General features: G+C 41.1%; 1 protein-coding gene and 1 long non-coding RNA gene across 2 annotated transcripts; one reads left to right on the forward strand and one right to left on the reverse strand.

Annotated features, from left to right (window-relative positions):
- The first annotated feature begins 20,229 nt into the window (after positions 1 to 20,229).
- kiz (kizuna centrosomal protein) lies at positions 20,230 to 100,952 on the forward strand. The gene is made up of 15 exons (XM_034159535.1): positions 20,230 to 20,345; positions 24,305 to 24,367; positions 25,031 to 25,193; positions 27,920 to 27,994; positions 30,455 to 31,013; positions 31,986 to 32,229; positions 43,267 to 43,386; positions 44,497 to 44,661; positions 47,936 to 48,086; positions 51,990 to 52,152; positions 53,774 to 53,836; positions 59,457 to 59,540; positions 62,891 to 62,960; positions 97,119 to 97,165; positions 100,273 to 100,952. Exons 1-15 carry the CDS (start codon positions 20,281 to 20,283, stop codon positions 100,365 to 100,367), a joined length of 2,127 nt encoding a protein of 708 aa, XP_034015426.1. The 5' UTR covers positions 20,230 to 20,280; the 3' UTR covers positions 100,368 to 100,952.
- Positions 100,953 to 105,939: 4,987 nt separating this feature from the next.
- Positions 105,940 to 117,806, reverse strand: LOC117532236. The gene is made up of 3 exons (XR_004566814.1): positions 117,796 to 117,806; positions 117,464 to 117,466; positions 105,940 to 106,324 (listed from the first exon to the last, which is right to left on the reverse strand). It is a non-coding gene; the product is annotated as an uncharacterized LOC117532236 (long non-coding RNA).
- Between the last annotated feature and the right edge of the window lie 26,373 nt (positions 117,807 to 144,179).

Genomic DNA, 144,179 nt, shown 5'->3' on the forward strand with positions numbered 1-144,179 from the left:
AGTGGGTTACTTAAACCCCGACTTTGAGTTCAGTCTTTGCAGGGATTCTTCCATGACCTTGCCTACATTGGATTCTCAGCCTGCATCGCCAGATACTACTTAGAGATACTGTTACTTTGACTCTGATGCTTCCATGCGCTCTGTTTTCTGAGAGATTCCCTGAGATGCCTCTGTGCAATGTCTGAGCTACCTCTCAAAGGTAACCTGGCACCTCTATTTTCCGTAATAGAGCTCTTTGACCTTTGGTGTTTCCAAACGCCTTCCTGCATGGCTTCTATGCTGCAACGTCTCCTGGCTTCCACACCACTACCTGCAGTATATCACTTCAGACTTGCAGCTGTGCCGCTGCTCCTCAGCACTCAGCCTCAGAGCGTGCTGCTCTGCTCCGTTCAGCTAAGTTCCTGCCGCCTCTGAGTTTGTGAGATTCCACCTCTCATTCTGCTCGTGTCAGTGACTGTGCATTACCAAGGACTGTATGAACTGTTATGCAGAACAACCAAGAACTTCAAAGTCATTCCTGAAGTCAAGTCAAGCGTAATTGAACTGCGTCATAAGACGCACTGCTCCTGACCTCTGTGAACAATTCCTGAACTGTGAATAATTCCTGAACTGTGAAAATTTCTGCATCAAGCCTTCCTGTGAACATTCTGCTGTTAAAGGCTTCCAGTGTTACGAGTGCAATCATTCACCTTTGTTCTCCTCGTTTCTCAGAACGTTCCGCCCTCCTCGGCTCTTCTGGGTTGCATACTTCAGGGTTTCATTCCCACTCACTCACTCTTAAGCCTGGTTCCGTGTGCACTGCAGCTCCCGGCTTTCCATCGGGTCCTGTTTCAGCTCTGCAGGCACCAGCTCCAGCTTCAGCACTATTAAATCCTTTGATAATCCATTATTGTAAACAAATCTCCTTTCGTTCACTCCTGTTTCGTCCTTGCTCCCATCATTTGAGTCCATCGCCTGAACCGGTCCCGTCCCGCCCGGACCTCTAACCATAACAGTACACCCTGATTGCTTCCGACTAGGCTGTCACAGACCGGTTCCATTTAAACGACAAGCGGATCTTCACCTGCAGATCATAAGTTAGGAACCTGTTGCTGGAAAAATTAATTGACTATTTGCCATTTGTCATATTTATTTATTTATTGCAGCAAATGAGCCAAACATTGAAAAATGATATATTACAACAACCTACATTTGGGGGTGGGGGTGGGTGCTGGCCACTACATGCTTACATCAGCATGCTAACAAGCCAATACAAGCAGACTAGTGTGCCAGTGTGAAACTTGAGGATTGATTCAGACAAAGGGGTGCATCCACAAACATTCTATTTCTGGCATTTAAATGCATTTTCAATCACAATTGGTGGATAAACACAGTGGACTGTCTTATCATAACACAGGTTATGTCAAAGGTTAAATCAAGGGTCGTCATCTAAAATACATTAAAGACCATATCTCAGGAACTTGATGAGCTACTGAAACATTGTTTTCTGTGTAGAATTCTGCTCTATTAGGGTGAAGTGTATCAGACCTCTGATGTCAATGATGACTTCAACTGAAGTAAAAAAAAAAATAAAATAAAAATAAATAAATAAATAGGTGTATTCAAACATTTTAATCTTAATGAAAGACATCATAAAAGGTGAGCTTGTGACCAGAGGATACTCAGTTTAAATTCCCAACAAACTGGAAAATAACTTATTGCCTTCGGGCAACATCCATAATCCCTAAATTACTGTCAGTGTGTAGTCGAGCGCCTTGCATGGCAGCACCCTGACATCAGTCTGTGTGAACCGATTCATGTGAGGCATCATTTTAAAACCCTTCGACCATGAAAGCCCTATACAGTGCATCCAGAAAGTATTCACAGCGCTTCACTTTTTTCACATTTTCTTATGCCTTATTAAATGGAGTAAATGTATTTTTCACCCTCAGAATTCCACTCAACATCCCATAATGACAACAAGAAAACCTTGTTTTATTTTTGCAAATTTTTAAAAATAAAAAACTAAGAAATCACAAGTATTCACAGCCTTTGCTCAATAATTTGTTGATATGCAGCAATTACAGCCTCAATACTTCTCAAATATGATCCCACAAGCTTGGTGCACCTATCTTTGGGAGACCTTATATGTAGACAGGTGTGTGTCTTTCCAAAGTATGTCCAATCAACTGAATTTACCCCAGGTGGACTCCAATGAAGCTGTAGAAACATCTCAAGGATGATCAGTGGAAACAGGAGGCACCTGAGCTCAATTTTGAGCTTCATGGCAAAGATTGTGAAAACTTACGTAAATGTGATTTCTTAATTTTTTATTTTTAATAAATTTGCAAAAATCTCAAAAAACCTTTTTCACATTGTCGTTATGGGGTACTGTGTGTAGAATTTTGAGAAATAAAATTAATTTCATTTATTTTGGAATAAGGCTGTAACAAAATGTGGAAAGTGCTGTGAATACTTTTCGGATGCACTGTATAAATGCAGTCCATTTACAAAAAATATGTGTGCATGCTCATACAACTGGTTAGGCTTCTCACATATATTTCTTACAGTATTTTTAATTTTTTTGATAGTATAACGCTATTTGACCCCTTCAATAATTATCTTTTTTGAGCAAAAGTTTAATCGCACAATTTCATTTTGAAATCTGCCTAATCAAAGTTAAAATATGGGTGAAAAACTTAATGAATCTAAGATTTTCACAGTTTCGTAAGTTTAAAGGCAAACAGCTGTGTTAAGTAAAGGTTGTTAAGACTTAAGGAGTCAAAAAGTCAGCTGGTTCTTGTTATTATGAAAGTTACTTTAGAATGAGTTATGGCGATAAGAAAAATATTTTAAACAAGAGTTTTGATGAACCAGTACGTTAGGTTGGGTTGGGGGAAAAGCAATGAACGGCCTCACAGACGCCCTCTGTCTGTGGTTCTGATCATAGCAGAGCTGCAGCGTTCATTTCAGTTGTGATGAAATGTTTATTGATATCAAAATTAATGGATATTTGAAATTATTTTTCAGCATTCTTTTTTCTTGGCTTTTTGAAAGAATCTGCACAATTTGAGAGCAATTTGAGATAAACTGAGAGCCTACATAGAAACTTTTCGAAAGAAATAAAAATAAAAACTGGCCCAACGTCTTCTGCATTACCACAGTGCTTATGGTATTGCACAATCCATATCATGGCGCACAATCACAGCGGTGATGACTGTGACATCAGTGTACTGCCCTGCCCCTGTGCTACATACATGTATGCTTAAACATCACATTATGATAATATTAAACAGAAATTATATCAGTATAGAAGCGATCTCTGTAGTTATTATCACTTTGAACTGATACAAATGGTAAATAGAATGCATTTATATAGCGCTTTTCCATCTGCATCAGACGCTCAAAGCGCTTTACAATTATGCCTCACGTTCACCCCGATGTCAGGGTGCTGCCATACAAGGTGCTCACTACACACCGGGAGCAATAGGGGATTAAAGGCCTTGCCCAAGGGCCCTTAGTGATTTTCCAGTCAGGCGGGGATTTGAACCCATGATCTTCTGGACTCAAGCCCAACACCTTAACCACTAGACCATCACCTCCCAAATGCTGCACCATGGATGGTCCTGTTATCTTGTAATTTGTCTCTCTCACAGGCTAATCCTGATGTTTTAGTACAAAAGCAGCTTCAAAACAAGTCAGCTTTTTCAGACAAACACTCAGGACAACTGTTCTTATTAGAGTGGCACCTTTATTTGGTTGCAGTTTCACGGCTGTGTTAAGTGCTGGAGTTTGCGGCGTGAAAATTGGTCCTTGAGCGCGGCCTCTCAGTAACCACGGAGGTGGATGGTTGCTGTTTTAATACAGTAAAACCAAACACACCTGCCGAGGGAGCAAGTTGTCATACGTCTGACCCCACCGGCTCAGCTCGTGTGGACCTCATCGCCTGACAACCGCACAGGCTGCCCTCACTCTCTGCTGCGCGAGCCACGCCGAACCTGTCAACAGCTGTCAGTCAAAACTCCAAGCTCACAGACTGTTGTCAAACTCAGACTTGATCCTCTCGTTCCTGTCGCTCTTGCAGACTGACAGAACCACCAGCATGTCAAAGTGACGAATGAATGTCAGTGACACAAGCAGCGAACAGACAAGCCAGGCGGCTGTTATAAGACCGGTGAGCCTTTGTTCAAAAGTACACTGAAGCATTGTGCTCCTAGATCACACCTGAGGCCACCCTGATGTTTATTTAAGTAAACAATAAGTGCAACATCACAGGGAAGCCAATTCCTTTGTCAACCTGTTAGAGGAGGAAACATGTGAAGAACAGAAATAACATTTTTAAATACTGTAATGACCTGTGACCTCAAAGACACCTGACTCAAGTCACGACTACAATACATAATTATTAACTGGTAATTAAGAACTCAAAATTAATGATGGATCTTAAGGATAGTTTTTTTCTGTTTTTTTTAATCATTCTGTACCTTTAAAGTGGGCATATACTGCAAAAATGTTTTATTTGACCTACTGGGCATGCTCACAATAGTACTGTGAAGTCTACATGCTATGTTTGTGGCTATATCTGAAAACTGTCTGCATGTCTTTCAATGAAAGCACTCTGTTCCAAAACAGAGAACAATCTGCATTGCATTTTCATTTTAGCTTGTAATTGTTACCTGGCATTAAAATAGCTGCACAGCCACAGTGAAACAATCTTTTTTTTTAAAGATGCAGTAACATAAAAACAAAAGCAGTCTGTAAAATTAAAGTAAAAAGTGTATATTACTCTGTGTCTGCACAGCTAACATCAGATTATTCACCTTTATGGCTCATGATGTGTCATGTCACAAATTTTTTGAACATGTTCGAAATTTTCCCAATTGGCCACTATATTCTGCAATGTCACTATTACCACAGATTACACACTACGCCATCTCACAATTGGGAATCCGACTGTTCTTTGAGCCACAGACGTGAACAATTGAGTGCCAAAAACTGGTAGTGGGAGACCTGGTTTCAGCCTTGTCCAAGGGCATAAAGTGATTTTCCAGTCTTATGACACCCATGCATGGTTGTGCATGCCAGGGTGTTGTTTCCAGTCATAGGTTTCTGATGGAATAACTAGACATGATTTGCTATTGATCAAAATTGCTTAAAAGGTCAAGGTCAACATTTTCTCCTATTGTTTATAGTTATTTAGAATGGCTATTTTGAGGAACTGCACAAACACATATGGGTGGTGACCAAGTTGGTGGTTAGTGCGCTTGTTTCCAGAGGGGAAGGTTCTGAGTTCAAGAGCACCCCTTCCCATTCTCAATGTAATGTGGAGTTATATCATGAAGGGCATCCGGTGTGCAAATTTGGAAGATCAAACTTGTCACAAGTGCTTATGACACATGGTTACTGTACATTTCAACTGCAATCAATCACAGAGAATTAATTAGCATGAAGTAGTATTTATAATAATAATAATTTATTAATTTATATAGCGCCAAATCACGACAAAGTCGCACCAAGGCTTCACATAATTCACAACAACACAAATTAATCTAAATTCAAAATTAAAAGCAAGAAAAGCACAGTTAAAAGATAAAACACAGTAGAATAAAAAGAAATTACAAAGCAAACACAAACAGATTAAAAAATTAATGATAAGACAGTCTAAAAAAGTGGGTCTTCAGTCTTGATTTAAAAATCTCCACCGTGTCAGACTGCCAAATAACAGCAGGTAGATCATTCCAAAGAGCCGGACCACGGTAGGAAAAGGCTCTATACCCCACAGACGTTTTGTTCATCCTCGGAACACACAGAAGCCCTGCGCCCTGCGAACGCAAAGGCCTCGCAGGTACGTAGGGCTTAACCAAGTCCGCCAAGTAGGAAGGCGCCAGTCCATGAACAATTTTATAAACCAACAATAAAACTTTAAAATCCAATCTGGCAGAAACCGGTAGCCAATGAAGGGATGCCAGAATGGGAGTAATGTGGTCAAACCTTCTACTTTGTGTCAAAATTCTGGCAGCAGCATTGTGCACCAACTGAAGTCCTCGAATGCTAGACTGCGGCAGACCAGAAAATAAAGCATTACAATAATCCAATCTAGAAGAGACAAATGCGTGAATCAGAGTCTCAGCATCAGCCATAAACAGGATGGGGCGAATCTTTGCTATATTTCTCAGATGAAAGAAAGCAGTCCTCGTAATGTCCCTAATGTGGAGGTCAAAGGACAACGTAGGATCAAAGATTACCCCAAGGTTCCTCACTTTGTCAGTATGATGTATAACACATGAACCTAGGCTAAGCGCCAGCTGATCAAATTGGTGCCGATGTCTTGCTGGGCCAAGAACCATCATTTCAGTCTTATCAGAGTTCAAAAGTAGAAAGTTGCTAGACATCCAACTTCTCACTGCTGCAAGACAGTCCTGTAAAGATTTTATGTGGACAGGATTTCCAGCAGCTATCGGCATATACAACTGAGTATCATCAGCATAACAATGAAAAGCAACCCCGAAACGCCGCAAAATGTTCCCAAGGGGTGCCATATACATTTATACCGAGGCTGCTTTAAAATAAGTGAACACAGCAGCATCTCTTGTTGTTCTTGTTGCACAGAATGTCTTTACATGGCTTCACAACATCCTCTTGATGTCCGCTTGACTTCAAAGTGTAATTTTGGCAGCGTGAATTCCAGTGTGACTGCATGTAGATAGAAGTCCTGATTACATGATAGAAACAGCTGCAGTGTGACACCGACAACAGACTACACGGAACCGTGTCCTGAAGTCACTATGTTCTTTAGCAGTTCACTAGTGTTTATCTTATATCTATATATATATTTGCACAAATCTGAATGTAAATGTAGAATTTGCCTCATTATATCAACATGTCAATATAAAGGTGTGTATGTTCAACACGGTTAGTAAGGTTAGACCTTAGTTGTGTGAAGCACCTTGAGGCAACTTTGTTGTGATTTGGCGCTATACGAGGTCTGTTAGAAAAGTATCCGACCTTTTAATTTTTTCAAAAACCATATGGATTTGAATCATGTGTGTCGCGCTTCGCGGTGGAGCCGCATGGCACAAAGCAAAGCCGTGATGAAGCCTCACAGGACATGTTCTGGCATGTCCAGGCTCATCCACAATTTTTCGGTTAGTCACATGACTGAAAACCCACCGACAGCCATCTGAAAGCCATCTCAAAGCCGTCCTGTGAGACCAACACGGAGGTGGTTTTGTGCCGCGCCATGAACGGCTCCGTGGCGCATCCGTCCGCTTTTCTTTCCATGAAAAAAACTCCTGTAACAGTGGAATGTGCCGAAAAAGTACTGATGTCCACGTCTCCTGCCATTTTTGTGTAAGTCAGACGATGTCCCGGATCAACAAAGCCTTCACGTTGGAAATGATCTGGTTGTTTCAGCGGGGTTTGAGCCTGTCGATAGGCGCTTGGAGCGCGGCGCACTCTCGGCAGCTGTGGGCGGTCTTTAAACCGGCTGGTGCACTCCTTAATCTGTGTAATCCCCATAAAATCGTCCCTGAAAGCCATTTGAATTTTCCGAATGGTTACCACCTGGAGGTCTCTCACAGTTTCTGGAAAAAATTGATGCAGCAAAGCTCAAAATCGTTCAGACATTTATTCGCAATAAAAATCCGACGAGAGGGGTGGAAAGCCTGCTCACAGGCGAATGATGCAACCGACAGGCGTGAAAAAACTCACGCATGTGCACGAAGGTTCAAGCTTGGCTGATGCAATCACACGTGATTCAAATCCATATGGTGTTTGAAAAAAATAAAAAGGTCGGATACTTTTCTAACAGACCTCGTATAAATGAAAAGAAATTGAAACTGAATTGAAAAATATTCAATTCAATCTTAGTGTTCTGTCACACCATGACAATTTAGCCAGTGTATGCTGACTCATAAAAAATGCACTGAATAGGCTGGATACATTAATGCAGCTGTCACACCATGACAATTTAGCCAGCGTATGCTGACAGCCCCGTTTCCACTTAGCGGTCCGGGTTGCTACTGCCTTGTATGGTGCGGGTCGGAACAGTTAAGTCTGTCTTGGCTTGTTTTGCCACCGCCAGCAGAACCCTTTAGTTTGGCAGGCGGCACACATAAAAATTAACAAGCACATCATCGAACATGCATACGTTGTTGTGCGGCCCCGCCCCTCCACATAGAGGCCAAACAGAGTAATTTAACATTCTTCAAATTTAATTTTATTAGCGTTTTGGTGGATCACAGGATTTATTTTCATGACATGTAGAATGATGAAGAGTCAACTGATGTCTGTGGTAAACGATGACGTGACTGAATAGGTGCTGTGACTCTTTCAACTTTTAAAATAAGTTTTTTTTTCCTGTTGTGGGACAAAGTGTCGGTTCAGGCTGAAAAACACATAAAACAGAGGACTTCTTTCAAATGCTATGTTTCTTCAGCCACGACAAGGAAGTAAAGTATTTTCAGATGTTGTTTTCCCCAAAATCAGGGGACTTTATGTGGACAGATTTTCGTCAGGCTGTGATGATGAATTTGACTGAAACCAACAGGTAAGATTTAGTTATCACATCTGCCTCTTCTTTATGTAAAAAAAAGTTCTTTCACTGATGGCATGAAGTAAACTTTATTCGTGGCTTACAATATTATACTTGATACCACCTTGACTTGAATACGATGCCACCGTCAAACTAAAACAAACATATAACACCATAAAGCAAAATGTGAAACAAAAGACATAAAATTGCAGAAAAACAAACAACACACCTAGCTGACTGACAAAGCAGAAATGAGGTATTACTTAGGGCCCCTGCACACATAACACAAAAGACGCAGAAACCGGAAGAAAATCAAAAATGAAATGGGGAACCACAAAACATTCTACTTGCTGTCGGGAGGGGCACACGATCGGAGAGGCGTGCACAATACCGCAGCGACAGTTTTGTGCATGCTCATGTTCACACGCACGAACACAGTGCGAGCATGTGGAAAGTCATGCACAGCAGTGGAGGAAAAAAATAAAAAAACACCACAATTTATAATACTAAATTCCTGTTATAAAGAGCAGATTTAGCCTCCGCCTAGACGTACACCAGCAAGTAATGAAATGACGTGGATCACTGTTCTCACTTTTATGTATTAAATGAATTACCTGATGTGCTCATCTCATGAACAGCCAGCTGGCTCCCATGTCATGAAGAGTCGGCTCCTGTCTCATGAAGAGCCGGGCTCTCAGGTCGTGAACACATCAGCCGGCATGGTGTGTCCATCACGCAGTGATCCGCTGCAAATGTGATCTGTGTTTTAATGATTACAATGTGAGGAAATCCTGCAGTGACATGCACCTCGCGGGGGCGTCCCATGGGGTGATTTCCTGCATGGCATAATATTCAGCAGCTTTGAGGTGCATTGACGCGCCAGTCAGCTGAAGCAATATGTTTTAATTTATTCCCACATGAGGACAGCATGCTAACGTCCGTGCTTCACGCTGTAGTTATGCGACTTCATATCCAACAAGCCACTACAGGTGTTCCTGAGCTGTGAGTTGCGAGAACAGATATTTGAACAGCTGCATGTCACAGGGGGACACGTCCACCTCTGTCGGGGGATCTCGGCAGCTCACAGAAAAAAAGGCTCACTCTCTGATGCTTTTTTCTGTGATTTTAATTTTATGTATGTATTATTATGTGTTTGTCCTGCATCTGTCTGTCACTGGCAGTCAGCTGACACATGAATGAGTTCACGTCTTCACCCTTATTTGTTTCATTTAATTTCCACTCTGTCTGTCTGTCATGTAAACTACAATTTACATGGTGGAAGTGACATGAGCCTGCCTGGTCCTGACGCTGGCCACTCCTCATGAGAGCATGAGTACCCGCACACACATGTGCACTGTGTGTTCTCCAACTGAGCTGCCGTACATAGTAGTCAGCTGGTCCAACACTGCACTGCACTGGACAGCGACTGGAGTGCGGGACCTTCAGCCACAGCTGACAATGTTGGATTAATGGTGTGTGTGTTGGGGGGGAGACACACTCCACAAGCCATTTGTGTTGGGGGGACGACAACAACACACTCCACACGCCATTTGTGTGTGTGTGGGGGGGGGGGGGGGGGGGGGGGGGGTTCGGCACATTCACACACACCCATTTGTGTTGCTAGGTTACGCCACTTTCGTGTGACACTTAGACACTTTTCACAGACAGGTCAAATGTGGTCGCCTGCTCTCTACTCTCATACCAGGAGTGTGAATAGCCCCGCATTTTCTAAGTGTCCAGCGAGCGGTGTTAGATGTTCATGTGTGGCACCTGGAATTTGGCCGACAACTGCCGAGAGGGGGATCAACAGAGCACAAGCAGGGCATTCACTGTCTTTCGGCCGCTTGTGTGCACAAATGGTTGTGGTGACAGGTGTACGAGGCGTTTGAGGCGGCTCCGATTTCTCAGGAACGGTATGCAATTCTTAGTGCACTAGTCAGCTTCAATCGTATTATTTGTGAAGGGGCCCTTATATTTACACACTTTACACGCTTATTTTAACTTAAATTGGCCTTTCTTGATGTGACTTGCCATGCTTACTTTTCACCATGGGTGTACATCTCAATTAGGTGCACCAGCGGAACCAACAAAACAAACAGTAGTTCTACCTAAAAAGTTTCAAAATAAAAGTCCCAATGCCATGTAAAATATGCATAATGCAAAATAAAATACATAAACCAAAATTATGGCAGCAAAAAATAAGAGTTTACATTTATTCCATGTGTGAATGGTTTAATATTTGTAACAGTCTGAACTGCATGAGGACTGCAGCTTTCAGCCAATCAATGGACAGCATCAATGAACGTATTTTGACTTATGAGTAACTTACAAGAAACGTGTCCACAATCGCATAACTTACCTACAAATTATGGTCCGTGTATGCAGGAAGTATTAGTCATATGCTGGCATACGTTGAAAATATTATGAATGCCCAATTTTTTTCAATGTACTTGCCATATTATGATGTATATCAGTGAGGCTTCAACGTGCTATTAACTTAAAATTTATGCATAACGTATTAGACGTATGCCATTGTTTTTAATATGCTGAGCATACGCTGGCTAAATCGTCAAGGTGTGACAGGGTTTTAACTTTCAACCAAAAAGACAACAGCTGGAAACTACTTCCCATTCTGTTTTCAGTTTGCCATCTTTCTTTTCCATTAAATGACAAAGGGGATTTATTGCAGCTTTTCATCCACTTGATAGCACTTAACTAATTGTCATCCTCTCACAGACAATAATGTATTCACAATACACAGGCACACAAATAACCCATAAGCAAGTGTGTGCTACGCACACACACATGCGCACACGCACACACCTACACACACTTGCTCAGCCTGTGGTATTTTTAAAATTTAATCAGTCGTGGTTTTGAACATATGCTACTAATATCATCATCTTTTTAATATAACTTTGTGAAAATCAAACTGCAGCTGTGCCAGACACAAGTGGCTGTTCTTTGTAATGATTATAACGGCCCGGTCAAATCTCTTTCATAGTGGTATTAGCCAATTATAGAAACTACTGACCAATGAATTAACACGTGGAACTTGAAAGCTTTTACACTCTGATGTAAAATGTACTCTGGAAAAAATGTCAGCCCTAATTTACAATTTTAGAAGGAGACATGTGAGCACTGGACCAACAACCACCTTTTAGTGTAAACGTTCAAATGTGTTCATAACTGCCTCAATCTTCATATTTTTGTCAATCATTAAACTCATAAAAAATTCTTAATTATACAATTTTTGGGGGAAAATAAGGAAACTTTTTTCCATATACATACTTTAAATCATAAATTATGAACTGAGTAAGCCCCCCTCCTCCCCAAAATAACATTAATCTACTTAAGGAAGAATACATATGAGATTAATTTAAAGCCACAGATTCAGATTTAAATACTCATGCTGCATATACTTACGAATTCAGGTTGCTGAAATTGATTAATAAAAATCAAATGTTACAAAAACTGGTAGATTAAAAAACAGATTGAAATATTTATCTTAATGTGAAATTTTTCAGAACAAACAAAATACTAAGATAAAAAACCTTCTCAACATTTTCAAGACAATATGTTACACCAGGGTATAAGGTGCATCTATCAAAAAATGCATCAGGAAAAGGGGAAAACATATATAAGTCACTGGTCGATAAGTCAATTTTTTTTTAATATGATGCTACTGTTTCATGCAACAAGCCATCCTACCAGCAAAATCATTCATGTTCATCTTCTTGGCAATAACCTGGGCATGGAGACATAAGTGCATTGTTGATACAGGAGAATTCCACCACATTACAACTTTTGCTGTTTTTAGACACTTTGTGAGTCATCTTTTTGCACACATTATTTATTTATGATGTCAATAGTGCATTAGCAAGCAGCAACTAACAGGCTGGTGGACAAGTGGTTAGTGCACTTGATTTCAGTGCAGAATGTTCCTGGTTCAAACCCCACCCCTGCTCATTTCTTCATGTAATGTAGAGTTGCATCAGAAAGGGCATTTGGCATAAAACTTATGCCAAAACAACATGTGGATCCACCTCGGATCTGCTATGGTGACCCCGAGTGAAAAACAAGGGAGCAGCCAAAAGGACTTTTACATGACACAAACTCCTTCTTGTTTCCACTGAAAAGACAAAAATGTCACAAGAAGTCTCCAGATGCACAGCTAAACATGTGCGCATTTGCCTCACTAAATGTAAATAAACGTTTTAAAACAACCATCTGTGCAGTTAGCCTTACCTTAGCCTGGCCATCCTCCTTTATTGTGGTTGCGCACAAGTTGAGTGCTGAGATTCCCATCACCCATAGTATGAATGCGGACAAGTCAAATTAATCAGAATATCAAATATATATATACGAGGTCTGTGAGAAAAGTATCCGACCTTTTTATTTTATGCAAAAAATATATGGATTTGATTCATATGTTTTTACGTCAGCCAAGCTTGAACCTTCGTGCGCATGCGTGAGTTTTTTCACGCCTGTCAGTTGCGTCATTCGCCTGTGGGCAGTGAGCACTGGTCCACCCCTCTTGTCATTTTTTCATTGCGAGGAAATGGTGGAATGATTTGGGCTTTGTTCCATCAAAATTTTTTCAGAAACTGTTAGAGACAGACAGCTGGAAACCATTTGGAAAATTCAGATGGCTTTCGGTGAAAATGTTACGGGCTTGGTAGAGAATAAGGAGTGTTACTGTCGCTTTAAGGACGGCCCCCAGTGGCTGTGGGGCGCGCCGCGCTCCGAAGCCGCCATCGACAGGCTGAGCGACCATTTCATTTCTAAACGGATGGCTGTATGGATCCGGGACCATTGTGTGCAATTTCTCTGGTTATCACAAGAGCTGGACATCAGCCATTTTCCGGCAGATTTCACTTTTAACAAGAGATTTTGTCATGGAAAGCTGCGCGGAGGCTTCGCGCGTCACGACGGATTCACTGATGGAGCGAGACAAAGAACACCTCCGTTTTGGAGTGTCAGAGGACAAGTTGGGACATGCCTATCTCAGCTTTCAGTGGCTTACCAGTCGAGTGAGCATAAGAGAAATTGTGGAGAGCTGGAGCACGGCGCGCCACACGGCGTGCTCCAGCTCTCCACAATTGTGGGCCTTCCTTAAAGCGGTAGTAACACTCCTTAATCTCTGTGAAGCCCATAGAATTTTCACCGAAAGCCATGTGAATTTTCTGAATGGTTTCCAGCTGCCTGTCTCTAACAGTTTCTGAAAAAATTCTGATGGAACAAAGCCAAAATCATTCCGCCATTTCCTCGCAATGAAAAAAACGACGAGAGGGGTGGACCAGTGCTCACTCAAAGCCTGCCCACAGGCGAATGACGCAACCGACAGGCATGAAAAAACTCACGCATGCGCATGAAGGTTCAAGCTTGGCTGACGTAAAAACATATGAATCAAATCCATATATTTTTTACATAAAATAAAAAGGTTGGATACTTTTCTCACAGACCTCGTATATATATTCATGCCACATGTGGGAGGGAATAAGAATTGTGGGGGACCACCATCTGGATACCCAGACTGTGCTTCAACCTGCCCTGTCTGATTCATGCACGTACAATTGCGGTCCCATTGCAGTTCGGCAGAATATATTCCAGCAGCACTTGAGGTGCACTCTGGAAATTCGGTCAGTGTGGAAGCATGCCGAACGTCCTCCCAAACGCAATCAGAATGTCACAAATTCCGTTTTCACGCCATCCGATTGTTTAGAATGCAGTCAGACAGCGGTCAGACAGCACTTCGACTGCCGTCCGCTAGTTGTTCCACCTCGACTGCAGCCACGACTGCTTTGAACACCAGCAAAACATTTAAGGTGGCCCCAGACTGTGCCTGACTGTTTAGACTGTTCTGAGAATGTTGTCCAACATTTACCAAACGCACCTCGACGCTTCCCGACTGTGGGTCGACTTTTCATTCAGACTCATTTGGGCTATGTGTGATGGGGGTCTGAGTAGGGGCTCATTCTCAAAGACATAGCCCCTCCTCCTCATTGAGATCAGTGCACAAGTTCAGCGATCAGCTGTCATGCATGCAGATGGTGCCATCTTGGGTCGGTACATGATAATATAGTGTATTTTTGACATGTCATGCACAACATAGTCCAGAAAATACAGTAAACCTCTAGGGTACTATGAACAGGCAATCAAATAAGGCTGTAAGTGGTTTTAGTTTTGCTCTTGAACAGTACCAAAGATTGATAAATGCAATCACCATTTTCTCACCACTGACTACCATTAATTTATTCTTCTTCTAGTGGTGTGAACATTTCCAAATTCTTCGTTGAGCTCAGTTGGACTCCTGGTTGCCTTGGTTTTATTCATGCTCAGCTTGGAGCTTGGCCAACTCAGTGTAGACACTGAATCTGTATGCACTTTTTATATTCAACATGGAAAGAGTTACCCCAATCTATCTTAACTTGAGCACAAAGAGTTAAGCCAAGCTGTACTGGGCTATCCTGAGCCCAGCATCAGTCCGTTGAGGTGGCAGGGAGTCCAACTGAATTCTGGGCAACGTACGTTTCCCAACTTTTTCTGAGTGTTGTGCCTGTGAGCTGCTTGGGGAAATCAGCTGAGGTGTGCCGAATTGTAAGTCAGCCTATTACAGTGCAAAATTGCTCCAAATCCACAAACTCGGCCAGATATGAGAGGCACTTAATGGTGTCTTGACATGCCTGATGCTGTGAAACATGGGTGCAGCGACACTGCTCTCCAAGCATGTTGCGCTAATTAAATCCTAAGTTCACATGAATTCAGATCTTTTTAAAACAGTTTTTAGTTCATAATAATTATCTAAGTAAAAGTCAAAGGAACAAAAGGAGAGCTGTGAAATTCAGAGCTTTGGAAGAACAAAAGACAGATAAAGCCAATACAGCAGAGAGGTGAGCCAACAGTTCCAAGCCTCACATGAGGAGGGAAGAAAAGGCAAGATAATTCTGCATTTCCGTAAGCGGTTTATCAAATTATTAACTGCACAGATGTTTCTGACTAGCTGGGGGCTGAATATTGGCTCTGGCAGGCAGGAGAATGAGGGTCTGAAGGATTCAACAGAGATGTGCACTGAATATCAATTTAATTTACTGCCTGCTAATTCTCATGCAAATTGTGACCTCTGTTGGCGCATATAAATGGCCATACACATTGTATATTTTCAGGCGAACAGCGCAGAGAAACTGTAGGAACACTGCATTCAACTAAAAACAGAGAAAATATTTTCCATTATTGCTGTTCACAAGGAAAGATTTGAAAAAGCATTGCATCCCACTTTTGTTGTTTACTGATAACCACTTGAAAAGGCAACTTTATCAACAAACCTGTTTTCATTTTTGCATTATTTCAGGATATATAACTCATATGTAACTTGGAGGCAAGACATTATTCATTGCAGAGTTCAACTTTCCAATTGTAAATGATGTGACAAATATCTAATAACCAGCACCTTTATCAGTGACATAAAACTGCTTTAAAAGACACATAGAACACAATATTTAGGAGAGAAAAAGAAATTACAGACTTCATTCGTCTACACATAATGAGAACGTACTCACCATCACAGTCAATCACAAACTACTTCCATTTTGGTGTTCTTGAGTTTTCTTGACGTCATCTGTTGGTGAAAAGGACAAGTCAAGGACAAAAGTCATGGATGGAGTTTTATGATATTTCATGGGGGGTTTGGTATTTGGAGTATTTGTGGGGTAAGCGAGGTAGTCCTTACATCCTTCAGAAGTAAGTCCTATATATAGATTTTGAAGCCTGTTTGTGCCAGTGCTTACATGAAGCAGGCTCCTCCTAAACGTGATGTCATTCTGAAGCAGGTTGCTTCCCCAGCCAAAGCTGGTACCCATTTACAGCTGAGTGGATTGAGACAGAGTACAGGTAGCATTAATAGGATTCAATCCCAGCAGGTCTACATATTCAGTTGCCTGTGTCCTTAAACACTAAGCTACCTGCTGTTCAAAAATCTCTCAGCAAAGCAACAATCTCCAGTTCCTCACATTAGATCCTAAATCTTAATTTGTACTTTGACCGGGGTCCATGTACCGGGCTGCACAAACTGCAATTTAAAATGACAAAGCTGCATTATTCTCAAAAACGACAGACGGCAGTCGTGAACAAGTATTCACTGAAAGCACTTGGCATGTCACACCACTAAGTGTGTGAATGCGTTGATGAGGAAAGGTTCACACCTTTCCTCACCAACGCATTCACCCAAGTTGCTGAACTGCCCAACCCAACCCAGCAGCCAGTCCATGCAGCCTTAATCTTTGACTCTCTTCAGACTGATTCTACAGTGCAGTCTGTTACCCCTTATATTCTGTGATCTGTTAGATGTTAATTAAATGTTAGATGTTAATTAAATGTCCAGAAATATTAAATATTCAATACACTTTCTCAGATCCTAAGGGGGCATCTTCAAATGTCTTGCTTTGTCCAACTAGCCTAAAGCTATAATACCCAGATTATAATAGCAACCAAGAAAAGCACCAAATAGCCCAAATTGACAACTACAGAATGGCAACGTATTTAACAAATGACAAAACCAGAACATCAATATTCTGTAGATGAACTAATAATGAATAACTGTTTCTACATGGATTAGAGGGTGGCCAGTTTGTTGACCTCAGAACTGCATCTCTTTGTTTTTGCAGTTGATATGGTTCTGTTGGTTTCATCACGCAGTGATCTTCAATGCCCACTGGGCAGGTTTGAGGCAGAGTGTGAAACAACTGGGATGAGGACTTGCACATCCAAATCTGAGACCATGCTCTTCTGTTGGAAAGGGGTGGACTGCCCTCTCTGGCTCAGGTGAGAGTTGCTGCCCCAAGTGGAGACATTCAACTGGACCACGAGATTGACAGATCAGTGCTGCGGATGCTGTACTACACTGTCATGGTCAAGGAAGGGGTGTGCCAAAAGGCAAGCCTCTTGAGTTACTTAACAATTTACACTCCTACTCTCACCTGTGGTCACAAGCTTTGGGTAATGGCCGAAAGAACAAGATACCGGATACAAGTGGCAGAAGTGAGGTTCCTCAGTCAGGTATTTGGGCTTACACTCAGGGATAGGCTAACAAGTTTGGATATCTGGTAAAAACTCATAGTAGAGCATGGAGTTATGCTTTGCATCAAAAGGAGACAGCTGAGGTGGGTTGAGAATTCCCCTTCCAGGCACATCCAACTGGGAAGACACCCCAGTGAAAACCCAGGGCACACTGGAGGGATTAGACCAGGGGTGGGCAACTTGTTCCAGAAAGGGCCAAGAGGGTGCAGGTTTTCTTTGCAGCCAGGTGATTTCACTGATTTCATCTGCTCAAAGTGATAATAATCAGTGAAATCAACCGGTGGAGTCAGTGGCTGCAAAGAAAACCTGCACCCGCTTGGCCCTTTCTGAAACAAGTTGCCCACCCCTGGATTATACTGTATGTCCCAGATGGCTTAGGAACACCTCAGGATCCCCAGGAAGATTTATGATCTTGGCTGGGGACAGGAAAGCGTGGCATGCAGCTGCTTAGTGTACTGCCACTGCAACCCAAACCTGAATAAGCAGCAGAAAATTAATATTAATTGTGAATTTTGTCTATAGAGCAAAAAATAACTTTCTGAATGGCTATACAATCTACCAAAGGCTAAAAACCCAAACACGAGACCTCAGCTGGAACAGCAATGCCTCAAATCCCATTTTCTTCATCACCTCCAAAGTACTGCCTTTCAGATCTCCACATGACAAACAAAAAGCCTGGCAACAGTATCAATTACACATGCGGGAGACAAACAAGGAGATTTATTTCACAACAAACAGCATCACAGAGAGATGGTGAACAGCGGAGATTAGCTTTAGAAAAGGACAACAAAACTCCCCAGTTCAACAGCTACAGAGCAATTTGATGGGAGTAGAATTGGTCAAATTGCTTGATTAGGGGGTGCATGTGGAGGAGCTGTCAATTTCAGAGTCCCAACAAGTGTTGTTGCTTTGACAAAATGACGAGGCACCGGCAGTCAAAACATGACATTATGAACTCTGTCAGCTGTGAACTTTGATAATGGAAGACAAGAACAAGAGATGATACAGCAGCGATCAGAGAAAACATGAAACGATTTCTGATAGTCAGAACGTTATCAGCTAAAGACCAAAAAGTCTTTTGATGGCTGGTATTTAACACCGTTACATTATAGACATTCAAGACATTTCATCTGCAGATACAGTTTTCTCTGAATTATGAGGCTCACATTTCATCTTGATTTTGCTCTACATGTTGTATTTTATGGATTACAGATGAACCTGATGAATACAGAAGATATGTACTGTGATGGTGTTTTTGACTTTAATATTTCATCAAATTATCCCTCAAATGAAGCAGACTTATGGAATAAGATTAATGACTTTTGGGGGGAAGGGGGGATGTTTTTTCACAACCCACAACTGATAGTAAAATACACTTTGTAAGTTGTTCACATCTGGGTGCACGATGACCTGCGTGGACATCAAAAATGAAGTGTATCCACCAGGGGGCAGATTAGCAGAAGACATCCAGTAGTGTGCAAAGCTGCTGGCGTATTCTAGAAGTAACCTATCACAAGTAGTTGGACCATCAGTATCACTGAAACTAAAACCTTAACCCTTACCCTAAACTACTTGAGACAGCAACTAGGCCAAAAAGGCCAAGGGGGTGCCCTCATTTCACTTTGCTGTGGCAGACAGGTGAAATGACGCTGCTAACACTCCAAAATGACACATGAAAATTCAGTAAGGTATATCTTATATATTATATTCCAATTCTAAGGTGGAACTATGCTGGTATACAAAGGTATATCTAAATATCTAAAGAAGAAGAGTAAAATAGGAGGAGAAGATTGTTATCAAACACAAAGGAACCAACTATTTTGTAAGCTAGATGAACGTTGCTAAGGCCGGCTAGATAAGCTAACGTTAGCTGTTAGGTATAACTAATTGTATCCCACTCCTCCAATATTTACTTAAGGGGGGGGGGGGGGGGGGGGGGGGGGGCGACAAGAAAAAGTAATGTGTGTGTGCAGTGAAGACAGGGCGGACCTTTTTTTTTTACAGGGGACCGTTTGGTCGGTGACACTGGCAATCACCTCTGCAGCGCCCCCCCCCCCCCCCCGCCCCGCCCCAAATACTGGCAGCACTGGTGGGCACTGTGGGCACACATAAAAATTGCGTAGTTTTTTTTAATGATCAAAATAAAAAATGCAGGTTTACATTGTTCTCTTGTGATTTATGAGATGATAACTGTATAATATGAACAATACTGCAGAAAATACATTTCAGTTATGTTTAGCCACCACTCCATGAGTTAGATGTGCAGGACTTGTGAGGTGAAAAAAGTGCATACAGTGAATTAAATGACGGTAAACAAAAAATGTGAAAAAAATAAACTAGTAAAAATAAAAAGCGACAGGAGGGAGGGGAAAAAACACACCCAGAAAATGCTTTGGCTCGAGAAAGCTAACTAATGAATAAACCACATATTTTGATCGCCCCCTTGTATCAGGTCAAATCAGGGATCACGCGCTGAAAATTCCAGTTTTCTTACCTGGAAAAATGTAGCTTTTTGTTTGTTGAAAAAGCTAAATATAGATTTAACTAAAAGCCAACTTTCAGCCTCAGAGTTTGTTTAGCAACAGGGAATTCTGGGAAGCGGTGCTCATGGCAACCGGTGTAAATACCAATCAGACTCCGCCTCCTTGTCATCGGGACTCCGCAGCAGAGAGAAAGCGGCTAAAACTGTCGAAATGGCTCTAAACGGAGACTTTTACTATGACAAAATTGGCTCCATTCAGCAGAGCATGCAGAAAAGGTAAGTAAGGTCTCTTGTTTTAGTTTACGAGACCTCTGAGAGACCATGGTGGCTTGCTAGCCGTTAGCTTTAGCTTCAGACAAATAGGCAGGTGTAGGAAATACACGGAGATGAGCTGATCACTTCTATCGATCCTGAGCCAGTTTATTCTTGTGATACTCCATCGGTGCAGCGAAATAGCAAACGTATTAATGGAAAAGTTTGTGTTTCTGCGTGATGCTAATTAGCACATCATGTCCAACAGCTCGCCTTCAGAGTGGCTCTTTTTAATCTTTTTTCGTTTTTAAGTTAAGATCTTGTCTTATTTCCCCAGTGGAGGAATGCACTCTTTGACTTACCTCCACGTTTGTAGTCATCTGTAAGACAAGCCTGGGGAACCCAAATTCTTCACAATGACAGCAAAAATGTAGATGAGGGGGAGAGTAAGTGAGTTTATCCATCACAACCAGACAGCTATGAAGGGGATGAAGATTGGAAAGCAGATGACATCCCAGTGTTAGGGTTGTGAAAAAAAGATACTCAGATGCTAATCAATAATAAAAAATTACTATCTCATTAGGTACTCATTGCCAACAGTGCCATCTTTGCAGTGATGCCGGTAACGCGTTACTCTAATCTGACCACTTTTTTTTAGTAACGAGTAATCTAACGCGTTAATCTTTCCAAATCAGTAATCAGATTAAAGTTACTTCTCCATGTCACTGTGCGTTACTATTATTTTTCATTGTGGGTCGATAGCAGCATTAAACTTGGTCTGTGGGCAGGAGGTTGGGTTCGACTGAACTGCCCACTTTCGGCGAGCTGTGAGCTTTTCATCCACGGTTTTTTGCAGCTGCTCGACTCGTCATCACCTCTTAAAGCACGGTGATCAGCACACCTGCACTGAGCTTTACAAAGTCATTTTTATGCTTTATTTTTCTCCTTTATTTATAATTCTGAGCTGAGCCGCTCCGTATCGTCTCGTTAAAAACAGCTGATCCTCCGCGACGCGTCAACAACTAACACTATTTTCCACTCAAATGCACCTAAACTCTCTTTCTGAGGACCACATGATGTGAAAATGCAATAAAACTTTCTTACGTGTAAATGTGGTCATGTTTTCTGCATAAATAAATGTTATCCATTCTTTGTGCTCAAACGCCAAAGCAGGGGCGAATCCAGATGGAATGGGGGCGTGGGGCAAGGATATGCCCCCCTCACAACACCCCTAGATTAAAGGTCCAGTTTTGAAGCCTTTTTTTTTACTACAACTACTAATACTACTTAAAATAATATTAATTTTGACAAGTAAAATATTTAGAGAGAATTTAAATGTTAGAAAAATACTAGAATGAATTTAATAGTTACATTTATAAACAATGTAGGTTCAGAATTGCAAGTTTTACTGTTACAGTGCTGTCAACAGTTAAATATGAGGTCAAGAAAGAGGTCTTTATTTTACTTTTTATAAAACAAGTATTTATTTTCATTGAAGTCAAGAAAGGGTGACTATAAAGTAAGTTTTGGCAAAACAGGTATCATTGTCATGTTGAGGTGGGTTGTTGTCGGCAGCTGGGGAAAGTAACTAAAAAAGTAACTAGTAATCTAACTTAGTTACTTTTACAATTGAGTAATCAGTAAAGTAACTAAGTTACTTTTTCAAGGAGTAATCAGTAATCAGTAATTGGATTACTTTTCCAAAGTAACTGTGGCAACACTGCATCTTTGGTTCTTCCGGTTAATACACAGCTTCAGCGTTGCTGCAGACAGGCAGGTACACAACTTATCTGTTTGTTCAGGGTCACCGGCGGACCTTTAAGTGCACCTTAAGTAACGCGTTAGTTAAGGTGTGCTGACACTTGCACGTCTTTGATGCACACACTTACACGACCTGTGTCATGCAGGAGAGTAAACTCGTCTTTAACGGGTGTAGACTGAACGTGAGAGGGGCACCAGCGCGTGCAATTGCGCAGAGAATTTGACCGCTTTTTTCACTGAGTTATCTAACATGTTAATCTTTCTGAATCAGTAATCAGATTAAAGTTACTTCTCCAAGTCACTGTGCATTACTAATATTTTTGCATTGTGAGTTGATCGCAGCATTAAACTGGCCAGTGAACAGGTGTTCGGGGTTCAACTGAACTGCCCACTTTCAGCGAGCTGCGAGCTTTTCATCCTCATTTTTCGGCAGCAACTATGGGTTGAAAAACAGTCCTCATCTCTCAAAGCGTGGTGACGACAGCCCACCTGCACTGAGTTTCACAAAGATATTTTTATGAATGTATTGATATTTTTATAAACAGCTAATCCGTGTCGCCTTATCAACTAACACTTTTTTCCACCCAAATGTGCCTAAACTCTCTTTCTGAGGACGACATGACTTAAAAACGCTGATGAAACTTTCTTACCTGTCTATCTGGTCATGTTTTCTGCATAAATAAACATTATCCATTCTTTGTGCTGAAACGCCAAAGCAGGGGTGAATCCAGAGGAAAAGAAGGCCTGGGGCAGGGCAGTGACATGGCTCCCCCACAACATCCCTAGATTAAAGGTCCAGTTTTGAAGCTTTTTTTTTACTACAACTAATACTACTTATAATAATAATAATTTCAATAACTATAATGTTTAGAGAGAATTTAAAATGTTAGAAAATTTTTAGAAAGAATTTAACAGTTACATTTAGAAACAATGTAGGTTAGAAATTTTAGGTTTTACTGTTGCAGTGCTGTCAAGAGTTAAATATGAGGTCAAGAACAATGTCTTTATTTTATTTTGTATAAAACAAGTATTTATGTTCATTGAAGTCAGGAACGAGTGACAATAAAATGAGTATTGGCAAAACGGGTTATCATTTTCAAAACAGGGAATACAGTTTATCATCATGTTGAGGTGGCAGGGGAGTGGTGTCGGCAGCTGCTGAAAGTAACTAATAAAGTAACTAGTAATCTAACTTAGTTACTTTTAAAATTGAGTAATCAGCAAAGTAGCTAAGTTACGTTTTTGAGGAGTAATCAGTAATTACTAATTGGATTACTTTTTTAAAGTAACTGTGGCAACACTGGTCACCACAAATCTGCATTGGGATTTGGCACAAGTTTTACACCAGATGCCTTTCCTCCAGATTTACCTGGAGAAACAGGCACAGCCCCGTGTCTTCCATAGAGGTCTCCCAGGACCCGCTCTGCTTAGCTTCTGAGATCTGACAGGATCAGGCTTAAGGCACCTTGACAAATGCACAAATTTGAATCCCGCACTGGCACGCAATTTGGCATGCCAGTGAATAAACTGATTGTAAACTGCCTGTGAACTGTGCGGGCTGTGAGCCAGTGTGCAAAGCAAACTCTGAAATGTTCAAAACTTATGGCACACATTAATTTTATGAATTAGACGTGAACATTGCGCAGCCTATTTGATGCGTCGTGAACGCTTTGCATGGCAGCACCCTGACAGTGGCATGCGTGAATATGAAGCATTATTGTAAAGCGGTTTGAACCTTTGATTCAGATGGAAAAGCGCTATATAAAATAATCTTATTTATTTATTTATTTACCTAACCTGCATGTCTTTGGAAGTGGGAAGAAGCCAGAGCCCTAACCCTAACCCTAACCCTAACCCAAAACACCCAGAGAAACCTATGCAAGCTCCACACAGAAAGGACCAGGTGGGAAGCTATCCCATGACCTTTTTGCTGTGAGGCAACAGTGCTAATCACTAAGCCACCATGCTGCTTTTTAATTTTTTTTTTTTTTTGTCACCCCCCCATGGTATCAAAGAGGGCATTGAGTACCTGGATATCAGTATTTAGTTTGGAATTCTAGTATGATGACAGTGCACACATATTCAGGCTAAGTGGGTACTTGATATTTGATAGGTTTAGTTGTGTTTGTCAACTCACTTTTGCTGTGTCTTTTCATGTATGAATGTTGCAAATTTTGTGTAATTGGTGGTTTCAAATAAAGTGTAACATGTTGTGTGTACAGTGCGAAACAGAGGCAGGAGTTGGAGCAGGAGCTCTTCGCTTTATCAACATCTGATGAAACAGTGTACGTTTTTTTTTTCCTTGTTAAATTACTAACAGATTTTGACCTGATTTGCTTTCATCACGTTTTTATTATCAATCAATACCTTGAATGTAGGAAAACATAAAATCAATATTTTAATTATTCATTAATCTCTCAGTTCACACACACACACACACACACACACACACACACACACACAATACATGTGTGTTGATTTTTATTATGAATGTTGGGTTAAAACATAAAGCTCAAGGTGATATGAAAGATGAAAGTACACAGTAAATTTTGCAGAGTAAAATTTACTCTGCTGAGATAACATTTGGTCCCAGTCCAAATACAGTTAAATATACTCTTCCCAGTCCAAATACAGTTAAATATACTCTATCGCAGTGCTAAATCAACTCTATCAAAGTGTAAAATCAACTCTTATTTAGTAGAAACACTTGATTTGACAAGACGGTAGAGCTGATTTCACTCTATAATAGTATATTTTACTCTATTTAGACTGGGACCAAATGTTATCCCAGCAGAGTAAATTTTACTCAGCAAAATTTACTGTGTAAGATTATTTTAATGAAAAAAATATATTGTGCTTAATGTTTTCTTTTGAAAAGTCTGCCTCTTACTTTTGACAAAGCTTTTTGATAATATTTCTTTTGAATAACGGTTCTTCACTGCCTTCAGCTCACAGATAAAGTGTTCCAAACTGCGCAGTTATCTGAAGGAAATCTGTGACAGGGAGGCACGAGCGAAAATGAGAAACCTTGAGCTTCTGAAACATGTGGAGTGCATAGAAATTAACATGAAGGACTACTGTCATGGCCGTGGCCCGCTGCAACAACAAAAGGTATACAACACAAACATTAAATTAGAAATGGCCTGAATCTTTTCTTCGTACTTCAGTTGGTCCTCATTTAGGCAGTTTTCTACTTTGTACTGTTCTATATTCAGTTATACTTTGGGTTTTTTTTTTTAAATACGAGGAAAGAATTCAAGCAATTTCTTCATCTGTCACTCGACATTGCAGAGTATGTTGACAGTTTTTACAAGGCATAAATGTCTTCCCTCACATTTCCCTTAATGTCATGCTGTTATTTTAATGTAGGAATATTTGACTGCAATGACAGTAGTAAACCCTCAAAGTGTGCAATTCATCACAACAGGCAAATGAGCAAGGCAGAAAACAATGAGCCAGTCAGATTATCACTTAAAACTCAACGACATTGCTTGACAGCTTAATATCAAATTAACAAAATTGGCTAATTATGACTCGCTGAGTTAATTGCTCAATACAGAGACTGAAGTGCTCTGGAGGTTTAGTCACCCTCTCCCCTTAAGCAGTTGGTTTATTTCCTATTCATGTTTTATGAGTCCTACATGTCTGTTGTTTTTGTTGTCCTGTTTGCTCCTGATTTGTCAGGTTTATCTGCTGCATTATTGGTGCAATGAAAAACAGAAAGGAAATGGAGTCACACATGCACGCTTCACTATGTGGACTAATTACAATTTTGATCGTTTGTCAGTACTGGTTGTGATAACTATAATTTGTATGAAGAGCTGGAGGAAGAGATGTTGATTGGTTTGCTCCTTCTTAACAAGCTTTTTTTTTCATTGTAGTCTAATATAACATATTTAAAGTGTCAAATTGAAGAACACATTAATTTAAGATAAATGTGAAAATATAAAGAATAGCTAAATAATGGAATTACACATAAACAAAAGAGAAACACAAAAATAAGCATGAAAATGTATAGAATAAAAATGTATCCTTATTATCTATTTGTATAGCAGACGGTCTGCTCTGTGTCAGCCTGATCCCGTCAGATCTCAGAAGCTAAGCAGAGCAGGATCTGGTTAATACTTGGATGGGAGACCTCTTTGGAACACCAGCGGCTGTGTGTGTTTCTCCAGGTAAAACTGGAGTTGCGTCAGGAAGGGCATCCGGCGTAAAACTTGTGCCACTTACCAATGCAGATCTGGTTGTATCCGCTGTGGCGACCCCGAACAAAAACCGTGAGCAGCCGAATGAACAACAACAATTATGTATTTGTATAGATCTTTGGGTAACGGCATCTGGTATCACACCAGTGTCAGATTCCAGTGCGACTCTGTACTGGATCTGCTGTGACCCTGAATACCTCAAACAATTGATTACATATAAGAATACATTTTAACATTTGTTTTTATTCCTTTATTATATTTTGATCAGTTTTCTTCACCAGTGTGTCAACAACAAAATTTTGGGCTATCAACATTCTTTTCCAAATGAAAAGAAGGTGAAACAGTTGTTTCTAGAAACAAATCGAACAGCCACATTTTTTCCCAAATAAAATAAAAGTCAGTACATTTAAAAAAAACAACTTGTTTTTGTGATTGCTTAATGTCAAGTCCATGCCAACACCTATGCAGTCACCAGTGATCACCTCACGTCGTTTTTATTACAAATTTCAACCACCAAAAGGAAATTGTCTACTTTAAGTGTGCAGAGTGAAAACACATTCAACTTCTTTACATTTATTTCTGAATATGAGTTGATTTTAATTGTTTTTAAATGATTTAGGCACATTCAATTACAGTCCCCCTTTATATTGGCAAATTATTTACACAAAGTCATTTAAATTAGTTTGTTAAATACCAGAAAATTTTTTAAAATTGGTCTTATAAAATCTAATCCAAGAACATGTCAGCCACTGAATTGTTTTCACCAGGCAACAGTCCAAAATCCAACGGGATCTAGTTTAAACCAGTTTATGGAAACTTTAATAACAGTAAATGCAATTTAAAACACAATTACCGCTGGCTTAGGGTGGTTTGGGGAGACTGAAATGTCTTTTTAACTATTTAAAGCAGTTTAAACCATTATCATTATTATTATCATCATCATCATCATCATGAAACCAAATCAAATGAAAAGTTTAAAAACAGGCAGATATATCTAAAAAACATCTATCATTGTCTGTCAGTTTGTTGAGATTGATGTCTGAATATTAATGGACTCCCTGCAGTGAGTTAGTTAATATTTGTTAAGAGTGGGAGGAATTTGTTGATTTATTCAGTGTAATTTTCAAACCACTCGGACAGAGAATATTTGTGTTTGCATCAGTATGTGCAGGGAAATGTATTTAGGGAATGAGCCAGACCCACATTCTATACGTATTATTCATTTGTAAACAACAGTTGTGTTTAAAACAGTGAGTGAAAGAGACATTTTTCAGTGTAGATCAGGGCCTGATTGGCTTTAAAATTCAACACTGGACAGGCAGGCAGCATGGCCCAATCCTCCCAAGCTCAGCTTCATTTGTTTTCTAGAGTTATTTAGTAGACTCTTGAAATATGCAATTTTGTAAACAAAAAGTGGACATTTGTTAAAAGTCTACCAAACTGCTGAAACAATCCAGATTGAATGATTATTCTGGATGTTTTGCATAGAAATGTGTGTTTCCTTCAGAGTGGTACTAAATGATGGATTGTGTTTTGCCCACAGTCTGTTGGCAGGTCTTACAGCTGAGAACTGATCGGCAGCGTGAAGGCCCTGTCATCTGTTATGTATCTGTGTCTTCTCATCCTTTACAGGCTGAGACTTTGCATAAGAGTTTGAAATTCATGGATGCACAGAAGGAAAAGGAAAAAGATCTTGCAACAGCAAAGGTACTTCTCATGTGAATCTTGTAATTTAGACTATTGTATTTTCCAGAGTGTAAGTAAGTTGTTGATGTTTTTATTTTTAACTTAGAGTCCAGTGTGACTTGTATCCCAAAAAATCATGTGTTTGTTTTTAATAATTATCATTTATATTGGACTTTCCCAGGAGTCAACACACTAAACAAAAGAAACTCTAACAACAGTCCTTGGGGGACACAATGTAAGTTGAGGGCTTCTAGTATAAATCTGCTGTTCTCCATCTGTGTCCTTCCACTGCCTTCTTTTCTCCAAACTGCATCAAATAACATCCGATCTGTTGAAGAAGAAGAAGAACTTTTATTGCATACAATTAGGGAATTGGGAATTACGGTCGTAAATAGAGCTTTACAGGTGATGCGTAAGCGGAGCCGGTAAAAACGAGTTAAAACGGCTATTTGTGACCATATAACAGCATGAACATTCGGAAATCATCAGACACAACACGGCTATTCCCATTCTAATTTAATTCCATCATTTGCACGGTTTATTTTTCTGTAGGTAATTCGGTCAGCGAGGCTAACTGTCGATCCGAGGGAGTGTCGCTCCAATAGCGGTCAGGGCGCGGAGTAATCCAGCAAATGTGAAAATCCATCAAATGTGAAACCGTAATTCTGTATCAGAATCCACATCAATACTTTTGTATGGTAGCTTAAATTCACCTATTTCTTCGGCGGTCGAGCCAAGGCAGCATCACTCCAACAGTGGTCAGGGCGCGGAGTAATCCATCAAACGTGAGAATCCATCAAATGTGAAATGGTAATTCTGTATCTGAATCCACATCAGTACTTTTGTACGGTAGCTTAAATTCACCCACTTCGGCGACGTCGGTACACAACTTTCTCTCGCTCTCAGCTAACAGCACTAGGAGCATTGGGCAGCCACAGTCTGGCACCCAGGGACCAACTCCAGATGTAGAGATACTGCCTTGGTCAGGGGCAGAGAAAGGAGCAGAGCAAATCAGTATGTTCTTCACATGTTTATTTATTCACCTTGCATGTTTTTGGAATTTGCAAGTTTTAAGTAACTGCACATCCTGTGGTGTGTACATGTGCTACAGTGAGTTCCTGTCCATTGTTAAACTCACACTTACAAACAGTCCCACATACAGAAAAAAAGGTGCAATTTATACACCAGAAAATATGGTAAGTGTCATTGTAAAAAGAACATTTAAGCGGATTCTTAGTGCAATTATTCCATTTCATATGCTACAGTGTGCTGTGCCACTTTTGTACCACACACATTTGTGATATACAAAAATACCATTTGTTCCTATATATTCTATGATTTTTGTGCTTCACACATTGCCCTGTAGAGTTGAAAAATGGTACTCATTTTTGCGTGTTTGTTCTAATTTGAAATGTTTGCATGGTTTATGCAAATCTCAGGTCTATCAGACTACAGGTTTAGAATAACAAAGAAAAGTCGGCATTATGCCTGTTAAATCTGTAGAGGAGTCTACATTCAAATTGTGTATCTGTAATAGCACAGGTGTCTAATCCTGGCTGGTGCATCAGTACAAGCGATGTAGTTCAAGCCCATAGCTGCTTTCTCCCTTTACTTAAAGCAGTTAAAGCTCTCTTAGATGAAACGTCTAAGACATCTCATAATGATTTGGAGCATGCTGTCTTGAGCAGTCACTTGTAACTGTGTGCAAGCCCCCCCAGCCTGTCGATATTGTAATGAGCAAAATGGTACCGTCACTCCATTATGCATACGAGTCATTGGCTGGCAGTGTGCATGTCCCTCAGGCTGCAGCATTCATTAAGGGAAGCTTACCGGGCTGAAAGCTGGAGACAGATGATAACGGGATATGATTTTCATATTTAATACATTCCTTGGAAGAGCACACGCGTGCCGCAGATTGATAGAAGAATCAATTGCTACTTTAGTGAAACACTTTCTACTTTGCCCTGCAGCTACCGATGGAATCACTCAGCCAAGAAATTAACTTTTCCTCTTTTTTTTTCTTACCTACTTTGTGGATCTGTTGGGCGGGCTGCATGGTTTACACTGAATGTTATTAAGCAGCTAACTGTTTAGTATTTAAGACGCTTATCAGAAAAGAAACAGAAGCCATGCTTTTTGTTATTATGTGTTATTATTATTTGCCTTCCTCTCTTCCCCCTTAGTGACATTGAAGGCATGAATCAAAACTTTGTGGAAAGGATTTTTTTTTAAATAAGATTAAAAGTTAAAACATTGATCCCAAGAAATTTTTCTGAAAGATGCTGTGTATAGAATTCTGACCTTGGCCCAAAAAGCCATATTTATTTCAAATTGTAAAGTGGATTGTTGACATACTGGAATTGAATTTCTTTCAAAGTAGTCTTATCTAACTGAAGTCAAAATGTTTTAACAGAAACCATTAATTCTTAGAGCATTTGCAACAGTTATGAGCTGGTTTGATGGTCTTTCACGTATTTGCAGAGTGAAGCTCCACACAAAGACTACCAGCATGGCTCTCAGGATTCTACACAACTGCCAGGGAAAATTTTTGTGGGCTCTAAGCCCTCCAGAGAGGCTGAGGCTGATCCTGACGCCACATCTGTTGACTCTCACCGAGCATTACATCCTCCATCCAACAGTGGCGTGTTGTCCTGTGAGCATATACCAAGTGGCCTTTTGAAGGACTACAGAGTTGGTGGCGAGGATGCCTCCAGCAAACGAGCACATTTATCAGATGACATTTCAGGCGCACACGATTCTCCTGACAAACATGAAAGCATGTCAGTCGAGGTTGTATCTGTAGATGCTGGTGACGTGCTTGTCAGAACTGGAGATGATCCGCAACCTTCACCTTTGGTGACCTTGACGGTGCCTGAGAAGAATCTATCTCCCAGTCATAGCCCCATGTCTCCTCAAAATTCTCCTGCAGAACAGTTGCTTGAAGCGGTACAGTGTTCAAACGTAACGAAAACGCCCGAGAGAGGTGTCACTGACTTTACGCCAGAAACAACTTTTGGACAACGATCCCATGATGCCCCAGGTTTGCAGTGTTATTATACTGTCTTTATTGTCTTTGCAGTGTAGTTCAGTACAGTGAAGCAGATTTTTAGTTATGCAGCAAAATATTGTGGTCATGCCTGTTTGTGTCTGTTACATCTCATACTTACACAGCATAATCTTCTGATCTGCTGCCTTTTGACATGTTCACTATTTTAAAAATCATATTTTTAATCAAATATGGCTGAAAGTAGTGCCTCCAGTCTGCCACACTTGGAACTGGAAATGCAACCTTTATGTGAGCAGTGTAGACAAATAGAAGCGCTATATCCTAGAACACACTGCAAGCATCATAGTCGTGTCACATTTGATGCACATGTCACATGCAGCAGTTGCGCATGTATATTTACAGTTGGGTGCCTTTTAGCTGCATTTGTGTTGCATCGCTCCTCAATATTTCCTTGTCATTTATCTTAAACAGTTACTTTTATTCCACATTGTTTATCTTCTATGGCCATTTTTTGGACATAATACTTGCAGTGCGCCTTCAGTTTGGGCACACAGTTTTTTTTTTTTTTTTTTTAATTGGCTCATGTAGCTGATAAAGCAGTAACCTCAGTTACCAGTGACTGGTGAAAATCCAGAAAAAGGTATTAATTATTTCAAGTTGCCGGAATGATGCTAAATTACTATCTGCAAATAATTTTTGGGCTATTTTAGCTGAATGCTGCTCATATCACATGAGAATTGGGCACTAGGTCAATTCTCTACATGTGACGCAACACGTGCATCTGGGACACTTCACTCATGATGGATGTGTGCAAGGTTTAATCTGTTAACAGGGCTGCCTCAATGAAAATCAACAAGCAAAGTAACTTTGACACGAACGTGACACTTGCAGTGTGTTGTCAGGCCTTAGCAGTTTGGTGGCAGAGGGCAAATATGTTTCACTCCTGATGACAGTGTTTGAAGATTTAAATAAGTCACGCTATTCTTTGTGCTGTTTTACACTCAGACAAACATCAGAATGCCATCACACCAAGCTCAGATGTGGAGTTGTCAGAGAGTAGTGATAGTTACATTTCCATTTCTCTGACACAATCTGAATCGGAGGAGGATCCACCTGAGGATGCAGAACTTTCTGACAAGAGAGACAGTAACACACAGCACAGTCCTGAATTGTCTGTCCAGTTTGATGAGCTAAAGACCAACCCACACTCAAAATGTGACTCTGCTGCTGCGGGCATGACCTTGGAAAGGTATAGTATTTGTGATTTCTGTTGGTTACTTGAACTTTGGTGTCTGTCTGTTTTCACCTACATCTCTTTATTTATTTATTTATTCATTTAAAGCTTGGATCTAGACTGGAATTGAAACCATCAGGGCCCATTCACACTATAACGTGACATTGCTGACACTTGCCGACATAGCAGAGTCTCAAAAATCTCTGAAACGCTGGAGAATGCTCGTTCCAGGGGTCCAGATTTCCTGTCTTCAACGCAGGTTGACATAGCTCAGCAGAGGGCAGCATTTTGCTGGTCGAGCTCGAAGTTTGCTGATGGTCCACTGACTTACAATAGCACGTAGTTCAGCTTTGGCATCGGAGAGCGGGCACATTGGTAGTGCACTCAGAAGAGCAGTAGCGTAGCTTGGCAGAGCTGATTGTCCATTCAGTGTTTTTGACTTCAGCTGAAGTAGCCTAGAGAAACTCGATGGAACTCTGTGATTGCATTACTTGGTGTTGATACGTCATCGAAACAGGTTCTATGTATTCATTCACATTTCTACATATTTCTTCATGCCTACGGAATCCAAAGGGGATGGTCCATCCAGTCAAGCCTCCAACATTGGCCAGCAGAGGGGAGCAGACCAGTAATGGTTATGTAGTGGTAGCAGAGCTCAGCTCTTGCCCGAGTTTTAGCACGAACGTCAAAGATTTTAAGCATGTTGAGAGTTTTTCTGGGACCATGACAAACATCAGCGTTGTCCGACTGACATGCACTTAGCTCCTGCCGAGTCTGCTGGACCTCGCTACTGGTCCATGTTAATAAACTTTTCACTGTTTTTGACAAAAGCCGGCCTAATTGTCAGAGTGTGAATGGGCTATAACATTTTGAGACATAGCTGAAAAATACCAGTAGAACAGATTTTCATTTAATTTTGGGTACAGTCAAAGGTACACCAGTCATGTGCAGCTGTCAAAGTGTCTGGTTTGCAGTGACAGTTCCGTCAGACACACTTTGCATTTTGATATCAAAAAGTGAGTTGAGGTGTTAGGAATATGAGCTGTCTTTAAAAGTTTGTCTGTTTGTCTGAGGTAGTATGTAACAAGCTGAAAGGTTGTTTGAACATTTCAGAATGGAACCCTCGCATTTTACTCCAGTATTTATCTCCGCCATCAAAGGACGTGTGCACTTATTTGACTGAAGTTAAGATATTTTGAAATGAATGAATTTCAACAAAATACTGGAGTAAGATGTTCTTGAGTCAAACAGGAGTGGATTAGAATGTTGAAGGTGATAATTGGCTTAGATGTTAGCACTGTTGCCTCACAGGAAGAAGGTCGTGGGATCACTTCCCACCTGCTCGTTTCTGTGTGGAGTTTGCATGTTCTCTCCATGTTTGTGTGGGTTCCTCCCACATCCAAAGACACACAGGGTCGGTGACTCTTAAATTGCCCGTATGTATGTGAGCGTGTGTGTATGTGTTTGTATATATGTGGTCCTGTGGTAGACTGGCATTCTGTCCAGGGTGTACTCTCTCACACCCTGCTGACTCCTGGGATAGCTTCCCCCCCCGTGACCCTTCATTGGACTAAGCGGGTATAGAAAATGAACTAACGGAAAGCTGCTCCAAAATGTTCCCCTTGTCTTTTTTTTTTTGTGTCATCTCTTGATTTGACATTCTTCCTTGCTGAAGTCAGAGATCTGATGAGTAGAAAAGTTAGATTTCTGATGGGCGTGTTTATTTGTAGAAGTAATAATAGTTGGCAGAGATATGCACTCCATTAAAATTACATGCCTCCACGCTAAATGATGGAGGGCAGTTGATGATAGGAGGGGGGTGTAAACACTGCTCAGTCCTTGTCAATATCACATCTAAGGCTGACAGAGAGGATTGTGGGAGTCACAGACCATGCAAGCATCCTGTGTGCAGCTCAGAAGCAGCTCCATTTGTGCCAGTGATGAGTCTTATAGGGAGAGCTCAGGACCTGTCACCAACAATATTGCTGTAATCCAAGATAATGCTGCAACAGAGCAATTTTCTGCTTGAGAGACCTCAGGAAGTCCCCAGTGGAGGAGGAAATTTGTGGCACCATAGAGTGTTCTGGAGGGTGGGCATGTGGACAGCACTTACAGCCACAAATCCTTGGCGTGATGATGGCCTCTGAGTTGAAGCATCATTTTGGATGAGGCTGTAGCCACAGAAAATGTTGTATGAATATTTCAGCCCAGAACCTCCACATTTTCCTGCAATATGTTTTAGAAGGAGGAGCAGTTACACTCTATTGTATTTTTAAGACTGTATTTTAATTTTATATGCATACCGTGTGTGTATGCATATAAAAAAAATAAATAAATATGTATGTGTGTGTGTGTGTATATATATATATATATATATATATATATTCTCAGGGACACTACAAGTACTTAGTTTGAGTGTCCTTGCATTAAATACATTATACATGTTTACGGATGGGGCAGTGATGGATATATGGAATGAAGTGCTAAAAACATATGTTGTTTCTATTATAGAAATTAAACACAAATTACAGATATGCTTGGGGGATTTTTTATTTATTTTTTTTTTTTGCACAATTTAAAAATTTTAGTTGTGTGAAGCAAGTGAATTGTTGCTGTTGCAGGAGAGATGTGTGTATGCTACAAAAATTGCAAGTAGATGCTTCTCTCCCTTCTCTCAAAAGGTGCTTCAGCTGCGAGACAGCAGGAATGAATGGTAAATGGACTGCATTTATTATATAGCGCTTTTCCATCTGCATCTGATGCTCAAAGCACTTTACAATAATACCTCACATTCACCCCGACGTCAGGGTGCTGCCATACAAGGTGCTCACTACACACTGGGAGCAACTAAGGGATTAAAGACCTTGCCAAAGGGCCATTAGTGATTTTCTGGTCAGGCTGGGATTTGAACCAGGATCCTCTGGTCTCAAGCCCAATGCTTAACCACTATACCATCCCTCCCCAGGAAAAGCATCAAACCATTATTAGAATGCTTCTTATAAAAGCTCAATGGATCTACATGAGTTATAAATGTCACTGGGAAAGACTGAAGATTTATATGTGTTTGATTATAATAATTGCAAATATAACTAACAACTTTTCCCTTTGCAACCAGATCAGTGGAGATGTAAAATTTTTGAATCAATAAAGACATAGAGGTATTAGTACAGGCACAGCTTGTGTTCACCACAGTTGGATTTGCAGTGCAATTAAAGGCTTCCACTGTGTGGAAATTTGATCATAACTGTGTAGTTTTGCTCAAATGTGGCACAATATCATAGTGCAAGTTAGATCCTTGTTTCCTTCCCAAAACCAGTATTTTGTTTCCTCTGGAAATACATGTCAATAAAAATCATCATATTTCTTAGGGTAGTAACAAAATTGCACTACTTTGTTATTGTGTAAAACAGAATATACTTTTCAACAAATAACCGTAATAAGAAGAAATAATGACTTTTATATAGCAGAGCAGGGTGGTGGCCAAGTGGTTAATGCGCTTGGTTTCAGTTCAGAAGGTTCCGGGTTCAAATCCCACCCCTGCCACATTTCTCCATGTAATGTGGAGTTGCATCAGGAAGGGCATCCGGCGTAAAACTTGTGCCAATTCAACATGCAGATCCACCTTGGATTTGCTGTGGCGACCCCAAATGCAAACAAGGGAGCAGCCGAAGGGACTTACTAATGACTTTTATATAGCACTTTCCAAAAATTAAGTTACTGAACAAGATAAACACCAGCAATATTTACAATTTACAGATAACATATATAAAATACATAAAACAGATAAAATTCTCAAATTATAGCAATAATAAAAGCTCAAACAATCTTGTGCAACTATATATCCTCATACAAAAGTCATTTGGAGAAAATAAATTCTTCTTGAGTCCGGACTTGCAAGCACACACAGACCTCTTTTTAGATGACACACTGGTTACAAAATATTAAGTAACACAAATAGATGTTATTACTGCAGCAACATTTGAGAGTGTTATACAGTGGATCCAGAAAGTATTCACAGTGCTGCAATTTTTTCACATTTTTATGTTACAGCCTTAATCCAAAATAGCTAAAATTAATTTTTTCAAGCTTTGTTTAAGATTTTTGCTAATTTATTAAAAATAATAATAATAATAATAATTAAAAAGCCAAAGGAATCACATGTCCAAACCTATTCACAGTCTTTGCCATGAAGCTCAAACTTGAGCTCAGGTGCCTCCTGTTTCCACTGATCATCCTTGAGATGTTTCTACAGCTTAACTGGAGTCCACCTGGGGTAAATTCAGCTGATTGGACATGATTTGGAAAGACACACACCTGTCTACATATAAGGTCCCACAGTTGACAGTCAGAGCACAAACCAAGCATGAAGTCAAATGAATTGTCTGTAGACCTCTGAGACAGGATTGTCTGGAGGCACAAATCTGGGAAAGGTGCAGAAACATTTCTGCTGCTTTGAAGGTCCCAATGAGCACAGTGGCCTCCATCATCTGTAAATGGAACAAGTTCAGATCCACCAGGACTCTTCCTAGAGCTGGCCACTGTCTAAACTGAGCGATTGGGGAGAAGGACCTCAGTTAGGGACGTGACCAAGAACCCGATGGTCACTCTGTTAGAGCTCCAGCATTCCTCTGTGTCGAGAGGAGAACCTTCCAGAAGGACAGTCCACCAATCAGGCCTGTATGGTAGAGTGTCCAGACAGAAGCCACTCCTTAGAAAAAGGCACATGGCAGCCCACCTGGAGTTTGACAAAAGGCACCTGAAGGACTCTCAGACCAGGAGAAACAAAATTCTCTGGTCTGATGAGAAAAAATTGAACTCTTTGGTGTGAATACCGGGTGTCATGTTTGGAGGAAACCAGGCACCATCCCTACAGTGAAGCATGGTGGTGGCAACGTCATGCTGTGGGGATGTTTTTCAGCAGCAGGAACTGGGAGACTAGTCAGGATTGAGGGAAAGATGACATCCTGGATGAAAACCTGCTCCAGAGCACTCTTGACCTCAGACCAGGGTGACGGTTCAACTCTGAATGTCCTTGAGTGGTCCAGCCAGAGCCCAGACCTGAATCTGATTGACCATCTCTGGAGAGATCTGAAAATGGATGTGCACTGACACTCCCCATCCAACCTGATGGAGCTTGAGAGGAATGGACCAAACTGCCCAAAGATAGGTGCACCAAGCTTGTGGCATCATATTCAAGAAGACTTGAAGCTGTAATTGCTGCCAAAGATGCATCAACAAAGTATTGAACAAAGGCTGTAAAATACTTATGTACACGTGATTTCTTAGTTTTTTATTTCCAAAAAGGTTTTTTCATGTTGTCATTATGAGGTGTTCTGAGTACAATTTTGAGGGGAAAAAAATGAACTGACTCCATTTTGGAAGAAGGCTGTAACATAAATGTGGAAAAAGTGCGTACTTTCTGGATGCACTTTATTGTGGCCATTTGCTGTATTTTCTACATCAAGGTAGGATTTTTTTTTTTTTTTTTTGGCTTCTGTTTATTAGTTTGCTGAATTGCAGGAAATAATTATAATTATTTTCAGCATTTTAAAAAGGGTCATACTGGATCTTGGCTGAAGAATGCATTTTAATGAGTGCTATTGCAGTTTTTACAACTGGGTTTGTTTGCAACAGACATAACGTGAAAGCTAATGGCATAGAATATTTTGTAGTGCCCTGAACAGAAGCTGCATTTGGTTTGAGCTGTGGAGAAAATGGAGCTGCAGCTTTCATTGTTACCGCGGAGAGCTTCAGTATATGAGGAGAAAAGCAGAGGCTTTGATGTAAACCTTTGAGAGACCTCTCCCTTTATCTTCCTCTCTTAAAGTTACAGTTCATAATATTCCCTCCATTCAGCTGGTGGTTAGGGAAAAAAGCCCTGCCAGTTCATTAGATGATCTCATCATATTTGTCCTCCAGCACAGCCCAGGTGAGAGTTTGTGTATATATATATGTATATATATATATATATATATATATATATATATACACACACACACACAAGGTTGGGTAGGATTACACATGTGGATTACGTGTATGTATGTACATACATTTGGATTACTTGTAATCTGATTACTTTTGGATTACATTTCAAAGTAATCCTACCCAACCTTGTGTGTATATATATATATATGTATATGTGTGTGTTCTCCACTCAGATTGCAATAGCCAATCACAGATTAGCCTTTCTGTCCATCATTTACCTGTATTTTGGCATGTTTGGCACCAGAAAGTTATTTTGGATCCAAAAGGATCCTGAAAGGCTAGGACCAAAAGTTATATTGGATCGGTTCCCACTGACCAATATTGTTAGAGCTTACTGCCAACAGCTAGCCAATCAGAGCGCGGCATACGAAGGTCAGGAACTAGCTGACAAGACGCTGGTTGAAAAAATGTCAACAAACATGTCAACAGCAGAGGTTTGCTGAGTTCACAGAGGAGGAATTTTGGAAATATTGAACTCCAAGGATGCTAAAAACATTAAGAAGGTAGACAAGCACGCTACTGACGTTTTAGAAGCATTCATCGCATCAGAATCAATCATATGTTGTTCACAACAAAATAAATTGATCTAATTTACTTGACTCTTTGTTGTTTGCTTAATTTGGGAGAGGGGTGGAGAACATAACAATTGATGGATGGCAAGTTGTCCAACATAGAGAAATATTGGATTCAAGTTAAATTGGATTTGGCTACACCTCGTCCAGTATAACTTTTCTTCATCCAATATTTCTCTATGTTGGACGACTTGCCATCCATTATTTGTATAATACTATATATATATATATATATATATATATATATATATATATATATATATATATATATATTGCATGGGTTCTCTCTGGGTGCTCCAGCTTCCTCCCATGTCCAAAGACATGCAGGTTAGGTGGACCGGAAACTTTAAATTGTCCGTAGGTGTGCATGCAGGTGTGAATGTGTTTGTCTGTCTATATGTGGCCCTGAGACAGACTGGCATCCTGTCCAGGGTGAACCCCGCATCATGCCCTATGATTGCTGGGATAGGCTCCAGCCCCCTGCATCCTGATCTTGGATAAGTGGTTGAAGTTGAGTGTGTGAGTGTATATTGTAATTCCCTTCAGCTTCTCCCTTATTTTCGCTTGGGGTCGCCATAGCAGATATCTGCATGTTGATTTGGCACAGGTTTTTACATCAGATGCCCTTCCTGATGCAACTCCACATTACATGGAGAATGGACAGGGGTGGGGTTTGAACCGGCAACTTCTTGCTTCATTGGAATGACCAAAGTTCTATACAGGCTCTGAGGTCCATGGGTCCCAGAGCTTACCCACAGATTCATCCCTTCTGCAAGATGAGTTATTCAGAGTTATGTGCAGTGTTGTCAAACATCTTGTGCAAATGTCTTCCAGTCATTTTGCACTTTCTGTAACTGTGTGTTTAACTAACCATTGTTTACTCTTTCTGTACTCTGGCAAAATAGTTTCTTTCAGGATAAATAAAGTTGATCTTTATCTTTTATGTACCCCAGTCCATTGCAGGTTTCTTCCCCAGCCAAGGCCAGGGCCCATTTACTGTTGGGTGGACTGGGCCAATGCAGATTAAGTGTCTTGTCCAAGGAAACAGACAAGTAGGGAATTGAACCCAGGTCTAGGTACGTATTGGTAGCCCAACCCCTTAAACCACTGAGCTACCTGCTGTACAAAGCTTGCTCTATAAATCATCGTCATCAAAAAAAAAAAAAAAAAAAAAGAAAGTAAAAAAAAGCAAAACTAATCCACCATAGTTTGACAAAATTCAAAGTGTTGTCTGCCATATTGGTACCTACAGCTATCAAACATGCAAAGATTTTCAAGTTACAGTGATTTGAAGTCACCAAATTGTCACATTAAAAAATGTGGAACCACAGTAGGTTGGATCAGACCTGGAATACAAAAACGCGTGCGTGAAATTGCAGTGAGTGGCAGGCTACTAGCTGTCTTTTCACACAACCTGGCTAATGCATTGCTGGGGTGTATCTGGGTAAAGGGGTGGAGCCAGGACATTTATATAAATTTGCAACATAGAGCACAATACTGCATCAGTGTGTGTGTGTGTGTGTGTGTGTGTGTGTGTGTGTGTGTTTTTGGGGGTTGAGGGTGGGGGGTGGAATTTGGTTAAATGGTTGGGCCTGGCCTGGAGCACATATGTTAGATGTTGCAGTGAATTAGGATGAAGCTGAAGGTGTGTGCTCATTGTGTTAGATTCTTGTGTCATTGTTACACATAAGTATTATAGGATGTGTGCTGACAGAGTGGTGTGGCATCACAAATTTATTCTGGCTTGTTATATGTTTTATATGTGTTTCTGTTATGTGTTTTATTTATATATATATATATATATATATATATATATATATATATATATATATATATATATATATATATATATATATATATATACACGTAGACGCACACACACAGACTGCATGTTTTTCATGTTTTGTTTGCTGTCTGTGTCAGCACGGTGGGATGCCCCTGACACCAATCACCCAGCTGTGAGGCTGCTCCGAGTGGTAAATCACCTTGGAGTCAGCACTGCACACTGTAGAGTAATACCACCGCGGAGCCCCCGACCTCTTCCTCCGAGCTAACAATACGCCGTGATGATGTTGACACGCAGACAACGGCAGCATCGAAAGTGAGGTTGTAGACCTTGACATGAAAACTGGCAACAATACAAAGAGAGAGAGGGGTTTGCAGGAAAACACAACTAAATTCACTTTCTCCCTCTCTAAAGGTCTCTTTTTGAAGAGCTTTGACAAATAAAGTGGAAAGAAAAAGATGACTATTTCAAGGTCCACACTGGTAATGGTGAGCGATGGGGTGGTGGTGGGTGGGGGCAGCTTTTGGCTGTGCTACTTCAGCCACATTGAAGAGGATTTAGCACAGATGGACTGCACAGCATAGAATGACATGGATATAATTCAAACTGCCAGCTTAATCAGGATGTTACCAGGAAACAACCTGCAAAAAAGAGGGAGCAATTGTTTGCTGACCCCTAACCCCGGAGCCCATTATAGATTGTCATAAATTCTTTTTGGCCCCTTTTATGTCTTCGGGCTCAGGATCTCTCTGCTTGGGGTTTCTGGGAGAATTCAATGAGGGCCACCCAGAGCTTAATACACAGAAAGAGATGGATTCCTCATATCCACATGCATTAGGCATCTATTTCTCATTTTGCAAACTCACAGAGGACAAGATTAAAGTATAAACCTCTCACAAAAAGAGAGAGAAAAAATATCAAGGCCCAGTTCTTTTTTTGTTTTGAGTGTGAGGTTTGGTGTTAGAAAGGTTGTCAGTGTTTTTATTTTAGCTTTGTCTTATTTTATCTATTTTATTACTCTCAGTGTTGTGGAAAGTAACTTTGACAAGGTACTTTTTTAGTTACTTTTTTAGTTGCTTTATACAGGTGCTTTATGCAGTTACTTCATTAGCAGCTTTATGCAGTTACTTTATTAGAATCTGCAGAAAACTTGCAACTAATAAGTAATGTAACTAATAAGGTAACGAGTAATCTAACTTGGTTACTCGTAAAATTGAGCAATCAGAAAAGTAACTAATCAGCAAAGTAACTAATAGTTACTTTTCTGAGTACTAAATCTTAAAAATAACCAAATTAGATTATGAGTAACTTTATTAATTACATTCAGCAGCTGCCGACAAGGAGTTCGCAGCTGCTAATGAAGTAAATGTAAGAAGTAACTGTAAAATATAACTGTATAGATTAACTAATGAAGTAACTTTCCAAAGTTACTTTCCCCAACACTGATTACTCTGCAACTAATTGACAATGTTTCCTGACACTTGTCAAAAAGCTTGGGCAAAGGTTTGGTAAACTTTTGCGTTCCCACCCAATACTTTTGCATCCCCTCACAATTTTTTGTGTTCTCTCTAAATTTGCATTTCCACACAATGTGTTTGCATTCGCTGATAATACTTTGATTTTCCCTCACAATGAGTTTGGTGTTCCCACACACCCCGCTTCTGTCTAGTTCATGCAGAATTAAGCAAACATCCTCTTTACATTTGGAATACACTAAAAAAAAAAATAATAATAACTTGCTCAGTGAACATAATAAAATTATGGAAAATATTTCCACCTAAGTAAAATCCATTAACTTAGCCAGAAACAATTTTTTGAGTGATGCTAGATGTAAATTTGTTGGGTCAACATGTTGAATTTGCATTGCTGTTCCTTATTTACCAGGATTCAGGCCAACTAGATTTGTAAATGTAAATGTAACAAAAAAAAAAAAAAAATGTTTGCTGTGGGGTCACCACAGCAAATCCAAGGTGCATCTGCGTTTTGAATTTGACACAGGTTTTACGCCGGATATCCTTCCTGATGCAACTTCACATTACATGGAGAAATGTGGCTAACAACGAATAAACGTTTTTGTTTTTTTTCTGAGACAGCCCCCTTATTGTAAGAAATATTTTAGGTTTTCTCTCTCTGTTTGCATAGCCATGCTTTCATTCATCAGTAATACTGTGTCTGCATATTTAACACGGAGCTCAAAATCCAGTTCTGTCAGTGCATCCATTCTGTAGCACTGGGTCATAAGAGTGGCTAATTGAAAAGGGATATAGCCAACATTACATTAGAATACAAAACGCATTGCATAGGAACACAAAAATATTGCACAGGGATGCAAATCACGCTCTAAAAACAATTTCTCGTCTCTAAAAAAAACAAACAACTCCCACCATGACCCTACAGGGGTCCATAGTTTTCAGCTTTGGCAGAGGTAAGCACTTTAATGAGCGCACTTACAGTTTGTATTGTGCTCCAGGTGGCTCACTCTCAGCTGTTGTTTGCAGTTGCAGGATTTATTAAATTTGCAGTACAGTCTGTCGTGACACATGACACCAACAGCCCGATTCTGTAAGCACTCCTTTAAAGAAACCACTGTCATAATCCATCATGATTTGATCAAATTCTCCCTTTAGCAACCACAGTACATGGAATATTGACCACAAGGCCTTTACTTTCATTTCTTTTCAACACATTTAATGGGTTATGTGTTTTCAGTCTCTCCCAGGAAGGACTCTTTAATCTGCTGGAGAGCATTGAAGGACGACTCCATGGAAAATGTGCCTGCGTCTACAGGGACTCTTCAGTTAATGGAAAGAGCCTCAATAGAATTATTAGGTATGCCCTTTGTGTTGTTCTTTAAACTACATGTGGCATTGTCTAAATTAAATGCAGTGTATATTTCTTAATGGCCATGGAGCAGTTTGTGAACACAAGGAGGAACACGTCCTGCTGGTGAGGGCTCTCATTTGAGATGAAGTGTCATCGCTAACAGGCACACGTCTTTATTTCTGAGGGTTTCTCAAACACACCAGATTGTTATAGTAACCACATTGATGACTTGTGCTGGGAGATGGAGAACAGAGAATGTGTATCATTAGTCCAAGCTTGTCCTAATCCTTACATTTCATAGCATCATTAATTTACCATAGTTGGAGCTCTTGTTACTGAGGTATTTTGGGATAAAAGCCTTACAAAAGGAAACACACTCTCACACACACACACACACACACACACACACACACACGCTTTAATTCCAGTTATATGTTTATTCCTGTCTATACAAACACGAGGGCACAGCTGAAACAATGAAGGTCAATTACTAGTTAATGAAAATAAATTAATTAACTATTGATAGTTCATAAATTTTGAAAGTTAAAGAAAATCCTGAATTTAGCTTCTCAATTTTTTTGTGTCCAAAGTGAGAACGTGGTTTTGACTGTCTGACAAAACAGATTACGAAGAAATGCTACTTGAAACCATTCAAGCATGACTCAGTGTCTCAAGTCCTAGTTTTCAGTCCCTTAGTACTTTTTAAATATTTTTTTTATATTTGTTTATATATTTGTTTTGTTTGTTTTAGGTTGAGTGCACAAAATGAAACAATGTATTTACTGGTTGAATGTACAAATGGATCTGTGACAGTCACCCACAGGTGTGTAAAGTAATTTCAGCAACAACAAAAAAATACAGTAAACACACGCACACTTCTATATATGTGTGTGTGTATACACACAGACATATCTTTATATGTTATTCTTGTATTTTTTTTTTTCTTTTTTTTTTTTTGGGCTTAGGTCATGTCTCACAGTATCATATTTACTTTTGCTGTGCTGCTGGCTGTTTATTGATATGTGTGGTTATACTTTTGTATGGTGATGTTGTGACCCGCGGGCTGAACCCAGCACTTGGAGCAGCAGCTGACTGAACTGTGTGTGTTTTGGGCAGCCTTTGTAACAGTGGAGCAGACTTGAATGATGAGGACCTTGAAGCGTGCGGAGCAGTCGTCCTGCATGAGATTCAGAGATTGTCGTGGAGCACAGCAGCGGGCTGCCTGTTACCACCAAATGTCGTGACCGCTCACCAGTCCAGCACTGAGCCTGAGGTAATCAGGTAAGGAGTCTAGTTCCTCTGCGAAGCTGCAGCAGACTTTTCATGCTTATTTTCCAACCACTTGTGTTTGTGTCAAAGTGTGCACATGTAAGATCATTCTGCAGAGGAATTCACAGCTAATATACACAAATTGTGGTGCTGATCTCAGTGTGTGAGACCTTAAACCAGCCCCTGACTTGTCAGTAGAATGTTTCATACTTTAAAACCTGGCATTAATTTAACTTGATTTAATTTGGGAAGGAAATATTGGTGCATTGAAAGATACAGAGTTCAATAGACGTTTTGGTTCTTTTCACACAGAAAGCAAAAAATGATTTAAAGGTGAATTCTATTTTTAATTGAGTGTAGAGCCACGTGTGCTGCCCGTCACCCCCCCCACCCCTCAGTGGGGGAGGGGTGCACGCCCTCGTTGGATACAGTCTGCCTTGTCTGCAAATGTAAAGATCATCATCATGTCACCCCCAGCAGAACCACTGCACGGGTGAATGTCAGGAGTAATTTAAAATGGCCTATCTATGACTTTCAGTCCTTGGGATCATGAGTAGTTATATTCTGAAGTAAATCCACGTTGCGCTTCACTACTCTATTGATTTCACTCAGACCTTTCCTGCTAGCGTATACCCCATCCACATAAATACATCTGGCCACGCACTTTCCTGTTGAGATCCTCACTGGCTGTTTGACCTTCTATCTAGTTTTAAACCAAGAGATTTACAGCTGGCTCTATCCTTTCTGTGTCAACTGGGATGCATTAAGTGTGTACAGCATGTGGTACCACAACAGATGGCCCGGGGGCTGGATAGGACTCTCACATTACATTATTTTGGCCCTCAGATACATTTCCAATTCTTAACACAAAGTTTATCAATTAGACTTGATTAAATATTATTACATTTGATATACTTGAAGGTAGAGGTGGTGGCCAAGTGGTTAGTGTGCTTGGTTTCTGTGCAGAAGGTTCCCGGTTCAAACCCCACCCCTGATTGTTTCTCCGTGTACTGTGTAGTTGCATGAGGAAGGGCATCTGGCATAAAAATTGTGCCAAATTAACATACAGACCCCCCAGTGTACTCAGTAAGTAATGAAAGGTTATCAAACATGAATAATTTCAGTTTAAACCGCCGCTGCACCACACGTATTAGCACAGTTATTACAGAAGCATCACAGCCGTCATTGTGTTTTGCCTGAATGGGAAAAAAGAAAATCCACACACAGCATCAGAATTTTATTTATTTGAGCAAATATGTTGCAATGTTACGGATGTAAATGTTACGGATGTAATGTTACAATGTAAAATTATGGAATCACCGGCCTCGGAGGATGTTCATTCAGTTGTTTAATTTTGTAGAAAAAAAGCAGATCACAGACATAACACAAAACTAAAGTCATTTCAAATGGCAACTTTCTGGCTTTAAGAAACACTATAAGAAATCAAGAAAAAAATTGTGGCAGTCAGTAACGGTTACTTTTTTAGACCAAGCAGAGGGAAAAAAATATGGACTCACTCAATTCTGAGGAATAAATTATGGAATCACCCTGTAAATTTTCATCCCCAAAACTAACACCTGCATCAAATCAGATCTGCTCGTTAGTCTGCATCTAAAAAGGAGTGATCACACCTTGGAGAGCTGTTGCACCAAGTGGACTGACATGGATCATGGCTCCAACACGAGAGATGTCAATTGAAACAAAGGAGAGGATTATCAAAATCTTAAAAGAGGGTAAATCATCACGCAGTGTTGCAAAAGATGTTGGTTGTTCACAGTCAGCTGTGTCTAAACTCTGGAGCAAATACAAACAACATGGGAAGGTTGTTAAAGGCAAACATACTGGTAGACCAAGGAACACATCAAAGCGTCAAGACAGAAAATGTAAAGCAATATATCTCAAAAATTAAAAATGCACAACAAAACAAATGAGGGACGAATGGGAGGAACCTGGAGTCAACGTCTGTGACCGAACTGTAAGAAACCGCCTAAAGGAAATGGCATTTACATACAGAACAGCTAAACGAAAGCCATCATTAACACCTAAACAGAAAAAAAAACAAGGTTACAATGGGCTAAGGAAAAGCAATCGTGGACTGTGGATGACTGGATGAAAGTCATATTCAGTGATGAATCTCGAATCTGCATTGGGCAAGGTGATGATGCTGGAACTTTTGTTTGGTGTCGTTCCAATGAGCTTTATAAAGATGACTGCCTGAAGAGAGCGTGTAAATTTCCACAGTCATTGATGATATGGGGCTGCATGTCAGGTAAAGGCACTGGGGAGATGGCAAAACTGTGAAAACATTCCTTGCAAAAAGACACATAGGGTCAATGTCATGGCCTGCAAATACTCCGGATCTTAATCCAATTGAAAGTCTTTGGTGGAAGTTGAAGAAAATGGTCCATGACAAGGCTCCAACCTGCAAAGCTGATCTGGCAACAGCAATCAGAGAAAGTTGGAGCCAGATTGATGAAGAGTACTGTTTGTCACTCATTAAGTCCATGCCTCAGAGACTGCAAGCTGTTATAAAAGCCAGAGGTGGTGCAACAAAATACTAGTGATGTGTTGGAGCGTTCTTTTGTTTTTCATGATTCCATAATTTTTTCCTCAGAATTGAGTGATTCCATATTTTTTTTCCCTCTGCTTGGTCTAAAAAAGTAACTGTTACTGACTGCCACAATTTTTTTTCCTGATTTCTTATAGTGTTTCTTAAAGCCAGAAAGTTGCCATTTGAAATGACTTTAGTTTTGTGTCATGTCTGTGATCTGCTTTTTTTCTACAAAATTAAACAGCTGAATGAACATCCTCCGAGGCCGGTGATTCCATAATTTTTGCCAGGGGTTGTATCATTTTACTGGATGTTTTGGCAGTTAAAAAGCGTTTGTCATCGGACAGACTGGGAAAATGATACATTCAGGATGATTTATATTGCAGCCTCGCCTAACCACATTAAAAAAAACACACACACACATTTGAAAATGTGTAGCTAACAAAAGTGAAGCAAGTGTGAGACTGAGAGATTTAATTGTCAGATCAGTGAAATGCAGGTTGATATTTGAGGCTAATATTAAAAATGTGTTGCCCCTTTGCTCTCAAAGATGTCCGACCCCCTATAGAAATGTTAGTTTCATTTCTTTACATTTTGATGATGAAGCTTGTTTTCATCACAGCGGTCGCTCTGTTTTGAACGTGATTTATTTTCACATCTGTCACTGTGTGTTTGTGATAAAGACTCTCCTTGTCTCCATCCACGCCCACCCCTCCCCATCCCGCCCCTCCACAGCACCAGCCTCCCGCCCGATGCTGCTTGGCTGTGGGATCGGTGGTTCAAGCATGCTCTTCTGCTCAAGGAGCAGCGTGTCCTCACTGTTGAGCGCCTGGTCCAGCTGTTCACGCCGCTGCTGGTGGAGCGGCATGCTACCTACAGCCACCAGGTAGCATCAGAAGCACATACAGACACATTACTCAATAAAAAAAAAAAAAAACCCAACCAAACAAAATAAATACATAAAAAAATTATTATTTAAAAAAATTCTATTCCTCGTCCCAAATATCAGAACGCATGAAAACACTGGAACTGTACTATAGCAGAATCATTTATTTTTCTGAAAATAGCTGGTATTTTTAATTATCTTATTTTGGTCAGTTATGAATGATGAAGTCCTGGCTGCATACCTATTAGATTGCTCCATACGTTATCCTAGACTGCAGAGGAAAACGGTCTCACTAATTGCACATTTCAGCCTCTGCTTGTTTTGGTTGCTATGATCTGCCTGAGTTTTGTCCCAAGCCCAGATAAATGAGGAGAGTAGCATTCCAAGCAAAATGCGTAGATCACAAATCAATGTAGGGTGTACATAGGGAGAAGGATACTGAGGATGGAGCCACCACCAACCAGGGAGGCCAAGGAGAATGGATGTGGGAACATTGCAGAAAGTGGGCTCTCAGTGGGACCCAGTCTGTCTCTGGGGTCCACTGGATCATGATTTGGCCTTTAGAATAATAAAAAAAAAATGTATCTGTTGGAGGTGTTTTCCATATTTTTACTTTTGTTTCCAGACTTATTGGCCATCACAAGGTGCTGTCACCAAGACATGAGATCACCTAGATCCTGGTTCAGACCAGGCTCCTAACAAATTTCACATGTTTCCTTATTATTGTCAGATTGGGTTATTTTCACCATTTTGGATTCTGGTAATATGATTCAAGATTAAAACAACTTTATTGATCCCTAAAAAGGCAGTTCATCTTCACACCCAATTACCTTAAAACTGAGGCAATGAGTGTGTCGCAGCTGCAGCAGCATTTCCGCCGCGTGGCCGATCTCGGGGGGAGCGGCAGAGCAGAGGCCACGGTGGGAGGGATGCACTGCCCTCGCCGGAGTCCCAACCGACTATGATTGGACTTGCAATATCACACATTGTGTAGTCATTATGAACGAGGACTGTGAAGGATGCTTCACCATTTGGTGCATTTTTCAAATAAAGCTCGTTCCTGTTGTATTATGTCTCCTAATCTTCATGATAGGGTGCATCCAGAAAGTATTCACAGCGCTGCACTTTTTCCACATTTATGTTAGCCTTATTCCAAAATAGATGAAATTCATTTTTTTTAATTCAAAATTCAACACACAATACCCCATAATGACAATGTGAAAAGGTTTTTTTTGTTTGTTTTTGCAAATTTATAAAAAAAAATAAAGAAAGAAATTACATGTACATAAGTTTTCACAGACTTTGTCATGAAGCTCAGAATTGACCTCAGGTGCCTCCTGTTCCCACTGATCATCCTTGAGATGTTTCTACAGCTTAGAGTCCACCTGGGGTCAATTCAGTTGATTGGACATGACTTGGAAAGACACACACTTGTCTACATATAAGGTCCCACAGTTGACAGTCAGAGCACAAACCAAGCATGAAGTCAAAGGAATTGTCTGTAGACCTCAGAGACAGGATTGTCTGGAGGCACAAATCTGGGGAAAGGTACAGAAACATTTCTGCTGCTTTGAAGGTCCCAGTGAGCACAGTGGCCTCCATCATCCGCCATCAGTAGAATTTCTAGGGGAAACATGCATTTACTCCACTTTGGAATAAGACTAACATAAAATGTGGAAAAAGTGAAGCGCTGTGAATACTTTCTGGATCCACTGTACATTGTTCGGTTTTTAATACACTTACAAATTAGTCCCTGTGCCCAAGGCCAGTTTTGACCTAATCAGACTACACAGTACTTGCAATCCAGCCTCCATATCCCATGGCATCTATAGCCAGGTCAGAGTCAACATTGGTTGAGCCAAGGAATAGCCATCCATTATGCTGAGTTTACGGTGTAACATATGTCATATATCATGGAATCCGTTGGCTGCTGACCTTGTTTGACCTTTACTTTGGAGACCAAACTTTCAACACAGTGAAAGCTATTCCATTTAATATACCTATTAGCTCAATCAATAATTTGCATCACTTATTACCAAAACTGGGCCAACTTTAGCTTTTAAAGCCTGTACAAACTGAAATAGACTTTTTTCCACCATTGTGGTTCTTACCCCATAATTCCATGACATTCAGCCATAAGTAGTCTAAACTGTACCTTTTAGGAATCTTTATTAACAGACAAATAATATGGTATACTTGGCAGTATGATTTTGAGAATTTTTCAGTGTTGTAATCCTTCAGTGACCCCTGCCTGCATACAGCTACCACCCTGGGATGGCCACCATACATTTTGTGTAGGCCACGGTACAATGAGGCTGGATTGTCAGTGTCGATTAATCCTGTGTGGTACCGAAAACATACTGGGCCCACAGACTGAATATAGAAAAGAATTCAGCGGGTCAAAGAGCCTTCTCTTACCGGGCCCCTGCCCTGTGGAACAGTCTCCTTGTGTCACTGAGGCAGTCTGATTCTGTGGACATTTTTACGTCTAGGCTCAAAACGTATTTGTTTTCCCATGCTTATGATTAGCATTTTATGCCATTACAATTTTTATTGTGCTATTTGCCTTTTATTTCTATTATTTAATCGTGTCTTTTAAATTGTGCTTTTAAATCTTTTAATTCTTTTTTATTTGCTTTTAAATTGTTTTTATGTGAGGCATGTTGAGACAGTGTTGTTGTGAGTTGGCGTGGTATAAATTCAATATAATTTCTGCAGAATCATGACTTTTTTGTTGAATTTTGGGGTGTTGTGGTGGTTTTGATACATTGCTTTAGTGTCTTCAGTGCAAGTGGGAGACACAAAGAGGGGGACTGTAGAGCCTCTTGAAAATATGAACCATCAGACGAGAGGAGAGGTACGGCCGAGCAGATCAGAAAAAGCCCAAGCGAAAATCTTTCTTTAGCTCTCTCACGCCATCTCTTCTCGAGTCCCTTCCTTCTTCTCCGTGTCCTCTCGCACAACAGCTTACGCTCCTCACACAAGAGCAAACAGCAATATCCAGTCACATCTTGCCACACAGCTCAGCTGCTCTGACAAACGGGAGCGTGCAGCCTCACACGCACACTCTGAAGAGACCCTTTGAATATTCAAGTGCTGACAGTTGCATTCATTGATATTTAAAATGCTGTGGGTCTGTGAGAGCCTTCAACTTCATGGCACGTTTGAGTAAATTGGGGAAAAAGAAAACATCCATCTCTGGGATGAAGATTAAGACAGCGTCAAATACAAAGTGGGAAGCTTAGACTGGCATGTGTTGGTATTAGAAATGAAAGCGCGCATGTTGTCGATCTTCACTGATAATTTATAATGTTAATGTTTGTCACTGTCAAAATCCTCCTGATTATCCCCGCCGTATTAGACTTCATTAAAAGTTGCGAATGGCCATCTGAGGCTGTGAAGGAGGCTTTGATCACAAAAGAGATGATGATGATGGCGGGACTTGATACGGAGGAGGTGAAAACGTCGAGAATGAAAAATCACTGTGTGGCATCTCCCAGAACAGCTCCACTTAATTGTTTATCCTCATCTCCCCAGAGATAAAAAAAGAGAGCCAGAGACGGAAATAGCAATTTGTTTCAGTCCTCTCAGCCAGGAGGCGAGATATCTGAAAACGTGTTGCACAGTAACACCACGATGATTGCATTCTTTAGGCGCCTCTCTAATCTCATGGATGAGAAGAGAGAGAGGGAGTGAAAGTGTGCGAAATAATCTTTTTTTTTTTTTTGTGGTTAAATGAGTGAGAGAATTTGAAGTTATTTTCTCTTGGCATTTGAACACCTCTGTGCGAGCAGCCGTGGCCAAAGTAAATGACTTGCCTAATCGGTGAGAGTTCAATTTGACCCTTCCTTCACAAAATGGGAACAATTAAAAAAGAATGGTTTTAATGTGTGATGCTTGCAGGCCAAAGTGCTGCTGAGGACACTTCTGTCCCAGTCCAGTGAGGAGTGCTCCTCAGCACAGGAAAAGAGTGATGCGTCTTCTTCTTCTGGTGGGCTTCCTGCAGCCCAGACTGACAAACGGGATATGAAACCTGCTGGGTTTGAACAGAAGCATCAGATTCAAGGTCAGTGAAGATGACATACAACATGAAACCTTCAGGAGGCACATTCAGGAGTAATGTAGCTATAGCTCAAGGTTGATGAGGTTGATGGATTTGGGGGGGCAGCTAGATACCGATATGGATGTAACAATGCACTCAACTCTCCCTTCACAATATGATTTTCTCATGATTTTCTTTAACAGAATGAGCTCCAGAGAAATTGTGATTGAAAAACATTCCTTTATTTCTACAAACTGTGCAAAACAACATGCATCCTCTTAAAAAAGGTACAACTGAAATTATATTTTACTGTAAATAACAAAAATTTTAATTAGAGCCTGACTGATAAGGATTTTTTTTGAGGACCGATAAAATGTAAAAAATGATAGAAAAAAATGTACGATAACGACATATCTGGCCTTTTTTTGTACACATAAAAAGTGTTAGTTATTTTGAATATTTAGTTAACAAAGAATTGGAATTGAGGTTTGATGTGTTACAGTTTGAATATGAACTATTTTTTGTGAAATAACTATATAACTATTTAACATACTGAATTAGCAGTTGTCATATTGCTCATTATTTGCATACAGTAGACTTCCTCTCTATTTTGGCTTCACCGAACTAGCAGTATAGCGACTACCTGTCTGTTGTTGTTGTAAAATGCCCAGTCAGAGTCAAAATGAATGGCAACAACAACATCGTCGCTTTGCCTCCGCCTCTTGTAGCTAATGTGACCAAGGGATGATGGGGTCCCAGCCATTCCTGAAAGCATTGTAAACTATGCCCTCTGCTGGGCAAACTACATAATGACACCATTTCCAGCAGCAAAGTGTTTTTCTGCATTGTTTATTCAATAAAATAAACATGTTAATATCTGCAAAAATTAACACAGATCCCAATGTCATTGTCTGACATGACACAAGCTAATATAGTGTGGCTTTACATTAATATTTATTTTTAAAGCCCTAGAAACAAAGCTTATGGAATTTAGTGTCATTATAGTCACAGCAACAGAGCAATAATGTTCCAGTTCTAATGTGCACAGATCATTACATGCACCCAGCACAGGGTGCTCCCCTCACAAAAATCTACATCTCCTTTTAGATGTCAAAATGTAATTTGCAGTCCATTTTTCAGCTTCACTATGCATATACCGTCCTTACTTGTGGGTTTTTTTTTTATTTTTTTAGATGACATGTCCATGTTCCTTCCTTATTTCACTACAATGTTTAAATGCTGTGTTGTAGTTATAACTTATGAGGGAACTGGATGTGCGATGAAACAACTGAACCCTCTTTCTTCTGTACTTATTTTTTAAAACTTATATTACCTTCACAATAGATTAATACAGATGTTCAAAACATTACACACTGAAATAAGTCTGAAACAAGACCATTAATCGGAATAAATCTGTTTTGCTGCAGTTATTTTCTTCCTTTCTTTCTTCTTCATGAATCACCTCTGCAGAGAACTAAAAGTTCTGTATTATATGAGAAATCAGTTTTACCATGGAGCTTTTTTTGTAAGAATCCCTCACAGCCATCTATTGAGAGCTGAAGAAAGACCACCCCGTTCCCATTTCCATCCTTATACTCCCCCCTCACTGCCACTGCTTCTCACTATGTTCTTCCCTTTCGTACAGAACTACAAAGTACTGAAGAGGACAGCCAAGACGAAAGCCCTGTGGAAAGTGTTCCTATTAGAGGTAAAAAGGCTTTGCAGGTGCCCTCACATTCACATTGTCCTTATATGTTGTGGTTTGTTTTCTTCCCACTGCAGTGAATAATGGGCTCATTTACACAAATGATGATCAAGGTGAATCCAGGGTCAAAGTCCCACCTGAAGAGCTATTCTCGTTCTCCCTAATTATCTGTCACAAAGCACTGGCCGTGTTTTCAGCCCAGTCCAAGACTTTCTGGCAAAAATCATAATTTCTTGTACAAGCATAATGCAGTTACTTTAATTGTCACGATGCCAAGGTGGGAAGCACAAACAGATCTATCATTGCTTCTCATTATCTGCTAAACAGTGCTGTGGCAAGGCTGGATATTTACCAGATGTAAAGGCGCCCTGAAAGCAGTTGGTATGTACATCCGCTTGCTGCACCTCTGAAATGTAAAGCGATGTTATACTCGGCGATCAGATTTCCTGCTGGGTGTTTCATGTGTGTGCATGCCGAAGGTGCACAGCCAGCAAAAAGAATCCAGTTTTCAATTGCTACGCTTAATCAAAAGACTATAACCAGTAGAAACATGACAAGGGAAGGCTTTTGCTCTGGTGAGCAACATCAATGCCACACATTTTGTAATCTGAGCACATGTTGGAGACCACATCTGGTTTTTAGGCCCTACATTAATGCAATTGACAGATTTCAAATGTCAATGAATGCTGCCATGATATGCAGCCATAGCTGATGAACTGCTGTTCATGTCTTGTTACGTTGGACCATTATTACAACATTCTCTTGTTTGGTTGTTTGTTGGACTTGGGTTAACCTGTGCCATTATGCAGTGTTATGCTAGCGCCAGAAAATGTAAGCATTTTAAAGAAAAACTTTCTGCAGAACATCTACATCTGAGAACTTGCACAAGTCCTCCAGTGTGTTCCTATACACTGAGAAAGGAGAGGATATTAGCCAGATTTGTTGTGCTGCAGAGTTCTGTGTGTTTGTCTTTTCCTGTTTGATGGTCAAAAATCCAACAGACATTAACCCTGATCCAGGTTAGGACCGGTCTGGGAGCATGCGCTGATGACGCATGTCATCACATTCAGTACCGCACCCCACATGCCACCCGACATCAGGATGCCTGTGTCCCCACTTCAATCCCAATTTTAAGTTTCCCTACTGCATGTAGTCACATCCAAGCCATTGTAGGGGGTGGACTATTATTATTTACCTTATTTTGAAGATATTTTAGGAGCTGTCAGACTATGATGGAGTAAACTGATTAGTAACAGACCAAAATAATTTGTCTGGTGGCAAATATCGCTTAATCAATAGATCTCCAGTGGATTTGGGGACTCCAATGGATGGATGATGCCACATTTTTGCCACAGTGTGTAGAATGATTTTTCCAGGTTTGAGACATCGTATATGCACGTTGGGGGGAGCTGGATTTGAGTGGGATTTGCTAAAGGCTGAATGCAAATGTGTCTAGAATCCAGCTTGCTTAAGGATCATGATGTCATACTTCCTTTAGCTATTTGTGCACTGTCATGTCCTCTTCACTGTGGCCACATAAGTGTAGCTGCAACAGCAAAGACAGCAAACAACCTTCTTTCTCTGTGGCGCCGTCTCGCCAAGAGAATCTGCCAGGTGTACTCTGACATCCAAATAAAAACACACACAGCCGCCCTGTCTTTTTCCTCGGTCTTGGCTAAATGAACAGCCACACTGCACAGCCCAGTCTCATGTTTTTTTTTTTCATGCTCCCGTGATGAAATGAGTCAAATTTTCGTGACAGGGTTTTTTATTAACTCACTAACCCTACTCCTACCCCCAACCCTAACCTTAACCACCCCGACCCCTCTGCTTCACTTTTAATTTCATGCAGCCATCAGGGAATGAATTAGATTGAATTTGTGCTGCCGTGACGAAAATGAGGCGTTTTTCGTCACAATATCACAAACCAATAGATTTGTATGTATTTTTCGTGCTGCTGAATCACGACTTGCCGTTAGACTGGTTTGCACTGCATGTTGCTGTGTCGGGAACTGTCCTGTCTCCTCTGGTGCTGAATTCACACACAGTGCCAGAGCTTTGGCCAGTGACAAGCTGAGTCTGAAGCACTGGACAACCAAAGGATATGAAGGCATGAATATTGTAGAAGTAAGAAATAAGTAGAGAACGGGTATTTACAAATAAGAAGTTACATCACAAAACATACAGACTGGGAACATATTAGAAGAGAATCTACAAACATAGAAAAACATTTTATCAATTTGGTTGAAAATGCAGGGGTAATGAAAAAACAAATTTCATTAATGTACCAAAAATTGTTGATTGATATGGCAGACAACATGCAACACATAAAACAGCAATGGGAAATGGAGCTAAATGTCATTTTAGAGGATGCTGTTTGGAGGGATATTTGCTCTGGTTGCCATAGGGGAGTGGGCAGTCAAAGTTGGAAGGAGTTTGATTGGAAGATGAAAATTAGATTTTTCAGAACACCATTGAAGTCCTTCCACTTCAAAGTAAATGTCAATGACAGATGCTGGAGAAATTGTGGATTTGTAGGTGACCAAACTCACATCTTCTGGGACTGTCCCAATATACGAGTACAGAACTACTGAAAAAATATTAAAAGCAATGTGGAGAATTTAATGAAAGTGAGCATCTCTCTGGACCCTGTTATTTTCTTATTGGATGTTTTTCCAGACAACTTTTCTCAGGATCAAAAATTTCTGCTTCACCTTCTTTTGATAACCGCAAGAAAAATGATCACAATTTATTGGTTGAAACCAGAATCTCCCACAGTTGAACAATGGACTCAAAAAATCAAACATATGTATATAAAAACTGACAAAACTGAAGTTATTGTACTTGGCCCCACAAATCTTAGAAACATGGTGTCTAACCAGATCCTTACTCTGGATGGCATTACCCTGACCTCTAGTAATACTGTGAGAAATCTTGGAGTCATTTTTGATCAGGATATGTCATTCAATGCGCATATTAAACAAATATGTAGGACTGCTTTTTTGCATTTGTGCAATATCTCTAAAATTAGAAAGGTCTTGTCTCAGAGTGATGCTGAAAAACTAATTCATGCATTTATTTCCTCTAGGCTGGACTATTGTAATTCATTATTATCAGGTTGTCCTAAAAGTTCCCTGAAAAGCCTTCAGTTAATTCAAAATGCTGCAGCTAGAGTACTGACAGGGACTAGAAGGAGAGAGCATATTTCACCCATATTGGCTTCTCTTCATTGGCTTCCTGTTAATTCTAGAATAGAATTTAAAATTCTTCTTCTTACTTACAAGGTTTTGAATAATCAGGTCCCATCTTATCTTAGGGACCTCATAGTACCATATCACCCCAATAGAGCGCTTCGCTCTCAGACTGCAGGCTTACTTGTAGTTCCTAGGGTTTGTAAGAGTAGAATGGGAGGCAGAGCCTTCAGCTTTCAGGCTCCTCTCCTCTGGAACCAGCTCCCAATTCGGAGCAGGGAGACAGACACCCTCTCTACTTTTAAGATTACGCTTAAAACTTTCCTTTTTGCTAAAGCTTATAGTTAGGGCTGGATCAGGTGACCCTGAACCATCCTTTAGTTATGCTGCTATAGACTTAGACTGCTGGGGGGTTCCCATGATGCACTGAGTGTTTCTTTCTCTTTTTGCTCTGTATGCACCACTCTGCATTTAATCATTAGTGATTGATCTCTGCTCCCCTCCACAGCATGTCTTTTTCCTGGTTCTCTCCCTCACCCCCAACCAGTCCCAGCAGAAGACTGCCCCTCCCTGAGCCTGGTTCTGCTGGAGGTTTCTTCCTGTTAAAAGGGAGTTTTTCCTTCCCACTGTGGCCAAGTGCTTGCTCACAGGGGGTCGTTTTGACCGTTGGGGTTTTTCCGTAATTACTGTATGGCTTTGCCTTACAATATAAAGTGCCTTGGGGCAACTGTTTGTTGTGATTTGGCGCTATATAAATAAAATTGATTTTATTTGGTGTATATGATGGAGCGGTTGACAGCTCAACTTCATTTAAAGGCTCCGGTCTTCGATAGAAGATGGGGGCCGATTATTGACTTTCTTAAATACAGCATAAGGCTACACCTTGGTTTTTGATTTTTAATTGTATGTATTTTTATATGACGCCCAGTCTCAGGACAATGTTATTGTTATTGTATTTGAAATGACAATAAAGTTAAAAAAAAAAAAAAAGAACTAAGTAGAGGACAAAATGGTCAACAGATGTCTGCTCACATTTTGAGCAAGCGCAAAACTTTCTTGCCAAGACGTCAGCTGACAAGGAGTGGATTTAATTAATGAGAAAAGGACTTGTACAGAACAAAAAATGGACATGAAAAGATATTAAAATTTTCTATGATTTGAGACATGACTTGGGACTTGCTGTTTCATGACTTGAGTATGACTTGACAGTGACTTTGTCCCACCTCTGCACTGTGTACTTCAGAGCCATCTAAACCAGTTTCTTTTTAACATTTAACATTTTAGACCTTGTGACACTTAATCAATAAAAAACTCATGGACCACCTAACTCCCCAAATATCCTAAAACCACAGGTCTACTTACCACTCCAACAGCATATTACAAATTACAACCTAAACAGTTGTGAAGCGGTACTAGCCTCACAAAGCAGGCCATTCAAATTCAAATTTTTGGATTTACAACAGAGTTGAGTTAATAATTAAAATAATGCATATGTGCTACTGTCTGTTAGACTTTGGAGTTGTTCTTAAAAGAAAACACTCTTAAGTTAGAATGTGATGTTAATTTAAAATGTGATATTTTACCAATATACTCACAGAGCAGTAGGGGTCACTCATGGGCCACAAGTGGTCCAATGACCACTCTTTGAGAAAGGCTGAACTAAACATTTGCACTCACACAGATCATTTTTCAGGGGGCAATCTTTGGGTTGTGGGCATAGGGGCAGGGATACGTGCGTGTGTTAAATGGGCATGGGATTGGGGGTGGGGGGGTGCTGGTCAGTGGGTGGGCCTTTTATACCTACATATGACAAGGCCTGTGCCAAATACTGAAACAGAGCCACACCAGCCCCACCATGGTGAACATGAGCGAGCGGGAACGTCTGATAGAAATCCCCTTAAAGAATGAGGGGTTAGTGAGGAATGTCAGGAAACAGGTGAATACAGTTTGGTTTGGATAATATTGGCCATTACAATGTACTGTACACATCACATGTTTTAAAGTACTACTGATGTGGTGCCTTTTTCTTTGAGGCTTGTTCTGCGTTATTGAGCTGTATCACATTTATTATGGATGTCTGCCCTTTGCAGTTTTGCCAGTGTAGCCTTTATGCTCCACACACATACGATGCCTATTTTGGTGTGTGGGAAAGTAATTATGAGTGTTTTTAAAATCAATCACTGCCTTCTGGGTAGGGCACGCTGAGATAATGCGAGATACTGATTGCCGTCTCGTGGAAACTGTTGCTACATACTGTCGGCTTGAATCAACAGCTGAGCTGATTGAGCACCGTGTTTTCAGCCACTCGGAGACCAAACTGCTCAGCTACAGGAGCGTGTTGTCACATCAAACACAGGAACCTCTCAAAGTTGGAAACCTGGCTTTTAAGCAAATATTTGACAACTACTTTGTGTGTGTGTCTCCCTGAACAGCGACGAAAGCATATCAGCGACTTAAGCAATCTGCCATGCAGGAAAGAGTGCACAGTTCTGAAGAGGAGGAGGAGGAAGTGTCAGGTGAGTCTCCTCAAAACACACAAACAAAAACCCAGCCCGTACCGAAAGAAGAGTTCAGATATAATCACACTGGCTCAGTCATAATCATGAGATTCCGAGATATAATTGTGAAATTGAAAGTCATAATTATGAGATGATGATCCTTAATATTGAAACAGTAACGCCTATAAAATACAAATTATAATGTGGTAACATGGTGAGGAAATACAGTGTGCCATCAAATTGTGATTGCTATGTGAGAGCATACTTTATTTGGCTCTCTTCCAGATATTACTGCTACAGTATTTTCCAGAGTATTAATCTGCGATTTATGCCGCAGTGCGACTTATATACCAATAAAAATCATGTGTTTATTAATTAAATAATAGCCATTATTAATGGGGTTTTCCTAGAATTCCCAAGAAATGCACTAAACAAAATAAACTAATAATAATCTGAAAAATCTGAAATTAAAGAGCTGATTAAAATGATATATATATATATATATATATATATATATATATATATATATATATATATATGAGGGCTATTAGAAAAGTATCCGACCTTATTATTTTTTTAAAAAACCATATGGATTTGAATCACGTGTGATTACATCAGCCAAGCTTGAACCCTCTTGGGCATGCAAGAGTTTTTCATGCCTGTTGGTGACGTCATTCGCCTGTGAGCACGCCTTGTGGGAGGAGTGGTCCAGCCCCCTCGTCGGAATTCCTTTGTCTGAGAAGTTGCTGAGAGACTGGCGCTGTGCTTCATCAAAATTTTTTCGAAAACTGTGAGGCACATCCGAGTGGACACCATTCGACAAATTAAGCTGGTTTTCGGTGAAAATTTTAATGGCTGATGAGAGATTTTGGATTGTTTCTATCGCTGTAAGGACTTCCCACGGAGCGGGACGTCGCGCAGCGCTCCGAGGCGACGTCGTCATCCTGTTTCAAGCTGAAAACCTCCAATTTAAGCCTCTGTTGACCCAGGACGTTGTGAGAGAACAGAGAACTTTCAGAAGAGGTCAGAATCAGCAGTTTATCCGGACATTCCACTGTTAAAGGAGATTTTGTAATGAAAGACGTGCGGACGGGTCCGCGTGTCTGGATGCAGCCGGCGCCGCGCGCCCTCCATTGGAAGCCTTAAGGACAAGTTGGAACATGCCCTGCTGTTAAACAATTTCTCAGATACTCACTCAACTGAAAGCCACCAAAAGCCGCCTGGATTTTACAAATGGTTATCAATACGGAGGTGTTTTTCCTGTTTTTCCAGTCCGTCTGCACATCTTTCATTAAAAAAATCTCCTTTAATAGTGGAATGTCCGGATAAACTGCTGATTCCGACCTCTTCTGAAAGTTCTCTGTTCTCTCACGACGTCCTGGGTCAACAGAGGCTTAAATTTGGAGGTTTTCAGCTTGAAACAAAATGACGACGTCGCCTCTGAGCGGTGCGTGACGTCCCGCTCCGTGGGAAGTCCTTACAGCGATAGAAACAATCCAAAATCTCTCATCAGCTGTTTAAATTTTCACCGAAAACCAGCTTAATTTCTCGAATGGTATCCACTCGGATGTGCCTCACAGTTTTCAAAAAAGTTTGATGAAGCACAGCGCCAGTCTCTCAGCAACTTCTCAGACAATGAAAATCCGACCTGGGGGCTGGACCACTCCTCCCACAAGGCGTGCTCACAGGCGAATGACGTCACCGACAGGCATGGAAAAACTCACGCATGCGCACAAAGGTTCAAGCTTGGCTGACGTAAAAACATATGAATCAAATCCATATAGTTTTTTAAAAAAATAAAACGGTCGGTTTCTTTTCTAATAGACTCACAGGACAAGTTGGAACATGCCCAGCTGTTAAACAATTTCTTGGATACTCACTCGACTGAAAAGCCACCGAAAGCCATCTGAATCTTATGAATGGTTTCCAACACGGAGGTGTTGTTTGTCCCGCGCCATGAGCGGCTGTGTCACGACGCGCAAATCCATCCGCAGGTCTTTCATTACAAAATCTCCTTTAACAGTGGAATGTGCCGATAAAGTGCTGATCCCGACCTCTTCTGAAACTTCTCTGCTAGTCACACGATGTCCTGCATCAACAGATCCTTAAATTTGGAAGTGATCCACTTGTTCCAGCCTGTCGATGGCCGCTTGGGGCGCGGTGCGCCCTCCGCCACCATGGGCCGTTTTTAATCCAGTTTTAATGGTCCTTAATCTGTGTGATACGGATAGAATCTTCACCGAAAGCCATCTGAATCTTCCAAATGGTTTCCATCTGGCTGTCTGGCAGAGTTTCTGAAAAAATTTTCATGGAACAAAGCGGCAGTCGCTCCGCCATTCCTAAACAGTAAAAATCCGACGAGGGGGGTGGACCAGTGCTCACTCAAAGCTTTCCTACAGGCGAATGACGCAACCGACAGGCGTGAAAAAACTCACGCATGCGCACGAAGGTTCAAGCTTGTCTGATGCAAGCGCACATGATTCAAATCCATATAGTTTTTGAAAAAAATAAAAAGGTCGGATAGTTTTCTCACAGACCTCGTATATGTACAAGTGTGTGTGTGTGTGTATGTATATATATATATATATATATATATATATATATATATATAATATATGTTTATGTATATGTGTGCGTGTGTGTGTGTGTGTATGTATATATAAATCAAACAGACTCACATTTTTATTGTAGTGCTTCCAGTGCTGTGGGCCAGCAGTCTGTGTTCATGTCTGTCAAATAACCAATCCATTGCATGTTTATTTGCCCATCTTGCTTATTTTTTTAATTTAAAAGTCCTTATGGTACAACCCACAAGATGAGGGTTCCTGCATAAATTCACTGTTCGCTGCTCCATTTGTGCCTGTCTCATGAGTTCTTTTGTCCAAACTGCGTCAGATAACATTCAATATATTTTCCAACACACATATGTCCATCTTGCATAATTTTGGAACTTAAAAGTCCCTACGTAAATTAAGGAACAGCGTACGCTGTGGTGTGCACATGTGCTACGCTGAGTTCCTGTCCTTTTTAAACTCCCCTCCACCATACTCTGGTGTGATTTATACTCTGGAAAATATGGCATATATTCCTGGCCACGCCTAGTTGTTTCATTCTTATTTTTTTGTAATTTTACTAATAAACAGATGTCTACAAAATATAACCTTCCTGGCATTTTTACAACCATCTTCATATCAGTTTTAGAACTCGTCTTTGACCTTGTGTACATCAAATGAACATCACATGGACATCCTGGTTGATAAACCTGTTTGCTGTCACTGTCCAGTCATCTGTCAGTGTGCTTTGTAGATTAGTGTATGATTAGATGTCCAAATCAAATGGTTTTATCTGACCCTGTTTACTCTTTTAAGGAATAAATCACAGTGATGAAGAGGACCTGGGGAGGGCCGATCGCCCCTCACATCAAGACCCTTACCCTTGGTAAGAACGTTGTGATTATTCAGCGGGCCACAGGAAATGGGCCACCAGACACCAAAGTGGTTGAGGTACATTTGCATGGCGGCTCTCATAATTCCCTGTTCATTTCCATAAGATCAAGGGGATGCCACCCATTAACTCGCTTACAAAGACAAAAGGCCCCAAAAGCCCCTTTCATTCTCTGTTTGCAGGGTTCAGTCAGATTTTTGGAAATTAATGACGACGCAGCTTCCATAAAAATAAATTGGCGTCATATTCTCACTGTCTTCAGACTTGCAGTCAGAATCCTGTCAAGAAGAGAGTCATGGACAAACTGTTTTGTAACAACTGGTTTCAAGTGTTGACAAGGACAAACGTCCCTCCATTTTTCACTCTTGAAATACATTTAGGCGGCTCAAATCAGAACGGCGAGTGGGTTGGAAAAGAACATCTAATGATGAATAGCTTGGCGGAAGCTAACGCTGCCGCGGCTGCATTTGATTATCAACAGGATTTCATCAAATCTGCAATTGCATGTCAGGTCCTCAGAACACCTCTTCACTGCGAATCCATTTGGGCTGTAGTAATGGCTGGGTAAACGTTATGAGGAATAATCTTCTCTGATTTCATGTGATTACTGGGCACCACGCTGACACAAGGACTGAAGTCTGTATCTTCGTGGCCTGGCAAGTAGGTGCTCCCAGACTGCCTATTAGCTCAGGGAAGGGCCTAATGGGCTGGCTCTATTGTGGTCCTCAGAGCTGCCACTGTCAGTGCTACTGACCACCCTTGTTAATAAACATGAGCCAATTTCAGACCCAGACCCACTTAGATGAAACCTGTCTCTCAGTCATTAATGTACAAGGGAACAACAAAATATATATAATTAAACTAAACCAACAGGATGCAACACGAAAAGAAAACTATAACCAGCGTACACAAAGGTGTCGGCATATTTCAGTAGATGCAAGATGCAAAACTTTAATATTTTTAATACCATGTGCAGTCCTTCGTAGCCATTTGTGAGGTTCCAGCCCTGCAGTAATGCTTTTATTTTGAATATGCATATTCCACTGTATTTTGAAACAGAAGCAATACGACACAGATTTAAAAAACAAGCAAACAAATGAAACAAAACTAGGATTTCATGTGGCCGTTTTGTGCACTAACCTTTTTGAAATGGCCTTTAAAATGGTCATATTGTGCCAAATAATTTTTTTATTCAATCTTTTTACATTTAAATGTTTTGTGTTTAAGTCCCACAAATCTATGTCCACACAAGCTGTAACTTTCTGAAGCAAAATGTAGTTCAGTCAAGGTTTTTATAACATATTTCAGTTCAAAAAAATCAGTGTTCGATCCCCGTTCACATTACCTACTGCTTCATCTGCCTCGTCCCAGTCCACCCAGCTGTAAATGGGTACCATCCTTGGCTGGGGAAGAAATCTATCATGTTGTGAAAGTGACGTGACACGGACCCACAACAGGGGGCGTTAATGAACGGACAATGGATGAGCCAAAAGTAACAATTTAATGTTGTGAATCGCACAACGACGTACAGACAATAACAGTATGGTGGACTGTCAATCATACACCAGGTGACGTGTGGGCAGGCTCGACGATAGAAGACGCCTGGCGAGAGAAGAGCTGGATCCCCACACAGCTTCCACCACCAACGGAGCTGAAGAACACCGGAGCCGCCAAGCCCTGTGCCCCAGGTGGCCGCTGTCTTCAGCAGTCAGACCCGGTACTGCTGGAAGAAAACAGAGACAGTCCAGATGAGTGTGAGTTCGCACACTCAGTAATCCCACAGTCAGTGTTCAGTAAAGGAGGGAGAACCTCCACCTCCAATCACACACTCGTGCAGCTCCTGTTTAAACCACTTATCTGGTTTGGGGTGTGAGGCGAAGCCGTCGCTGTCACACCAAACACCAATCCCACAGATAAGGCAGAACACCACAGGATAACGGCTGCAAAAGAAGTTCAGATTATCACTCAACGGTTTGAGTCAACAGAGAAATTACCTGAATGGTAGCTGATTTCTCGGCGGGGAGGTGGAGTTGCAGTCCGGCCTTTATGGTGGTGGTGATGAGTAGTGGATGAGTGACAGCTGGTACGGATGATGAGTGACAGCTGTCACTCCTGGTTGCTCCGACGCCCTCTCGTGCTTGAAGCCCGCACTTCAAGCAGGGCGCCATCTTGTGGTGGTGGGCCAGCAGTACCTCCTCTTCAGCGGCCCACACAACAGGACCCCCCCCTCAACGGGTGCCTCCTGGCGCCCGACCAGGCTTGTCCGGGTGCCGCCGGTAGAAGTCGGCCAGGAGGGCCGGGTCCAGGATGAAGCTCCTCTTCACCCAGGAGCGTTCCTCGGGTCCATACCCCTCCCAGTCCACCAAATACTGGAACCCCCGGCCCTTCCGACGGACATCCAGGAGCCGGCGCACGGTCCAAGCCGGCTCCCCATCGATGATCCGGGCAGGAGGCGGCGCCGGTCCGGGGGTACAGAGGGGCGAAACGTGGTGAGGTTTGATGTGTGACACATGGAAAACCGGGTGGATCTGCAGTGAATCTGGCAGCTTCAGCTTCACTGCGGCTGGACTGAGGACTTTGAGGATGGGGAAAGGTCCAATGTATCTGTCCTTCAACTTTTGGGATTCCACTTGCAGGGGAATGTCCTTTGTGGAAAGCCAAACCTCCTGCCCAGGCTGATACGCAGGGGCCGGGGCACGCCGGCGGTCTGCATGGTTCTTGACCCTCGTCCGGGCTTTGAGCAGGGCAGAGCGGGCGGTACGCCACACCCGACGGCACCTTCTCAGATGGGCCTGGACCGAGGGCACCCCGACCTCTCCCTCCACTAGCGGGAACAATGGGGGCTGGTACCCCAAACACACTTCAAATGGGGAGAGGCCGGTGGCAGACGAGACTTGGCTGTTATGAGCGTACTCGATCCAGGCCAGATGGTCACTCCAGGCCGTCGGGTGCGCAGAGGTCACGCAACGGAGGGCCTGCTCCAGTTCCTGGTTAGTCCGCTCTGCCTGCTCGTTCGTCTGGGGGTGGTACCCAGACGAGAGACTGACGGTGGCCCCCAGTTCCCTACAGAAACTCCGCCAGACCTGGGAGGAGAACTGAGGACCACGATCCGAGACAGTGTCTGACGGAATCCCATGCAGACGCACGACATGGTTGACCAGGAGGTCTGCAGTCTCCTGGGCCGTCGGGAGCTTCGGGAGGGCCACGAAGTGGGCCGCCTTGGAGAACCGGTCCACTATCGTTAAGATGGTGGTGTTTCCCTGGGACGGCGGGAGGCCCGTGACAAAGTCCAGGCCGATATGAGACCAGGGGCGACGAGGCACAGGCAGAGGCTGGAGGAGACCTTGGGCCTTGTGGTGGTCAGCTTTGCCCCTGGCACAGGTTGTGCAGGCCTGGACATACTCCCGGACGTCGGCTTCCTTAGACGCCCACCAGAAGCGCTGCCGGACCACTGCCACGGTCCTTCGCACCCCTGGGTGACAGGAGAGCTTGGAACCGTGACAGAAGTCAAGGACCGCAGCCCTGGCCTCTGGTGGGACGTACAGTTTGTTCTTCGGACCGGTCCCCGGGTCCGGGCTCCGTGTCAGGGCCTCCCGGACGGTCTTCTCCACGTCCCAGGTAAGGGCGTCCCAGGTAAACCATCATCCCCGAGTCCACTGTCGGGGATGATGGTTTCAGGGGGGTCTGACAGCTCGGTCTTGACCTCCTCTTCATGCACCCGGGACAGGGCGTCAGATCGTTGGTTCTTTGTCCAGGGGCGGTAGGTGATCCGGAAGTCAAAATGCCCGAAGAACAGCGACCAGCGGGCTTGCCTGGGGTTCAGACGCTTCGCGGCCCGGATGTACTCCAGGTTCCGATGGTCCGTGAAAACCGTAAATGGTACCGATGCTCCCTCCAACAGGTGTCTCCACTCCTCAAGAGCCTCCTTCACCGCAAGAAGTTCCCGATTGCCGACGTCATAGTTCTGTTCAGCTGGGGTCAACCTGCGGGAAAAGTAGGCACATGGATGGAGAACCTTGTCGGACTCCCCGCTCTGGGATAGCACGGCTCCTATCCCTGAGTCAGAGGCATCCACTTCAACAACAAACTGGCGCTTGGGATCGGGCTGCACCAGAACCGGTGCAGTCGAGAAACGTCGTTTCAACTCCCTAAACGCGGCTTCGCACCGATCCGACCAGGTGAAGGGGACTTTTGTGGAGGTCAGGGCTGTCAGGGGGCTAACTACCTGACTGTAGCCCTTGATGAACCTCCGGCAGAAATTTGCAAAACCGAGGAACTGTTGTAGTTTCCTACGGTTCGTTGGTTGGGGCCAATCTCTCACTGCCGCAACCTTGGCCGGATCAGGGGCGACGGAGTTGGAGGAGATGATGAACCCCAAGAAGGACAAAGAAGTGCGGTGGAACTCACACTTCTCGCCCTTCACAAACAGCCGGTTCTCCAACAACCGCTGTAGGACCTGACGTACATGCTTGACATGGGTCTCAGGATCCGGAGAAAAGATGAGTATATCGTCTAGATATACGAAGACAAACCGATGCAGGAAGTCCCGCAAGACGTCATTAACTAATGCTTGGAACGTCGCGGGCGCATTGGTGAGGCCGAACGGCATGACCAGGTACTCAAAGTGACCTAACGGGGTGTTAAATGCCGTCTTCCACTCGTCTCCCTCCCGGATCCGAACCAGGTGATAAGCATTCCTAAGATCCAATTTCGTGAAAATTTGGGCTCCATGCAGGGGCGTGAACACTGAATCCAACAGAGGTAACGGGTATCGGTTGCGAACCGTGATCTCGTTCAGCCCTCTGTAATCAATGCATGGACAGAGTCCGCCGTCCTTCTTGCCCACAAAAAAGAAACCAGCACCCATCGGGGAGGTGGAGTTCCGGATCAACCTGGCAGCTAACGAGTCCCGGATGTAGGTCTCCATTGATTCGCGTTCCGGACGTGAGAGGTTGTACAGCCTGCTGGACGGGTACTCAGCGCCCGGTATCAAATCAATGGCACAATCGTACGGACGGTGTGGGGGCAGCGTGAGTGCCAGATCCTTGCTGAAGACGTCAGCAAGGTCGTGGTACTCAGCCGGCACCGCCGCCAGATTGGGGGGGACTAAAACCTCCTCCTTAGCTGTCACACCGGGTGGAACCGAGGATCCTAAACACTCCCGGTGGCAGGTTTCGCTCCACTGAACCACAACCCCAGACGGCCAATCAATCCGGGGATTGTGTTTTAACACCCATGGAAAACCCAAAATCACTTGGGAGGTAGAAGGTGTTACATAAAACACAATCTCCTCCCTGTGATTCCCAGACACCACCAATGTCACTGGCTGAGTCTGGTGTGTGATTAGTGGAAGAAGGGTGCCATCTAGTGCCCGCACCGACAATGGTGACGGTAAGGCCACTAGAGGGAGCCCAACCTCCTTTGCCCATCTGCTATCCAGCAGATTCCCCTCCGACCCCGTGTCCACCAGTGCTGGGGCGTGAAGGGTTAGATCCCCACTCAGGATCGTGACTGGGATTCGTGCAGATCGTCGGGGTTTCCCCACGTGGGTGTTGTGACCCACCCTTAGCCCAGTCTCTAAGGACGAGTGCTGCTGTTTTGACCGTTTGGGGCATTCTCTCTGTGTGTGCTCAGTAGAGCTGCAGAGAAAACACTCTCCACGGATCAGCCTCCTTTGTCTCTGATCTGATCGTTTTTTGGCCCTGCTCGTTTCCATAGCAACGTCAGCAGGGGGAGCTGTTGTCACGTGGAGAGCCCTGGCAGTGGAGCGTGGGGAAGTCGGCTCCCTTTCAGACCCGAGAGGAAGAGGGACGGCTTGTTCCTGACCACGCCCCTCGTCTCGCTGCCGTCAGTGTTCCGTTAATCGGTTGTCTAACCGTATAACCAGGTCGATAAGCCCATCTAAATCCCGCGGCTCGTCCTTCGCCACCAGGTGAAGAACGCGCACGTCTCCACACAGCCTCCGTACGGCTCCGGAGGGCTTATGTATGCTTCAGGGGATGGTGGGGGGGTTCGTTGAATGACCAGCGGAATGTCTGTTTCTGGCACACGGTCAGCAGGAGGAGGTGCTGCAGCAGCGCTCTGAGCATGCGCTTCCACCTGGGCGGTGAGAGCCTCTATCCTACGATTGAGAACACTGCTCTGCTCGGTAACTAAGTCCAACCGTGCGGTAAAGGCGGTTAAGATGTGCTGCAGCTCACCCAACACGCCTCCTGCTGGCGCCTGTGCACCTCGCTCTTCCATTGGCTGTTCAAGCGATGGTTGACGCCCCTCGGGATCCATGACGCTGGCCGAGAAATCCTGTTGTGAAAGTGATGTGACACGGACCCACAACAGGGGCGTTAATGAACGGACAATGGATGAGCCAAAAGTAACAATTTAATGTTGTGAATCGCACAACGACATACAGACAATAACAATATGGTGGACTGTCAATCATACACCAGGTGACGTGTGGGTAGGCTCGACGATAGAAGACGCCTGGCGAGAGAAGAGCTGGATCCCCACACAGCTTCCACCACCAACGGAGCTGAAGAACACCGGAGCCGCCAAGCCCTGCGCCCCAGGTGGCCGCTGTCTTCAGCAGTCAGATCCAGTACTGCTGGCAGAAAACAGAGACAGTCCAGATGAGTGTGAGTTCGCACACTCAGTAATCCCACAGTCAGTGTTCAGTAAAGGAGGGAGAACCTCCACCTCCAATCACACACTCGTGCAGCTCCTGTTTAAACCACTTATCTGGTTTGGGGTGTGAGGCGAAGCCGTCGCTGTCACACCAAACGCCAATCCCACAGATAAGGCAGAACACCACAGGATAACGGCTGCAAAAGAAGTTCAGATTATCACTCAACGGTTTGAGTCAACAGAGAAATTACCTGAATGGTAGCTGATTTCTCGGCGGGGAGGTGGAGTTGCAGTCCGGCCTTTATGGTGGTGGTGATGAGTAGTGGATGAGTGACAGCTGGTACGGATGATGAGTGACAGCTGTCACTCCTGGTTGCTCCGACGCCCTCTCGTGCTTGAAGCCCGCACTTCAAGCAGGGCGCCATCTTGTGGTGGTGGGCCAGCAGTACCTCCTCTATAGCGGCCCACACAACATATCATGGACTGTTGTCTCATTCAGGAGGAGTCATAGTGTCATCCACTTCATGTTGTAGAATCTGATGATAAGCACCAGCACCAGTGGACATCAGGACCTGTATCGGACTGACTTTTAAAAAGAATTCTTAAAAGAAAACTTGTTCTTCTTGTGTGAAAAATGTCATAAATTCAGACAAATGTCTATGGAAAAGTAATGTAAAGATACCCCCCCCCCAAAAAATCTGAATCCAGAGGGGGCGTGGTCAGCAACAGATTTATTCCTCCTCATCTAAAGCAACAGGTAAACAAACTGTTTTTGTTGTTGTTGTTTTTTACATTTTGGCACTGACAAGGTATTTTGCGTGCAGATTTACCACCTGTTTTGAAGAGACCATGTGACCTACGTACCTGTGGAAAATAAACTGTTTGAGTTGTTTTAAATGAAACTCTGCTGTTCGTATGGCACACAATGGCAAGTCATGAAACTTCAATGACAAGAAAGACAAGAACGCCAAATGAACAAATAGCAACTAAACAAAAAGCTAATGCTGCATTCACAGAACAGGAGAAAACAACCATCTGTATAAACACCTTGTGCAGAATTTTGTGCTCTGTGATATTCCACATATTTTCCTTCCAAATGAAATCCACTGCAGCATTTTCAGAAATATGGTGCGTGTGCACCAGAAGATTGATTTTCTGACTTTCCTGCTTTGAGGATAAATTGTCATTTGATTTCTCAATGCAACTGTGGCAAATGGAAAAATTTGGACAGTTTTAAATTTTGACCGCATATTTCCATCTTGGTAAATGGCCGTCTCACATTTGGCAGGGACAGAGTCTGTCATCCTCTGATTGAAAAGCACAGAACGTGGTTTTGTGTTAGCCTCACGCCACCATTGATGGCTGCCTTGAAGTCAGCGGAGAGATGAGATGTGATTTACGACAGTTTATTATATCATAGAAAAGCGTTATCTAAAAGAGGTGAAGAAAGAAAATGTCTTCGACAACATATTAAAAATTTTTTGCTGCTATCCACTGGTGAGTTTTTCCACAGACAAAAGATTTTAATGTTTCACTAACACCACCACTAACATGTAGCAACACACCGTTCTACTAGCATCTGAAATTACGAGTGAAGCCAAACAAAAGTTAAGCTGTGTCTGCAGCTCTTCAGTGGTCACACATCCACTCCTGTAATGAGACCTGGCAAGATTTTAAAATTGTCGGTAGGTTTGCAATACCTGAGAGACCCCACGCATGGCGATTAAAAAAAAAAAAAAAAATCATAGAACAGTTTTGGTTGTGACTTTGGAGTAAACAAACATGGTGGGTGAGGAAGAAGTGATGGCAATAGTTTGTGGACTATTTCTGAGAAAAAAATGATACAAGGTGTTGGTTAAAGGAGACAGCGTGAGCACCAGACTTTCTGGTGCACTATGAAAGTTGTTTTGAGTTTGGATTTCCCTCCGTGCTTCATCACCTTGCTGTCTGATTGGCTACACATCACATTCAACAGGCTGGTTTGTGCTCGGGGCACACCCCACATGCTGGGATATCGGGCCGAGACAATCCAACATGTTGAGTATTCACAATTTGAGGTCTGGGCAGTCCTGACATCCTTCCGAGCAGACTAGAGTGCTCTGAACACACCACACACAGCAGGAATATCTGATTATCTTTAGATAGCATTACGATAGCCGGAGCTTCCTTAAGATTCTCGGAAAGGGAAGATCAAGTCAGAAATTGGCATAATTATCTTGTCGTGTGAACCAGGTTTAATATTCTGATGCATCGTGGCTGGGGGAGGGGTCAGCAGTACAACAGAAAAAGTGAGCCTGACCCAAAGAACACCAGAAAAAACCTCCTTTTGAAGCTACTTAGACACCCAGTGGACAAAGATTGTTTGGTCATTCCCTGTAACGGCACGGCTGGAGGTTTGTGTTGTGGACTGAGTGGAGCTCATCGTCATGTACAAACGTCTGACGTCAACATCTGCAAAGTGAACACCCAGTGCATATGTATTATTGGAATAAGTTATTTGTAGGAGAATGTGCTGAACAAGTTGGTTATGTATAGTCAGCTAAATGCTAACTTGCTTGAGTTAGCTGCAGAGTACACTACTGTATTGTTGGAATGGCTTATACAGTACTTTGATATTTATTGTATGGATGTGGGACTTGGACTCAAGCTCAGGCCCGGTGCCAGAAAAAAAAATTAAGGGGGCGATGAGTTTATCACAGGGGGTGGGGTCGCTCCCCCCCCCAAAAAAAGTGTGCACCGGAGGGGACGTGCCTCTGAGCGTGCGTAATGAATTGGGTGCACTCCTGGAAAGCTTGTATATTTAGCTACACCGTTGTAAGAGACTGACTGAGTAATGGGCCTTTCACACTGAATACGTCAGATGCATCAAAAATCGGACTAAAAAGCATTATTTTCAATGAGACGCGTTACTTTTTAGATGCATCAGATGCGTTGCGTCAAAAGCCGAGCTAAACCGACGCTTCTGACGGGAGCGCGCATTGCCGCTTGTCGGCAGGCTGATGCAGTCAAAGTTCAATCCAATCCAACTTTCAACACTCTGAGCTGTGACGTACCTTTGCGTTGTCCAATAGGAACAACGCGTCGGGCCAAAACACGGAAGACGGGTGGCAGAAACCACTGATCTCTACAAAATGGATCGGTGTAGAAACAAACCACTGATCTCTACAAAACAAAGGTGTCACAGGACTGCTCATTTATGGAGCAGTTTTCTGAAGAAAAATCCTTGGAAATGTTTTTTGTTGTTGTTTGTTACCTCAGAATTTCTGATTACTGTTAAAAAATTTTAGAACACTTGTAATTAAAATAGCTAAATAAATCAATAAATGGTTCTTTAGAAACCTTTCATCTGTAAATTAAAACCACCCGTGATTTCAGATTAGATAATTTCTTGTTTAACATAAGGAACCTCAGACATTTATTTTTAGACAAAATAACATGGAAATTTGTACATTTTTTAAGTCTTGTAGATTATTTATATCTCATTTCAACCATAAAAACAGACACTGTAAATAAATACAAATGTTTATTATAAATGCAACAGGAAATAATTTAACAATGACTGCAGTGTGATTGTAAAGTAGGATTTCTGTGACATAAACCTCATGAATTTTTTTAATGGTCATTTCAACTTGTAATTTCGCCAAAATATGTAATTGCCTTTAATGTTGTTATCAGGACAGAGTAATTTCTAAAATATGAATTTGAGCGCAATAAGTGGAGAGCTTCTACCTGTGCAAATGTCTTTTGACTTTGATTTCATGGACATTTTTAATGATCCGTTCATTTATTGTTAAAATATAAAATGAAACAGCTTTTTAAAAAATAATAAAATAGTTGCTGTTGAAAGGGCCTTTTATTTAGAAGCAGGTGATGTTATGCTGGATTCTCGGGACCAGATGAAGGTCTCTTCTGCAGCTTTGAACTCTGATGGTGTTGCTGAAGACACTTTTGTGCTATTTTGAAGAGCAGAGATGTTTTCTTTCGACTGGACTTCGTGGTGTTCAGCTTATCAGTGGGAGTTTGGTTGTCTGCACAGCAAATGTTCCTGATTGGGACAAATAAAAATATTTCTTTAAATATAAAGAAACACTAAACAGTTTATATATAAAAAAAGGGGAAAAAAAAGGGGGGGGGGAAAAAAACCGATGGAAAAAACCTCCTGAAAAAATAAGTTTTTAAAGTTGAGCTTTTGTGGTGTCTGAAAAAAGCTGTAGCTTTATTTGGTAAAAATAAAAGAGACTGAACCATTTACAAATTAAAGCATTCACTCAGATCAACTGTGCTAAAAGGCTAACGTTAGCCGATCATTAAACCTTCACAGCAGTTCAGTAAACGTCACGTTTTATTTTTACATTATTCTCACCTCAATAAAGCTGCAGAACTAAACTCCGTTGGGCAAACTGGCACTTCGCATATATCCAAAAAGTGGGAAATTTCGGACTGAGTGGGTTTGCTCCATCACCCCGGCTGCCTGCCTCGCCCTGCCCAGTGATGATGCCTGAAGGCAGGCTTCTCCGTGCGGGTCGGCCCGCTGTTGCGGTTCGATTGATATTCCACCAAGTTGTCAGTCCTCCCTCGTTCGGCGTCACTCCGAAAAGTAGCTGAAAAAAGCTCCCAGCAGGGTGATGGGAGAATCGTTCTACTGCTGTTTTTTAAAGCTTTTTTGTGGTTCAGGCGACCCAAATTCAAGATGGTGATCGCTGAACTTTTTTCAGGTTGTGGAAACGACCAGAGTGTGACGTGGCAATCTCCGCCCCCTTGCCGCTTCCGAAGCGACACATCTGACGTCATGCGTCGGATGCGTCGACGAATTGGGACACGTTGACGGATTGGCCTGAAGTATTCAGTGTGAAAGGCCCTTCAACCTATCAAATTGCTTGAACACAGACACACGCCATATTCGTTTGTTTTAAAATTAATTACTTTAGTTAATTAATTTGGTTTATTTGTTAAATACGTGATATTATTGAAACTAATATTTTGCTATATTTACCAGTATTTCTTTTTCTTTCTTTTTTATTTTTTGATTACTCTCACATCCGAGGGGGCGGGGTTGATGACGTGAGGGGGCATCGCCCCCAAATGCCCCTTCGTGGCGCCGGGTCCGCTCAAGCTAGTGACCTAATGCCAACTTCCTTTGTACTCAGAACTCTGGGAGATGTGGGGAAAGAGCAGTGGAAAGGCCATTCACATCGAAATTCCAAGTCACAAAATCTGGCAAAATCTGTGTCGACAGAGTTTGTCTGTCTGATGCCACAATAATATGACCGTGCACACAGTGAGCGTTAATTAGAATGACATTTTTGTCAGTTTTTACTTGTATGTCGAGTTTTACGGTGGGATTTTTGCAATAAATTTAGCTGATGAATACTGACCTGAGTGTAGATCTTGGTGTTGCTGTCAGTATGGCGGTGATACAGTAGTGTTCAGAATAATAGTAACGCTATGTGACTAAAACGATTAATCCAGGTTTTGAGTATATTTCTTATTGTTCCATGGGAAACAAGGTACCAGTAGATTCAGTAGATTCTCACAAATCCAACAAGACCATGCATTCATGATATGCACACTCTTAAGGCTATGAAATTGGGCTATTAGTAAAAAAAAGTAGAAAAGGGGGTGTTCACAATAATAGTAGCATCTGCTGTTGATGCTACAAACTCAAAACTGTTATGTTCAAACTGCTTTTTTAGCAATCCTGTGAATCACTAAACTTGTATTTAGTTGTATAACCACAGTTTTTCATGATTTCTTCACATCTGCGAGGCATTAATTTTGTTGGTTTGGAACCAAGATTTTGCTGGTTTACTAGTGTGCTTGGGGTCATTGTCTTGTTGAAACACCCATTTCAAGGGCATGTCCTCTTCAGCATAAGGCAGCATGACCTCTTCAAGTATTTTGACATATCCAAACTGATCCATGATACCTGGTATGCGATATATAGGCCCAACACCATAGTAGGAGAAACATGCCCATATCATGATGCTTGCACCACCATGCTTCACTGTCTTCACTGTGAACTGTGGCTTGAATTCAGAGTTTGGGGGTCATCTCACAAACTGTCTTTGGCCCTTGGATCAAAAAAGAACAGTTTTACTCTCATCAGTCCACAAAATATTCCTCCATTTCTCTTTAGGCCAGTTGATGTGTTCTTTGGCAAATTGTAACCTCTTCTGCACATGTCTTTTATTTAACAGAGGGACTTTGCGGAGGATTCTTGCAAATAAATTCGATTCACACAGGTGTCTTCTAACTGTCACAGCACTTACAGGTAACTCCAGACTGTCTTTGATCATCTTGGAGCTGATCAGTGGGTGAGCCTTTGCCATTCTGGTTATTCTTCTATCCATTTTGATGGTTGTTTTCCATTTTCTTCCACGTGTCTCTGGTTTTTTTTTTTTGTCCATTTTAAAGCATTGGAGATCATTGTAGATGAACAGCCTATAATTTTTTGCACCTGCGTATAAGTTTTCCCCTCTCCAATCAACTTTTTAATCAAACTACGCTGTTCCTCTGCACAATGTCTTGAACGTCCCATTTTCCTCAGGCTTTCAAAGAGAAAAGCATGTTCAGCAGGAGCTGGCTTCATCCTTAAATGGGGGACACCTGATTCACACCTGTTTGTTCCACAAAATTGACGAACTCACTGACTGAATGCCACACTACTATTATTGTGAACACCCCTTTTTCTACGTTTTTTACTAATAGCCCAATTTCATAGCCTTAAGAGTGTGCATATCATGAATGCTTGGTCTTGTTGGATTTGTGAGAATCTGCTGAATCTACTGGTACTTTGTTTCCCATGTAACAATAAGAAATATACTCAAAACGTGGATTAATATTTTTAGTCACATAGCAATACTATTATTCTGAACACTACTGTACATACGGACTCGTGACCCCCAAGGTGACAGATGAAAACTACTTTATAAAATGTTACTGACTTCCAACTTGCAAAGGAATGCAGAATGGCTAAATGTTTTTGGTACTTGGTCTCTGCAGAGGATGCTTGCATGTCACTGCTGTGAATGCATCAAATGACCGCTTACCTGGGGAGAGTTAACTGGAAAGGGCCATGTGCACGCCTAGTTATCACCTGGTTGCAGCAGATAGACGGCTACTCTCAGGATTTGGGGATGGATGGGGTGTCTGTCTGGGTGCATGTAGATACGTTTGGCACATGCTCCCTGACCTTACACTTCAGTGAGCGCAGTTTCTTAAAATTGTGTTAATGTGGCACAATTGTTAGCCATTTTGAACACGGTTTACTTTTGCCAGCTGGAAGGTCAGCGGGATCAAGCTGGCTTGATATTGGGGTTTGAAACAAATTTGTCAAACCACTACAAATAAATATGAAACAGTCACGCGGACAACTTCTGCAAATATTTCACCTTTCTGAGGCTACTGGCCACTAATCCACTAATCACAACTTTAAAATCTCTGAAATTTGTAGTGTGACTGGAACCTGGGCCCCAAAATGTTTATGAAAGAATCGCCACACTAATATCAGCTGGACTCCGTGACCTTCACCCCCTCTTTGTTGTTTTGTCCTCCTGCTGCCGGACACATTCCACTTCCTTCACTCACTTCTTGCGCTTTATTGCTCCCACAAGTGGTCTGGAAACCTGCAGCAGCACAGCGTTCTCTCGCGCTCTTTTGCCTCTTCTCCATCTCCATCTATTTGCTGCGTTTCCTCTCTGTCTTCTGTGTTTTCCTCCCCGCCTCGCCACCCTACTTGTTAATTTTTTTGCTTTATTTTGTCAGCGAGCTGATGAACGACATCAAAAGCAGGATGGGACTGGACTTGAAACACACAAAAAAAAGAAAAATGGCTTTCTCTGTGTTGTCTTAGACAATAATTATGATTTGCCCATTAAGCCTGGACTACAGCAGAGGGATTGTAGTTTAAAGCAGAGGCTTTGGTGCAAAAATGCATTTACGTATAGCCCTTTGTGAGGCTCCTCATTATGTGTGGGCCTGATTCATTAAGTAATTGGTTTGCAGTTGTTTACATGAGTATTAAGGCCTTCTATTCAGGGCCTTTGAGAGATACATTGTGCAAATGTTGCATGTTATGAATGCACAATGAGAGGCGGGGGGCCAGTCCTATTGGCCAAACACCGCAGTCGGCTGAAAAGCGAGAGAAAAGCGCTGGGTGCTGCTTTGCATAGCAATGACTAGGGCCTTAATAAGCTTTAGAGATTAAATACATGCAGTCTATACAAGATGCAAAGAGATACTCTTAACATTTATATGTGCTCATTTCACTATTATGGCGTTTGAGAGAACTGAGGTCTTTCATATTCTTTTCTCTCTCTCCCTTCCTCAGTCTCTCCCACACAGCGTTTTTCGGACACTTTTATGTCCAATGTGCTTTTTATTGTATTATAACTCAGAGGGAAGTGACTGATCCGCAACATTTATTAAGGATTTGTCCATTAGAAATCTTTTGCTACCTTTGTGAGCGGCAAAGTAAAATGGTTGTGGTTGAGTGGGGATGAAAGGAAAAATGCTACGAAGGAGTGAGTCTTAATAAGCAGCTGCACTCCATGTAAAGACCACTTGTTCGTCTTTGTGTGCGAGTATGCCGCTGCTTCCTCTCGTGCAAAGAATCATTCTGCTCATTTCTACTGTAGGCATTTCAGACAACACAATGGTTTTTACTTTATTCTAGTTTTTGTGCTGGCGTCTTATTTTATCCTGCTTTTTGGTCAAAAAAAAAAAAAAAAAGACAAGCTCAAGCACGTGTGCAAACAGAATACTCCATCCGTCAACTGGTGTAGTGATTGTTGTGCCCAGTGGCTGCTTGACAAAAACCTTGACTCGACAATTAATGGTTTACAGCTTCGCCTCGGACAACAGGATGTGCTCAAGCATTCGACCTCAAATCACTCAGTGTCAAAATCAGAAGCACTCTCTCCAGTTCTCTCTCTCTCTCTCTCTCTCTCTCTCTGTCTCTGAGGGCAGACAATACGTGTGTGGATCTGTGACAGCTCACTGGGAGGAGAGATGGAGAGGTGAGAGACATTTTAAGATGAAAGAAGAGAATTCTGCAAAGCGGTTGCAGAAAAATGTGAGATAGAGGGAGACAGAGAGATAGTGATGAATAACGGGCGTGAAAGAAGGAATATCCCCCCCCCCTCCAGAATGCTGCAACGATTACTGGATGTGGAACAAAGATCTGATTGGCCTGATCGGTATAAACAGCAGTACATTTTGAAAGGGTGGAGTATCAGCCGTCTGTAACAGATCCAGACTGGCTACAGTTTTTCCTCTCAGTCAGCGTCCTCGTTAAATTTAGAAGTGATTTATAGGAAAATAATTCCAGTCAAAAATGAGTCAACAATTTCGAATGCCTATTAATTGGTGCAACAGTTCACTATTATTGTCGCAAGTTGACTGAGGATGCAGGTTGTTATTAAATTTAACTTAAATTAAATTTACTCCGATTTTGGTTGAGCTACTTAAGTACATTTATTACAAATAAATTAATTAATTTAAAAGGAGTGGTCTTAAATCCACATTTGTTTGCTTTTGAACGCTTGAATTTAAAACAAAAACATAAAAAAAATTCTATTTTTATTTTATTTTTAAGCCTTTAAATTGGTCAACAACTCAACTGTCCATTGTATTTTAAAGTGTTAATAAATCATTAAAAGAACAATTTGTCATGGCCATAGTCTAGACATTCAAATTAAAAACAGAGGAAAAGTGCACAAATGAAGACGTCAGGAAAACGTTAAAGGCCCTGGCCAGTAGAGGTCAGTGTTTTATTCAGACTGTCAGCTCTTCTGTGGTTCATGCTGCCAGCTCTGTTGAGTGTTCAGATTCAGTTTAACAAACCCTTTCAGCTGTCGCACTCATCAAACCAATATGTTTAACACAAAAAGGCAAAAGATGGCGATGATCTGTTTAGATTTGATTGTCAGATATTTTGGATTAATTCTGTGGCTGTAAACTACTCATGAAGTGGTTTAACAACTCAGTCCAACACAATAAATCTTTAGACTGTAATTCGGCGCATAATAACGCACTTGATTTGGTCATAATTTATTCATATTTTATACGTCCACAAAACTACACCTCTGCTATTTTTTTTAAAATCAGGTTAAAAACAAAAAAAGAGAAGCATTGCTGAAAAGATTAATTTGTGTTTTTCAAATGTGACCATTGCTCATTTCCTGTAGTTTATATTGTTGCACATTAATTATCTTTAGGTTTTGCACAGAACATCTGAAATTGCCACCTTGCCCTTGTGGAAACTGTGATACAGATTTGATCTACATTGAAAACTTTTTTTTTTTTTTTTTTGGTTACAGCTATGAGTATAAGGATGGAAACAGAGTCAGCCTGCGTTCACATTACTTACTGAAGTGCCTTGAGTCAGCTTTATTTATATATTTTATTTCCTTTTTTGCATGCTGGGAATCCATCATCTATCACTTGGCTGTAGTGGTTTTCTGGCGTGAATCAAAAGCCTTTCTGTGTGTTGCAGTACTCTCTGAGTACCAGCAGAGAGCAGTCACACGTTAGAGAGTGCCCACTCACCTCTGTGTTTGCCCCCACTGAGGGCTCCATCCTGCTGCTTTTCAGGCCTGTTAGAGTGCATCCACACTGAGCCTAAACAATGTTTCCACGGGGTCACAGCTGGGACGGGAGTAGGAGTTGATGGGAATGATGAGGTGACGGGTCTCCCTTTACCTTTAGACAAGCGTCGCTGTGCAAAAGTGCTATTGTGCTATTAGTATTTGTGTGTGGGTGGCAGCAGCAGCAGCTTTAAAAAAAAAGAAAAAAAAGCAAGGGTAAATAAAAGCAGTTTTCTCACTCTCAGTGTGTCCAAGCCTGCTGGGTAAGCATTATTCCTCCAACAGTCCTCATACAACCCCTGGCAAAAATTATGGAATCACCGGCCTCAGAGGATGTTCATTCAGTTGTTTAATTTTGTAGAAAAAAAGCAGATCACAGACATGACACAAAACTAAAGTCATTTCAAATGGCAACTTTCTGGCTTTAAGAAACACTATAAGAAATCAGGAAAAAAAATTGTGGCAGTCAGTAACGGTTACTTTTTTAGACCAAGCAGAGGGAAAAAAATATGGAATCACTCAATTCTGAGGAAAAAATTATGGAATCACCCTGTAAATTTTCATCCCCCAAATTAACACCTGCATCAAATCAGATCTGCTCATTGACATTGACCCTATGCCATGACATTGACCCTATGTGTCTTTTTGCAAGGAATGTTTTTGCAGTTTTTGCTCTATGGCAAGATGCATTATCATCTTGAAAAATGATTTCATCATCCCCAAACATCCTTTCAATTGTCCAAAATATCAACATAAACTTGTGCATTTATTGATGATGTAATGACAGCCATCTCCCCAGTGCCTTTACCTGACATGCAGCCCCATATCATCAATGACTGTGGAAATTTACATGTTCTCTTCAGGCAGTCATCTTTATAAATCTCATTGGAAAGGCACCAAACAAAAGTTCCAGCATCATCACCTTGCCCAATGCAGATTCGAGATTCATCACTGAATATGACTTTCATCCAGTCATCCACAGTCCACAATTGCTTTTCCTTAGCCCAGTGTAACCTTGTTTTTTTCTGTTTAGGTGTTAATGATGCCTTTCGTTTAGCTTTTCTGTATGTAAATCCCATTTCCTTTAGGCGGTTTCTTACAGTTCGGTCACAGACGTTGACTCCAGTTTCCTCCCATTCGTTCCTCATTTGTTTTGTTGTACATTTTTCGATTTTTGAGACATATTGCTTTAAGTTTTCTGTCTTGACGCTTTGATGTCTTCCTTGGTCTACCAGTATGTTTGCCTTTAACAACCTTCCCATGTTGTTTGTATTTGGTCATCAGTTTAGACACAGCTGACTGTGAACAACCAACATCTTTTGGAACATTGCGTGATGATTTAATCTCTTTTAAGAGTTTGATAATCCTCTCCTTTGTTTCAATTGACATCTCTCGTGTTGGAGCCATGATTCATGTCAGTCCACTTGGTGCAACAGCTCTCCAAGGTGTGTTCACTCCTTTTTAGATGCAGACTAACGAGCAGATCTGATATGATGCAGGTGTTAGTTTTGGGGATGAAAATTTACAGGGTGATTCCATATTTTTTTCCTCTGCTTGGTCTAAAAAAGTAACCGTTACTGACTGCCACAATCTTTTTTTCTTGATTTCTTATAGTGTTTCTTAAAGCCAGAAAGTTGCCATTTGAAATTACTTCAGTTTTGTGTCATGTCTGTGATCTGCTTTTTTTCTACAAAATTAAACAACTGAATGAACATCCTCCGAGGCCGGTGATTCCATAATTTTTGCCAGGGGTTGTATTTACTGATGTGGCTCCAAGATTAGAATGATTGTCAATTAATCTAATTACTATTGTTGTGATAAATAATCCATAAACTGACAGAAACTAGTGAAAAATAAATAAATATATTGTTCAGAGTGTAAAGAAACATCTTGAAATTATTTACTTTGTCTAAACAATCAACATCCAAAAAGTGTTCTTGTGGCCTTTAACAAACATTCACACCAATTAAAAATGATTCCATTTCCTCTTTAAAGATTTGGTTAAATATTTCTTTCTTAAGTCCCATCCAGTTTTGTTATCTCAAACAATTATACTAGAATTCGATTGGTTTGATGCTTAAAAAGTCATTTGTTCGCTGGGACTTCAGACTTTACAGCTCCCCACTGTGAGGAAGGGGATGAAGGAGGGTAGAGGACAGAGGACTAAGAGACCCGAGTATGCACACAGCCCATGGAGTACACATTCACTTATTATACTGGTGCAATGTCTCTTACAACCAGCACATTTTATCCTCTGTAGTGTTTGTATTCTTGTAGCTCAGTGGATAAGGAGCTGGCCCACTAATATGTAGACCTGGGCTCGAATCCCGCTCGTGCTACCCGTCTGTGACCTTGAAGAAGACACCTAATCTGTATTGTCTCAGTCCACAATCTGTGAAAATGGGTACCGGCCTTGGCTGGGGAAGATGATGTGAGTCTTCATTCCAAAGCGCTTTGATTGCCTGCTAGATGGAAAAGTGCCATAGAAATGCACCCCTGTTTATCCTGCACTTCATAATCATTTAACTGTTTGTTTACCTTTTGGTGTTTTTTTTTTCCCCAAATTTTGATATATTTTATTGTCTCTTGTGCTTCCCAATATGTTTTCACACCTGTTTGTCTGTTTGTGAACAGCCTGTAACCCACAACTTTTTTACTAATCGTTATGAATTTTTTTTTTTTTTTTTTTACAGAGGATTCATATCCTGATAGGCAAGAACCCATTCAATTTTTCAAGGTCATTTGTCAAAGTCAGGAAAAATCCCTATTTTTTAACCTTGAATTTTCAAAATTCATAACTGTCAAGAAAGATCAAATTTCTTTCATATTTGAGAGCGTTATTTAGGATGGTATCCTTTATCAACTGACAAAGCTTGATCTGGATCTGATCCAGATTACAGATTTTGTGGCCATTTAAATGTAACATTGAAAACCCCATTTAATGTATATTTTACATTATATCTTAATCAAACGTGCCTCAATCATGCTCATATTTGAAAGTGAGGTGCAGACTGGCACTCACTATAACCTGACAAAGTTTGATCTGGATCTGATCCGGATTGTGGATTTTGTGTACATTTGAATTTAATATTGAAAAGCGCATTTTGCATTTTAAACAGAAATGCCTCAGTCACTCTCATTTTTTTGTTTTGGGTTTACCTACACCACCGAAATTGGATGGAAATTCCAATTTTATACCTGTTTGTCTTCCAGTTATCACTCAAAAACCAAGTGCCAAAAAACAAAGACAAATTAATGCATAGCAAAGATAACCAATGTTCTGTGACAATTATCTGAGAAAGAATTCAGGATCACCTTCCCAGTCAATAAATGGGTACACATTTGTCGTGGCAATCCCTCGGTGGGGAGGAAGAATGTCTCTTGATCGAGTCAATCTAGAGACGCCTGTGTGTGGGCTCATTTAATGTGAATGTTAAACATGTGATTCTTGACAGATTCAGTTTAATTTAATTCAATATATCTCGTTTATATAGCACCAAATCACAACAAAGTTGCCTCAAGGTGTTTCACACAAGTAAGGTCTAAACTTATCAACCCCCTGAGCAAGAACACAGGTGACAGTGGTAAAGAAAAGCTGCCTCTGATTTGAGGAAGAAACCTCAATCAGACCAGACTCAAAGGGGTGACCCTCTGCTTGGGCCATGATACAGACACAATTGACGAAAGGAATATACAGGAAATTTTGGGAGTCCATGCTGGTGCACAGGACGGGAGCGTTGCAGAAGAAGACACCCAATGCCATCACTGGATGGAGCTGCACCTCAAACAGAGAGAGAAAAAAAAAACAGAATCAGGCATCAGAAAGAAAACAAATACAGTATCATTTTAAAAATAATTTTTCAGCATTAAGCAACAAGAAAAACAGAAGAAATACTAAGGTGATCGCCGACCACTAGCCCTAAGCTTCACTAAAAGACCCAGAATTCAGATAAAGTTGAGGCCGCGGCACGCTCCGTTTACTAATAAAATGAATTTAAAAGAGTAAAAGGCATAGTAACATACTATATCAGTATGCTAGCCATACAAAAAGGGAAAATAAGTGCATCTGGACTTGAAAGTATGCAGAATCTGTTTGTTTTGTCTGGTCCAATGGCTGGGAAATGCCAGACGATTAGGGTGTGAGGACCTGCTGCAGCCTTCATCTGCCTTCACAGCCATTGGTTGACAAGCCATCACCTCCTCTGCTGTTGAGGATGTCTTGTTTCACCAAAGCCCAGTTAGCCATCTCGTGTTGATGGTTCCTGTTGGGCCTTCGTGGCTACTGTAGCTGCCACAGGGTGCACAAGGTTTCAACTGTATTTCACTTGATCCATTACCTAGATGTCACAACGTGAACAAGGGCTTGGACTTTGACACCTAGTGGTAGCCATTATGGCAATGGCAAAAGTATGCTTTTTGTGAGAACCATTCCAGTTTTTTCTGTTGTTATCACAACATGTCACTATTTCAGATCTCCTATAGTTCTCTATGGTTACATGTACAGCAGACAAAACAACAACAGGAAACAATTGCATAGAAAGTGTTAAGATGGGCATTGGAAACAGGAGCATTGCAATAGCTGTAATTTGCATCATTTTACACATTATATTCACCTCAGCCTACTAGAGCTGGTGAAAACACAGCCCAACACAGTCTTACATATTCAGATCATTGCCTCAATTAAGGGAAACTCAGCAGAGGATGAACTGGCATAAATGTTTATGGAAACGGAATATTAGATTGGTGGGGTCAGATCCGGACTGGGCTCTCGATGGTAATAGCGCTGTCTTGAAATCAGTCGTGTTCCCTCTCTGAAGTGGAACAGCTGATAGACCATTCGCATCCCAGGGGAAGTTGTAGGAAAGAAAAAGCCCAATTTGCTCTCTGTAACAGCCATTATTGTAGCAAAGGAGAGGAAGTAATCGCATGAATTATTGCTGTATTTATGCTGCTGCATTGCCTGGTTAAGATCTGCTGCAAACAGATGCAAATGGATACACTAGTCCCCACGGTTTAGGTGTGCTTTGAAAATGTCTGTACTTTACCTCTTGTTCCATTTTAAAAGCTGACGGGTGCAGTACTTCATTATTTGTTTTACCCAAAGTATATATTCAACTCTTCACTTTTATCCCCTCCCAGAAATAGTTATTTCACTTCATCACATCTTATAGTCCAAACAGATTTTACAATAACCTTTCAAAAAGTTCTCTATACAAACAAAAATAAATATTTTTAGTATAATTAGTCAAGTAGGATTCAAATCTCCAGCTATACAAACCACTCAAATTAGCACTTGACTGTGACACATCTGCTCCAGATATTTCTATGTATGTCAATGCCTAAGAATTCAAAATAAAGTGCACAAGATATTCTGAAAGACATTCCCAAATCTAAGGTTGCTGAAGAAGAAGGTGTTGCAAGTGCTACATTTACAGTACCTCCAGGACTGTTACTACTTTATTATTTTTTAACAATCACATAGATGGTGGGGGGGGGCGCAGATGTATACAGCCCAGTCATTCATTTTTTTTAACCTCGCTTACTCCAGTTAAGGGTCCCAGGGGGCTGGAGTCTATCCTAGTGGTCATTGGGTAAGAATCGGAGTACATCTTTCCAATTCACCTAATCTGCTTTGTCTTTGGAGGATGGGAGGAAGACGGAGTACCTGGAGGGAACCCATGCAAACGCAAAGAGAACATGAAAGTTCCACACAGAAAGGAAGCAGGTTGGATGCGAACCTGGGACCTTCTTGCTGTGAGGCAAAGGTGCTAACCACAAACCACTGTGCTGCCTTCTTTATACATTCATTTTAATAATGATGCTCTTTGCTCTCAAAGTGCAAACAAGTTTCTTCAACCTAGTATGCACAGATAAAAGTTGGATCTACTCTATTTCTCTAAGTTTGGAAATTTCAAGGTATTATGCAGGACATTAGATGTTTCTAGGACTACACTGTTCTGGATGATGTTCCTGGAATATTTTGGAAGCATTCTCATAATTTCCATGGAACAGCACATATACAGCTTCTGACTCCGATGAAGGCGGTTGCATCTCCTCCACTCTCCCTTATCTCTCTGCCTTTAACCCCTTAATGCCCATCGTCGCATATATGCTACAATCTCTGACTCAAATATGCAACTTACCAAATTGACCTGTATGCCCGTTGTCGCAAATTTGCAACATACCATCATTATTATTATAACATTATAACATAAAGTCATTACCAGAATACCCAATATTACTATCTAGTTTTTGTGCAAAGGTGAAATTAATAATCTCATTATTTACCATCTACTTAAAGGCAAAAACACACACAAAACATTTTTTTATATACAGCTATATAAATTCGGGCGTTAAGGGGTTAACCTTCAAGTCCCTACTTCACCAGACTGTGAATTCCTCAAAACTATATTGGATTATGGATCTATTGGACTACTATTGGATTAACCATGGAATTCATCAGCTGGTCTCTGAATGCTATTGACACCATTTTTTCCTACAAGAAGGTCAGGACCGGGGGATCCTACCTGCCCAGATGGAACATATCCTGTGGGCTATGTCCTCGACTCCTGGGGGTCTTGGCGTGTTGCATGCTTGGTGCCTTTCTCCATTGAGGAAGTCGAGGATTTATTCATCTTTGGTCTCATGGCAGCAGGGCTGGTACTTTTTGGCTTATGTGCTGCCCTGATCTACCGGACAATTGGCAAGACGGCGGTATCAAGAACCACGGGCCCTTGCTTGTCCGTCATGATTAACGAGGTTGGCAAGGCAGTGCATTCTCAGACTGCATTGACTCTTGAACTCAGACGCAAATTGGATGACACCTTGGAGCTGATGCATGCCTTGCAGTTGAAGCTGAAGGTTTCAGAGGCTGGTGAATATTCTTAATTCATAATTGGGAATATTCTAAATTCATAATTGGGATTTGGCTGTTCAAGTGGAACTGTTAAGTGTTTTTCACTGCTCAGCTACAACACTCCAGGCTTATCTAGCCTCAAGGACAAATTGCCCACTGTTTACCTCCAGAGGAATTTATTCAGGCCTTGGTGAGATTATTCGGCTCCATTCTTATCTCAACCCACAAAGACAATAAACTCACAGACTTACACATGGACTGAAGCATGCTCCAGCTTTTCCCTTTCACCTCCCTTCCTGCCCCCCCCTGCAGCAGGCCCCCGTTCTTCCCAAGCTGGCAGGTGGCGCGACTCCAGTTGCAGCGGCTACCACACACTCACATTGCCTCAATTTGGAAAAAGGACTGTTTCAAGTTTAGTGCACATAACAATGTTAAATGTATATGTGTCTTAATTTTGATGTGTGCCATTATTACGATAAACAAGTAATAATTGTGGATTAATTGCTGTTTGTCTGTGGAATGTGAGTGTGGCAATCTCGTTGTTGTAATGACAATGATAATAAAGCTATCCATCCATCCAACCACTTTGGAGTTCGCCATCCACATCCAATCTTGTTCTGCCTTCAGCCTCAGAAATTCTGGATTCTTCTTGATATTGCAGTCACTCAGGAATCAGGAGCCTTCTTCTGCTCCTTGTCAACCAACACAATGCCCGGTTCATTGTGCAGCAGCTGCTTTCACTCTGGAACAAGACGTTCCACTGGATCGTCTGTCTGTGGTTCTCACAGCTACCTTCAGTAATGTTTCCCATTTGGACTTCAGGACTTCTAGTCTATACTCAGCACCGATGGTTATGCATCTCAGTGTATGCTGTCCCAGCTTGTAAACATGCAATCTCCACACAGAAATGACCAGGTCAGACGTGAACATGGATCCTTCTCGCTAACCACTAAGACACAGTGCTGTCATGGTGGACAACATATCTCCAGCCACCAAGACTTCAAGGGTAACAGCAGACAAGCATCCTCACAGCTCGATGCTGCCACCTCAATGCTGTATGTATATTGGCATGCATGGTTTGAGCTGATGTCACAAAAGCTCAGTTTCTGCATCAGACCACTGAACTTTCTTCCAGTAGGTGTTAGAGTATCTGGTGTGCATTCTGGAGAATTCAGGCTTTGATTTTATGACTTTTTTCCTCAGCTGTGGCTTTCTCTGTGCTTAGTCTGGTGAAACAACCTGGCAACTGCTGTTTTACTGCACGTACAGGCTTTCCAAGCACAGTCACAGAAATCCTTCAGAGATGTCATTGTATCTTTATGCAACAAAGAAACCAGTGAGGGAATACACCGTCTCTGTTTTTAGGACAGCCTGCTGTGGGCAGACGCACATCCAGCTGTCTCATAATCACTGATTTAATTTTACTTCAAGGATTAGAAATTAACATTTCCAATGATGTATGAATCTCAATTATTCTACTTTTTTATCCCCCTGGTATGAAAAACAGAGGGATCAGCATGTCCATCCCTCCATCTGTCTGTTTTCGCTTGTTAACACAATATCTCAAAAACCAGTTGACCAATTTCTTTCATATTTAACATACGGGGGTACTCGGGTGATCCCCGCCACTTTGTATTACTAGTATTTGTGGGGACGTGGGGGATATGCCATTTCCTGATGTTATCTCCCGATAACATTCATCTTTGCATTCAAATACAGCGCATCCAGAAAGTATTCACAACGCTTCACTTCGTCCACATTTTGTTATGTTACAGCCTTTTTCCAAAATGGATAAAGTAAAATTTTTCCCTCAAAATTCTACACACAAAACCCCATAATGACAATGTGAAAAAAAAAAAACTTTTTGGAGATTTTTGCAAATTTATTAAAAATAAAAACTAAGAAATTGCATACATAAGCATTCACAATATTCATTTTGCTGCTTTAAAAGAATAAAGAAACCAGGAATTATTCATGAATAAGAAGCTGTGAACTATGGCTCTTTTGAAATTTTACTTCTTTGTCTTAGTAAATGTTTTACATTTGCTAAAATTCACAAATTCTGGCAATCAAAATTGCATATTCCATTAATTTTCTGTCTTCTTGACTTTGTCAGCATCTGCTTTGATTTACCATTTCTTTAAGGTTTAAGTAGAATGTCTGAGCAGATAGAAAAATAAATAAATCACCTAAACATTGTGTAGGAGGTCGTTTCATTTGTTCATATAAAAGGTGATCCTGTAATGATTGCATCGGCCGTACGGTGCATTACATATAGAAGAAGGCAATTTGTTCACTGTTCATAACAGGAGTTCCATCTTCTCATTCTGCTTCGAGTGTTGCACGGCAGCAATATATAGTTTAGACAATAGCAGCTGGAACACTGCCAGAGTAATTTGGTCCGTGTACTCGATATGGAGTCACATGTGCCAAGACTTAGCTGAGAGGGCGATGAAGTGATGAAGAGGATGACAGTCATAGAGGTCACAGGTTTGAATTGATGCAGATGGAGGAACAGACCACGTGACTGCTTAAAACTCTGCACACATTCCCAATATAAGCATCACCACAGCTCAGATATAGACGGGCCAGACAAATAAGCCATATGGATCTATGTGTGCTAACCTGGATATATTGTAGACTTTTGAATAGGCTCTGTGATGATGTAAATTAAAGAGGAGGCCTTTAAAAGTGGAACCGGGGGCCTTATTGCATATGCATAGAGGTAGATCAAAGCTTTTTCGGGGGTTACACATTTACATAGCGATATCGCCAGAGCTATGGGAACCTGGCAACCCTGCCTCTGGACTATTTTTAAATAAAGAGAGCCTTGTGGAAGTCCTTCAGCCCAATTAGATCTGGAGTCAAGGAAGTTCCCTTTTTTGCACCGTCTGAGCTTAGCAAGCAAATCTCCCCCTCTGGGGAGAAATGAATTTGCCTCAGGTTCATTTTAACTTTAGACCCGTTGTATCTGTTACAATTTTTGTTGCCGCAGAACTGTTTTGTTTCCAACTTGGTCAGCAAAAATGTTTTAATCTGGGAAATGCCCTTAACCCAGTGAGCTTTGCAGATTTAAAATGTGCAACGTCGGGGGTAGACCTGTTCTAAATGTCAGATCTTAAAAAATCTTTTGGGCCACATGTTGTTCTTGTTCCACTAATAAAATAAAGGTCTGTGCCAAATTTTATTGTAATCGGACATTGTTTAGGGGCCCCCCACAAAGCAACAATTTCCCCAAACAAGCAATGTAGTAATCCAATAATTCCAGTAATGTTCTCCTCTGGGTGATCAATCAACCACCACTTTTTGCGATTAGGGTGACGTTGTCTTGCCAGCGGAGGGAGAGGAACATGTGTCACTCTGGGGGACCTCTAAAACTTATCTGACTGAGTTCAGATTTGGTCTGCACCTATAAAACCCCAAGTGGAACAAAAATAACATGTGCCCTGAAGTCTCTCACAACTTTTAGTTTTTCACTATACGTACGTATAACATTAACAGCCCTAATAGGGGGTGAAAAAAATGTCATCCAGTGAAACGTCAGTTTGCTAAAATTTGTTATTCTATTGTTCGATCACATTGCCGCCTTGCAAAACTCCTGTAACTTCTCTTAAACAAAACGCCACCACAAACTGAAAATTGTTTACCGTATTTTCTGGAGTATACGTTGCACCAGGGTATAAATCACACCAATCAAAAAATGCCTCTTGAAGAGGAAATAAAGCATATAAGTTGCACCTTTCTTCTGCATGTAGAGCCCCCTTTTAACACAGTGTTTCTCTGGGGTAAGTTTCACAACAGACAGGAACTCTGTAGCACATGTGCACACCACAGCATGTCCTGTTACTTAACATAAGGACTTTTAAATTCTAAAAATAAGCAAACTGGACAAATAAACATGCAATGGACAACATATTGGAAGTTACTTGATGCACTTTGAACAACAGAAGATGTCAGATGGACACAGATGTAGAAGTGCATCAGTAAACAGTTTATATTATTTGTTATTGTTGTTGTTGTTGTTGGTATTATAATAATAGGCATTATTTTTCAGTATATAAGTCTCACAAGAGTATAATGTGATCAAAATAATTATAGTAATAAGAAGACACCCACGCACCCCCCCAAACACACACACACACACACACACACACACACACACACACACACACACACACACACACACTTAAACAGCCTCCAGAGTAAGGTTTCTTGGGATAAGACAGGCAACATTTTGTGCTAATGGGCACAAAATGTTGCCTGTCTTATGGGTCTTAGAAACTGTGGCAGCAGATGTGAGATGTGAGTCGGCCTTTCAGGGTTAAAATGTTTTGTCCGCTTATGTCACTGGTGGAATTATTATTGCCTCCAGTTTTTTTTTTTCACTGTTTATTATTAAGTGCTGGATTCAAACATAAATCAAAACATAACTGAATGTTACTGCCCATTCACTGTCAACTATAGTAGCAGACAGCAGGCTACTACTCGAGATGTTGCCATGGTAATTTGATGAACACTACTGTACTTTTTTTTCCCAAAATGTGAATGTGATTCACTTAATTAAAATATGTAGTAACACTGTAAATAAAAGTATATACTTGTTTAAAGAATTAACTAGATTGTACTTGTACATACATAACTGTGCTTACACAAGCTAACAGCATAACGCTGTCTCTGTTTAAATAACTTACTTGGAATGTCTGGTTTTGGTGCTGATCAGTTTTTATGTATTATTTGTCTTGGTAAGGGCCCGGTTTTGCTGTTTAGCTAACAATAATTCTTCCATGATTTAACAACAACTAAAAGACTGCTGCCTTGCATCAGTGAGAAGTTGGATGTCTAGTAACTTCCTACTTTTAAACTCTAATAAGACTGAAATGATGGTTCTTGGTTCAGTGAGACATCGGCATCAAGTTGACCAGCTAATGCTTAGCCTAGGCTTGTGTGTCATACATCACACTGACAAAGTGAGGAACCTTGGGGTAATTTTTGATCCAACGTTGTCCTTTGACCTCCACATTAGCGATATTACGAGGACTGCTTTCTTCCACCTGCAAAATATAGTGAAGATTCGTCCCATCCTGTCTATGGCTGATGCTGAGACCCTGATCCATGCGTTTATCTCTTCGAGATTGGACTACTGCAATGTTCTATTTTCTGGTTTACCGCAGTCCAGCATTAGGGCTCTACAATTGGTTCAAAATGCTGCTGCCAGACCTTTGACAGAAAGCAGAAAGTTTGACCACATTACAACCATTTTGGCATCTCTTCACTGGCTTCCTGTCCTAGTGAGATCAGATTTTAAGGTTCTGTTACTACCCTAAAAATTGTTCACAGACTGGCACCTCCCTACTTAGCTGACCTAATTAAACCCTACGTACCGGCTCTGTGTTCTCAGGGTGCAGGACTACTTTGTGTCCCTCGGGTGAATAAAAAGTCTGCGGGTCATAGAGCTTTCTCTTATCATGCCCCTGTTCTGTGGAATGATCTCCCTGCATCAATAAAACAGTCAGATTCTGTGGAGACTTTCAAGTCCAGACTTAAGACACACTTATTTTCCCTTTCATGTGACGAGCATACTGGCATAGTATTTTTAATTTTTTTTTTTTAAATTTAAAGTATCTTTTAAATTAATTTTAGTAGTAAACTGAGCGTGCCGCAGCCTCAACTTTATCTAAAGTCTAGGTCTTTTAGTGAAGCTTAGGGCTAGTGGCAGGCGATCACCTTAGTATTTCTTCTGTTTTTCTTGTTGTTTAATGTTGACATATTATACTGTATTTGTTATCTTTCTGATGCCTGGTTCTTTTTTTTTCTTTCTGTTTGAGGTGCAGTTCTATCCAGAGATGGGAGTGGGTGTCTTCTGCAGCCCACCCGCCCTGTGCACCAGCATGGACTCCCAAAATGTCCTGTATATTTGTACTGTCAATTGTGTTTGTAGCATGACCTAAGCAGAGGGTCACCCCTATGAGTCTGGTCTGCTTGAGGTTTCTTTCTCAGAGGGAGTTTTTCCTTACCACTGGCGCCTGTGTTCTTGCTCTGGGGCTTGGTAGTAGACCGTACTTGTGTAAAGCACCTTGAGGCAACTTTGTTGTGATTTGGTGCTATATAAATAAATTTAAATAAATTGAATTGAATAGAACATTTGCTGGTGCTGTTGTGAAAAGTTGTTCTGAAACTCGCCTAGAAATGATTCAGAATAAGAAACTCTGGCACTTTTCCCACCTACTGTATTAATCATATATCAGCGTGCTTTGCTCCTTTCTTGTGGCATTCAGAGAAGTAGGAAAATAAATACAGGTGATTTTTTTTTTTTTGTTTGTATGTTTGTTTTTGTGCATAGAAAAGGGAGTATTCATACTGACTGTCTTCACTTGCTCTCTATTTGGACCAAGCAGCAAGCTTTGATGGACTCAATTGAAGTCCACCCCGAAGAAGAAATAGAATAGAATAGAGCCTTTATTGTCATTGCACATATATACATACAATGAAACTTGTCCTCTGCATTTAATCATCCTAATTACAGTTACACACAATCCAGCCACTAGGGGCAGTGAGCAGCCACAGTCCGGCACCTGAGGACCAACTCCAGATGTAGATGCTGCCCTGGTCAGGGGCAGAGAAAGGAGCAGAACCCTAAATAAGCATGTTTTGAAATCGTTGCAGTTGCTTGACTGGCCACTTCAGGCTATCTTCAAAAGCGAGTAGGTTACCCTTCATCTCCATGTCCATTAAAATGTCCACCATTAGAGCAGAAATAAACATGTTTACAGTGTGATATAAAATGGTTTTGGGCTCTATAGAGAGTTTCCTCCTCCATGACAACTGCACTGGGGTGATTTTTTTTCTATCCTCTTAGTTTAATACATTATAAGCCAAAAAGTTATGTTCAATCGTGGGTGTGGTCACTTTGAATGAATGAATTTATTCGGCACACGCAGACCCAAAATAACAAATAACCTCACAGCGAAAACAAAGAAAACAATCTGGCAATGCGCCCATGTGTCCGAAAGAGTGTGGACAGAAGCAAAACCTTCAAACGCCCACCCCTCTAACCAAAAGCTTAAAAATGTAAACATATGTATATTAAAAAAAACATTTAAAAAAACGTGAGGTGAAACATCCTCACAGATCATCTAAGACTGAGTCCTGCTGCAATATTCACACTGAGTGAATTTCTCATCTTGTTTAATGTTGTATGTGAACGGTGTTAGCACTTTTTGCAGCTATCGTAGCCCAATCGATCAGGTACCTTTTAATACATGATTGAGAAAATAAACGGCTTATAATCTTTGAAGGTCCACAGCAAAACAAAAAAGTTACAAGAACTTCCATGCAGTCCCCAAAAATATGATTTAATACACACCCGAACCGAGACTAGGCTGTTAGCTTAGCTGGTTTGGACTTGAAGAGAGGAGCTCATTGTGACATAGGCACTGCTGCCAACATGGTCTTATTGGCTGTTCCACGTCTCTATAGAAAACCTATGGGTGAGGTCCCACAGGCTTTGTCCAGGATTTATAGAGTCTGTGGTCTGGACAGTTCATCTGGACGAATCTGCGTCACTCTGGCATCCATCTGTGTTGTTTTAGAAGTTTCCAGATACACGTAGGATGCAGTGGTGGGCACAGATAACCAAAAAATTAACTTTGATAACAGATAATCAGATAACTTAAAAGTTATCTTCGATAAAGATAAAACAATAAACCACCCAAAAATGTATCGGAAGTTACAGATAACTGATAACAGATAAATTCCAATAGTATCTCTGGCACATTTACAACTACTAGTAAAACAAATTTAACAGCTTCTAATAATATTAAAAATAATAACAGACCCAAACAATAAGACCACACTTTTTTCTTTCAACAGTCTGCCCCAGCTGGAAGCTCTTGTTTACTACAACGCTCCGAGCACAGAGGCACCCAGCGACCCAAACAATGAGACCACACTTTTTTCTTTCAGCATTCGGCCCCTGCTGGAAGTTCTTGTTTATTACAGCCTTCCCAACACAGAGGCACCCTGAGAGCAGCCGTAAAGCCAGCTCTCTATCAATGACAAAGCTCCGGTCATGCGGAGGTCTTGAAAAATAAAGTCATATTGAGTTATGGTGTTGATTTTATAAATAACATTAATACCGATAGAATAACTCAATTAATGTCAATTCTGTCATTTGTACAAAGTTAAAATATAACATGTATCTTTTAATGTTGAATAATGCACTAATTCTGACGTTTTGTAACAAAGAGACAGATCGCAAAGGATTCTGGTTAAACGTGCCTCTGCTAAACACTGATTGGTTCAGTCATTCATTATGTAAACCAACACGTTAATGTGACGTCTGTCGTGTGTTGGTGTTTAAATGTGCTTTTGTAAAATATTCCATTTTTTTATTTGTAAAAACAGGCATTTTTACAGAGCCCTGGAAGTGTCATCGCAAAATTGTTTGCATGTGGAGAGAATGTGCGCAAACATGCGCACATTCTCTCCACATTCTCTCTTTACAACATTCATTTGATGATGTAAAACGTGCTTTACAGTGTGCGAGATGATTTTTCATGCAGGAATTTTTTGGACCAAGTTTCAGGTTATTCGTGCGTCCTGCATCGTGTAGTGTTCATGGAGTATCAAGCTGCGGTCAACATCTGACGACCACCTCCTGATCGCCAATCGTATGGTCGAATGAGAATCAAACCTGTTTGATATATTATTGTGGTCGGCCGTCGTGAGGTTATCCTGCTGCTGAAAGCTACAAGCAGCATCCAACCGTTCGCACTGTGCCTGTGCAAACACTGCAGAGCTGTCTTGTAATAATGTTATTATTATTATTATTATTATTTTGCAGTTGTTTTGTTTTTAAACTTCATTTGTAAAAAAAAAAAAAAGCCATTTGCAAAGCAAAAAAGTTGATTTGACAGTCATCTGACATAACCGGGGTCAAAATAAATAGAACACTGCCATCTACTGGTTCCCAGACACTGCCATGAACACTACTGGCCAGTAGAGGCTAGATGGCAGTAGAGGCTTTCAAAACAAATTCTAGATAATCCCTGTCTGCTCACATTTAAAATGCGTGGAATTTAGCAAACGCAATTAAAAAAAATCAACATCTATAAACGCAGAGAATATATTCGAGAGTTTTAGGCACTAGAATTTAATGCTGTTGTCCATGGAGCCTGAACAGAGTGTCTGAAATGCATTTGTCCTGTCGTGACGTACTGAGATTACATCATCCTACCCAAAATGCACTGCGGGGCACAGCATGTGCTCACAAAACCTTAAAAATTAGCACATTACTTTAAAACTAAAACATATATCTGATATTTTTACTTTATGAAACTTCAGACATGACAGTAATTTTAAATAACTTGTCCAAAATTAGTTTGGTTAAAATTTGAACCATAAGTTAAAAATGTATGCCTCTGGATGACTTAGGTCATATTGCCAGCATATCAGTATGGTGTTAAAGGAAATTTTTTTTTTTTTCCTTTTGGGGGTGTTTGTCCTTTGTTTGCAGAGGATTGAGATGCTTTTTATAGAAGCAGTTCTCTTCTGTTTGCAAAGGTTATAACTATGCGTCTGTTACAAAACTTAACAGGTGGATGCTGAACTAATTTTAAAAATGCTTGTCGCTGTTTAGCTTTGTTTATTTTGTTTATCGGTTTAAAAGTTATCGGACAAAAATTAATCGGAAGATAATTGGTCCGATAATGGTTTTTTAAGTTATCTAAAAAGATAATCCGATACTGAAAACATTATCTTCGATAATTATCTGTTATCGGATTATCAGAAGTGTGCCCACCGCTGGTAGGATGTACTTTAATTGTAACCTTTTCCTCTGGTTATTGGTTATTGTATTAGCTACAAAGACATGAATGTCAGTCAAAACAAACTCCGCCTTCTTGAGTTTGTAGTATGATGAATATACATTCATGTAAGTAATCCTGTCTGCTTTGTGCATGGTGCATAAACTGGTTCTGGTGCGCTATGGTTTGTTTCTTTCTTTCTTTTTAATGTGTCACTCTGGGTCTTTCTCAGAGAAGGTTTAAAGTCATAACTTTACTCAACTGTGAACCATCTTTGTGTTTTCAGGAAGGGGAAGACGAACTCAATGCGTCTTTATGCAACACAGTCAAAAGGTGAGTCTCGATTAAAGTCGTGTGAATTGCTTTCAAAGGTGCAGTGGCAAGAAAGGTTAATTACATCGAAGGGATCACCATAAAGAGGTTCATACTTCATAAATTTTGAGCTTTACAAGAAGATTAACTGATTTTATTTCAGTGCAAATGCCTTTTAAAGATGTGTAAAAGAAAATGACCTTGAAGCCAAATCCACCCGAGTAAAGTCTTCATTTATGTTGCCATCAAGCCTCTCATGAATAACATTTGGGGAACCTTTTGTGTATTTACATTTATGATCAAACCATAATAAACTAAACAAGAAAACCAAGGACTATTTTTGAGCTATTCCAAGCGATACCCTGAAAAGCGTTGTCAGACTCACTTCAAAAGAAGAATAGAACAGAATGGAACCCAAACAGAAAACGTGCACGGTGAGGCGTGGTCGATTTTTACTCAAAGATAAACTGATCCCACAGAACAAACTACCCAGGAGAAAACACAAGTGAATCAGCAGAAGAAGACCACAAACGCAGAACTCATCAGGGAATGTACCCACAAATACTATGACTGAATCAAGGATGTGCAAAGTCAAGAAAGTCATCAGCAATAATGAACAAAAGGTACAGAAAACCAAGCAACCTTTACCATGAATTCAAACCAAAGTCCCAGAGACATAAAATAAAAAAAGGACTGATTAATGATGCACAACCACAGTATGTCCCTTGTGTTGCACAAGGCTGGTGAAACTCCACTAGGACTTCATGGTGGGATGAAGGCATTTCCATGCCTACAGTGAACCTTCACAATCAGATTATGGTGGGAATATTCAACATGTCTTAATTACATTATGGCTTACTCTGATAATGACCTCATTTGGGTTAAGGTTTAGTGTCTTATTCAGACTGTGGTGTCATTCAGATTATTACTGTCCATGTACAGTAGTGTTCAGAATAATAGTAGTGCTATGTGACTAAAAAGATTAATCCAGGTTTTGAGTATATTTCTTATTGTTACATGGGAAACAAGGTACCAGTAGATTCAGTAGATTCTCACAAATCCAACAAGGCCAAGCATTCATGATATGCACACTCTTAAGGCTATGAAATTGGGCTATGAGTAAAAAAAAGTAGAAAAGGGGGTGTTCACAATAACAGTAGTGTGGCATTCAGTCAGTGAGTTCGTCAATTTTGTGGAACAAACAGGTGTGAATCAGGTGTCCCCTATGTAAGGGCCCTGTCCCACTGGCGTTTAGGAGGATTTGCGCATGAAATGAGGAGACAAAAGCTGAGCATCCGCAACAAAGGTGGGCGCAAATGACAAATGTCCCGGGGTGGATCAGCGAATACATAAGGAAGAAAAGCGGATATAACAGGGAACAGAAGCAAAGGCAACCGCGGAGGCGCCCCCAAGAGGGGCACAGTGGCCGTGATGCACTCGCTTCATCCGTGCCCACTCTGTCTGCATGCGCGATATACCATTTACGATCGTGATGTGGCCGTGCTGGGCATGCGTCATATCTGTTTTGCACGGTGTCCCGGTCTGCCGCCAAGCCACTCCAACCCGTCGGTTGCGGATATCAGCGGATGACAGGGGATATGCGGCGCGTTGGTTGTGTATGTCCTGCGTATGTCTTCAGTATGTGTTCAGGCAGTGATGCGGATCTCATCCGCAGCAGGATTTTTGAGTCGCTAGAAAAATCCTGGCTGCGGACATGCGTGCCTCTGCGGATGATCACGGACGTGTTCGGATGGTGGCCGACTCATACAGGAATGTTACACGGTTATTGCGGTTGTTTGGTGGATGTGGGCCACTTTTGTGCGCATTCCATCTGCAAATCCTCCTAAACGCCAGTGGGACAGGGCCCTAAGGATGAAGCCAGCACCTGTTGAACATGCTTTTCTCTTTGAAAGCCTGAGGAAAATGGGACGTTCAAGACATTGTTCAGAAGAACAGCGTAGTTTGATTAAAAAGTTGATTGGAGAGGGGAAAGCTTATAAGCAGGTGCAAAAAATTATAGGCTGTTCATCTACAATGATCTCCAATGCTTTAAAATGGACAAAAAAAACCAGAGATGCGTGGAAGAAAATGGAACACAACCATCAAAATGGATAGAAGAATAATCAGAATGGCAAAGGCTCACCCATTGATCAGCTCCAGGATGATCAAAGACAGTCTGGAGTTACCTGTAAGTGCTGTGACAGTTAGAAGACACCTGTGTGAAGCTAATTTATTTGCAAGAATCCCCCGCAAAGTCCCTCTGTTAAATAAAAGACATGTGCAGAAGAGGTTACAGTTTGCCAAAGAACACATCAACTGGCCTAAAGAGAAATGGAGGAATATTTTGTGGACTGATGAGAGTAAAATTGTACTTTTTGGGTCCAAGGGCCGCAGACAGTTTGTGAGACAACCCCCAAACTCTGAATTCAAGCCACAGTTCACAGTGAAGACAGTGAAGCATGGTGGTGCAAGCATCATGATATGGGCATGTTTCTCCTACTATGGTGTTGGGCCTATATATCGCATACCAGGTATCATGGGTCAGTTTGGATATGTCAAAATACTTGAAGAGGTCATGTTGCCTTATGCTGAAGAGGACATGCCCTTGAAATGGGTGTTTGAACAAGACAATGACACCAAGCACACTAGTAAACGAGCAAAATCTTGGTTCCAAACCAACAAAATTAATGCCTCGCAGATGTGAAGAAATCATGAAAAACTGTGGTTATACAACTAAATACTAGTTTAGTGATTCACAGGATTGCTAAAAAAGCAGTTTGATCATAATAATTTTGAGTTTTGCGTCAACAGCAGATGCTGCTGTTATTGTGAATACCCCCTTTTCTACTTTTTTTTTTTTACTAAGAGCCCAATTTCATAGCCTTAAGAGTGTGCATATCATAAATGCTTGGTCTTGTTGGATTTGTGAGAATCTACTGAATCTACTGGTACCTTGTTTCCCATGTAACAATAAGAAATATACTCAAAACCTGGATTAATCTTTTTAGTCACATACTATTATTCTGAACACTACTGTAGCACTCCAATGGAAACACTGCATTGTAAAGATTCTGCAACCTTGTCAGTAATATAAGATTCTGGCTTCTTTCCCATTTGTTCTTCTATAGATTTCTGGGGTGAATCAGATGACAGCAACTCTGAGATTGAAGCAGCCTTACGTCCACAACCTCTCACCACCGACACGGATGACTTCTATGACTGAACGTTCTCCTGCTGTATTGGACATGTCACTGAATCCCGGTCGCACAGCCAGTCTCTGGACAGGACACATCACCTGCATTGTCTCAGTCCACCCAGCGGTAAATGGGTACTGTCCATCCACACCACGCTGCAGAATCCAGGGATAAGGAGCAGCACCAGCGGGCCTCTGGGACTGTGTCGCATTGTGCCAAAGTCACTTTCCAGTTAATCTCATGGTATTTCAGCCCGTGACTGTTGTTTGACTAAATGCTGTGTTCTTTGCAGATCATCTGCACAGTGTATCGTAAAAACAAATACTAAAGTTGACAGCTCTCAGGCTGGTAACGTATGTGAAGAGTTGTCCAATGCTCTGATGTTAACCTCGCTTCAGTCTCTTTATCTGAACAACCCTCCCGGCTCATAATAACAGCTCGAAATAGATTAAACAGATCTTTTAAAGTGATTTGTTTGCAATGGGCTGAAAATCATGCATTTTGAAATGCCGCAAGCATCTCCGAGTGCTCTGCCTCCAGCACGGTCGAGTGTAGTGATGTGAGTCACCTGGAAAATGACAAAGCACAATGGCCACTCTGCGTGCCACTGTATGACCCGCGAACCTGTTGAAGAGGCCCGTCTTTCAGGATATTTAGAACTTTAGTAGCAAGCGTGTGCTTTCACTTTTGTCATGCCACGAGGGCGGGAATAGCGTGCGGGAAGTGCTCCCATGTGTCGGTACGAGTCCACTCTCCTGCATGTGCAGGCTTTAGGCAAACTGATGGTGTGCGTTTTCATTCCAGCCACAGACGCTACCATGTGACTTCAGTGATTAACACTGTTCTCAGGAGAGGGTAGTAGCATGGGAGGGGTTTGTCAGTAAATTCCCCCTGCTGATCCTCAGGGCCGGTGTCGCAGACCAAACTGTCCCCCTAAAAATCTGCTCCCCCCTCCCCCGATGACGTAGTTCGCGGATTAACACCTCGTTTCTGCTTCAAACTGCTTCCAGTCATCTATCTCAGTGACAGATATCTGAAACTTTTGTACAGAAATCATTTCCACATAAATTCTGCATTATTTCATCATAAAAGGCGACGGAAGCGATCAAAGGGCCGTGGCTAAATGAACTGCGAGCTGATGCATTCACATTTCAAAGCCTCACGGAATTTCACCACGTTTCTGCTTAAAACTGCCTTATTTCTGCTTAAAACTGACTTTAGAATGATTTAAGAGGTTTTACCTTCATCATCTGATGGTTGATAATCCCATTAATCCATTTGATCGCATTGGGCGAAGAGGCTCCTTCTCAGACGAGCTGCTGTGGTCTGAAATGACGCATGTACAGATGCAAAAGGCGGGCCAATTTTTAGGGGTGGACCATTTGGTGTGCGGCATCGGTCCCAGAAACAATGGTGTCCTGGGCACGCTTTTACTTTGCACTTTTTTTTGTTTATCAAATGTGACAACTGTGTTTTACTTCTGTGCTGCTGCTCGTCTGACTTTGTCCAGACGGAAAGGGAATTTTCCCCATGCAGTCTTTTATTTATTTTTTTGTCGTTCCATAAACACAGCACCATTTCAAGAAATATCTGCGTGCACACAAAACCACTGAAAACACTGTAGTGTACAGTAGTGTTCAGAATAATAGTAGTGCTATGTGACTAAAAAGATTAATCCATGTTTTGAGTATATTTCTTATTGTTCCATGGGAAACATGGTACCAGTAGATTCAGTAGATTCTCACAAATCCAACAAGACCAAGCATTCATGATATGCACTCTTAAGGCTATGAAATTGGGCTATTAGTCAAAAAAAGTAGAAAAGGGGGTGTTCACAATAATAGTAGCATCTGCTGTTGACGCTACAAACTCAAAACTGTTATGTTCAAACTGCTTTTTTAGCAATCCTGTGAATCACTAAACTAGTATTTAGTTGTATAACCACAGTTTTTCATGATTTCTTCACATCTGCGAGGCATTAATTTTGTTGGTTTGGAACCAAGATTTTACTCGTTTACTAGTGTGCTTGGGGTCATTGTCTTGTTGAAACACCCATTTCAAGGCCATGTCCTCTTCAGCATAAGGCAACATGACCTCTTCAAGTATTTTGACATATCCAAACTGATCCATGATACCTGGTATGCGATATATAGGCCCAACACCATAGTAGGAGAAACATGCCCATATCATGATGCTTGCACCACCATGCTTCACTGACTACGTTTACATGCAGCCAATAACCCTTTCATAACCGGAATATTAGCAATAACCCGGTTGCGCACGGCCATGTAAACACCCGCAAAAACCCGAATATGCTCATATTCGGGTTTTTAAAAACAAGAATAAGACCCCTGGGTTACTCCTTTTCTAACCCGAATATCAGGTCATATAAACGCGCATCGGGATATCCCAATAGGAATGAACATTATTTTGTGTTCTGTGCATGTCCTATCCGCAAGGAATCTTGGTCTTTTGAGTACGGCAACAACTTGTATGTGGCGCGCACAGCCCACCGGACACCACAGAAGCAGAGATAAACAGCGCATTGTGTTCTGCGTCCTTATCAGGCAGACCGGTCACGGCACCGGTCGGCATATCACCGCGATTGCTCTGCCTCCGATGCTTTTACTGAGTCTGCGGGCTCGGTAAATGCCCGTAAACGTACAACCCCTGGCAAAAATTATGGAATCACTGGCCTCGGAGGATGTTCATTCAGTTGTTTAATTTTGTAGAAAAAAAGCAGATCACAGACATGACACAAAACTGAAGTCATTTCAAATGGCAACTTTCTGGCTTTAAGAAACACTGTATGAAATCAGGGAAAAAAATTGTGGCAGTCAGTAACGGTTACTTTTTTAGACCAAGCAGAGGGAAAAAAATATGGAATCACTCAATTCTGAGGAAAAAATTATGGAATCATGAAAAACAAAAGAACGCTCCAACACATCACTAGTATTTGTTGCACCACCTCTGGCTTTTATAATAGCTTGCAGTCTCTGAGGCATGGACTTAAGGAGTGACAAACAGTACTCTTCATCAATCTGGCTCCAACTTTCTCTGATTGCTGTTGCCAGATCAGCTTTGCAGGTTGGAGCCTTGTTATGGACCATTTTCTTCAACTTCCACCAAAGATTTTCAATTGGATTAAGATTGGGACTATTTGCAGGCCATGACATTGACCCTATGTGTCTTTTTGCAAGGAATGTTTTCACAGTTTTTGCTCTATGGCAAGATGCATTATCATCTTGAAAAATGATTTCATCATCCCCAAACATCCTTTCAATTGATGGGATAAGAAAAGTGTCCAAAATATCAACGTAAACCTGTGCATTTATTGATGATGTAATGACAGCCATCTCCCCAGTGCCTTTACCTGACATGCAGCCCCATATCATCAGTGACTGTGGAAACTTACATGTTCTCTTCAGGCAGTCATCTTTATAAATCTCATTGGAACGGCACCAAACAAAAGTTCCAGCATCATCACCTTGCCCAATGCAGATTCAAGATTCATCACTGAATATGACTTTCATCCAGTCATCCACAGTCCATGATTGCTTTTCCTTAGCCCATTGTAACCTTGTTTTTTTCTGTTTAGGTGTTAATGATGGCTTTCGTTTAGCTTTTCTGTATGTAAATCCCATTTCCTTTAGGCGGTTTCTTACAGTTTGGTCACAGACGTTGACTCCAGTTTCCTCCCATTCATTCCTCATTTGTTTTGTTGTGCATTTTCGATTTTTGAGATATATTGCTTTAAGTTTTCTGTCTTGACGCTTTGATGTCTTCCTTGGTCTACCGGTATGTTTGCCTTTAACTCACTCGCTGCCAAAGACGTATATATACGTCAATTGGCCGCCAACCGCTCGCTGCCAAAGACGTATATATACGTCAATTACATGTTTTCGTGGTAACCGCCGGCGAACATCCTGGCGCAGCTTGTCTGTGGAGATCAAGCTTATACGTGATGTAATTGTGAAGTTAATCCAGTATGAGGCGGTAGTGTGCTCTGAAGGATCGTCAGTGAGAGAAGAAGAGGAGGGCCAGGAGGGTGAGTAGAGGCAAGATGGCGAAAATGAATGGCAAAGGAAAGCTAATGCAGCTCACGCTTCAGCAAGCTCTTTCCCGGAGTACGGAGCGAGAGAGTATCGGGATCGCCGGTGGTTTGGGTGGGGATCGCGGAGAGGAGGTGTCCCGAGAAATGGACGAAGTTCAACCCGGGCCAAGCCGCGTTCGGCGCACACAAACGGTGGCCAGCTCAGAGGATGAATCCGATGGTTGTAGCGAACCTGACCCGGATTCTTCAGACGAGTGGTTACCGTCTGGATCAGGGAGGAGCAGCAGAGACTCGTCCCCAGACGCTCCGGTCACACACAAAAGAGGTACAGTACAATACATACTTATATATAGCATATATAGCTAACTAACTTTTACTGATCAGATAAAATGAGAGGATTTTCTCACATAGCAGCAATTGTACATAAATAGATAGCTAACTTTTTACTGATCAAAGGAGAGTAGGATTTTTCTCACATAGCAGCATTTGTTATGGTATTTTCTATCTATTTCCATAATTTACAGGTAGTGCAACCAGCACAGCTGCCAGTGCCAATGATGGCAGTGAAAAGAAGAGAGGTAAGAATATACATCCAAAATCTGCACATCACATAGTAGCAATAAAAATTGTTTATTTTATAGTAATGGTATGTATTTCCATAATTTACAGGTCGTGTATCGAGCAGCAGTCATGGAGCAGATTCTGGGTGGCATACAGGTGACTGGACACCAAACGTGTTCCCCTTCACTGCGACCCCTGGACCCCGAAGAGCTGCTGCGGAGCTGGATTCCGACAAACCAGCAGACTTCCTGGAGCTCTTCCTGACTGATGAACTACTTCAACATATTGTTGACCAGACCAACCTTTACGCCACACAGTACCTCAGTGCACACCCAGAAAGTCTGCCACACAGCAGAGGTTCCTCTTGGAAACCGGTGTCAGTCCCAGAACTGAAAAGTTTCTTCGGCCTCAGTTTTCTCACTGGCTTTGTCAAAAAGCCACGCCTTGACATGTACTGGAGTGTTGATGAGGTGGACTCTACACCTCATTTCAGTCACACCATGCCACGGAACAGGTTCCAGCTCATATGGCGTTTCCTTCATTTCAATGACAATCCTTATAAGACTGACCCAGAGGGCAGACTGGATGGAAAGATGGCCAACCATCACCTGGAACCCCTGATGCCCACCAGCAAAAAGGCGAGACCAGCACGAAGGTGTAGGGTCTGTGTACGTAGGGGCCTGCGCAGTGAGACCAGACTCTTTTGTAAGTCCTGTGGTGTCCCCTTGCATGCCGGCGAGTGTTTCACTGCTTTCCATACACAAAGACATTATGCTGATGGGTGAACACATGCACAAACACACACACGTGCACATATGCACAACAGCTGCAACACACCAAAAAAGTTATTTTGTAAATAGTTGTAATAGTAGGGATAGTAGTAGGGAAATTGTAAATAGTTATATACAGTGTCATTTGTTTTAGTTGATATAATTGTAAATAAATGACTTTTTTTGCCATCAAAAGCCTTTTTTTCCAGTGTTTTTGTTGTTTTTATAGCAGCAAACAATGTTCACATGTTTGAGGTGTCACTAAAGTAAAAAATATTCACATCAAAGTCACTGTTCTGGTCGACATGCGTCATTTCACAAAAAGCTGTTTTTCTCACCTTTTTAGTTGGAAACTGGTGTTTTTGGTGAAACCACCCTATGTTCTCCTGCCAATTACTCAAGAATGGAAAAAGGTAGAGACAAACTTTTTTTTTTTGATGAAAGATAAGACTCTAATCTTTCTGATGGTGGTTTTGTTTTTTTCATAGTCATAGCAGACAGTATTCTGTGGGTCTTGAAACATAGATCAAAATTCCCCAAAACAGCTGGCAGTGAGGGGTTGGCTGCTCAGAAAATGGCTGGCAGCCAATGAGTTAACAACCTTCCCATGTTGTTTGTATTTGGTCCAGAGTTTAGACACAGCTGACTGTGAACAACCAACATCTTTTGCAACATTGCGTGATGATTTACCCTCTTTTAAGAGTTTGATAATCCTCTCCTTTGTTTCAATTGACATCTCTCGTGTTGGAGCCATGATTCATGTCAGTCCACTTGGTGCAACAGCTCTCCAAGGTGTGATCACTCCTTTTTAGATGCAGACTAACGAGCAGATCTGATTTGATGCAGGTGTTAGTTTTGGGGATTTTTTCTTGATTTCTTATAGTGTTTCTTAAAGTCAGAAAGTTGCCATTTGAAATGACTTTAGTTTTGTGTCATGTCTGTGATCTGCTTTTTTTCTACAAAATTAAACAACTGAATGAACATCCTCCGAGGCCGGTGATTCCATAATTTTTGCCAGGGGTTGTAGTCACTGTCTTCAATGTGAACTGTGGCTTGAATTCAGAGTTTGGGGGTTGTCTCACAAACTGTCTGCGGCCCTTGGACCCAAAAAGAACAGTTTTACTCTCATCAGTCCACAAAATATTCCTCCATTTCTCTTTAGGCCAGTTGATATGTTCTTTGGCAAATTGTAACCTCTTCTGCACGTCTTTTATTTAACAGAGGGACTTTGCGGGGGATTCTTGCAAATAAATTAGCTTCACACAGGCGTCTTCTAACTGTCACAGCACTTACAGGTAACTCCAGACTGTCTTTGATCATCCTGGAGCTGATCAATGGGTGAGCCTTTGCCATTCTGGTTATTCTTCTATCCATTTTGATGGTTGTTTTCTGTTTTCTTCTACGCATCTCTGGTTTTTTGTCCATTTTAAAGCATTGGAGATCATTGTAGATGATCAGCCTATAATTTTTTGCACCTGCGTATAAGTTTTCCCCTCTCCAATCAACTTTTTAATCAAACTACGCTGTTCTTCTGAACAATGTCTTGACCATCCCATTTTCCTCGGGCTTTCAAAGAGAAAAGCATGTTCAACAGGTGCTGGCTTCATCCTTAAATAGGGGACACCTGATTCACACCTGTTTGTTCCACAAAATTGACGAACTCACTGACTGAATGCCACACTACTATTATTGTGAACACCCCCTTTTCTACTTTTTTTTACTAATAGCCCAATTTCATAGCCTTAAGAGTGTGCATATCATGAATGCTTGGTCTTGTTGGATTTGTGAGAATCTACTGAATCTACTGGTACCTTGTTTCCCATGTAACAATAAGAAATATACTCAAAACCTGGATTAATCTTTTTAGTCACATAGCACTACTATTATTTTGAACACTATTGTATATGCCAGGCCTGTATGTGGTGCTGTAACACTCCCACAAAAAACAGAGAAGACTATGTGGAGCATGCACATTACAGCTTACACACTGTATACAAACACAGACAAAGAAGATGGCATCATCATTTCACAAAACTTGCATATTGGTTGTACACGCAAAAAATGCAAAGGCGGCTTTTGAGATTCATTCGCTCTGGGAACCATTTTCAAAAAGTAGCGTTTTTGTACTCTGAAAGTGCCGATTCCATGTGGATGCAATGCTGATACGATACAAAACTCATGCAGGTATGCTTAAACTCATCTCCGTGTGGGCGGGCTCTAAGACAAGGAGCCTTCTACAAAGTAGCACACAGAGCAGCACATGGAGCAGCCTGCACACAATGCAACCTTGATTGGCAAAGTAACCTGCAATGGACTGGTGTCCCATCCAGGGAAGTCATAGACTCTCAACTACTTCATGCAAATAATCAGCCTCAGGACTATTATTTTTATTCATTCTTCTTCTTCGCAGATGAGAAGACTTGCTGTAAAATTTAACACATTGAAAGAGCTTAAATTCATATCATCTAGTAAGGGTCCTAACGTTCACTGTCTTACAACCAGTAGGAGGCAGTCAATAGCTACATCAAAACTATGAAATTTGAATGTGTTTTTTTTTTATCCATAAATTAATACAGTGTCATCAATAGAAAATGTGATGTGTTGGGTTTAGTACAAAGATCATATCAAGGAACTCTACTAAAGGGCCACTGAGGTGGAGTTCCAGTTACACAGACTCACTCGTTAGCAGTTCTGCTCTCCCCTATTTGGACCTCGTGGTCAGTAGCAGATTATAAAAGAGAAAATGTCTCCTTGCTGGTGTTAATATTTTCAGGATGATTTACCTGGACTTGGTTTCCAAAAATATGATGTCACAGTAAGTGTTGATTTCGTACATAAACCCGTCATGCTTCATCTGTCCCACAAACCAGGACGTTTGGTATCGATGGCAATCAGAAAAATTATTGAAGACTGTCCTTTGATACTTCACCTCTCTGATACAGTGCATCTGGAAAGTATTCACAGCGCTTCACTTTTCCCACATTTTGTTATGTTACAACCTTATTCCAAAAAGGATTAAAAAAAAAAAAAAAATTCTACACACAATACTCCATAATGGCAATGTGAAAAATCTTTGCGATTTCTGCAAATTTCTTAAAAAAAAAAAAAAAAAAAAACTTCACAGTCTTTGCCATGAAGCTCAAAGTTTAGCTCAGGTGCCTCCTGTTTCTACTGATCATCCTTGAGATGTTTCTACAGCTTAACTAGAGTCCACCTGGGGTAAATTCAGCTGATTGGACATGAGTGGGAAAGACACACACCCGTCTACATATAAGGGGCCACAGTTGACAGCCAGAGCACAAACCAAGCATGAAGTCAAAGGAATTGTCTATGAACCTCTGAGACAGGATTGTCTGGAGGCACAAATCTGGGGAAGGGAACAGAACCATTTCTGCTGCTTTGAAGGTCCCAGTGAGCATAGTGGACTCCATCATCTGTAAATGGAAGAAGTTCAGATCCACCAGGACTCTTCCTAGAGCTGGGTGCCCGTCTAAACTGAGCGATCTGGAGAGAAGGACCTTAGTCAGGGAGGTGACCAAGAACCTGATGGTCACTCTGTCAGAGCTCCAGTATTCCTCTGTGGAGAGAAGAGAACCTTCCAGAAGGACAACCATCTCTGCAGCAATCAGGCCTGTATGGTCGAGTGTTCAGACGGAAGCCACTCCTTAGTAAAAGGTACATGGCAGCCCACCTGGAGTTTGACAAAAGGCACCTGAAGGACTCTCAGACCAGGAGAAACAAAATTCTCTGGTCTGATGAGACAAAGATTGAACTCTTTGGCTTCATGTTTGGAGGAAACCAGGCACCATCCCTACAGGGAAGCGTGGTGGCATCATCATGCTGTGGGGATGTTTTTCAGCAGCAGGAACTGGGAGACTAGTCAGGATTGAGGGAAAGATGAATTCAGCAATGTACAGAGACATCCTGGATGAAAACCTGCTCCACAGCGCTCTTGACCTCAGACTGGAGTGATGGTTCATCTTTCAGCAGGACAATGACCCTAAACACACAGCCAGGATATCAAAGGAGTGGCTTCAGGACAACTCTGTGAATGTCCTTGAGTGGCCCAGCCAGAGCCCAGACCTGAATCTATTGAACATCTCTGGAGAGATCTGAAAATGTCTGTGCACCGACGCTCCCCATCCAACCTGATGGAGCTTGAGAGGTGCTGCAAAGAGGAATGGACCAAACTGCCCAAAGATAGGTGCACCAAGATTGTGGCATCATATTCAAGAAGACTTGAGGCTGAAATTGCTGCTAAAGGTGCATCAACAAAGTATTGACCAAAGGCTGTGAATACTTATGGACATGTGATTTCTTAGGTTTTTTTTTTTATTTTAAATAAATTTGCAAAATAAAATTTTTCATGTTGTCGTTAAGGGATGTTTCGAGTGGGAAAATAAATTTGATCCATTTTGGAATAAGGCTGTAACATAACAAAATGTGGAAAAAGTGATGTGCTTTGAATACTTTATGGATGCACTGAATCTTGTTTTCAGGTCTGCTTTCAAACCAAATGCTACCGAATTTTAAAATCTTCAATGCTACAGTGTTGTCGTCGATGCAACACAGTGGAACCTTCTGCAGTGATTTTTCTGCACACTGAACATAAAGCTATTAATAACACAAAGCGATGGACGTGGGAGGCCATGCTCGCGTCTTTACATTTATACTTCATTATATCTGGAGTATAAATCTCCAGACCTGGCATTGTGGGATGTGGTAAAAGCCCCTGGCACAGAGTGTCAGTAGATTCCATTAGTCAGCGTCAGGTGGTTTACATGCCTGAACCTTTTAAAGTAGGCCTCCACATTTATTACCAATAATGGCCTCAGACAGCCCTGACCCATCACAGAAAAAGGACTGTGGCAGAATAAATTTGGAGTTTGCTAAAAGGCTCCCTAACATAATATCCATGTTAAGGAGTATGTCAACAGATACTTGTGTGTGACAGAAAGCACACAGTAGAAGTGGAGTTAAATTGAACTAATGTGTACTAACGTGGTAATTTAAAAAAATTCTATATCTCAGAATCTGATGATGATGATGATGATGATATTCAGCTCTGTGTTGCGACAGGAGGAAGTGATCGGATTCATCACACAGTTAACTGATGACATCCACAAAGCGACCGACTCAATGACACTTTCTGCTTCATGAAATTGTCTTAAGCTTCATGTTCAGGGTGACCTTGAGCAGCAATGCTGAGGGGTTTTCATAATATAATTCAGATCAAATGTGAAAGTTTGCAGCCAAAAAGCTCATTTTAACAAGGACCTTGAGCTCATGCTAAAATATATATATATATATATATATATACACACATACATACATACATACTCAACAAAAATATAAACGCAACACTTTTGGTTTTGCTCCCATTTTGTATGAGATGAACTCAAAGATCTAAAACTTTTTCCACATACACAATATCACCATTTCCCTCAAATATTGTTCACAAACCAGTCTAAATCTGTGATAGTGAGCACTTCTCCTTTGCTGAGATAATACATCCCACCTCACAGGTGTGCCATATCAAGATGCTGATTAGACACCATGATTAGTGCACAGGTGTGCCTTAGATTGCCCACAATAAAAGGCCACTCTGAAAGATGCAGTTTTATCACACAGCACAATGCCACAGATGTTGCAAGATTTGAGGGAGCGTGCAATTGGCATGCTGACAGCAGGAATGTCAACCAGAGCTGTTGCTCGTGTATTGAATGTTCATTTCTCTACCATAAGCCGTCTCCAAAGGCGTTTCAGAGAATTTGGCAGTACATCCAACCAGCCTCACAACCGCAGACCACGTGTAACCACACCAGCCCAGGGCCTCCACATCCAGAATGTTCACCTCCAAGATCGTCTGAGACCAGCCACTCGGACAGCTGCTGAAACAATCGGTTTGCATAACCAAAGAATTTCTGCACAAACTGTCAGAAACCATCTCAGGGAAGCTCATCTGCATGCTCATCGTCCTCATCGGGGTCTCGACCTGACTCCAGTTCATCGTCGTAACCGACTTGAGTGGGCAAATGCTCACATTCGCTGGCGTTTGGCACATTGGAGAGGTGTTCTCTTCATGGATGAATCCCGGTTCACACTGTTCAGGGCAGATGGCAGACGGCGTGTGTGGCGTCGTGTGGGTGAGCGGTTTTCTGATGTCAATGTTGTTGATCGAGTGGCCCATGGTGGTGGTGGGGTTATGGTATGGGCAGGCGTCTCTTATGGACGAAGAACACAGGTGCATTTTATTGATGGCATTTTGAATGCACAGAGATACTGTGACGAGATCCTGAGGCCCATTGTTGTGCCATACATCCAAGAACATCACCTCATGTTGCAGCAGGATAATGCACGGCCCCATGTTGCAAGGATCTGTACACAATTCTTGGAAGCTGAAAATGTCCCAGTTCTTGCATGGCCGGCGTACTCACCGGACATGTCACCCATTGAGCATGTTTGGGATGCTCTGGACCGGCGTATACGACAGCGTGTACCAGTTCCTGCCAATATCCAGCAACTTCGCACAGCCATTGAAGAGGAGTGGACCAACATTCCACAGGCCACAATTGACAACCTGATCAACTCTATGCGAAGGAGTTGCACTGCATGAGGCAAATGGTGGTCACATATATATATATATATATATATATATATATATATATACGTATATATACATGTATATACGTATATATATGTATATACGTATATATATGTATATACGTATATACGTATATATATATACGTATATATATATATATATATATATATATATATATATATACGTATACATATATATATATATATACGTATATACGTATATATATATACGTATATATATATATATATATATATATATATATATATATACGTATATACGTATATATATATACGTATACATATATATATATATATATATACGTATACATATATATATATACATATACGTATATATATATATATATATATATATATATATACGTATATATATATATATATGTATATATACGTATATATATATATATATGTATATATACGTATATATACGTATATATATATATATACGTATATATACGTATATATATACGTATATATATATATACGTATATATATACGTATATATATATATATACGTATATATACGTATACGTATATATGTATATATACGTATACGTATATATATATATATACGTATACGTATATATATATATATACGTATATATATATATATATACGTATACATACATACTCAACAAAAATATAAACGCAACACTTTTGGTTTTGCTCCCATTTTGTACGAGATGAACTCAAAGATCTAAAACCTTTTCCACATACACAATATCACCATTTCCCTCAAATATTGTTCACAAACCAGTCTAAATCTGTGATAGTGAGCACTTCTCCTTTGCTGAGATAATCCATCCCACCTCACAGGTGTGCCATACCAAGATGCTGATTAGACACCATGATTAGTGCACAGGTGTGCCTTAGACTGCCCACAATAAAAGGCCACTCTGAAAGGTGCAGTTTTGTTTTATTGGGGGGGGGGGGGGGGGGTACCAGTCAGTATCCGGTGTGACCACCATTTGCCTCATGCAGTGCAACACATCTCCTTCGCATCATCTGTGAAGAGAACACCTCTGCAACGTGCCAAACGCCAGCGAATGTGAGCATTTGCCCACTCAAGTTGGTTACGACGACGAACTGGAGTCAGGTCGAGACCCCGATGAGGACGACGAGCATGCAGATGCGGCTTATGGTAGAGACATGAACATTCAATACACGAGCAACAGCTCTGGTTGACATTCCTGCTGTCAGCATGCCAATTGCACGCTCCCTCAAATCTTGCGACATCTGTGGCATTGTGCTGTGTGATAAAACTGCGCCTTTCAGAGTGGCCTTTTATAGTGGGCAGTCTAAGGCACACCTGTGCACTAATCATGGTGTCTAATCAGCATCTTGGTATGGCACACCTGTGAGGTGGGATGGATTATCTCAGCAAAGGAGAAGTGCTCACTATCACAGATTTAGACTGGTTTGTGAACAATATTTGAGGGAAATGGTGATATTGTGTATGTGGAAAAAGTTTTAGATCTTTGAGTTCATCTCATACAAAATGGGAGCAAAACCAAAAGTGTTGCGTTTATATTGTATATATATATATATATATATATATATATATATATATATATACGTATATATATATATATATACGTATATATATACGTGTATATATATATATATATATGTATATATATACGTATATATATACGTGTATATATATATATATATATATATATATATATATATATATATATATACGTATGGTTATGGCAATCTCTTGGTGGTGATGAAGATGCTCTCTCTGAATTCAGTTCAAATTCAAAAAATTTTATTTGTCCCCAAGGGGCATTTCAGATGCCTAGAGCAGCAATATTACAAACAACCAGCAACAATAAAAAAAAAATAAATGAATAAATAAAAATAAAATAATACCACAATGAATATATATTAATACGAATTATGAGTGCTTCAGACTTGGACTTGGAGATGATTGAACTGGCGTACATGGTTTCTGACGGAAGCTGCACATGGTTGTTGCGGGAAGCTTCTGCCCATCAGGATCTTGCTCTCTTTGCTTCTTCTTTCTCCTTGGTGTTGTTTGTACTCATTTTTTCGTAGACTTCCACTCTCATGTGGGTCACTGCTCGTCAGCTGGCTCAACCCATCACTTGTTCTTCTCAGGTCTTCCAGTTGATGGTGCAGCTGTTGAGATTGTGTTTCAGGAGGTCTTGTGGTGGTTTTTCTTCCCTCCTCTGGACTTAAGATCTGCTTGGGAAGACAGCCGTAGCAATGTGACCCATCCAATGAATGTGGTTCTTGATGGTGACACACTTGATGCTCTGTGACTTGGCTTTAGCCAAGGTTCTGATGTTGTTACGGTAGTCTTCCCACCTGATGTGGAGGATACTCCTCAGGCAGTGTTGGAGGAATCACTCAAGGGTCTTCAGGTGGTCCAGGTATCAAATCTGTACAGCAGGGTTGGCATGACTATGGCTTTGTAGATGAAGATTTTGGTCTTGTGTCGGAGGGCACTTGATGCCAGCTGAAGGCAATTGGTACATACTTCAGTCAGTTGTGGATCTTGTGTGTTGTGGTGGGATGGGATTTGAGTCTAAATCGGACCCCGCGTATGCAAGACAGCCAGGACACAAAGGGTTGAGTGTACAAAACCCAAAAAGCTTTAATTATCCAAACAGTGAGCAAAACAGCATAAACAGGTGCAGAGGGGGTTGACCTGCAACCAAAAACTTAAAAACGGGAGAGGCTTAAATGCAAAAACCCAAACGACACTCGGGTGAAAACTAACAATGGAATGGAAGTGGCAAGAACACGTGAGGACTAAAGAAACAGGAAATACAAAAACACAATGACAATAGAAAACCTGCATGATGAATAATAAACTCTCTGACCTGGATGATCAGGGCAAAAAAAGGACAAAATGCAAATCACAATTACAGAACAGTGAACAGGTGACAAATCACAGACTTGCAACAATACAGAACCAAAACCACAGAGACAAGAAAAACCAAGGACAGAGGAGCAGGAACCAAGGTTCCTGGACGTAAGGACCAGGAACCGAGGAGAGAAATGTGAAAAAAGCACGCACAGGAAGCAGGAAGACAGGTGTACACACACACACACACACACACACACACACACACACACACACACACACACACACACACACACACACACACACACAGCGTTGTGCAAAAGTTCTAGGCATCCTTTTTTTTTTATTTAAATGTACTAAAATTAAAAGTCAGTGTAAGCTATATTTTATTTCAGTATTAATAATAATAATAATAATTTCTTTGTGTACTGGCCAGTAGAATACCACACAAACATTTGCAAATGACCATGCAATATTTAAATTATTGTAAAACTGTAAAAAGTTTCATTAAAATAGTTTGAGGTCCTGCGACTTATACTCTGATGCAACTTATATACCAAAAAATAAATAAATAAATCACAGGTAAATAGAACCCTATTTTCATATCCATCAATAAAGTTGAACTTCATCACACATTTCATTTATTTATGAATATTTGTCAGGTTTTCATAATTTCTTATGCTTTTATGATACATTAAATGTGTTATTTGCACACTATTGTGTATATATATATATACATAAAATTAAAACCCAACCATTAATACGTACATAAATTAAATTCATGGTGGGTCTCAATTTAAAATGACTCATTTTTACCTGAGGCCATCAAAATATGGCCATCAGGTATTGTGAAGGCCTTGTGTCCGGCTTTCTGTGCTCAGCATAAGTCCAGTCCTGTTACTGCCACAGTCTTCACATTCACAGGAAGCATTCTTGGGACACAAACCTTGGACAAGTTCAAAGATGGCTAACCTGGACCTATTTTAAGAGGTTAAAAAGTCACATTCTGTTTCCTATTTTTATGCTATAAATCATGCAAATCTGTTTTTGAGGGGCTGGGGATGACAGCCAATCAGAGAGAGGTACCGTGATGTCACTGGCTGGTCTCTCTGTGGCGTGCCCAAACCGCATATGATATAAAAGCTTTCGAGAAATAAAACACTTGTAAACTGAAAAGGCTGTTTTTGTAACCTGACAACACCTCTGGAGTGATTTACAAGACATCTCGCCGCCGTCAGCGTGCACGCGCATCACACCCGGTCAAAGGTAATGTCTGCTCTTTTCAAAAGCTCATGTATGTGCACACGCACGCCCTCCTACAGACGGCATTAAAACATAAAAAAAATACAGTGGTCTCTCGCTATAACGCGGTTCACCTTTCACGGCCTCGCAGTTTCGCAGATTTTTTAGTCCAATTTTACATGCTGTTTTTTTTTTTTTTTTTACTACAGTGCATTGTGTTCTGCGTCTTCATCAAGCAGGCCGGGCGCGGCACCACAAAGGGAGAGTACGCGCATTGTGTTCTGTGTGTCTGTTTATAAGAATCTCCTCGTCCAGAAGAAAAAAGAGCACCAACAACTACCCATAACTGTGTTCTTCACTCGGAAAAAGACACCTGCACCGAGGTGTGACTCAGTGGAAAAAGACGTGACAGCAGAGCGGCGCCACGACTAAGAGGCGCGATCAGAGGAACTGTGAAATACTGGTCAGTCACTATTAATAATTTCTTATGTGTCCAACCTCGTAGGTTGATCGTTAAAATTAAATTCGTTAGTTCTAAAAGCCATCATAATTATTTATAGGAAAACGTTCTATTTTTATTTCTCAAACAAATGTTTGGGCCTGAAAACAGGTTGGTCTTATTTTTCTACTAAGGTTTGAACTTTGAGAGTGTTTACACATGAGAAAAAAGTGAAAAAATGTTAATGCCTGTTTGAGAAAAGTGTATAAAGTGTGTAGTGAGGGGTTTTACAGCCTTAAAACATCTATAATAATTGTAAAAAAAATAGCGCTGTCTACTTCGCGGATTTCACCTATTGCGGACTATTTTTAGGATGTAACTTCCGCGATAAACGAGGGACCACTGTATTATTTATGATTGATTTATTGATTGGGTTTATTCTGCAACATCAATATAAACATACAGAGGTGAATGTATCAATGCTACACTCATAACACAATAAAAGATAAACACTTATTTCTATTGTGGTGCTTGTGAAATTATCACGTGACAAAATAGAGGGGCTTAACTGAACAAGTACAACTTGTAAATAAGACAACGGCCTCTTAATAATTTAAATAACAATAAATGTGTGTCTGTGTGTAGTCTGCACTGGGATACCAATTAAACAACTGAAAATTATGAAGAAGACGATGCTCATACAGCCGAGGGTGTTTTAGCATTGCGTTGTATTAAAATATTGTATGAAGCACATTCCCACTGTGATGGATGATTTTCTTTTGCAGCTCTTTGTGGCAGCACAACATTATGAGCACAGCTACTGTGGCAGAAACCTGATTGACTTCACAAGAGCTTTTAAAATACAAGTTCATAACTCCACACTCACCTGTCATAGATCACAATAATAAGTTTAATGTAAGATTATTCTCACTAGTTCAGTATGAAAGCAAAGTGTGGAGAGGCTTCTTGACTGGAACCAGAGGGAAAAAATTTATACAACCCCTGGCAAAAGTTATGGAATCACCGGCCTCGGAGGATGTTTATTCAGTTGTTTCATTTTGTAGAAAAAAAGCAGATCACAGACATGACACAAAACTAAAGTCATTTCAAATGGCAACTTTCTGGCTTTAAGAAACACTATAAGAAATCAAGAAAAAAGATTGTGGCAGTCAGTAACTGTTACTTTTTTAGACCAAGCAGAGGAAAAAAATATGGACTCACTCAATTCTGAGGAAAAAAATATGGAATCACCCTGTAAATTTTCATCCCCAAAACTAACACCTGCATCAAATCACATCTGCTCGTTGATATTGACCCTATGCCATGACATTGACCCTATGTGTCTTTTTGCAAGGAATGTTTTCACAGTTTTTGGTCTATGGCAAGATGCATTATCATCTTGAAAAATGATTTCATCATCCCCAAACATCCTTTCAATTGTCCAAAATATCAACGTAAACTTGTGCATTTATTGATGATGTAATGACAGCCATCTCCCCAGTGCCTTTACCTGACATGCAGCCCCATATCATCAATGACTGTGGAAATTTACATGTTCTCTTCAGGCAGTCATCTTTATAAATCCCATTGGAACGGCACCAAACAAAAGTTCCAGCATTATCACCTTGCCCAATGCAGATTCGAGATTCATCACTGAATATGTCTTTCATCCAGTCATCCACAGTCCACGATTGCTTTTCCTTAGCCCATTGTAACCTTGTTTTTTTCTGTTTAGGTGTTAATGATGGCTTTCGTTTAGCTTTTCTGTATGTAAATCCCATTTCCTTTAGGCGGTTTCTTACAGTTCGGTGACAGACGTTGACTCCAGTTTCTTCCCATTCATTCCTCATTTGTTTTGTTGTGCATTTTTCGATTTTTGAGACATATTGCTTTAAGTTTTCTGTCTTGACGCTTTGATGTCTTCCTTGTTCTACCAGTATGTTTGCCTTTAACAACCTTCCCATGTTGTTTGTATTTGGTCCAGAGTTTAGACACAGCTGACTGTGAACAACCAACATCTTTTGCAACATTGCGTGATGATTTACTCTCTTTTAAGAGTTTGATAATCCTCTCCTTTGTTTCAATTGACATCTCTCCTGTTGGAGCCATGATTCATGTCAGTCCACTTGGTGCAACAGCTCTCCAAGGTGTGATCACTCCTTTTTAGATGCAGACTAACGAGCAGATCTGATTTGATACAGGTGTTAGTTTTGGGGATGAAAATTTACGGGGTGATTCCATATTTTTTTCCTCTGCTTGGTCTAAAAAAGTAACCGTTACTGACTGCCACAATCTTTTTTTCTTGATTTCTTATAGTGTTTCTTAAAGCCAGAAAGTTGGCATTTGAAATGACTTTAGTTTTGTGTCATGTCTGTGATCTGCTTTTTTTCTACAAAATTAAACAACTGAATGAACATCCTCTGAGGCCGGTGATTCCATAATTTTTGCCAGGGGTTGTATATAAATAATAACACAATGAAAGGAACCACAAAATCAGCCAAAAGCTTTAACTTTTTGTTCTTTTTTTATGTAGAAATTTGTTATTTAGCCCTTATGATGCATAAAAGAAAAGCCGACTAGAATGGAAGTAGAAACATTTCTTCATCATTGGTTGGAAATTTTTATCAATAACGCCAGTAGAACGCCAATTTTGCTTAATTGTTCGCTGCTCTTGACAACCTTTGATGGAGTATGCAACAAGATGTTCTGTAATTAACCTTCACTAGCAGTTTTATAAAAGAAATCAATTCTGAGCGTAAGAATAGTGCGAACAACCGTATCCATTGGTAACACACCATCATGTTTTCACTGAATGTCGACTCATTCTTTATTTGCGCTGCACCACTTGAATAATGAGTCCAGATGTCAAGGTTTGACAGTTTGTAAAAGTACTAATACAGTAACTACAAAGGTAATAAGCATTACCTTCCTTTCTCTGTGGTAGTCAGCTCTCTGCCTGCAGAGGATGGAGCTGTACCTCTCATAGCTGTCTGTCTGCTACAAAACATGTAACAGGCAGGTACTAAAATCTATGATTTCAGACTTTATAAATGTTTTTAACTATTAAGCTTTATTCACTATGCCTGCAAAAATATTTTAGTGGTCTAAAAGTTATCGTAACTAAATTTATCAGAAATTAATTGGTCTGATGATGGTTTTCGAAGTTATCTGAAAAGCTACTCCGCTAACAAAAATGTTAGCTTTGATAATTAGCTGTTAGCGGATTAGCAGAACTGTGCCCAACACTGGTGAGAGTAGAGAGCAGGTTGAGCCTGGAGATGTGGAGGTACACGCTGGAGAGAAGGGGAATAAAAGTCAGTTTAGAAGCAAGACTGCGTCCATGTGTGTGAATGAAAGGGACCCCAGTGGAAGAGTGCGGTTACAAGGAGTAGAGGTGGTGAAAGATGAGTTTAAATACTTGGGGTCAACTGTCCAAAGTAATGGAGAGTGTGATAGAGAGGTGAAGAAGAGAGTGCAGGCAGGATGGAGTGGGTGGAGAAAGGTGGCAGGAGAGATTTGTGACCAAAGAATATGTGCAAGAGTGACAAAAAGACAGGAGACAGAGCTGAAGATGTAGCAATTTTCTTTGGGAGTGACGAGTATGGGCAGGATTAGAAATTAACAGCTGGACAGCTCAGGTATGTGAGCTCGAGATGGTTTGGACATGTGCAGAGGAGGGACCCAGGGTATATAGGGAGAAGGATGCTGAGGATGGAACCACCAGGCAGGAGGAGACGAGGGAGGCTAAAGAAGAGGTTTATGGATGTGCTGAGGGAGATGCAGGTGGTTGATGAGACAGAGGAAGGCACAGAGGACAGGGTGAGATGGCGATGGATCAGCTGTGACACCCCCTATCGGGAGTAGCTGGAAGTATTGTCAGAGATTGCAGTGTTTATACCGAACGTTACGTTGTCATAGCACATGTGAATATCAAGTAGCTGCAGTACAGAAAACACTTCAGCGCCACACCAGGTGTCAACCTCCAAAGACAAGATCCTTCGTGGTGTCCTGTGGTCCCAGACCGCACGCTGTAAGTACTCAAGATCGGGCCCAACATCTGCCCCTCTGTCACACCAGGTGGGAGAGCGGCCCGGCGTTATCGTGCATCGGAGTGCCCACTCGTGTGGGAGAAACACAGCAGTCCATCTGTGTGCAAGGATCATGTGACACAAGGAAACCTGCAAAACACTTGCATTTTCCTTGTTGTGATTCTGTTGTCATTGTTGCTGATGGAAGTGAAGTTAAATTTCAGTCATTACTGACAAACGAGCTGTATGAGGCCTGAAGTCACAGCCGTCGTGCAGAGTCGCTCTCTAGTGTCTCAGACAACTAAATGTGGGAAGCAACTCCTTGTACATTCTGTCACCGTTTTATTTGTAAAGCATTTCTGCAACATTTGACAATAAGAGTACATTAATTGATGCAGTAATAAGTGTTAACTATCACTGAATTAAGACTGAACTGTTCATTACACATTTATTAATGTGTTCATGTTAACTAAGGTATTAATTTATACAATAATTTCTACATACTGAACATCATTAATGAATGACTAATAAAAACAGTTAAATCTTAATTAACTGTTAGTTAATGTTTATAATTGCATTAATTAATATGAGTTAATGTGCCATCTTACTAAAGTGCAGCCAGCGTTTCTTGGCGTAATAAAGCAGTGTGTTTTATAAATTGCAGTATAATTTTCATGGACTCCAGTTGCTTTGTAAGTATATATATATATATATATATATATATATATATATATATATATATATTTTTTTTTTTTTTTAGCGTTTCTGTTGTGAGCTCATGTTTACAGATATAGTCGGGATATTTGGGCACACGTGGCTTTTTTTACTTTGTTAAACTGACAAAACAAACGCTCCATCGATTAGAATAACTGATAATTTATCATTTTAATGTGCAGCGCAGAAATACTCAGAGTGTCAACTGCAGAGGGAAATATTCTGATTATTGATTGACTGGAATAACAACATTCCGATTTATTAGTTGTCTCCAAACAGCAGTTTCTAAGTACAAAAAGGGCTGTTTTGCATTTTTCTGTTTGTGCAACAGCAGTGTCACAGATGTAGGTGAGAATATACAGAAATAGGGAATGCAGCATTTATTTAATTTTTGTTAAAAAGAAGTAAAATTTGTAAATGTGTATTGTTGTAGCTGCAACACACGTAAGTTTTCCTTCTCAGCAGCTCTTATTATTCCCTTTCAGGATGTGGAACATAACTTCAGCCCTGCCTTTCTGATTATCACTTGATTCGGCGAGTATCTGAAAGCGCAGTGGGTGAACAATAGGTCCAGGGCTGATTTGCACATGAATGAGGTCTGCGAATGAGAGTGTGTTACACAGAAAGGCTTCGTCTCTGCAGTCGGGGCAGCAAGGTTTGTGCCCCGCTGCCCCCACTCCAAAGACCAGGTGAGATGCTCCCATACAAAGGGCCAAGTGAAAATGTGTTTTGCAAGGCCGTCTGAAAACCATCATGGTGATTTTTGGGAGGATTTTAGTCGATATCTCTCCAACACGGGTACCACAGTGGGTTTACAGATAGATGAGTCCATTCCCTTCCCGTCGTTCAAACAATAACTCAAAACGTAATGAAGATAAAATGTAAAAATCTGGTTAACTGTGATGCACCAGAGCAATCCAAAAATCTGCTTTACTTTCCTTGTGTAATATCCCATAGATGTGTCTGCCCTCTGTTGGATGATTAGTTGATGATGGATTAGGAGAAGGTGTGGTTGTCAGTGAGAGAAACATGCCATTTCTACCTGTAAATGGATTACATCACAGAAGGAAGCCATTACTTTCTGAATGGACTGCATTTATATCACGCTCAAAGCACTTTACAATAATGTCTCACATTCACCCTGATGTGAGGGTGCTCACTACACACCGGGAGTAATAGGGGATTAAGGACCTTGCCCAAGTGCCCTTAGTGATTTTCCGGTCAGGCTGGTATTTGAACCGATGATCTTCTGGTCTCAAGCCTTACGCCTTAACCACTAGACCATCACCTCCCCTCATGTCGTGTGCATAATTGTAGAAAAACTTGCAGTGGACTACATGTGTTACCGGACGATCCACCAGAGGGCATCACAGTGGACACACCAAGGTACTCAGACCATGTTGAACATCCAGCTGCTGTAATAAACTTAAAATTAGACTGATCACTTCCCAGCATTTCTCACAGTCATATTTGTTGCTGTGTAGCACCGTTACGCATCACACACATATGGGAAATAACGGACTTAGTCACATAACGTCTCTTAAAAACTTTCCACTGTTGTTTGTTGGTTTGTTGCTGCTGATAGTCGTGATACTGCCCCCTACTGTTCATGTGCATATTGCTGCATGCGGACGTGTCACGTTAGTTTCTTACTTTGAGGACAGCCGACACCCCAAATGGACGTAGAATGTGTGACGTAGCCAACGTGCGCTTGAGAAGGCGCAGGTAAAAGTGAGTATCTTATTTTCTGGAGTAGAAATCGCAGGTTTTTTCCTTCCTAGTTTGTGAGGTCATGTGACGTACTCTGGTGCGACTTATGGTTTTTCCCCTCTTCAACAGGCACTATCTAATAGGTGCAACTTATACTCCGGAAAATATGGTATATTTCTACTCTTCGACCATGTCCCTCATTCCCACATAGCACACATGGATTCTCCAGATTCTAATCCAATTCCGTCGTTTGCACGGTTTATTTTTCTGTAGGTAATTCGGTCGGCGAGGCTTACCGTGAAGCAGCGAGCTGTCTCTCCAACAGCGGTCAGGGCGCGGAGTAATACATCTTTGGAAACCGGTCTAATATTTTGTTCATTGCACAGGTATTATACACCTGATTATGTCACACAATTAACCAATCAGATTCGTGGAAAAAATGTAATTGGATTAGAATTGGGCAAATACGCTGATCTTAGTGAATGAATTGGGGCAAAAAATAGTCTTAAAATGCATTAGGTGAGCAAAATGTACAAGCTGATCACAGTGTTGTTTTGATGTCCATGTGTGAGGTGGATAAGCGTCTCTGCTGAGCCATAATGAAGAGGTCCAACCTGGAACTTTGGTCAGAGAGCTCCAAATCTGGATCACCTGATGCCTGCTCAAGATGCTTCAGATTTGATTATAATTAACCACATTTAGGACGGAGACCAGAGAGCATCTGCTTCAAGCAGGTCCCACTAGTCTCTCTCTCCAGCTTCTCCCCATCTCTTTCTGTCCCTATTTCCAGTTGGGTAATTAATATGGAAAGATGGATAGACATCATATTCTAAAAAATTCCCGTGAGACAGCCTTGCGAAAGCTGTTAAAGCCAAGTAGGAAAATTAGTATTCATGCAGGTTTTCCTGTTTCAAGTCATTTCCCCCTGTGGGACTGAGTAATAGATTGGTTAGACCGGCAGCGCTCATCCTTCATTATGTGAGCAGAATGCCAGCACAGAGCTGAAGCCCAGCTGGGGAAAAAAAAAAATTCCTTAGGCAGCAAATCAATTTCTGTGACCCGCTAAATGTAATTGACTACACTCTAATTCTTTAACCCTGTGCATGAGAAAACGCATTCTGTGGTGGAATGATTACCAGCTATTATGAAAATACATGGTTTCTGTATCCGTTAATAACAATTTACAGCAAAATTATACAGCAGCAGTAAACAATTGCTTTAATGCACTAGTCATGTCTTTGTTTAGTCAATCAACTGGATTTCAGAAACCAGCTATTATTCAAAATGGGGAAATGGCTTGGTAAAGAGCTTTTTTTTTGCCTTTAGATGCATGGAAATTTGTATGTAAATTGAGATGCTAATATTTCAGCTTGTGCTGAATACTAGATGTGGCCTCTGATGTTGTAGTTCATATGCCATAGGATACACGCGGCACATTTTACCATGTTAAATCTGCGTAACAGAAATTGCTTTGGTGTTTATGCTTCTGTGGCACTGCAGAAAATTAGAGCATCAGCTATATTGTTTAATATTTAAGATATAAAATGCAGCTTTTTGGTGTTAAATATGCAATACCAGACCCATAATCCACCTGAAGGAACAGCCAGAGTCTGGAACTAAGATCTGGATGGTGACAGTAAGGAACAAGGTCTCTAAAGAACACTACAGTCTTTGTTGCCCACTTTCAAATAATAGTTTAGTTTTCATTTTGTACCAAAGGATTGTAGTGGTTAAAAAGCTATAATAAAGCACCACAAATAAACATCGTCAAGGAAGAGGAGGCTACGATACAACGTTATGTGAAGAAAACATCTGCAGAAAAATGAAACATTATGACCATATCTTCCAAATTATAGGCTGCAACCAGAGTAAAAGTCACATCTTTTTCCTCCATGTGGAACTCACTTTTTAACACAGCATTTCCTGAGGGGAGAGTTTATCGACAAACAGGAACTCAGTTTAGCCCAAAGAGGTTATATATGAGTACTAGAGTCTGCACTCACTCTGAGCCGTGTCCTGGCAAGGAGGCGTGGTTTTAATTCCGGGCAAGTCAGGAGGCAGCATCCATAGAAGTTCAATTAGTCTCATCAAGAAATCGGTGGAATATGCCGGTGTTGCAGACCAAATGGTCCGCCCCTAAAAATCGGTCCGCCCTTTGCATCTGTGCATGTGTCATTTTGGACCACAGCAGCACGTCTGATCACCCAAAGCAATCAAATGGATTAATGGGATTATTAACCATCAGATGATAAAGGTAAAACCTCTTAAATCATTCTAAAGTCAGTTTCAAACACAAATAAGGTGAAATTCCGTGACACTTTGAAATGTGTGACGTGCAGTGACCGCATCAGTTAGCAGCTCGTTTAGCCGCAGCACTCTGATCGCTTTCTCCGCCTTTTATGATGAAATAATGCTGAATATATGTGGAAATGATTGTTGTACAAAAGCTTCAGATATCTGTCGCTGAGACAGATGATGAGTGGAAGCAGTTTGAAGCAGAAACGAGGTGATAACCCGTGAACCGCATCATCAGGGGGACTGAAGTTTAAGGGGACCGCTTGGTCTGTGACACCAGAAAGCTGCGCATGTTGGCAAAGCCACAAACGGAGGAAGAAGAGACACAATATTTTCTTCCATAAGTAAGTGGTTTTGGTTATTCTTGTCACTTTGTCCATGACATTTGGTTGATAAACAGGTGTATGTTTGCTGTCTGTGCCCGTGTCGTCCGAGGACACGGACCATTAACTCTTCACTTACACACACACAGATGTGCACCCATACACCACTGACTTCATGAATGAAAGTCAATAAAGGATAATTGTGTAAAAATGTTTGGTAATGGTTTTAGAAGCCGCGCTGTGCTGAAAACAGCAGCAGCTCGATTCAGCGGCGCAGCTTAACAAATCCGTGTAACTTTCAACACTAACATTTGGGAATGTGTGGGAGTAAGTTTAATACTTTCCTGACATAATTTAATGTTAATTAATTTTACTGGCTCGATATCCAGGTCAGAATGGCATTTTAACATGTATTTTGCAAGTGTTTTTCTGAGTGTGTTCATTCGCGAATCCCTATTGAAAATGCATTAACATCCGTGAACTTCGTCAATATTTTGGCCAGTTAGGAGGCGTCATGTCGCTGTCCATGAAGGGACGTTCACGTTTAGTGGGCAGCATTGGGAGTGCGGACTCTAGTACTCATATAAAACCTCTTTGGTTTAGCCCGTGTGCACATCACAGCATGTGCTGTTATGTAATACGAGAACTTTTCAATTCCAAAAATAAGCAAGATGCACAAATAAAAAAAGTGAGATGGATGACATATTGGATGTTATTGATGCAGTTTGGACAAAAATAATCATCACATGGAAACAGATAGAGAAGTGAACAGTGGATTTATGCAGGAAGCCCCCAACCTGTGGCAAGTACCAAAAGGACATTTAAATTCAAAGGGAAACAAAACAAAACAGCAAAACTACATAAAAAAAATCAGCTCTATAAGATGGTATTATTTGTCCATTGTTGCTGTGTGCGTTTATGGCTGATGTTTATTTTGTTTAGTGCATTGATTAATGGGAAATGACTATATACATAGTTAATATTATTAATAACAAGAGCCAGACGTGGGACAAAGTCACCATCAAGTCACTCTCAAGTCATGAATCAGCAATTCCCAAGTTAATCCTCAAGTCGTAATGACCACTAATTGTTTGCAAGCTGACTTGAGACTTGACTTGGCACTTGCAGATTGATGATTTGAGAATGACTTCATCCCACCTCTGACAAGAGCAATCAGAGATGTCTAACGTCCACCAATCTGGATCCAGATCACTTCCAAAATTCAGTGGAGTCTTCCCTGTCCTATTATCTCTCTGTGGTGAATATTTCGTCAAAATCTGTGCAGTCGTTTTGACATAATCCTGCTAACAGACAGACAAATAAATAAATAAATGACAATGATTTTATTACATCCTTGTGGACGTAATAAACTCTGCTTGAATGTGAATTTGGTTGTGCAGTAACTTTGAAACCACGTTATAATTAAAAAGACTAAAATTAAAATACAATGCAGATTTTCTGTTTTGGAGTAGAACACTGTCATTGACTAGAGCAGCAGTCAGTCTGTGTGCATGTGTGTGTTCATAGATTAAATATCCACTGGAAATATAATATACATCCATAATCCCATGAAAGACACGTCACATTCTTCAGCGCAAGGCTGTTTATCCAATACGCTGTAGGGCTTCCTCCAACTTCTAAAGACATGCAGGCTTGGTGAATTGGGAACTTTAAATTAACCACAGGTTTGCATGAGCATGACCCTTGATTGGACTAAACAGACAAAATGAATGAATATTAGCAGAGCACCTGGACATTGTTGAGTGTAAGATTAGAGGTTGTATAAGTGGTGGGAGGGGGAAGGAGCCTTGTGTGCAGGGGGAGGAGCTTTGTGTGGGGGGGCGGTGGGCTACGTTTGTGCGGGGGGGGTTGTGTGTCATGGTCATTGTTGCTAGGCAACAGGCCAGTCAAAGGCAATATAAATAAAGATAAAAGGGAACATTAAAGTACTTATGTTAATGTTCCCTTTAATCTGTTTCTTTCAGAATGTGTTTTTTACTTTAGTCTTCAAAATCAATTCTGTGTCACTTTGGGACAAAGTCCCACATATGTATTCACACACACACACACACAGCTTATCAGCGCTAAAGTATTATCAACTGTACTCTGACTATTAACGGAGCATAAAGCAAGAATCTGTTGTTTTCTCTCTCAGTCACTCTCACACACATCCTGTAGTTTTAACCCAACCACCTGTCAGCCATGGAATCCAATTCAAAGGGTGTGTCCACTGAAGACAGTTCATCTGATTTTGTCATTTGCAGCGATACCCGTTCCTACAGGGTCGACTTTTTAAAAGGAAGTGGTGCTTTTGGGAAAGTAGCTGTGTGCAAAGAACTGAACACTGGAAATAAAGTAGCCATTAAGTTTGTATCACAAGAGGATGAAACCGCCAATCGAGAATGTACGATGCTGAAATTACTCCGAAGGTTTGATCCAGATGAAAAGCATTTTATTTGGTTTTTTGAATCATTCCAGTTTAGCAAATATACGTGTTTGGTGTTTGAGTTGCTCGGTGAGACGCTTTATCATTTCATTGAGCGTAGAAAGAAGCCCTTCACGCTGGACGAACTGAGGCTCATCTTGCAGCAGCTGTTTACCGCCTTGGAGGCTCTGGAGGTCGTGGACATGATTCATAGTGACATCAAAGACGACAATATTATGCTGGTATATTCAGAACAGCAAAGCTTGCAGCTCAAGCTCATCGATTTTGGCTGTGCCTTTCGTGGATATGAGCTTGTTCATGGCATGAAATGTCAACCAATGACTATGAGAGCTCCAGAAGTCATCTTGGGCTTTGAACTTTCACATGCCATTGATATGTGGACTGTTGGACTTTTGGCAGTCGAGCTGCTCTTTGGACACTTCTTGTACAATGCCTCAAGTGAATATTTGACATTGTCGTGTATCAAGACCATTATGGGATTACCACCGGCAGACCTAATGACACATGGGATGTACAGTCAGGATTTCTTCATCGCAGACAGCAGAGGGTGGGTGTTCAAGACTCTACAAGAATATATAAATGACACAAAGGAAGAAACTGGCACTAAACAAGAGTGTTTCGTCAGACATTTGAGTGAACTAAAGCACAAACACAAAACAACAAATGAACAGGAGGAAAAAGATTTGAATACATTTATGGACCTGCTGAAGAAAATGCTGATGGTGGATCACAGAAAGAGGATTACACCCACTGTAGCTCTGCAGCACAACTACATCACCATGAAACATCTGAGGGTCAAGTGCCATCGTCCTAAAACAGGACACGCCAATGACATCAACAGCACAGAATACGAAACACCCCCAGGACCTGACCACAGTCCACCTAAGAAGAGCCAAAATATCTTCTCTGGTCTGATCGAGAGGGTCTTCAGACCTTTGAAGAAGATTCAAAATTTCTCTTCCCGTCTGACCAACTTTTCAAAATGGCTCAAAAATTGGTGCTCTGATTTCTTCAGGAAAATTTTTTGTTGGACGTCTGGAGGATTGAATCCAAGCTCACTGACCCCTAGAGAGAAGGTCACCACTGCTGGCACAGGAAGAGAGGGCCTGACTGAAGAAGTCCTCAGAGAACAGGCCCAGAAAGACAAAAGACTATCAGTGCTGGCTGGCCGCCCTGTGACTGCTGGAATAGGCTCCAGCTCCACGAGGAGGTGATCCGGATCACACCCAAAATTCAGTGCAGTCTTCCATGCCCTAATATCTATCTGTGGTGCAAATTTGGTGAGAATCTGACATAGACTTTGACATAATCCTTCAAAGCCTATATGAAGAGAAATCTGGATCTGGAGAATCCGGATTTGGATCCAGATCACCTCCAAAGTTTAATGGGGTTTAAACCTGTCTGTCTACTGCTAACAGACAGACAGACAGACAGACAAATAAATGGCAATGATTTTATTACATCCTTGTCGGACGCAACAAATGCATGATTTTCAGTATATCTCGTAAGTCATGTTGGAGATTAACTGGTAGGACCCCCCCCCCCCCCCCCCCCCCAAACTACTACACTTCATATTTCTCAAAATATACTTGTGTGTTTTGTTCTAATATTTTGTTGTAAGGGATCATTAAATCCATAATTATTTGTGCCTTTCATGAATTTATCACTTTAAAAATTCCATCTTTTTATACTCGATATGATTATGTAATAAATGCATAAGAAGGCATCATAATGTTTTAAATATAACACTGCACTTCTTTTAGTAACCTGCACACTCAAACCTTATGTCTTTGTGAATCTAGTTTTTATAAAAACAGAATTTGACAGCACACATGTCCCGTCCCTCTCCAGGACACGGGTTCCGACTTTGTCCGGATTAATTAGCGGGCCGTCTTCTTCAGCCCCTTCCACATTCCTATTAAAGCAGCTCAATAGTCTGCTGGAAGGTAATTTGGTGCTCCATGCACACCGGGTGCAGCATGGACACCTTATGCTTCATGATTGAAGGCCATCTCCCAGGGACAGCTCGAAATTTATTCATGGTGCACTCTCCCGCAGCCACTAGAGATGCGCCTGTGCCCTCCTGTCACATATTTGCTGCTCTGCATCTTCCCTCCGATGCACAAATAACACTAAATGATCTGAGGGAGTTGTTGCAGTGTCTCACGTTCGTATCCGTGCAGGGACCTGGTGAACACTGTGAGCCAGACATCTCTATTCTGAAATCAAGACAATGCATAATCTCCTTCTCCTGGATCTAATCACACTTACAAATCATTGCCCTCCAAACAGGCGCAGCGGCGTCCTCATGCATGCACACGGGTTCACATTCGGTGCAGCTAGGTCGCAAGAAGCGGCATTGATGTAATTCCTCATTGACAGCAGACACCTGTTGATAATGGAGATGTTAGCAAAGGTGATCCAAGCAGATTAGCCCAAGACACATCAGGGGGGTTTGGATGTACTCGGTTATTAACACCGGCTGTTAACTCGGAGATGGCGCACTCACTCGTCCTCACTGCAGGAATACAGGGTCAGTCATTATAATCGTCAGCTTGAGTCAACACATCTCTAGATACTTGTCACCATCTTTACACGAGTCAGTGTTGAAACTTGGTTTTGGTGATGGAATAGGCAGCTGTGAAGTTTGCTGAGGATTGTGGGTAGTTTCTTCCAACATATTTTCATCTCAAAGTGTCCACTTTGCACTACATTTGGCATTTTGTGACGATGTGGAGCCTTTAGTTTCTGAATAAAGCCAAACAGGTCAGTGCATGTGTACGTCGCTCACATGCTCCAGTTCCTCCTGGGGGATCAGGTTGGGTTCCGCTGGCTTGTTCCAGGTCTAATCTGGGTTCACATTTTTGATCTACGTAAGGGTGCATAAAATGACAGTGAATTCATGCATGATTATGTCTTGCAACTAATTTCTCAAAGTCTTTGATGTATGACAGCACATTAAAGCACAAATTATGATGTATAAAGTCTGATCATTATATATTGTTTGTTTGCAAAATATGTGTTCTTGACTATCATTGTAGGCAGCACTTAGGGCACAGGTCATGTTCAAATTTGTGATAATTCATGCAGACGTACTGCAAAGTGTTTTCTAATTCAGACTGCAGTATAAAGTTTCCAATAAATAAATCACAACACTCTGACTTGGCTGATTTTTGTGAGTGTGGCCGCTTACAGTGTGCATCTCCATCACTTCTCCATCCAAAACAAAACAAAACACTGCAACTTGTTCTGATGATTGATTGACATACACACACACACACACACACACACACACACACACACACACACACACACACACACACACACACACACACACACACACACACACACAAGTGTTTAAAACTACATCATCCGACAGTAAGTTCATGTTATTCACGTCACACTAACATTTATTGCAAAATGACTGTGACATGATGTGGAAAGAAATGCAGCATTAGATCACTGCGGAAATGCCAAGAGGTTTATGATCACCGTCTCGGCTCACATGGAGTCCTGCAGCACGCGGACGACAGCCGTCACCCCCGAGGCTGCAAACTTGTCTGCAGTTATTGTGTCATCAGAGCTGAATTACTCTCAAGTATTGCAGCATTTGAGCTGGAAGAGTTATTTTGGCAATTAGCTGGATGAACTGACTCCACCCGCCAACCCAGCATCAAACGAGCGCTGTCGATACACGTTCCTGCAACACACTCGTTGCAGGAACATATCCTGCCAATCAGAGTTGATGGCATCTCTTGTTGGTTGCTGCCAGAGAAGAGATGCACTAGGTCGGAGTTCGAATCTGCACTAACTCATGACACAAATCAGCTGGATTAGAAGAGATTTTATGGGTGAAACAAGTGGCATCTGCTGTTCACGTGTCATAAAAGGTGTAATAAAAGCAGCATAATCATGTTACAGGGTAACAGACGGCACGTCATAGAATCCAGTGGACCTTCACTTTGGAGACCGAGCGTTCAGCACAGTCAATAACTATTCCAGTTATTAATCCCATTAGCTCAATCAATAATTTGCATCACTTTTTATCAAAAGTGGATCATCTTTAACCTTTGACCCCTGTACAAACTGAAATTGACCTTTGTCACCATTTTTGTTATTTTTACTCATAACTCTGAAATATTCAGTCAGACAAGCCAAACTATGCCTTTTGGAATCTGTATGATCTGTGATTGGAGCTTTTTTGTTGTTGTTTTTAAATTTGACCCCGGTGTAAGCCTTCATTGACCCCTGCCTGGCTACAGCTGCCACCCCCAAACATTTTGGTGCTGGCCCTGGTTTACTAAAGCTTCATTCGAAGTGTGTTTTAGTCCCCTTCTGGGGTACCGATTTGCTCAGTATTGGCTTCTGGCTTATGGACTATATAAACATAACCAAAACATTGTCACTGGCCACTTTATTAGGTACACCTTCAGAACTACTGTAATTCTGGTCCGGAGATGATCTTCTGCAGAGCGTGGTTGTACAGACTCATTAGTTGAGTTACTGTCACTCAAACCAGTTTGGACCCTGATCTGAAAACCACCTCCCACCAGGTGTTTGGGTCATGTCCCATTGCTTCCGCAGTTTGATGCTCTCTGTTGGAGCTGCAGCAGCTCCTCTTGGACACGTGTACCTGCCTAAATGTGCTGATATTCTGAAATATAACTGGCTGATTAGATGAGCAGTTCCGTAGGTGTGCCTATTAAAGTGCCAAGTGAGTGTATATAATGGCTCTTTGTTTACTCAATCAATCAATCTTTTTGATTGACTGAAGCCATTGGCTCCATCATTGTTTTGAGCATTTCAAATTATAAGCTTTATATTTCATATTTACAGTATATGAATTTATGTATTATCAACGTTTCCTCTCTTGGTAATATCTGGGTCAAAGGTCTGTCTGGACCTCCAGAGTGTGTGGAGGAGAATGATTTTGAAAAATCTTTTGTACCAACCAGTAAAATGAAATGAGTTTGGTCTGCTACGGCCTGAGTCAGACGCAGGAGAATAAGCGTACCTTTATGTATGCAAACGCTGACATGAACACAGACACAGCTGCCATTCAGTCCGTTTGTTTTTTAAAAGCGCCTCAGTCTGCAAAGGAAGGCCGAGCAGCAGCTCTATTCATTAGTACGCTGCCTTGATACGCGTTTGCTCAGCGCAGTCACCGATAATGTTCTGTTCCATGTACAGTAAAGCGAAAAATAATTTTCCACACACATTTATTCAAAACACACAGCAAACTATAATAAACAACTGTTTTGACACTTTATACAGGTAATTTGAGGTCTTGTGTGAAAGACTGTACAACAAAACTGTAGGCAATAGTAAAGCGAACTATGAGCTACAGTTAGCCAAAGATATCAAGACTAAGCCCAAAGCTTTCTGGAACTACCTCAAACACATCAATGGAGGTCAAAAAGACATTCCCAATCTTAAAAACAGCAAAGGGTAAATCGTCATTTATGACGCAGACAAAGCTGAGCTATTCAACTCATACTTTGCAGAGGTGTATACAAAAGAAGATATCTCGATCATACCATCAAGCCCCCCAAAGGAGGTGAACTCTGCCCTAACAGACTGTAATATCACACTTGATACAATTAATCATCAACTGAAAATCTTAAATACATCCAAAGCAGCAGGCCCTGATTGTATTCACGCAAGACTTTTATATGAATTAAGAAATGAGATCAATATGCCCCTCTTCTTAATTTTCACAGAGTTTGGAGCAAAGGAAATTGCCTAATGCGTGGAAGGAAGCATACATAAAGCCAATTTACAAAAAAGGTGATAAGCATTTAACAGCGAATTATCGACCCATTAGCCTAACATCCATCAGCTGTAAGATCATAGAAAAAAAATCATACGCAGTGATTTGATAGAGCACCTTGAAAACAATAATATAATAACCGGAGACCAACATGGATTCAGAAGTGGAAGATCATGCTGCACCCAACTGCTGGAGGTCATGGAACTCTGGACCAACATACTGGACCATGGCATCCCACTAGACTGCATTTACCTGGACTTTGCCAAGGCCTTCGATAAAGTCCCTCATCAAAGGCTAATTTCTAAAATTCATTCTCTTGGCATAGGTGGGAACATATTAGGATGGCTAATAGATTTCTTATCAAACAGAACTCAAACAGTTGTAATTAAAGACAAGCAATCAACAAAGAGGTCAGTAACATCTGGAATTCCCCAAGGGAATGTTTTAGGCCCTGTTATGTTCATTATGTTCATTAACGACCTACCTGACCAAGATCATCTTCCATAAAAATTTTTGCTGACGATACCAAAATGTTCAGAGCCTTAAGCAGCATCCAAGACCACGAATTATTACAAGACAACCTAAATGCCCTACTGGAATGGTCCAAGAAATGGCAGCTACCCTTTAATATAGATAAATGTAAAGTTATGCACTTTGGAATCAGTAACCCTTCTCTAACGTATAATATGTTAGACAACAACTTAACCACCGATTCGATGGAAAAAGACCTGGGAGTAAATTTTGATGACAAACTTAAATTCTCAAAACATGCAGGAATAATTACTGCACAAACTAACAGCAGATTGGCTTTAATAAAAAGAACTTTCAGTAACTTATCAGAGGACACAATAATCCCCCTTTACAAAGCCCTAATTAGGCCCATCCTAGAATACTGTACCCCGGTGTGGGGACCAATGCTCAAAAAAGACAAGGTTGAATTAGAAAAAGTGCAGAAAAGAGCTACCAAACTAATTCCCTGCCTTAAGGAATTGGACTACAACGAATGTCTTTATAGGCTGACCCTGGACTCACTTAATTTCAGAAGGAGAAGAGCCAATGTTATACAGGTGTTCCGGATTATAAAGCAGATTGACAAGGTTGACCAAAACCAATTTTTCAAAGTCATCGAATCAGATAGAACCAGAGGCCATATATATACAAGCTAGCTAAAAGCAATGTAAATAACAACCTTAGGGAGAACTCCTTTGCCATCAGAGTAATTAATGATTGGAACAGCCTCACTGATGCAACAGTTTCCTGTGACAACTTAAACTTGTTTAAGACTGCACTCAATAAAGAATGGTTATATCATCTGGAACGATATGAAATGCCCTAAGGCCTAGGTGTAATTAGGTTACATCTTACGAAATACCAATTTGGATATTGATTTGTCTTATTAATTTTCTCTTTTTTCTGCTTTGTTTCCAAACACAGGTAGTCATCAAGACAATACAACAGATATGAACGTGATATTGGGTGATGGCAGGGTGGGGGTACTAAAAAAAAGTACACACAAAAGATTGATTACCGAAGGGGTGGAGGACATATGGGGCGGGACGGGGGCCAAATTTGAAAAAATAACACAAATAGCACTAGATAACATTATTTATCATCATCCCCCAATCATACCAGGTAAAACACATATCTGTGACATCACTACAAGATTGACATCCCCAAATTACCAAAACGTTATTTTCAACAATAGTCAATTACACTACACCCAAATAATAGCAGCAATAGACAACACAATCTCATCTATTCACAAACATGGTGCAACACCTATAATAGCTACCATCTACCCGATCCACCTACACACATGGAACCTTCACACACTACTCAAAAAGAAATCTACGTACATGCCTAAACTACCAGAAAGAATATAATGACTTGCAGAAACAACTTGAAGCCACCCTCGGTATGTTAAACAATTACATAACAGACAAGAACCCTGAAAGAAACATTCATACACCACTTGTATTAAAAAAAATAGGAAAAATAAAAATATATACCATTTACAAGCTTATGCATGATGGATGCCACCCAGGAGAAGAACTTGCTAATAGATGTGCCAATAGTTTAAATAGAGCTATGCAACTTAACAAATCCCTCCATTAATAATACAACCAACCCAGTCTCCCAAACCTGCCCCCCCCAATCGCCCCTTCATCTGATCATCAAATCAAATCAATTTTATTTATATAGCGCCAAATCATAACAAACAGTTGCCCCAAGGCACTTTATATTGTAAGGCAAAGCCATACAATAATTACGGAAAAACGCCAACGGTCAAAACGACCCCCCGATCATCTTCATACTTCATCTTCATTAAATTCCCAGTGTTAATATATGTCTCACAATTCTATCTAAATTCCTATAAACAAGAGGTGGGGGATGGCTGATGTTCTGCACAGATCCGTCATGTCAAACCCTTCCTGTATATGTGTTTACAGTCAGAACCAGATAATCACAATATAGGACGGGCCCAGGGCTCACCCGTAGGTCGGCACAGACCCATTTACAGCCCTGAAGCCTATCCCTTTCATTGTATTCATGTCAACGAGCCCAAATTTGGACTTAAAACTGCTATATCATATATTTGAGAGCATATACTTATACAGGGAGTTAACTTGATCATTGTAAAAAAAACTCAAAAAGCTGTAATATAGGCCTATATCACTGTTGAATTTCTTGGTGACAGATGCACTATGATGAATTTGTTTAAGCACAGGCACTATATATATGCACGTCCACTTGCCCAGCCGCGCATATATTTATATATTATTGTTACAATTTTATTTTTTTAATTTTTAATTTTTTTGGATTATTGGGAGGTCAACAACCCTGGAGGTTACGGCCTAAAATGACTACGAACAAAAAGGTTCAAACAATAAAAACAACCCCAGAGGGTTAAAGAAGACTCGTCGTCATGCCAGAGCCGTTGCTGCCAGAGCCGTTGCTGCCAGCTACCTTCCATCAAAGTATGCAACTCAGAGAAATGAGTGAGAAGCTGCAGGGAAACACACGCCTGCAGAGGGCTGTGACATCACCATCAGTGCATGAATGTGTTGCTCAGTGCATGATGTCTCCACCCAGTAAGCTCTGATGACCACAGTGTCAAGTCTGATCACCGGCATAATTCCTCCCATCGACCAGTCAGTAATGAGTAGTTACCTCTGCACCACCTGTGACTGCGAGCAGGCACCTGTACCGACACGCAGTCACATCAGGTAGAGTTAGTCTTGATACTGTTGCAATCATAGTCATTTTTTTCCACAGATCACGTCTACGGCCGCCACCATAAAGCTGCGCTAATCCCAACACTCCTGCACCAGAGTATTTTTGGTTCTGGTAACACTCGGCAAGTTGATATGAACTGGACTTCCTGACCAACTGCTCCATCAACAAAAATGCTGGAGGATCCATATGCTGCACCTGAAGGCTGGTTTTTATTGTCATCTCAAGTGACTTCTTGAGAAAGTCACACAGCTGTTGACTTTTTGAGTCCCTTCAAATTGAGCCATCAAGTCGTTGCAACCACTGAACTCGATATGTGTATGGCTGCTTTGACGCAGCATTTCTGTCTCTGCACGAGTGATAACTCTGTTGTGTATTTAGTTATTGTTCGTGTCATTAAAGCATGTGGCCACCCCACTGAGTCTGGTCTGCTTGAGGTTTCTTCCTCTATAGTCCAGGAGGATTCATTCAAAAATGGCCAGATAATTAATTTTTTTGGTGAAATAAGATGAAATACTCATGATAGGTCCACAAATTCCATCTTTAAATGTTTTAGTTTTTGGTGGTTCAAGCCCTTCGCAGTAGAGAAGCTGCTCTGTTGAAGGATGGATGAGCTGAGCGTCACTGCGTTAGAAAGCCTCCGTGTTGCTTTATAATTGCCTTCTCTATGTTGGCCAGAGGCCACGGAGACGTGCAAGAGTTTAATCTTCACACATTACTGCACTGATTCCAGGGACTCTGACGGAATGTTAGCATGTGACACCATGTTGGTAAATCCACACAAGAGGAAACACTCAAGGAAAACATTCTGACACATAACAGGTTGAAAGAGTCAATACTACAGTAATCAGAGATAACACACTACAAGGACAGGACAGAAAAATAAGGTGTCGCCTCGGTCTTCAGAGACATGAAGGCACAGTACGAGGAATACTGACAGACTGACTGAGGCGATGGAGAAGAGAAGGTCCTGGTGACAATGCTCGGGAGAGAACAAAGCTTGAATTTGTTCAACAAATCAAACGGGAACTTTAAAATTAAAGGATATTGTCATGAGCATCACAGCCCGATGTGACTGGCATCAGTGTCCATGAAGAGAGCAGCAGGAGAACTGTCAGGAGGGCAGACGAGGTCCAAAAATACAGGAAGCAATTTGCTGGCAAAAGTGTCCGAATATAGCGGACAAAAGACAAAACGCACTCTGGGAAATAAAGGTTGACAACAAGAAGGACTACATGAAACACTGGAAGCAGTGATGAGAATAAGTGAGAAAGCAACAAATGTTCAAGCAAAAGGACCGAGAGACAAACAGGGGTTTAAGTACACTGGGAGTTAATTACAAATTGGAGACAGACGACGAGCCGCAGCTGGAAAGAAACCAAAACTTCAATAACGTAATAAAAGCAAACCCACGATGGACACAAGAGGGTATCAGAGGACAAGGAAGGAAGGACATACAGACAGACAACCCCAAATAATATCAACACCAGGAACAGTCACAAGGGGGTGACAGAGGATAAGAGCAGACACAGACAGGTTCCTAACATCAGTATGAAAACACAAATTAATTATATTTTTTCACTTGTCAATGACATGTAGGAACTATTATGAAATTAAACAAGGGCAAAAATGTAAAATCCATAATATGTGAAGTGGAATACCGTAAATTAAACAAGCCCCTCTTTAATGGTTTGTTTGTTGTGAGCAGTGCAGTTTTTCTGTTATTCTGCCAATAAATTCTCCATTTGTTTTTTTTTTTAAATGCATTTGTGTGATGTCAGATGAGTCATTTTGTTTTTTTTGTTTTTTTTTTTAACTGTTTTAAAGGTCTGTTTGTTGCATATTGTATGCGTGAGTTACTGTGCACACAGCAAACACATGGAATTCACTTTGAAAAGGTGCATTTACACATTTAGTGCAAATAAAGTTCCTTCACCACTAAATAATCATTAATCAGCTCCCCAAACCTGAAGAAAAACACCTGGAACTACCACTGATATAATACAAATTGAAGTCTCTACCCTGACATAAAAACACAAATTCAAGCAAATGCAGTGATGTGGAGAAGATGATGGGTTTAGTAAAGTGTGCAATGGGAGAAAAATAATCTCACAGAAAAAAAAAACCTGAACTCAGTCTACATGCACATGAAGAAGAAACAAACCTGTGCACCAAACATGCTGTTATACATCAAACGTGATCAGCAGCAGGTGCACCAGGTGACAGGTGAAACCAATTAGAGAGGAGGAAAAGGTGTATAATGTTCCAGCAATGCAGAGCTGCAGAGGAAATATGTAGTTTCAAAATAAGAGCTTCAACAGCAGCATGACTTACAATGGTTTCTATATGTCCTAAAGCTAAATTAAAGCAGACTGCAGAATAACCTGTAGCTTTTTTCTGTTGCTGCTATAGAAGATGGGAACATTAATAGAGCAGGTCTTTAATGTTGGAGTTGCTCCTGATGGGCAGATGGGAGTCTTGCATGGCAGCACTTTTAATGCCAGCATTGGATCAAAAATCAGTATAGAACTGCAGTCTGTTTGTCTAAACTATGTGCCTCTTGGACATACTGGAGCCTCGGGCATGAGGAAAATATCTTCCTTTTTCAGCTTTCTACGAATGAAGTCAAAGTAACCAGTGACCTGAGTTGGTCTGCATCACAAACAGTCCAAGTCTTCAGGGTCCCAGTGCAGTTGTGAGACTTGGATGATAACCAAGGTGGATATCTTTGGTACCAGGTGTCTTTGAAGGACCTTTTAGCACAGCTACAATGATTGTAGAGAGAGACTCAGATGAGTAAGTAACATTTTCATTGTGAGGAAACATTAGCTACATTTTGGTCATGTGGTGTGTTTCTTTGAGTATGACCCAGAACACAGGTGCCTGGGTTTTGAGGACTCCAACAGCTGGAGAAGGCCAAGGACACGCCCACACATCACCTGGCTGCAGCAGATGGACAACTGCTTTCAGGAGGTTGGGATGGACCAGTTGTCAGTCTGGGTGGTTGCCATCCAGGACCAAAGGCAGTTCTGTAGTGTGGTGTGGTGGATAACCAGACCTGACCTTTGAATGAAGCATAATTTCGGTATTTCACTCTGGGTCATCATGAATACAAACTCTCATGCTAAGCACAGCTCACGATAGCTTACGATAGGTCCATTCAGTCTAATTTACATAAATGTGGCCTTTGTAGTAATTGCTGCTGGCTACACACAGAAATCAAAATTAAATCTGTGCATGTACGATCTGCATTAAACATTGAATGACTCTGCATGCAAGTTGACCTCATATTCTGGCCTCATGTAGCCCCCGGTTCCCCACTTTGAAGGGTCCCTCTGACCTGTAACGTGGCTCAAAACCATTAAAGTGCACATGTTTTATTCACAGGTGTTTGTTCTTTCAAACATAAGCTCTTAAACGTGTTTGAATGATTAAATGACACAAGTCCTGAGGGAACGTACTGATGATGGACTGAAGGGCACCGCGGTCAATCAAAGGCCACCGTTCCTCTGTGAGCCGCGGCACCGGTGATTTTCTGATTTGACTTTGATGTCCCCATTTGTGCCTGATGAGTAATTGTCTGGTTTGCTGATAACTTGTGGGAGTCAAGTGTATTCTGGTGGCACTCAATGCAAATAGAAGATATTTGGGTGCTTGAAATCACGATAGTGGCCCCTCTATGTTTGGCTTCCCGTCGCGTGAGTAAACTGACCAATTAGCTGTGTTTGAAGAAGCCATTTTTGATTAGAGCAATCAGTAAACAACGAGGCCACTCCGTGACTGTCCCCCTGATTAGATGAGTTGTCACTCGAGAAGTTGCTGAAGATGTTAATTTGTGGCCGTATATTGCTGAAAAGTACAGTAATTACCTAATCCATTCTCCACAGCTCAGCACTCGGATTCAAATTCAAACATACTGCCGATGTTGATGACCTCAGATTTCCTCCTAAAGTTTGTAAGTAGCCTCAATCACACCGAATCAAGCCCACAGAACAGACGCTACTCCGGTATGGATGGAAAGCATCAATATCTGTTTTAATGACGTGGGGAAAAAAAAATCTGGAAGTGAAAAAAAAATGAATGAAAAACAAACCAGACAGGGAAAAATAAGATAAATGTTAAACACAGGAGCAGGAGAGCTGGAACAGTGGCAGCTCCAGAGGTTTTTTGGGGAGGGGAGGGGGGGGGGCTGGCACGATTATTATTTCAGGGCGGGGCTACAGGATTGGTAGTGAATATGCAAATATGCATTTTAAAACTTTAAACTTCACAAGCTACTAGTGCGTTTGAAACCCATAAATAAATAAATCTTCTTTTGGCTGCTCCCATTAGGGGGCTCCATCTGCATCCCACCCTGTCCTCTGTATCTTCCTCTGTCTCACCAACCACGTGCATGTCATCCCTCAGCACATCCATTAACCTCCTCTTTGGCCTCCCTCTTCTCCTCCTGCCTGGTGGCTCCATCCTCAGCATCCTTCTCCCTATATACCCTTGGTCCATCCTCTGCACATGTCCAAGCCATCTCAGTCTTGCCTCTCTGACTTGGTCTCCAAACCATCCTAACTGTGCTGTTCCTATGATATGTTCATTCTTAATCCTGAACATCCAAAGAAAATTAAATTTTTAGCTCTTCCTCCTGTCTTTTGTTAGTGCCACCTTCTTGCTACAGTCTTGCATACTTTCCGTTTCACTCTTGCAGATACCCTTTTTGAAAAATAATTGCAAACTTGGGTTTTAATTAATAGAATTCAAAATACAAGTTTCAAATTCATAGAATTTTACATCGTTGGATCTCCTCTTAGGTCACATCGTTTGGGAATGTTGGATCTTTTAGGTCAGATGTGATTGAAAAGAATAATAATCTGGCTGGACAAATTAACACTAAATGAAGACCCAAACCAGATCCAAAGACAAATTCATCCAGCTATTTTATAAAAAGCAGGTGGTCTCATGGATGGTGATGGTGTGCCAGAACTCTTCTTGAATGTTGTTGCAGAAGGTAACTTTCCACACTGATATGTGATCTGTACAGAAACAAGTGTCTGGCTGCTGTGGTCTGATCCATCAGTTAAAAAAATGTCTTTAGAGTTTTGACGGATAAGGACATTTTCAGTCTTCCAGATTCTTGTTGAGATATTAAAGGATTATTAACCGAGTGTGAGGTCTGTACAGGAAAATATCAGACCGAGGTCTTGACAGAATGGACTGAGCTCAGCGAGGTTTGTTTAAAAAACTCAGAGGTCTGAGTAAGCGAGGTTAATAATTTGTTTATTATTTATCATATGGCTGTAAGAAACAGCCATATAATTTGACATTTTGCACATCCACTTTGAGCTTGTTTGCTGTTAATTCCTCCAATTCAAACTTGTCAGTGTAATAAAATTCACTCGGAGAGTGCTCCTCTTGATCGCTCATAATTTCTTTGTTTGCTTTTTGTTTTGTTATATTTTGCACCGTGAAAATTGTAAACAAACTCGCAAATCTGATACGCGATCCGGACTGATCGTCATGGTAACAGTCCGATATAGGAAAATATCAGACCAGAAATCGGACATATAAAAAAATCATTTTATTGTCTAATTTTAATATTTTGGCCTCCAGTGATGTTTTAAACCAGAGATTAAAATAACATCTATCAGTCTGCACAACAGAACGCTTCATTTTGTGGTCAGAATCTGGCGTTTCCATAGTGAGCTATTGTGGGCTTTTGAAGAGTGGATCTGATCAGCGATTGGAGCTTCTGATTGCTCTTGTTTTTGTTTGATTTCATTTATTCAAGGTTGTTTTTATTGCACGTAGGTCAGCTTTGACGGCAGAGTACTCATCACTTTTGAATGATCGTAAAACGCATAAAGAAACACATCTTGGTATTCACAGCCATTTTCAAGTGCCTACACATTCGATCCTAATTAACCTGGCTGGTTAATGGCAAAAAGGCTGCAACAAGTGAGGACGTAGGACACTTAGCTTTCAACACGGCTTCGACTCTAGAAAGATAATGTTGATAAAGTAAATAAATTCATTAGTGGGGGTAGTATGAGCTAAATGTAAATGTCCAAATTCAACATGGGTGTAGAGGAATTTGCAGCACATATAAAAAAATATAAAGTACAATGATTCATCGAGTTTTAGGGAATGTTTTTTTAATGCCAAATGAAAGGAATATGTATTATTTATTTAAATTTTACTTATTACTAATTCATGCATTTTCACAATTATGAAATTTTAAACAACAGTTATGAAATTATAATTAATCCTTATGAGAGTCACAATTACAAAGTAGCCACAATTACTGAGCAGCCATATGTTTTCAATGTGGGAACTTATTTGAAACCAGACTTGTTTGAAAGTCTGTTTAAGTTAAACAAATCCAGCGGGAATCTCTAATTGGAAGCAGGTGGTCCCCCATCAACTCATGACAAATAGGAAATATGTTTGTTATTTAATATTTTCATTTCTAACTCACCTCTCTGCTGCATGCAGTCACTGACCTGGGCGCTACCTCCTCCATTTCGGCAGTCGGCGCCTGTCTGAAACCTGTGGGAAGGCTCCACCCCTGCCTTTTTCCAACAGCAGGATTTGACATCTATGTACCCCCACACTGTCATGACAGGGACCTCCAGCAACGAGTGTTTGAACATTCTGTACAGTATCACTGTTGGTTGAAATCCTTAACTTGTTCTTGTCTTCTGAGTTGAACAGATGTTTTTTAGTCTATGGCACTATGGCTTCCTTATGATAGCGATGCGCCAGGACTGCCTGAACACACCTCATTTTAAGACCAATACACCCACA

Source organism: Thalassophryne amazonica, chromosome 19, assembly GCF_902500255.1.
Source record: "Thalassophryne amazonica chromosome 19, fThaAma1.1, whole genome shotgun sequence".
Classification (NCBI taxonomy): domain Eukaryota; kingdom Metazoa; phylum Chordata; class Actinopteri; order Batrachoidiformes; family Batrachoididae; genus Thalassophryne; species Thalassophryne amazonica.

What these genes read in the sequence shown, in the direction of transcription:
- kiz (XM_034159535.1), top strand. Translation starts at nt 20,281, where the DNA reads ATGGCTCTAAACGGAGACTTTTACTATGACAAAATTGGCTCCATTCAG. An exon ending in TCAACATCTGATGAAACAGT is followed by an intron (nt 24,368 to 25,030) that starts GTACGTTTTTTT and finishes CACTGCCTTCAG; the next exon opens with CTCACAGATAAAGTGTTCCA. An exon ending in AAGATCTTGCAACAGCAAAG is followed by an intron (nt 27,995 to 30,454) that starts GTACTTCTCATG and finishes ACGTATTTGCAG; the next exon opens with AGTGAAGCTCCACACAAAGA.